This window comes from Akebia trifoliata, chromosome 3 (assembly GCF_017979445.1).
Source record: "Akebia trifoliata isolate Shusen 1 chromosome 3, ASM1797944v1, whole genome shotgun sequence".
Lineage (NCBI taxonomy): Eukaryota > Viridiplantae > Streptophyta > Magnoliopsida > Ranunculales > Lardizabalaceae > Akebia > Akebia trifoliata.
This window is the reverse complement of record NC_141377.1, coordinates 54,716,304-54,851,852: the sequence shown is the minus strand read 5'-3', so window position 1 is coordinate 54,851,852 and position 135,549 is coordinate 54,716,304. Positions and strand designations below refer to the sequence as shown.

At 34.4% G+C, this 135,549-nt stretch overlaps 11 protein-coding genes and 3 pseudogenes across 18 annotated transcripts in view; 11 read left to right on the top strand and 3 right to left on the bottom strand.

The window, feature by feature from the left end:
* The first annotated feature begins 1,975 nt into the window (after nt 1-1,975).
* Nucleotides 1,976-4,501, top strand: LOC147408065 (cyclin-U2-1-like). The gene is made up of 2 exons (XM_086436918.1): nt 1,976-2,546; nt 4,085-4,501. Exons 1-2 carry the CDS (start codon nt 2,131-2,133, stop codon nt 4,365-4,367), a joined length of 699 nt encoding a protein of 232 aa, XP_086293044.1. The 5' UTR covers nt 1,976-2,130; the 3' UTR covers nt 4,368-4,501.
* Nucleotides 4,502-7,814: 3,313 nt separating this feature from the next.
* LOC147408064 (anthocyanidin 5,3-O-glucosyltransferase-like) lies at nt 7,815-9,526 on the bottom strand. Its single transcript, XM_086436917.1, has one exon. It carries the CDS (start codon nt 9,463-9,465, stop codon nt 8,023-8,025), a length of 1,443 nt encoding a protein of 480 aa, XP_086293043.1. The 5' UTR covers nt 9,466-9,526; the 3' UTR covers nt 7,815-8,022.
* A 14,195-nt stretch (nt 9,527-23,721) lies between these two features.
* Nucleotides 23,722-25,409, bottom strand: LOC147408063 (UDP-glycosyltransferase 88B1 pseudogene; annotated as a pseudogene).
* Nucleotides 25,410-32,552: 7,143 nt separating this feature from the next.
* LOC147408062 (Pentapeptide repeat-containing protein) lies at nt 32,553-41,543 on the bottom strand. The gene is made up of 7 exons (XM_086436915.1): nt 41,315-41,543; nt 41,052-41,238; nt 40,934-40,963; nt 39,568-39,674; nt 36,807-36,841; nt 36,267-36,395; nt 32,553-32,933 (listed from the first exon to the last, which is right to left on the bottom strand). The coding sequence occupies exons 1-7, from the start codon at nt 41,439-41,441 to the stop codon at nt 32,742-32,744; spliced, it is 807 nt and encodes a 268-aa protein (XP_086293041.1). The 5' UTR covers nt 41,442-41,543; the 3' UTR covers nt 32,553-32,741.
* A 1,007-nt stretch (nt 41,544-42,550) lies between these two features.
* On the top strand, nt 42,551-49,673 carry LOC147408061 (putative DEAD-box ATP-dependent RNA helicase 48). The gene is made up of 10 exons (XM_086436914.1): nt 42,551-43,569; nt 44,587-44,693; nt 45,177-45,232; nt 45,319-45,543; nt 46,507-46,713; nt 46,814-46,900; nt 47,709-47,804; nt 47,873-48,088; nt 48,282-48,464; nt 48,960-49,673. Exons 1-10 carry the CDS (start codon nt 42,638-42,640, stop codon nt 49,188-49,190), a joined length of 2,340 nt encoding a protein of 779 aa, XP_086293040.1. The 5' UTR covers nt 42,551-42,637; the 3' UTR covers nt 49,191-49,673.
* Nucleotides 49,674-51,779: 2,106 nt separating this feature from the next.
* On the top strand, nt 51,780-60,513 carry LOC147408060 (Protein kinase superfamily protein). The gene is made up of 9 exons (XM_086436912.1): nt 51,780-51,937; nt 53,823-53,976; nt 54,229-54,319; nt 54,920-54,994; nt 55,074-55,162; nt 55,360-55,478; nt 55,604-55,744; nt 59,056-59,132; nt 60,203-60,513. Exons 1-9 carry the CDS (start codon nt 51,823-51,825, stop codon nt 60,347-60,349), a joined length of 1,008 nt encoding a protein of 335 aa, XP_086293038.1. The 5' UTR covers nt 51,780-51,822; the 3' UTR covers nt 60,350-60,513.
* Nucleotides 60,514-62,231: 1,718 nt separating this feature from the next.
* On the top strand, nt 62,232-66,337 carry LOC147408059 (SKP1-like protein 1B; annotated as a pseudogene). The gene is made up of 2 exons (XR_015176953.1): nt 62,232-62,751; nt 63,181-66,337. The product of XR_015176953.1 is annotated as an SKP1-like protein 1B (transcript).
* A 610-nt stretch (nt 66,338-66,947) lies between these two features.
* On the top strand, nt 66,948-70,467 carry LOC147408058 (SKP1-like protein 1B). The gene is made up of 2 exons (XM_086436913.1): nt 66,948-67,341; nt 70,107-70,467. Exons 1-2 carry the CDS (start codon nt 67,069-67,071, stop codon nt 70,278-70,280), a joined length of 447 nt encoding a protein of 148 aa, XP_086293039.1. The 5' UTR covers nt 66,948-67,068; the 3' UTR covers nt 70,281-70,467.
* Nucleotides 70,468-74,459: 3,992 nt separating this feature from the next.
* Nucleotides 74,460-78,134, top strand: LOC147408057 (SKP1-like protein 1B). The gene is made up of 2 exons (XM_086436911.1): nt 74,460-75,094; nt 77,706-78,134. Exons 1-2 carry the CDS (start codon nt 74,822-74,824, stop codon nt 77,877-77,879), a joined length of 447 nt encoding a protein of 148 aa, XP_086293037.1. The 5' UTR covers nt 74,460-74,821; the 3' UTR covers nt 77,880-78,134.
* Nucleotides 78,135-81,021: 2,887 nt separating this feature from the next.
* Nucleotides 81,022-83,726, top strand: LOC147408056 (SKP1-like protein 1B). Its single transcript, XM_086436909.1, has 2 exons — nt 81,022-81,375; nt 83,349-83,726. Exons 1-2 carry the CDS (start codon nt 81,082-81,084, stop codon nt 83,502-83,504), a joined length of 450 nt encoding a protein of 149 aa, XP_086293035.1. The 5' UTR covers nt 81,022-81,081; the 3' UTR covers nt 83,505-83,726.
* Nucleotides 83,727-87,107: 3,381 nt separating this feature from the next.
* LOC147408055 (SKP1-like protein 1B) lies at nt 87,108-94,922 on the top strand. The gene is made up of 2 exons (XM_086436908.1): nt 87,108-87,637; nt 94,499-94,922. Exons 1-2 carry the CDS (start codon nt 87,347-87,349, stop codon nt 94,670-94,672), a joined length of 465 nt encoding a protein of 154 aa, XP_086293034.1. The 5' UTR covers nt 87,108-87,346; the 3' UTR covers nt 94,673-94,922.
* An 8,084-nt stretch (nt 94,923-103,006) lies between these two features.
* LOC147408054 (SKP1-like protein 1B) lies at nt 103,007-106,115 on the top strand. The gene is made up of 2 exons (XM_086436907.1): nt 103,007-103,428; nt 105,604-106,115. Exons 1-2 carry the CDS (start codon nt 103,153-103,155, stop codon nt 105,775-105,777), a joined length of 450 nt encoding a protein of 149 aa, XP_086293033.1. The 5' UTR covers nt 103,007-103,152; the 3' UTR covers nt 105,778-106,115.
* Nucleotides 106,116-108,033: 1,918 nt separating this feature from the next.
* Nucleotides 108,034-112,969, top strand: LOC147408053 (SKP1-like protein 1B; annotated as a pseudogene).
* A 5,942-nt stretch (nt 112,970-118,911) lies between these two features.
* The window catches only part of LOC147408052 (SKP1-like protein 1A), a 16,976-nt gene continuing 338 nt past the window's right edge, over nt 118,912-135,549 (top strand). Inside the window, exons 1-4 of one of the 7 annotated variants that reach the window (XR_015176950.1) lie at nt 118,920-119,387; nt 130,192-130,372; nt 132,139-132,364; nt 135,477-135,549. The exon at nt 135,477-135,549 is cut by the window's right edge and continues 338 nt beyond it. Coding sequence is in view for 3 of the 7 variants with exons in the window: in XM_086436904.1 (XP_086293030.1) it covers nt 119,055-119,387; nt 130,192-130,365 (507 nt within the window). In the remaining 4 variants the exon portion in view is untranslated. Of the gene's footprint in view, nt 119,388-124,409; nt 124,591-130,191; nt 130,418-132,138 lie in introns of those variants that run through there. The other 6 variants (XR_015176949.1, XM_086436904.1, XR_015176952.1 and 3 more) reach the window with 6 other exon arrangements.

Here is a 135,549-nt window from a genome sequence, read left to right as displayed (position 1 = left end):
ACTCATGACATACCCCTTGACTTTAGTCCTTTATTAGAGATTAACAATAAATTACCGAAAAGGCCCTCATCTTGCTACCAAGCTCACATTTTCAAAAAAAAAAAAAAAAAAGACCTGCTGTCTTATACCTCTACGGAAAAAATAAAATAAAATTAGGATAATGCTGAAGTAACGTTAAAATGTACATTTTGATGGTGTGCTGCAGACATAATTATAGATGTTTTCATCGAGATACGAGTGAAAAGTATCTATGGTTTGTGCACCGCCACATCAAAATGTCATAATCAATGTACATTTCAATATCAAGAGGTTGAAGAGGTAAAAGAGAATCACAAAGAGAGCAAAGAGCTAATACAATTTGCAAGGGAAAAAAATCAATGACTTTTAGCAAGAAATCAATTGAGTCCCAATTGGATTACCCATAACTTATGTTAGGATGACTCGTTGAATGAGGGTTGGAAATACTTGCCAAGACAAATTGTATGTTTGGCTTAATAGGGTAACAATTCAAGGATATAATTAAGGTTAATTGAGAATCCCTAACCTAAATAACCATGAAACCCCAAGTTCATAGATCAAGTCGTTGCCCAGTAAGACGATTAATTCCTCAGGGTCACCCGCGAGGGCACACCCTCACTTACCCTGTGCTTGGGATGTGCAGGCATTTCATGTGCTCGGGGGAATGGACCTACACGCCTTGGCCCAATCTCTGACTCTTCCGATCCCACTAATTGAATGTAAGTGTAGATATCCCCATCATAAAAAAAAAAAAACAAGTATAGTCTTTTTATCACTATTTAAACTTAAAAATCAGATTTTAACTTAAACATTATAGACTCTTTGATAGGTGTCACATTAAATATCCAATGACAACAATGTTAATGAAGAAGATAACATCATTGTAAAATTCGTACGTGATTATTTGGTGGTCTTGGGGTTCTATGATTGACCCAAAAACCACACTAGAATAAATAGTTTTGAGTCGATTAAAATATAAATTGTTTGGCTTATTACCAACATGAGATGACTCAGACAAGTCAACTCAATATCTGCACGACGACATGAAATATTAGATTTTAAAACTAGAGATATTTATCAGGAAGACCTAATTAACTGTCGCATTTTTATCACCAAAAACTCCCTTGGAGTTCTGACAACTTTAAGGGAACTGTACTTTACAAAAGTTGTTACCCAACAAACCTTGGAGGGAGATCCACGTCATAAAATTCAAATTGATTGAGTTAATTAATTACTTAACATACCTTAAAGTAGATCTTAACCAGATGAATTTGTGGCATCCAAAAACATGATTTGATGTCATAGGATTACAAAGGAAAAAATTCGAAACTCTTAACAAAACAATCAAAAAAGAAAAGTTAATTTTAATCATTGTATTTTAATTTTAAATTTAGAAATTCGATTGCAATCTATTTTGAACACCTTCAATAAAGCTCCAACAGGATTATGTTTTCAATTTTGTTATGTTGAATCAGACTTTTTCCGTGAAATTTGTAAGATTGTGGTGTTGGATTTACCAATTTGATCATCCATATAGGTCCAACTACCGTTAGTAAGATTTTAAACCTTGCTAAATAAGTCATGCTAGTCTAATTCATAAATTAAGGTTGGACAGACTCGACAAAGTAAAAGGAGTTTTTGTAATAAAATTGCATAAGTATGCCCTGTAAATCTCTCTAAAAACTAAAAATTAAAAACCATGGATCTGAGGCCAATATTATTATTATTTTCTTTGTCCGTACACTGTAGTATACAATGGAGCGTCGGCGAATAATTTAAAATTAAAGGAAGAAGAGAAGAAGATCCTTGCTGTTTCATCTCTCTATCAAAGCAGTCGACAATATCTTTAAAATTTAATATTTGTCTAAAATTTAATATTGTCTTTGAAATTTATTTTTCTTTAATATTATCTTTCTTTCCAACCACTTTCCAAATGTCCCCAAAACTCTCTCTCTCACAACCGTCCTTTATTTATTCACCACACCACCACTTATTCCAAGACTGTCTCTCTCTCTCTCACGCTCTTCAACATCTCTACTCATTCTTCTATAAATTCTTCTCTAACACTTGAAAACTTCTCCATCCAAACTTAAATTCAGATCTCAACAAACAATGGGTTCATCTTCCATTCAAATTTCTCCAAGAAAATTTCGATCTGATCTATATTCCTTCTCATACCAAGATGATGATCACTCCTCAAACATCCCTTTAGTTATTTCTGTTTTTGCTTCTTTAATTGAGAGAACAATTACTAGAAATGAAAGAATTACAAGAAATTGTCCATGGACATTGTCCAAGGACGCTAGAACTCGCGTTTTCAATTGCGATCAAATCCCAGATTTGACAATTCAATCCTTCCTTGAGAGAATTTTCAGATATACTCGCGTGGCTCCGCCTATATATGTTGTCGCTTATATATACATCGATCGATTGTGCCAGATCCACCCCGGGTTTAGAATTACTACTGCCAATGTACATAGGCTTCTCATTACTACAATCATGGCAGCTTCCAAGTTTGTGGAGGACATGTAAGTAATCTTTACTTTCTCTGTCTTCCTTTTTTTTTTTTTAATGATATTTTTTAATCTCCTACAGCTCATGATTTTTATGGAATGAATTGTTGAAATCTCAAATATTTTCTTCTTTGTCGCTTTGACTTTCCTACTCATGATGGGTGATTATTAATTTATATTCCACTCCGACGCTTTGGTCAATCTAAAAAAAGAATACTAATACATGAAAATTTACAACACGGGATTGATGGGTTGGGCTAAATTTTTTCTATGATAATTATTGGGAAATCATTTTCAACCGAATATGAATTCTTTGGAAAAATGTCTGACCAGGAAAAGTATGATTGCCCAACAGAAAGAGAGTTAGATTTAATTTTGGGGGAGAAGCGTACATTAGGGGGTGGGAAAATCATTTTCAAATGACCGGAATGGAAAATCATTTTGAGAAGGAAAATGAATTCCAAGAAAATTGATAATCAAACTCCTGAAAATCATATTTTGTCAGAGAAATCATTTTTATACCCATTTTCCATGCAAAATCATACAAAACTATATTTCCATGCGCAATCTTGTAAATCCTTAGAATCCACTCAAAGTCATACAAAGGTACGTGCTTGTATGGTAATCTTTATTTATCTCACTTTTATAAATTCATTTTTATAATAAATGAATGTGTACTCTGTTTTTAATGGGCATAATTAGTTGGTAATGGAAAGGTACTATTCTTCTCGATCTGAGTTGTCCAAACTAACAACCGACTACTTATATTTCCTTCTCCATGGGTCACCCCAACAAACATTAATAACTTGACCTAATGGTGTTAGTTTGCTAAGTTGGTTAAGATTTCCGAATGTTGACATCATGTTCCATGTTTAAACCCCACATTCACCTACTAAATATTAATCACTAACTCGCTTATAAAATAAAAACAAACTTTTTTACCGAGCAAGATTTGGTCGAAAGAGCCCCTATTGAGTGAAATGTTATTTGAGCTGTCTCATCAATTTTATTCAAAAGAATTGGTGTCTACTTAACGAATCTTGTTCTCTATTTCATTACATCTAATTCATATATGTCGCGGTGCTCTTAGCACACCTCATTTCAGGTCTTCCTCTCATTCTTTTAAAATCTTCAATTTGCACATTCCTTCTAATTACAATTGTTATTAATATTGTCTCATGTTCTCTAGCTCAACAAAAGGGCTCCACTTTGTTGTACTATCGACCAAGCTGCATAGAGTTCCCCCACCCTTGGCTCCACTAAACAACTTCAATCCAATAGATCATTCATGAATCGACCCCTGTTCATTCCCTTGCTGACCCTGATCGATATGTGAACGATCCTAGTCATATCAGGTTTATGATGGAAAATCCTCAATTCGGTAGAAAGTTATGCCCCTGAGATACAGAGCTTGTCTTGTCAAGGGAGGGGGCATTAGACCTATCTAATGTTTACTCAAAATGCACGTGTCCTCGGCTTTATCTTTATTTTCTTTGATTTTATGCACATATATCTAGCTTATGCACTTCCTGATTATGTTTCATTTCATGCAGGAATTATAGGAATTCATACTTTGCAAAGGTCGGGGGATTAACGACGAAAGAGATGAATAAATTAGAGCTTGATTTTCTATTATTGATGGGTTTTAAGTTGCATGTCAATGTGAGTGTCTTTGATAGCTATTGTTGTCATCTAGAAAGAGAAGTAAGCATAGGAGGAGGGTACCAAATAGAGAGGACTCTGTCGCTTATGTGTGCCAGAGGGATTAAATCCAATGAGAGAGAGAAAAGGGAATTTAAGCATTTCCCACATATTATTGGATGTAGCTCACATTAAATAGCATTTTTCTTGGCAATTTTGCTTACTGATGTGGTAATTTGTAAAGTATTAAGTTGTCCTAGTTAATCTCAAGGCTTTAGTGGAATGATAACATGTACAAAATTTCTGTTGTTCTTCTTCATATTTTGAGAGATTTTGTAGAAACCTTAATTATTTATATGTTCTTACAACATTTTTTTTTTTTGGAAAAAAAAGTTATATAGCAGTAAATAATAGTAATGCTTTGTGAAGGAGTCGACAAAGATACAGCCATGATAACAGAAATATATAGGTCAGTCTTTTACTTTAAAATTTAGGAAAACTGTTTTCTAGAAGTGACCGCTCTGCTGATTCATGGGATATCCTTTCGGGATTTTGTTGGATTAAGAGAAATGCCATGAACAATGTTCATAATCCCATGAATCAGCAGCTGGGGTGGACTTTATATAGAACAATCAGGATCCAGAGTGGTGTCCCGATAAATACAAATGGTGTCTATGTGACACGTTTTGGTAGGAATTTAGAACGAATCGGGCTGTGTTTAATTTCCAACCAAAACGTGCCACTTAGACACCTATATTGCTTTAGGAACGGGACACCACTCTCAATCGCGGCTCTATATAGATATCTTTGCCTTAAATTTTGTAAAAATTTAGATGAAACAAAGATTCTCTACATAAATCCAAAAGATTTGAATAATTTAATTGTTCAAATGTTGGACATAAAAAAGCATTCAACCTCCACAAGTTTGTTCCACGTGGATCTTAACCAACCTAATGAACCTAAACAACACTATCCCATTCGTTTTTTCTTGTTTTTCAGAAGTCAAAATTTTTTTTTTTAATTTTTTGGGTAAGTAGAACCCTCATTGAATATGTAACTATCTTATTCGCGTTGGATGATCCAGGTGCCCGACTAGCTAGGAATATTTAAAAGCTCAAAAGATTTACAACTAATCAATTCTTTCTCTTTTAATGATCTTCTTATTTTGTTTTAAAATACATTAAACCATACTTGAGCATGAAAAAGTTCCTTTTTTTTTTTGTTGTTGTTGCATTTTTAGCCTTTAATTTTGTCTACAAAATACATTGAACTGAATGTAAACATTAAAAAGTTTTCAAACATGTTTAGGTAAATCGTTACTGCTTAAGCCCACGAAACGGCAATGTTTTATGATGCTTAGACGACAATTTTTAATAAAACTTCTAAACTGTTAACTTTGGTGTTAAAAGAAAATTATAAAGACAAATACATTTTTTTCATAAACCATCTTCTAAAGTGGAAGAGTAAAAGCTGATGGTTTTCTTATATTAGAAAACCCCTTTCAGGAATGTATCGAACTGTTCCTAATTGCAATTTTTGGTATGGTATAGGGGTTAGCCCATGAACAAAATAATATTGATGTGGATCTCACACTCAAAGATACAGTCGGACCCACAAAACTCCTCAAACCCAAAAAAAATCATGAGAGTCGTGATATTTGACACTCTTTTTTCTTACATACATAGAACCGTATGAAATCATAAATATTTGTTCTTGTGTATCCTGAAGCAATGGATCTATGGTTTTGTGAAGGAATTGTACAAAAAAGAGTGTCAAATTATCATGATTCAAACCGAAATGAGACTAATTTTACCTTTTGAGTTTTTACAAACTAATAAATATCACCTAGATAAATTGATGGTTGTTTGATCATTGTTGTATTGAAGGGAACAAAGATCATGGGAGCATTAGAGGATTCTAATGAAAGAGATGAGGTTAGTTGAGAAAAATATCTAGTTGAAACAATAAGCTCTACGAAGAGTCCCCTTCTTACGAACCCAAGTCCTCTTTACGGAAGAATAATGATTTTCTTACAAGAAAGTCTTTACTTGTCAATACTCGGCGGACAAGACAAGAAACAATTTTTTTCTCGGGATACACAATTGCACAGATTTAATGAGATATACAGTTGTGTATCCCGAGAAAAATAATCAAAGGTTCCGTGTCCATGCCAGATCAGCCAAGTATTAACCAAGTGAAGATTTTCTAATTAGTAAGTCAGGACTCTTTATAGAAATGGGGGATGACGTGTCATGCATAGGACTGTTAATGTGTAGGTTATTGGACTGGCCTGACTCCTCATATACAGGGCTTGAGTCCAATAACAAGCCCATTGAGATATGGAGTTCGATTTTGCCCATTCCAATTACTTATAAGGCCAATTCTCTGTTTAAGGTGAAGCCCGTTACTAAGCTAATCCCTATTTGTTATTCTTGTTCTATGCCATAGTTAGCAATTCGGTTATAGGAAGGAATCGTTACAAGATTTATTTGAGTACGATACATTCGGAATATACATTTAGCTATGTATGTAAAAATTAACTAAAAAATTCGATGTGAGAACAGCTCATGTGTAATTCAAGTTCAATACTCTACAAACTTCTCATGTGTACGTATTAAAATTTTCATTGTAGTAATAAGTGGATGTTTAGATAGAGAACTTCCCAATATTTTTATGACTTATTATTTTTATCTTATTTTTCAAAGTTAACAAAATTTGCATACTTCTATGCATGTTTATCAAACATTTAAACTTCATTAAAACTTATGGACACTGGGATACTTCTACACATATTTATTAGACATTTTAATTCTTAATCTAAAATAACATAAAATACATTTAAAATTAAGAATATAATAAATTTTTATGATTAATTGTAATATTAATAAAAATCATAAAATCTTAGCACCTCATTTCAGGTCTTCCTCTCATTCTTTTAAAATCTTTAATTTTCACATTCCTTTAAATTACAATTGTTATTAATATTGTTTCATGTTCTAGCTCAACAAAAGGGCTCCACTTTGTTGTACTATCGACCAAGCTACATAGAACTCCCCCCACCCTTGGCTCCACTAAACAACTTCAATCCAATAGGTCGTTCACGAATCAACCCTCGTTCATTCCCTTGCTGATCCTGATCGATATGTGAACGATCCTAACCATATCAGGTTTATGATGGAAAGGAAAATCCTCAATTCGGAAAAAGTTATGCACTTGAGATATAGAGCTTGTCTTGTCAGGGGAGGAGGCATTAGACCTATTTAATGTTTATTCAAAATGACGTGTTCTTGGCTTTATCTTTATTTTCTTTGATTTTATGCACATATATCTAGCTTATGCACTTCCTGAATATGTTTCACTTCATATAGGAATTGTATGAATTCATATTTTGCAAAGGTCAAGGGATTAACGACGAAAGAGATGAACAAATTAGAGCTTCTAAATTTAATGATAATGTCCATTTGACCAATAAACTTTCTATTAAAAAAAATTAATTTTATCTATTTAACTAAATATTCTAATTCTTTGATTATAATAATGGTAAGATTCTCAACTTATATATTTTTATTTGTTAAATTCTCTCTATTTTTTTTTTAAATAAAAAGATATTACAATTTATTTTTAATAAATAAATATAAAATAAATACAAAAATAAAAATAGATTAATATAAATAATTTAATTCTTTGATATACCTAATAAAATTTTATGACATTACACATACCCCAAACCTCTTTATGTAGATCATTATCCTCACTCTAATAACTTATACATAAACTCACACTATGAACCCTGAACAACCTTTATAAATTACCAATCATAAACATTTTGTTAATCTCGAGGCTGGTGAGATTACTTGTCATCCTTCCATAATTCAACTAATTTAGCCAAGGCCCTACGAGACGATCCACCCTCACTCATTGCAGTCTTAGCATCATCACTCATTTTCTTAATCCGTTCTCTTAGCATCTTTCCTTCATCCGAGTCCATCAACTCTCTCACACGCTTCTCCACTTCACTTGTGCTAACAAACCCATCTTCAGATTCCTCCATTGGTAAAGCCACTTTCATTTCCTCCACCAACACCACCCTATTCACCCTTTGCCCAGCATAAAGTGGCCAAGCAACCATAGGCACACCAGAACACACAGCTTCCAAAATAGAGTTCCAACCACAGTGAGTCACAAATCCACCCACCGATTCACGACTCAGTACTTCCACTTGTGGGGCCCACGACTTTACCACTAAACCTCTATCCTTCGTCCTATCCAAGAAACCATCTGGTAATAAAGCATCCAAATCTGGTTCCGACGGTGGTAAAAACTTCTTCATCTTATCATCAACAGGTGGACTCCGTACAACCCACAAGAATCTCTGTCCACTCTTCTCCAACCCAATAGCGATTTCTTTCAATTGTGACTCGGAGAACAAACCCAAGCTTCCAAAGCACAAGAACACAACGCTTCGACTCGGTTGCGAGTCAAGCCAAGTCAAACACTCGTGTGTACGTTCCCCATCAGCTCCACTTCGATGATCAGAAGCAATCAACGGTCCAATACAGTAAACCGGTGGGGTCGGACCGTCTGGTACACATAAACCGTCTGATACTGCTTTGAGGACACGTGGCTCGAGTGAGTCAAACGAGTTGATTATAATTCCATTTAGTTTTGGGAGATCGTTAGCCATGTTCAAGAACCCTTCATAAGCCTTGTCCGTACGATCCATCATGGGTTTCACCATATCGGAGCACGGAATGGGTGGTAAGCCTGGGATGTATAGGATCTTTTTGAGATCATCTTTGAAACTTTTTGTGGTGGAATTATGGACAGTAGGAAAGTAAAGGAAGAGCGCAAGAGCAGCAACAGCTGATGTGAAGAAGCAGTAAGTGGGGATGTTAAGTTGCTTCGCCACGCAGAGTGTCGAGGTGCAAAAGAAATCTATGATGAGAGATCGGATGGTGGAGGTTTGAGAGATGGTTTGAAGGGCTTGATGGACGTTTGGGTTGTTGAGACTGAGGAGTTCGAAGGCTAGGGTTTCGAGATGAGGAGAGGTGTTGGTGGTGGAGGAGAGAGGAAGAGAGATGATGGGGAGGTGATGGAAGAGGATTGATTTGGTGGTTCGCGAGACATGGTTGATGTATGGTGTGGTGGACCCAGTGTTGTAAGGTGGTGTTGTGATGAGGATTGTGATGGAGAATGAAGGGTAGTGGTTGATTATGAGCTTACCAAACTCGACCATGGAGATTAGGTGACCCATGGCTGGTGAAGGATAAAGAACTATGGTGTCTTTCGCCATTTTTTCTTCAACACCAGAATTTTCTCACTGATATTGTAGTGTGGACTAACTTTGCAAGAAAAGTTTGGTCTTAAAAAAGGGGAAAAAAAAAAAGACAGTTGATATTGCCACACCAACTTTTACTAACGCCACACCAACTGTATGCATCTCTTTGGTATGATTTACATAGGTATTGGTGTGGCAATCTCAGCCCTCTAGAAAAACAGCGTCAGATATTGATAATTATTACTGATTATAACAGAATCCCATCCCAAGGTGGTCCCAAATGAAGGAAGAAATAGGTCCTTCTTTTAGCACACCACATGTATACGTTTTTAACGACTATTTAATAAATTTTCGTATTAAAAGGGTCGCATTCACATTTTCCATAACAGTAGACTAGTTATTTTTATTTCAAAAATGATAAATTATTATTTTTAAATTAAAATATTTTGGTTAAAGTAGAAAAAAGTTACTATTTTATAAAATAATAAATATGTTTAAACAGTTAAAAAAATATCTTCTTTATAAAATAAGAAATTTTTTCCTTACTTGAACTAAAATGTTTTGATTCTGAAAACAAAAATTTATCATTTTTTCTCACTGTAAAATAATAATAATAATAATACAAGTGGGATTACACCTTCTCTATCTTGAACAAATGGCCAACAACTATTAAAAAATGGACAGTGCTAATTCGTACTAGAACTATATCAATCATTTCTTTTAAGGGTGTGTTTGAGTTTTAGGAAAATCATTTTTCATGGAATTTAAAATCCTTGAAAAAAATGAAGTGAAAAATGGGTAAGGTGGAAACATTAAATTTCATTGTTTAATTGCATTTAAAAAATATCAGGGAAAAAAAATAGAGGGGTGAGAGAGAGGTGGTCAGCAATGGTGATGACGATGGTGACGGCAACGGTGGTAATGGTGACAACGATGACAGTGAGGTTGAATGTGATGGTGATGGTGATGATGAAGAAGAAAAAGAAGAAAATATTTTGATGATGAAAATTTTAGATGAATTTCACTTTCTCACCTATGATGAACTTATTAATTGGAATGAAAAATGAATTTTCATGAGCATGTGTAATTAAACACATGAAAAATATCAGTTTCCATGGAAATTGATTTTCCACCTTATTTTCCATGTGAAATCATACCTTAAAAGTTTTTCAATGCCCATCACTTATCCAAGATTCCCTCCTAGCGAGAGGATTTAGAGTTTGTTTTTTATTTTTTCCCCTTCAATTTTACTTCAAATAGGTTTTTGAGTCATTTTCTTTACTATTGTAACGAGACAATATGGATTAGAAGGAGTTCGACATCAAAATTTGGAGTTCAAAATGCCCCCACCTTACCATTTAACCTTTTTTCTTTTTTTTTGCTTTAACAGGCCGCACATAACAACCACCATTCACATGTATAACAATTAAATATAGTCACTTATGTGGAGAGACATATAAAGATTTAAAGGTGTGACATGGGGAGCAAATTTGGTTACCCTTACCATCTCAGGTAGTCCTTGGTAGGTAGATTCTACATTTAAACTTAATATAATCAAAGCTCATTTTGATCCAAAAGATAGAAAATTGCAATCACATGTCCATGAAATCACATAGGATAGTTTCAAAAGTACAAAATATCCATGTAATCTTCAAAATCACCTTTTAATTAATTTTCAAATTACAAATAAGGCCTTCAGATACATGTGTTTGTTGATGCCACCTTCTAGTAATATATAACGTTTTGACAAGTTTATTCATGATGATACTTTCTAATATATTTTTAAGGAAATTTTTATAGAAAACAATTATGTGTATTAAGTCTTAAAAAGATATCGTTCTTGAGGAACATTTTCCTTATTAACTTAGTAAAGATTTCAAATCTTAGTAAATGTCGTTTTGCTCAAATGGATTACCACATTAGCAATCTAACGCCACAACCCTCTAAACTTTATCAAAATTCTCAAATCTAAAAAATAAATATTTTTGGGCCTGATCCAAGATTTTGAAAATGAACGACTACCAAACTTCCACCTAACTCCGAAATTTAAAATTTAAATTAAAATTCAACATTGAAAAATAACTTATTTTTTTCAAAGTTCATAGAATTTGTCCTCTACAACCCTGAAGCATCAAATAATGTTTTTTTATATCACAAGGTGAGCCAAAGGACCCTTAGTAAGGGCGAGATGCTCACTAACTTAGTAAGGCTAGTTGGACTCATTATTTTTTACTTTCTAATGATGGTGAATTCGATGCCTTCAAAAGCAACGAGTTTACGGTTTATTTATTTAAAAAAGGTTCACTAATTTTTTAGTGAATTTGCTTCTTATCTAATTTCCAATAGGAAAATTTGATGTTTTATTATTTTATTTTTTCATAATCATGAATTTATTGCATGTTTTAAGCATAAGGAGTAAGAGAAATCCCAACGCATGTCTCCACTTTTTGTCTCTATAATAGCATCTTCTCTAATTTTAGAGAAGATACGCTCCTCCAAACCAAGTAGAACTCCAACTGATACCCTTTTAAATCACTATTCATTCTCTAATTCATTGTTCATATAATTAAAAAATAAAATAATAAAAAATAAAGGTATTATTGGCAATCCAATTTTTCTTGTTACACTCCAATTTAAATATAAAAAATAGTTAACCATTGAGAATAATTAAAAATAAATTTTAACAAACATTTTTATATTTTATATGTTTATATTTCTATTGATTGGATTTAGGATTTTATATGATCTTAATCACTAGGAAAGAACTACTGAATAATAATTAAAATAAATAGAGGACAAAAATTATATTTAAAACATATTCTATTAAAAGATAAAAGTCAAGAATGACATTTATGTAAAAAAGTGGGGATTAAATTGGTATTTATATAAGATGAATAGTGAAATACAAACGGTCTCTAAAAATTTGCTTCATCTCTAGATTTAGAAATATGGATAGTGAAATAGAGGGGGTTGTAGAGATAAAGATTAGTTGGAGATGCTTTTAAGGACCCAATATTAGGGCCTATAATTTCTCTTTAAAAGTAGCGTACCATGATTTTAGAAAGAAAAATCAAGCATTAAAGATCTTGATAATAAAGTTATTGGGCACTTTTATGATAAATGGCCTAAGTGTCCCCCATCAACCAAAATCTTTAATCCTTGATTTTTCCTTCTAAAAGTGGTGATAAATTATTTTTAAGGAGAAATTCCAAAAAGCGTAAAGCAAACTTGTAAAAATTTTGGGAGCGGATACGGGATACTCTATAACTGTTTTTTTTTCTTTTAACTCCATGTAACGTGTTTTAGTGATTGATAGATGTCATGTCGACAAGGTAGTGAAAGGAAAAACTTTGAAATTGGGGACCATATCCTCTGTAGAACCTTGTCCCACTTGAAGAGAGAGGAAAAAAAAAAACATCAAAATACCTTTGTTCAGGAATTGGAGGTCATTGATCATCTTATTTTGTTTTAAAATACATTAAACCATACCTGAGCATGAAAAAGTCCCTTATTTTTTTATTTTTTGTTTTTTGTTTTTTTTATTGCTGTTGTTGCATTTTTAGCCTTTAAGTTTAAAAACATGTTTATGTAAATCATTACTGCTTAAGCCCTCGAAACGGGCAATGTTTTATAATGTATAGACGACAATTTTTAATAAAATTATCATGTAAAGTGTTAACTTTGGTATCAAACCATCGTCTGAAGTGGAAGAGTTAAAAGATGATGGTTTTCTTATATTTCCTTTCAGGAATGTATCGAATTGTTCCTAATTACAAATTTTGGTATGGTATATGGGTCAGCCCAAAAACAAAACAGTATCGTTGTGAATCTCACACTCAAAGATACAGTTGGACCCACAAAGCTACTCAAACCAAAAAAACTCGTAAGAGTCGTGATAATTTGACTCTCTTTTTTCGTACACACCCTTCATAGAATCGTATGAAATTTTAAATATTTGTTCTTGTGTATCTTGAAACAATGGATCTATGGTTATGTGAAGGGATTGTACAAAAAAGAGCGGCAAATTGTCATGATTCAAATCGAAATGAGACTAATTTTACTTTTTGAATTTTGACGAACTAATAAAGATCACTTAGATAAATTGATGTTGGTTTGATCATTGTTGTATTGAAGGGAATAAAGATCTTGGGAGCTTTAGAGGATGAAAGAGTTGAGAAAAATATCTAGTTGAAACAATAAGGCTCAAGGAAGAATCGCCTTCTTACCCATCCAAGTCCTATTTATAGAAGAATAATGATTTTCTAGCTAGAAAGTCTTCACTCATCAATACTCAGCTTACGAGAGTCGAACACGACTCTTTTCCTTGGGATATACAACAGCACAGATTTAATGGGACGTACAGTTGTGTATCCCAAGAAAAAAAATCCATGGTTCCGTGTCCATGCCACATCAGCCAAGTATTAACCGATTGAAGATTTTTTAACTAAAAAATCAGGACTCTTTATCGAAGTGGGGGATGACATGTCATAAATAGGACTGTTAATGTGTTGGTTATTGGACTGGCCTAACTCCTCATATACAGGGCTTGAGTCCAATAAAGAGCCCTTTGAGTTATTGAGTTGGATTGAGCCCATCCCAATTTATTATAGGGCTAATTCTCTTACTAAGCAAATCACTATTAGTTATTATTGTTCTATCCCATAGTTAGCAATTCAGTGTAGGGGAAAGAATCGTAGTGAGATTTATTTGAGTACGATAGATTCGGAATATATATTTAGCTATGTGTGTAAAAATTTGCTCAAAAAGTCAGAGAACAGTAAAAATATGATACGAGAACTATTCATGTGTTATTCGAGTTCAATACTCTACAAAACTTCGTGTGTATACATATTAAAATTTTCATTGCACTAATAACCGGATGCTAAGATAGAGAACTTCCCAATCTTTTTTATGATTTATTATTTTTATATCATTTTTCAAAATTAATAAAATTTGATAATTCTATGCATATTTATCAAATATTTAAACCTTATTACAAATTATGGACACTAGGATATTTCTACACATATTTATTAGACATTTTAATTCTTATTCTAAAATACATTTAAAACTAAGAACATAATAAATTTTTATGATTAATTGTAATATTAATACAAATCATAAAATGCAAAGCACATACTTTATATATTTACCAAGTCTCTTAAGAGTTATAAAAGGAATGAAAAACTAACATCTTGATCGATAATCTTTATATTCAATAATAAACAATGGTTAGTGATTCTCTAATGGTGAAATCTTTACGTGTAAGGAAAGAATAATGAAAATATTATATATATAAATAAAGGTTCATTCATGATTTTACCTCTCATTGCATAAAGTATTTTTTATTTATTTAGTCGAGAAAATAATAAGTCATGAATAATTAAAAAAGATTAAAAAGTCCTGAATTTTTACAAGGAGCTGAATTGGATGGAAGTTTTAAATGTTTTGTATATCATTAGGAAATTTTGGGTATAATTTGTTAATTAGTCCAAGAATTTTTAACTATGGTCAACGCATTGAGTTGTGAAGATCTTCCTATCAACCATTTTGTTTATTCTTGATTGACTTTTTCCCATAAACTCCTTCAGTCCTTCTCGCTCTTGAACCCACTCTACATTTTTGTTTTGAGAGATTTACCGGACCAACCTAATTGTTGCATTTTATTTTTTACAAAAACACCCTTAGAGTTGTGACAACTCCAACGGAACCATAATTTTTTATCAAGTTTTTTTTTTTTTTTTTTTGAAAGGTCAACAGGGTTAAGGCAGACCCAGACCAGCTACAACCTCAGGAAAGGACAGCCCCTTTTATCCTGGGAAAGAAGAGAAACGAGGGAAGGCGAAGATCCACAAGCAATCTCCAAACAATCCAAAGAAAAAAGAAAAGAAGCAAGGTAATCAGCCACCTTGTTGGCTTCTCTAAAAACATGCAAGAAACTAAAATCATTGAAACCGGCTAATAAGCTCTTGATTGACCCAACCAAGTGCTGAACATACCAAGGGGAGTTCCATCTGCCATTTAGAATCTTAATAGCCATAATGGAGTCCGATTGAACTTGGATTTTAGAGCATCCTTTGGAACTAGCAAGCTGTAACCCATGAAGAATACCTTGCATCTCATGGTAAATAACCGATTTTGGGTCTTCACACCCAGCTATAGCAGCTACCACCTCGCCATCATGGTCTCGAATGACCGCCCCATAGCCTCCTCTAGTTTCTGAATACGATCCATCAGTGTTAAGGGCATACACTCCTTGATTTGGTTTCAACCAAGAGCAAAAAATACTAGGCTTGTGAACAAATGTTGCATTGGTACCCCAAGCATTCAAGAAGGATCTATTGTAGTCGGAGTCTTCTACCTCGGTCAAGGTGTCCTCAAACTTAATCTGAACATCTTCAACAATTTTCTGAAGCACTTGATCCGGGCCATTAAATTTGTTTTGGTAGATCCTATTACATCTTTCCCTCCAAACGTGGTAAATAAACGCACAAAAGGCTACCTTCTTAATTCTTTGGATAGGAGCACCTCCTTTAAAGCTTATGGCAGCCCACTCTACCTCATCGGCCCACTCTCCAACAACTCTACTCACTAGGCACTTCTTGAGAATTTCAGTCCATATCCATTTCGCAAAATGGCAGCCACTAAGAATGTGGTTGGTGTCTTCATCTTGGGTTCTGCAAAGGCAACAAGTCACATCAACAGTTAAGCCCCAAGATTTGAGTTTCTTCAAGGTTCAAGGTAGACTAAATTTTTTATCAAGTTTGTTACCTTGCAGACCTTCTATCGGGGATACACATCAAAAAATTCAAATTGAAGGGGGGTAATTTGTTACTTAATAGAATTGTGATAATATGACACCCCTCTTTGACATACTCCCCCATCACAGAACCGAAGATTATTTATCTCAGGATACACAAAAAAGATTTATGATTATGCGTATCCCAAGGCAAATGACCTATGATTCTTTGATGGGGGCATAAGTTAGAGAGGGCACTACTTAATATACTTATATAGTATATCTTAACCACATCAATTTGTGATCTGATGTCAAAGGGTTATAAAGGACAAAATTCTATGGACTTGGAATAAAAATTAATTAATTTTCACCGTTAATTCTAGTTTTAAATATAGGAGTTTGGTACCCATTCATTTTCAACACCTTTGATCAAGTGAAAAATAATTTATTTATTTATTTTTCTTTTTCTTTTGAATCTGAATTTTTCCATTAAATCTATAAGATTGTGGTGTTGTATTGCCGAATTTAATAATCCATCTAAGCCCAACAACTTAAGATTTGAAATCTTAGTAAGTCTAATTCATAAAGTAAAGTAACAGAGCTTTTTTTAATAAAATTGCATGAGATAAGTCTGCCCGTTAAATCTCTCTCCCCCTTTGTTTTTTTACATTGGTTGGACTTCTTACGTCAACCTCTTTTCCTTAAATGGGACAACACTTCTCCTTAACCCCCATATCTTACTTTATGAAATTTGTTACCCAGCAACTCTTCCAGTGAGGATTGATGTCATAAAATTCAAATTTATACCCTTAATTTTGCTGCTTCACATGCATTGGAGTGAATTCTAATCTCGTCAATTTGTGTCATCGAAAAACATGATCTAATGTCATAGGACTTTGAAGAATTTTTTTTTTTTTTTGAAAAAAAAAGTTAATTTTAACCATTGAATTCTAATTTTAAATTATCAAGCTCAAATTTTATTTTATTTTTTTAAAGAAAAATCTATTGAATTTGAGATTCTCCATGAAATCTAGAGGGTTGTTGGGTAGGATTGTTAATTTGATAATCCATGTGGGCCTGACAACCCTTATTAAGATTTGATATCTAACTAAGTTAGTCATGGTAACCTAATTCATAAAGTGAGGTTTGCTCAATTAACAAACTAATAAAATTACAACATATAGGTATGCCCAGTAAATCTCTTATATTAATCAACAAATTAGAGATGATCTCCAACAAGTATCGTTGCTATTTTCAAATTGAGTTATAACATCAATGACATTGACATTATAGAACCAATTGTACATTTATCATTTAAGGAGACATGCAATTGTGAGAGGATATTATAGTATTTATTAAGTTGTAATTTATTAAGGTGTGTCGAGATGTATCAAATCATGTTAAATAGAATCAAATCATGAAGTTAGATAATTGTGTTGCATTGTATTAAGATATATCGAGATGCACACAACATGAAAAAAAAGCCCATATTTGATGGTCCAAGGCCATCGAATTTCTTAAAATTTGACGGACTAAGACATCGAAATTTTCATTGTCAATTTTTTTTTTCGACGGACCGAAACCTTCAAATTAATGGAGGATGGGATAAATTTGATGGCTCTAAACCATCAAATTGGAGAATATAAAAAATTTCAACGATCATGAACCATCGAAATTCAATTTTAAAAATTTGTGATTTTGGCCCGTCGAATTTTCTTATCAAAATTTTCAATTTTCACATAATGGCACCAAACCATGTTGATGTTGTAGTTAGGATAATTATATAAGTACACACACACATTCTCTATTTAATAAGAATCTCGTTAGAAATATTAAAAAAATGTATTCTAAACCTCTTCCTGTAGATGACATGAGATATTTTCATTTCGAGTACTCCAAACTCATACACCCATGCTGACCATGAACCCTAAACAACCTTTATATATTGCTAGTCATAAATATGTTGTGAATCTCTCGAGGTCGACAAGATTATTTGTTGTCCTTCCATAATTCAGGTAATTTTGCTAAGACTCATTGTTTCTCTTGCATTATCATTAACTTTCATCATCAGATACTCTTTTCTTTTGTGTCTCACAAGACACAAGTGAAAAGAAAGTCAACTTAGCATGACTAATTAAGTAAGATTGGGAATCTTACTAAGGGTTGTAGGGTTTATGTGGATTGTCATGTGGCCAAATAACACCTTAGTCGCAGTCAGATTTTTTTAAAAAAAAGTTAAGAGGAAAAAAAAAATCCTATTTTTAGCTTGTTCTAAGACTTTGAAAATGGACGGCCATCGTACCCTCAAATTTAAAATTAAAATCAACACCACAATTTTTTTTCTCTTTATTTAATTTTGAAAGTTCTAAAAATTTTGTGATCAGCATCCTTGTGGCATTCAATCATGTTTGTAAATGCCTCATGGATATGGATGAGTGGTCGGGAACTTTGCTTACTAACTTATAAATAAGAAAGAATTTTGACAATATAACATAGTTTTTTATTAACGATATTTTTTTTCTGTTGCCTATAGTGAAAACAAGTAAATTTTTTAATCTAATCACCTTGTGACATTTAAAACATGGTATGATGCGAGGAAGTTGTAGAGGACAAAATTATATGAATTTTAAAAAAATAATTATTATTTTTCATCGTTGAATTTTATTTTTAAATTTAAGTGTTGGATGGTTATTCATTTTCAACACCTTGGATCAAGTTCAAAAAATAATATTTTTTAAAAAATATGTATATGAATATTTTCATGAAATGTAGAAGGGTGTGTTGTCGGATTGTAAATGTGATAATTAATGTGGGTCTAATGATTTTTTTTTTTTAAATTTGAAATCTAAGAAAAATAAATATATGAAAACTAGGGAGATGAATTCTCTTTATTACTAATGTCATTCGTACCACCTGTCCTAAGTTTGTTGAGCGAGCAAAGACTTCAGTTAGCACCAAAGGCGTGCACCAAAACGGAATCATATTATCACCACTCGATAAGAAAGAAAAAAACACTAAAAAAAAAAAAGGAAAAAAAGAAAGGCTCTCCAACTTTTATTTAAAAGAGAACCGTGTTAATATGACTCTCCCGCGTGGCATTTTAAAATACTCACCTGACGTGCTGTGTGCCAGAATCATTGATTTCTTTCATCAAGATACTCAACTGCAAAGATTTGTTGGAGATATTTAGTGTGTTTCCCGATGCATAGTCTATGGTTGTAACACACCTCACATAGGTGAGTACTTTGAGTATGCCACGTGGAGAGTCCAATAATCATTACTCTTTAAAAAAAAACATTGGCAGATTGATTCTACTTTTTAAACTTTTGGTATTAAAAAAAAAAATTGAAAATAACTAATTTCCTATCTCCTCCTTTTCCATATGTGATGACGACTGAGTGGTGCCGAAGTGTAGGACGCTCGGCATGACATGCCCAACAATAAATGACCGCAGAAGAAAAAGAAGAGTCTAGTCAATGACTAACATTGCAAAATAAATGAAAGAAACCATATAGTTAATTATATTTAATAACTAATCAGGTCCATGTATGATCACGAGTTAATAGGAAAATACTTTTAAGTTCATGGATGATCGCAGGTTAATAGGAAAATACTTTTAAGTGGGCAGCCCGCATCAAAATTTTGGTACAACCCTCGTCTTTGGACTACACTCGGTATCTTGACGTCAATGCGTCGGTTCTTATAAAAATTAGAATCATAAATATTATAATTTTTTTATTTTTGATATTTTTAAAAAATGAAATCGAATTCAGAACCATTAGAAATCACTGATACCCATCGATTTTGATTCTCAAGAAATGAATGGGAAAAAATATTTTACAATTATTAAACATATTATTTACAAAATATCAACTTTAATAATAATTTATTATACTAAAAAGAAGATTTATTGACTTATTTTCAAAAATTAAAGTTCATATGAAACTTGAAGAACTTTACATAGTACAAGTTGATATTAAAATATAGTTAAATCTTCAATCATGTATAATGCAAAAAATAAATGAAAAAATAAATCGATTTTGAGTATCCTGCGATTACCTATCGGATAAAACCTAATGGTTCTGATTCCTATCAATTCGATCCCATATTAGATATGGCTCTAATTGGTTCCAATAAAAAGGGAACCAACATTGGGATTTTTAGTTTCGATTCCAACTTGATTTTGAGTAAATGGGTACATATTGACACTCCAAATCTCTAAATAATTCATCCAAATATCAATGAAAACGTAAGGGTGCGAAATAAATACAAAAGTGTAGGAGATTTTTTTAATTCCCTACTCCTCAAGAATTGTGTGGCTTTTAATGCTTTAATCCTCGAAATTTGTGTTGTAATAAATGCAAATTTTGATTGTCTTTTTTTATGAGTTTGTCTTTTTCAATCGTTTTCTCTATCAATCTTACTTGAAAAATATGCCGAGAAAATGCAAAACACAGAGAAAAACTATAGAAGCTGAGAGTTGTTGTGTGTCTTATGCTTTGAGGATTGAGTGAGAGAAGTCCTCCTATTTATATAGTTGACTCATTAATACATAACATTAAACTTAAATGTAATCACTCCCCATTTAATAAATAATGAATGTATACACTTGAGATTTGCATCTAAGGGTGAGGGAAATAAATTTATTACAAGCAAGGACAATAAAAATGATACCTATGAGTGGGATATGATTCTAACAAAAGATAAGTCCAAGTTCATCTTTGGAATGGTCAACCTGCTTTAGGCGAGGATAAAGTTGGCTTGCCATTGTGGTTTAATTGTTTAGCGCATAAATCCAAAAAATGAACAATCATTATATCTAAAGATGATAAAAAAATGATCAATGATAAAAAAAAAAAACCGTCATAATAGGATTTAAAAACGTAATTCTAAGGATGTTTATTCTCAAACACTTTGTATCTAAACTATTAAGTATTGAAAACTCTTTAACAAATACCACACCAATGCCAAATGACAGAGACATTCGTGATGTGTATTATTACAATAAATTAATACCACACTTATTTGTAAATTACAAATAAAAAACATACTATCACACCCTCAATTTAGGATTTAGATTTTTCCAAATCTTAAGGGTAGAGTGAAAAAATAAATAAAAATTAAGATATTCAAATTTAAATACAATGTGAATTTCTTTCAAATAATTTCTACATAATTTTTCTAAAAATTAGACTTATGAAAAATTTTCATTTGTATAAACATATTTGTATAATAAAAATTCATAAATCCAATTGTATTCCATCCATCATATCATAACAAATATATATTATTAAAAAAAACATAATTATAAATACAATCCAAAAGTGTACATACATCAATTACACATGACATATGGATTGATAGTTGTCTATGTCATCAACACTAACTCTCATACTCTAAACATGTACCTACAAGAAGATACAACACACAAGATGTTAATACATATAAGGAAGTCAAAAAATATTCTAGTTAGAATATCAATCATAGTGGTGTATTTGATAAGAATGACGAGGTACACGATCACGATCGATACAAAAGTATCGATCTACTCCAGTATTTAACGAGTGTGGAACTCATTATTAGTTATTGATTTTATGGTCAATCTAACAATTTACCAAAATTGGTTGAACGTGTTTTCCAGCTCAAGTTGATCGTTGATCCGTAACGAAGATTAATTGTTTGTCTATTATAGACTGTAAATGATCATTTGATAAGATAGTTTCATCATACATTTATGGTATGCATGTGTTTTCAATCAATATATTAATCTACAAATCATCCTTACAGTACAATTTGTTGTTTTCAATAAAAATATGATTGAAATTTACGAATAGTAAGCATAATGAAATTCTCAAGTAGTATTTCATACCATCGAAGAGAATATCAAACCTAAATTATTTAAAATTAATTGGTTGCTTCCAAAACGAGTTACCGATTAATTGTATGAACATTCACTGTCACTTTAATGAATAACAAAAATAATATATATTTCAAAATTCATTTTAAATAAATTTGCAAATGTGATAATCTTTCCAAGTATTTTTAGAAATATAAACATGCAATAGTATATTGAAAGTAGTAAATTATAAAATAGTAAATATCCAAGAACACTGTCCCATGGTTACTATCATAATTGCATTACATGCTCTATTATACAGCGTTCAAAAACACTCTAAACCTAAAAATTGCTCAACACAGGCACATGCAACCGAGAATCACATTCTTTACTCTAACCAATCGAGACTTTCATTATCAATTCCATTTTAAACTTAAATATTTCATCATTTTTTATATTATTATCCAATGAAAATATACTTTCAAAACATGATGTCCTAACAAATATTATTTTTAAATGAACACTACGAAACTTACTATGAAAATCAATTTGTTTAAAATTGATTTTCTAGTTACACTTACCCAAATTCATAGGACACGAGATCGACTGGTTTCAATTTCAACCAACGGAATATCTATTCAAATGCGAGACTTTCTACTTATTAAAAACGTGTGATCATGGTTCCTGATCTTTAAGCTCATTTCCTAGTTTGCAATGATTAGATCTCTTTCATACCCTACATTAAAGTAGATAAAAAATATGAAATAAATTATTCTATAATTCGATGAATGAATTTTAAATTTAAATCATAATAAATTTGAAACTAACTCTCAAAATTGAAAATATAATATATATTTTTAATTACATTACGAATTTGAAATTATAAGTTTCCTACCTTTACAGATAGGTTTTACGCATCCCTATGATATTAAAATAAATTTTCTTATTAATTTCTTTGATGATTTGACAAAATATTATAATGATTAAGTAGATTTCAACGTTGTAGATATTTTATTATTTAGTGTTGAATCTTAATTCACATGTGAAACACGTTTAAATCTTAATCAAAGGTAACGTATACAAATTCACTCTTGTTAAAAAACTCAAAGCTGACTCTTTGTTTTTGTTTCTCATACAAATGAAGACACGTAGATTATTTTAACTTATAATATAATATAATATATCTTAATATAATATAATATTAAACAAATGTAATATTTAAATTCTTAACGAAGACAACAAATACATTTATATTATATTATAATATAATATAATATAATAATTTTAATATTATTTATATAACATCCTTTAACACTTTATTAATTTTAACCAACTCCTCTATTAAAATAATTACATTAAAATTAAATTTTTTATTTTTTATATTTTAATAAAATTAATATTTTCGTAATTTATCTTATTAAATTTAGATTTAAGCATGTTTACGGTCTAAACTACTTTTCTTATTAAATTTCAATATTTCTAAACTCAAGAATAACGCCTATTTGTCTAATAGACTTTTTATAAAATTATCTACTTCGACTACATATTCTAATTCTTCGATTGTAATCACGGTAAGATTTAAATTGTACATTTTTATTTGTTGAATTTTCTTTAGCAAATTCTTATTTTAGATAAAAAAAATATTATAATTTATTTTTAATAATTAAAAATAAAATTAAAATAAAAAAATAAATCAATATAATTAACTTAATTCTTCGATATATATAATAAAATTTATTGTGTTACACACACCTTAAACCTTTTTATGTAAATCATTCTACTTATTCTCACTCCCATAACTTACACATAAACTCACACAATGAACTTTAAACAATTTTTATAAATTGCTAATCATAAATATTTTGTAAATCTCGAGGCCGAAGAGATTACTTGTCATCCTTCCATAAATCAACTAATTTAGTCAAGGCCGTACGAGACGACCCTCCCTCACTCATTGCAGCCTTAGCATCATTACTCATTTTCTTAATCCGTTCTCTTAGCATCTTTCCTTCATCGGACTTCATCAACTCTCTCACACGCTTCTCCACTTCACATGCGCTAACAAACCCATCTTCAGATTCCTCCATAGGTAAAGCCACCTTCATTTCCTCCACCAACACCACCCTATTAAACCTTTGCTCAGCATAAAGTGGCCAAGCAACCATAGGCACACCAGCACACATAGCTTCCAAAACCGAATTCCAACCACAGTGAGTCACAAACCCACCCACTGATTCACAATTCAGTACTTCCACTTGTGGGGCCCACGATTTTACCACCAAACCTCTGTCCTTCGTCCTATCCAAGAACCCAGGTAATAAAGCATCCAAATTTGGATCCGACGGTGGTAAAAATTTATTAATCTTATGATCAACAGGTGGACTCCGTACAACCCACAAGAATCTCTGTCCACTCTTCTCCAATCCAATAGCGATTTCCTTCAATTGTGACTCGGAGAACAAACCCAAACTTCCAAAGCACAAGAACACAACGCTTCGACTCGGTTGCGAGTCAAGCCAAGTCAAACACTCGTGTGTACGTTCCCCATCAGCTCCACTTCGATGATCAGAAGCAATCAACGGTCCAATACAGTAAACCGGTGGGGTCGGACCGTCTGGCACACATAAACCGTCTGATACTGCTTTGAGGACACGTGGCTCGAGTGAGTCAAACGAGTTGATTATAATTCCATTTAGTTTTGGGAGATCGTTAGCCATGTTCAAGAACCCTTCATAAGCCTTGTCCGTACGATCCATCGTGGGTTTCACCATATCGGAACACGGAATGGGTGGTAAGCCTGGGATGTATAGGATCTTTTTGAGATCATCTTTGAAACTTTTTGTGGTGGAATTATGGACAGTAGGGAAGTAAAGGAAGAGAGCAAGAGCTGCAACACCTGATGTGAAGAAGCAGTAAGTGGGGATGTTAAGTTGCTTCGCCACGCAGAGTGCCGAGGTGCAAAAGAAATCTATGATGAGAGATCGGATGGCGGAGGTTTGAGAGATGGTTTGAAGGGCTTGATGGACGTTTGGGTTGTTGAGACTGAGGAGTTCGAAGGCCAGGGTTTCGAGATGAGGAGAGGTGTTGGTGGTGGAGGAGAGAGGAAGAGAGATGATGGGGAGGTGATGGAAAAGGATTGATTTGGTGGTTCGCGAGACGTGGTTGATGTATGGTGTGGTGGACCCAGTGTTGTAAGGTGGTGTTGTGATGAGGATTGTGATGGAGAATGAAGGGTAGTGATTGATTATGAGCTTACCTAGCTCGACCATGGAGATTAGGTGACCCATGGCCGGTGAAGGATACAGAACTATGGTGTCTTTCGCCATTCTTTCTTCGACACTGGAATTTTCTCACTGGTATTTTAGTGTGGACCAACTTTGCAAGAAAAGTTTGGTTTTAAAAAATGAAATAGAATTACTATTGCCACACTGAATTTTACTAACGCCACACCAACTGTGGGCAACTGGTATGATTTACATAAGAATTGGCGTGGCATTAGTAAAAATTAGTGTGACAATCTCAGCCCACTAAACCTAGAGCGTCAGATGTTGATAATTATCAATGAAAAGTGCAAACAAAGGTCCTTCTATATGCACACCATATGTAAACGTTTTAAACGACTATATAATGAATTTTCGTCTTAAAAGAGCCCCATTCCAAGGTAGAAAAATGCTAACATGGGTCCTTTTAACTAGGGGTGCAAGTTAATTCGGTTTAAACCAAGAACCGAATCAATCCATAAATTTTGGATTGGTTAACTGGTTCGATTTTAATTAAAAACAGTTCAATTTCGGGTTAAACAAAATAAGAACCGATAGGTTCAGGTCAGTTTTCGATTCAGAATTTATAAATAATCGAACTAAAATCAATTTTTTTTATATATTAACCTAACTCTCTTCTACTCGTCTCTGCGACTGCATCCTGCAACCACAGACTGCCACCGACGGACGACGGCCACGATGCCACCGACTTCTCCCCCTCTCTCTCTCTCTCGTCGACGTGAGGTTGCGTGCGTGCGATTGCAGGCGTGCTCTCAACTCCGGTGGCCGACATGTCTTCCCTCCCTCTCTCTCTCTCTCTCTCTCTTGGCCTGCTGTTGAGGGCGTTTGGCTGCAGGTACCTCTCAATCTCTCATGGAAATTGGATTTTGTAGTTTTGGTCTTTTGGAGAAAAATTAATTTTTCCATAATTTTTAAAATCAGTTGCAAGTCTAGTAAGGAATATTGGAGAAAAAATCGATTTTTTTTTAATTAATCTAATTTTTTATGTGTCCCATAATTTTGCTTTTGGGTTTTTAATTTTTCATAATCCATTTGTTTACATAATTTTTATTGATGAATTTGTGTAAAAAATTTTTACAATCCATGGAATCGAACTGAATCAAACCAAATTAAGATCGATTTGGATTGGTTCGATTCTAGACTAAATCGTTTCAGTTCTGGTTCCCATATAATGGAACCGACCTTGGTTGGTTTGGTTATGATTTTTCTCTAACCCGAACCAAGTTGCACCCCTACTTTTAAATAGAGTTTATATTAGCATACCAAATTTTACTCATAACACACCAATTTATATGTATTGTTAACGACTATTTAACCAATAATTTAATTTAAGAAGGATTGGTGTATTGAAATTGAAAATTTTCAAAAATGATAAATTATCATTTTAAATTAAAATATTTTGATTAAAGTAGAAAAAAGTTACTTTTTTATAATATAACAAATATGTTTAAACATTTAAAAAAATATCTTCTTTATAAAATAAGAAAATTTTTCCTTACTTCAACTAAAATATTTTGATTCTGAAAATGAAAATTTATCGTTTTTTCTCAATTTTTTGTTTTTAAACATAATCCAAGTGGGATTACACCTCTATCTTGAACGAATGGCCAACAACTATGAAAAAATGGATAGTCATAATTCGGATTAGAACCATATCAATCATTTCTTCTTAGAGTTTTTCAATGCCTCACCACTTATCCAAGATTCCCTCTTAGTGTGAGTACCTTGAGTTTGTTTTTTGTTTTTTCCCCCTTAAATTTTATTTCAAGTAGGTTTTTGAGTCCATTTGTTTATTATTATAATGAGAGAACATGTAGTAGAAGGGGTTCGCCACCAAAATTTGGAGTTCAAAAATGCCCCCACCTTAAAAATTAAATTTTTTTTTTTTTTTTTTTTAAATTTTTTATAGCTTTGATAGGCTGTACGTATCAATCACCATTCACGTGTAAGGTAATTAAATATAATCACTTTATGTGTAAGGACATATAAAGATTTGAAGGTGTGACCTGGGGAGCAAATTCGGTCGCCCTCACTATCTCAGTTAATTCTTGGTGGGTAGATTTTACATTTAAACTTAATATAATCAAAGCTCATTTTGATAAAAAAAATTCTAGAAAATTGCAGTCACATGTCCATGAAATCATGTAGGTTAGTTTCAAAAGTACAAAATATCCATGTAATCTTTAAAATCGCCTTTTAAATAATTTTTAAATTACAAATAAGGCCTTCAGATACATGTGTTTGTCGATGCCACCTTCTAGTTATATATAACTTTTTGACAAATGGCCTAAGTGCCCTTATCAACCAAATGCTTTAATCCTTGATTTTTCTTTCCAAATTCGTGATAAATTATTTCTAAGGAGAAATTCCAAAAAGCGTAAAAGAAAATTGTAAAATTTTTGGGAGCAAATCCTCTGTAACTCTTTCTTCTCTTAGTTCCATGTAGTGTGTTTTAGTGATTGTTAGATGTCGTCGGCAAGGTAGTGAAGGAAAAACTTTGAAATTGGGGAACATATCCTCCCTTGTGCTTGCAATTCCTTGTAGTACAATTAGATAATTGAGACAACGCCACTTGAAAAAAAAAACATCATAATACCTTCGTTCAGGAATTGGAGTTCATTGATTGTTCGTTTTACGAAATCATAGATTAGGTTTTTTTTTTTTACATTTTTTTTTCTTCAAATCTAATCTAAATCATGATCGTTTCATGACTGATGTGTTAGTTTTTATTTTACAGCATGGTCTCTCCACTATTAGAAGATTACGATAAGGAACTATAGGAATAATGTACTATGTACAGAGGATCCGCTCTCTTAAAATTGGGGGTTAAGGCAATGAAAATAAAAACTACATTTTGTAATTTTGGCAAGATCAAAATTGTCTAACTTGGTTAAGGAAGATGGATTGAAATTCTATTGGTTTTGATGAAAATGACTTTAATAATAATGAAGTCAATGTAAATATAGGGGTATTTTTATCCTTCCATATTTTACTATAAAAAAACACTTATTTGACTCTCTTATTATAACAATAAAGGAATATCTAGTTGAAAATCTTGGTTAAAGTTTCTCGGTTTTGGTTCCACAATTTGGTTTTATCCACCAAATATTAACCATTGGCCCCATTTACGGGAAAAAGAAACAGTTATGAAAAATTACTTTAGTAAATGTCGATAGAGTGACTTTCTTTTTTTTGTACCCCTAACTTTTGGACGGTAACTTAATAGCCTGTTAGTAAACTTTAAATTTTCTAATGCCCCCCTCACCCCTTTCAATCATTAAGATCAACTTTTCAACCAGCCATCGTGATTGACCTCTTACAATTGTAGAGGTCAACAATTATACATCATCAATTTTGACGTTTCAACATGAAACATTGCGATCAATTAATGATTTGATTTTCTTAATAGGGATCATTTATTTCCCTTACAACTACAAACATCAATGATTATAAATTGTTGATCTTAACAGTTGAACATGAGTCATTGAAATCAACAATTCGAGTTTGATGTTTTTGCATGATGAAGGATCCTTTAGATTTTACTATTTGGGTTACTAAGCTATGACTCAAAAGTGAGGGTCCATTTAGAAAAACTCCTCACGATAGCATTTATTAGGATCGGTTTCATTGCATGAAAATTACTTTTTCATAAAATTCTAACTCCATAGAAAATGGGTATGGTGGAAAATATATAACTTTGGTGTTTGATTGTATATGAACAAATACAAAGAATAAAATCAAAGGAAGAAGAGGAGAGAGAGAGAGAGAGATGGTGGTGGTGGTGGTGATGAAGAAGATGAATAATACTACCAGGTTTGTGATTTGGAAGTAATTTTAGGGTGGATTTTATTTTTTCACTTAGGATTTCATTTTTTCGTAAGTGAAGCTGGGAAAAATGAAATTAACTGGATAATAAGAAAAGAGTGAATTTTCATTTTTCATGAAAAAAAATATCATTTTTCAAGAAAAATGAATATCCAACCTATTTTCTATGGCTAATCAAATACAAATACACAACCTAAGTGATTTCCCTAAAAATTAATCTCTAAAAATCTAGAGTACATTGTGGAAGAAAACTTATACTAATAATAAGATATATATTAGTATATTTCCCTAAATATATGTTGTGGTTGGAAAAGGATTGTTGAGCGTCGGGTCAATGACGTGGCCCATGTCATGTAACATCACATGACATGAAGACATCCATTAATTGTTGCTCCTTTCTCGATGTGTCGTGTGCTCATGAAATTATTACGTATTCAGTGACGTTAACTTGCACATTTGTAAGGTAGTAAAAGGTACAAAGCACATTCATACTTTTTTGAGTCATTGTAACTGATTAGAAATTCACTTGCTTGATGTTCCCAGAACCGTAGATCTTTTGCTTCGGGATACAAAAGGAAAAGGATCTGTGGTTCTGTGTACATGTCAACGCAATCTGAGTGAATCTTGAGTCAATTTTTCGAGTGAGTGTATCATTAGACATGTGCTACCAGATTTGTTTATACATAAATTGAATTGAGGACTGCTGCAAATAAAACCAGTTTCTTGTGGAACACATCAAACCTCAGAAAAAAACAATTGGTCCATGTTTGAAGGTGTTAGTAAGCTAAGTAGGTATAACGGGAATAAAAATTTATAATTTTTTTAATTAAATCACAATTTTAATAGTTGTTGATTAAATCACAATGTTTTTAAAAAGATGTTAAATTTTTGAAAAATCTCCGATTTTGCAAAACATCATGATTAATTGTGATTTAAACAATGATTTATTGTAGAGAAAAAACACAGATTTTTTTTAGCACTTTTAAATGTTATTTTTTTATTTAATGTTCCATTTATTTATTTTTGTACATTTTTATCGTTTAATTATCTTATATTTGCCCAACTTAATCGATTTTTATTTATTTTTTTAAGATTTCTCTTGCCAAATTATTTCTGAACCCCAACTTTGTCACTATGGTTTGTAAAGTCTTTGGATGATGATATCATAGACCTATGTTCAATTCCTGCCAACGTTTCAGATGCCGATCTCATTAAAATTGAAGAGTTATTGTTAAAAAACCACATTAACTATTAAGTCTACTTAACATCCTATTAAGTTTGAAAAGCCTATAAAATGAGAAATCATCATGTAACAAATCCTATGTGCCATATCTTGTGAATAGTTAAATTAGAAATTTCCAAATATGTGATCAACTTTTGACTAAATTCCGATTCCAACTCACTATTCATTTTAATTCCCAAAACATGAATAACATGTCACATGTTTTTCTAAGTGAAGATATTGTTAATATAAAATAGCAGGATTGTCGATTTTTTTTTTTTTCCAAAGTGACAATCTCGTTGATTATAAAAGTGGCAAATTTCACAAGTCTACTATTTTTTAGCAAGATTGTCACTTTGAAAAAAACAACAATAACAATTTCACTACTTTATATTAGCGAGATCATCACTTGAAAAACCTTCAATATCACCGTTCATGATTTGAGAATTAAAAAGAACAATTATCCAAAATTGAAATTTCATCGTATTCAATGCACAAAATGCTAATTTACCATAGTTAAATATAGAGTGCAAATTGTGGGGATTGTGACATGAAGGACATGACTGGAACATAGTTTTTCTACCACAGACTTGTGATTTGTTCGAAAAATATAAATCACAAATGATTCACAAGTCAAAAAGTATATATGTAAATATAAAAAAATAATCAAAAGTGATTGAAACAAAAGTTTTAATTAGTTCTTGTATCATTCATTGAATTCATGTAAAGTAGGGACAGACTCGAAACTTTTCAACCCATCGGGCCTAACAATGCCTAATCCAGCCGCCAATATATTTTAGATGTATATATTAAGTATATATAATTGTATTATTTATTACAAAAGATAACTAAAACAAACTATGATAATAAGTTTGCATGTATGTCTCCTTATTTTTTATTTTTTCTTCAATTGAGATAGATATTCAATTCCTATTTTATTTTATTTTTATGGGTAAGCTGGAATTGAACTCACGACCTCAAAGTTACTTTGTAAAACCATCTGAGATATGGGTAAAAGCCCATTATATATTAATTTGGACCCCTATTTTGATGCAAAACAATATTTAACAATTTCAAATAATATGAAAGAATGAATAATTTAGATTTTTCAAAGAACTGGAAAATAAGCCCAAGCCCAGATTTAGCGCATAGTCAACTTAGGTCCGATAGGAGTATAAGGCTGGCCGATGTAAGGCCCACCTCCTTTAGGCCGGGTTTAGAGTGAAGCCCAGCCCGAACCCGCCCATTGACAGCCCCGATCCAGAGATACACCGTAATTTTAAAACCCATTGACTCGATTGAATTTTCAACGTGACTCATCCCCAAAACTCAATGGAACTTCGTGAAATGAGTTTTATCACTGAATCAGCTTGAAATACAGTCAACTTGGCCATTTTCCAAGGTAAGCTTCAATTTGGGTGCTCTAAATAAAAGTTGGTGTGGTAATAGAATCCCTCCAGTTTTTAATGTACGTTTTACGACTTTGGGTAATGATGATGGTGTTTAATAGGAAATCTTGCTTCCACAATTACTTTTTGAGAGCTTATATTCCTGAGTCGGGATTATCTCACTACCCCACGTGGCACACTCATTCAACTCTCTTGATGTGATAAGTTCAAGAACCAACCGCAGATCTACATGCCTGAGGATACTTTCACTTTTTATGGGGAAGTGTTATTGTGCATCCCGAGGCGTACAAATCTATGGTTCCTCAACTTATGACGTCAAGAGAGTCGATCGAGAGTGCCACGTGGGGTAGTCCGATTATCACGATTCCATTTTCCCACCTAAACTTTTATTTATTTATAACATACGCCAAATAATAAAATTATATATAACACGCCAAATAAGGATACAGATGCGATGGCAATCCTCCTAGAGCCAAAGTAATTTTTGCTAGGCAAGGGTGGTGGGATAAACACTCCTCAAGCCAATACCAACTCATAGCTAAGCTGGCGCTTTCACAGCTTCACCAAGAGCTAAACTTGATTTCTTCACCAGGAGCTAATCTTGATTTTTTCCTCCACCACTCATCACTATTATTAAAGATCCAAGAACCTTTTCTCACCTGAGTAGAAATTCAAATCGAAGAACTTCTTTAAAGATGAAGAAGAGATTAAAGAGTGCAAACATTGAGAATAGAATGGTTATATCCAATCAAACGCCATATTCAGTTGTGTTTGATATGTTATATTTAAAAAAAAAAAAAAAAAAAAAAAAACATCAGTGTGAAACATAAGCTCCCTTTTTGTTAAAACAAAAACAGGCTCATCTTCTCTGCAGTCCTTGCTGTTTCAAAGCCATTTAAAGTTGAATTATCAATAAATTAGATATTGTAATTGTGTACTTTTATAATTCCTTGATCTATGTACAATACAGGGAATAGTGTTACTTCGATTCACAGAGACCAGTGGATTGATCACAGAATCCATCTCGATCAAGCAGTTTTGGTGGTGGAGCACTAAGCAGAGGTGAAGATGGTGTCCCATAGGCGCTGCGGCGACTGTTCCCACAACCTAAGCTTGTTCTTGTGCTCACCCCTGTCATAGGATTCGTCCCGCTAGCGTACTTGCAAAGAGCCTACATGAACAAAATCATGGATATCAAAGAAGAAATATAAACAAAATAAGCAAATCAATCTCTTTTTAAGTTCTATTTTTGTAATTGTTTATGAAAGTGGCAGAGCAAAAATTACTGAACCAGCCCTGTAATGTACCCAATTTCATAATTATTCTTATTACCAAAAAAGATAGATTCTATGGTCACACTCAAAGATAGCCAGTTTCGTAGAAACAAAATAATTACAACATTGGATATGTAGCTATTTTCATAGAAAACATAGATGGTTAGTAATTTTGATTTTTTTTGGGCAAACTAGATAGCTGTTTTAGCAATTTCCCCTTAACCTTTATATAGTTTATTAAGAAGCATACACACTATGGTAGAACCTGAGAGATTATAGAATGAGAAACTCCTTCAACCTAGTTTTAATATATGTTGTAGCACACTTTGACAAGCGAAGGGGACTGAAGGCTACATGGTGAGCTCTACCATCAAAGAAACTTCCATGAATTTATTTGCTGAAGATCCATATCCCTTGACCAAGCTTGGTTGAATCACTATCACAAAAGGTTTAAAATATCGTCTTCCAAAACTATCTCGATCGAGATATTCTGTGAAAATCTGAAACTTTTTCAGACCATTCAATGTTTCGGAGTCAATGTCCCCTCCAGGGTTCACTTGAAACATTCCAGGACATAGAAACTTACACTAGTGGCCTTGAAATCCACAACATACTTCTTGTTGCATTTGCTTTAAGCCACCATCACCACCTTGGAAATACTTATTATACAGAAGATCATCTGACTCTCAGTGACAATGTCAAACATCTTGGAGCTGCAACACACCATGGAGATACTTATCACTTAGAAGATCCTCCGATGCTCAGTAACTGAATGTCAAATATCTTGTAGCCAGCAAACCAACCATGAAGAGATCTGCTGATTGATATTTTCAACTTTTCTGCTAGACCGATTTCACCTCTTACTGAGCAAGAATCCCCATGGTGATTCATCTCCTAAGCTAACAAACATTATATTTTCCAACTGTAGATAGAGAGTTTTGAGGAGAAAAGGATAAGAGAATTAGAGATTAAAGAAAGTGTGTGAGGAGTCAAAGTGACTCCAACCCTAGCCATAATACCCTTATAAATATATATACTAGAGGATGCTCGTGACTATGGCACAGGCGTCCTCTTGGGGGGATAGTAGAGGGTTATTATTGAATAAGGGGGTAAAAGAGGAAAGATAGTAAAATTAGAGGGATATTATTGAGGGGGGGGGGAAGACAATAAAGTTGAAGGGGGTGAAGTGGAAAGGCAATAAAATGGGGTATTGTGAACCCCACTCCACTGTAGTTGGAGGGGACATTTATCCCTCATAACTATAGCTGGAATGGGGCCACAATTGTATTTTATTACATATATATAGGGTCAGGATCCCTGGACTCCTAAGAATGACTCATGAAAAAAAAAATGATCCCAACCCTTTAAATGCAAAATCCTATGGTTGAGATGTATCCTCGGGATAAGTATCTCTGAGAGTTGTGTTATCAAGATACTCCTAAATCTCAACCATTGGATTTTGTGTTTAAAGGGTTGGGATCATATGTTTTTTACATGAGTCATTCTTGGGAGTCAATGGATCCTAACCATATATATATAGAATTAAATATGTACCACAACTACAAATAATTTATTACTTCTATCACCCCCCTTAAGCTGTAATATAATCCCAGTGTGTTACAAATACAATCCATGCTACTACAAGCCAATGACTTCATAAACAAATCAGCCAGGTGATCTTCAGGCTTCACAAAAAGAATAGCAATCTCACCACCAAGCAGTTTGTCAGGAAAAAAGTCACAATATATTTCAATATGTATAGTTCTCTCGTGAAAACTTCCATAGGTGGAAATTTTCTGGCATGCTCTGCTCTCCGATGGCAATGTTTGATTTGATCTCCAAGTCTGTGTCACTGTACTTCTTATGATTCATTCCTTCCCACCAACATTATTAAAGAATAGTCGAAAACTAAACCAACAAGGGGTTGATGAGATCGCTAGGTGACATGCGTGCCTCATGGGATTAGCTGGATGCTCTAAGAGGCTCAGATACCCAAGTATCCCAAAAAAAAAAAAAAAAAAAAAAGTGGAAAATTTAGGATTTCGTACAAACCTCATGATCTGGGCCATGAATTGTCAACAGTCCATCCTCCAACCCTTCTTTGATCTCCAAATCGACATGGTATCTATTGATTACTCTCTGGCGTTCAATTCAATAATGATTTGAGTGAAAGTCACTAGTCTTCCCGACTCACTTGTTTCCTTTAGTTAATTCATTCTTTTTTATTTGTAGACTTCGTGGAGTTAACCTCATGTGATATATTTTCAGGATTACTGCCCCGAATCCAATATTCTTCATTCATTCTTCCAAATCACATAGGTTTCTGTAGTAGGCTTCTTGGAATTAATCTCACAAGGTAATTTCCCATGATTTCAGAGGTTTAATTTATTCTCTTTAAGTTTTTGTTTTGGAAACCTTCAATAGTCCTAACAATTGAATGATCATTGTGAATCTCATCCGACTGGAACTCGGTTTGGACTTATCACGTGGTCCAGGTCAGCTCCAATCCAGGTTTGATGTGAATCCAGCTCTCAAGTGACCAACAGTAAGTGAGTCCAACAGAGGTGGTCACGTTCTATTAATATACCTACTTGACAGTATCATCCAAAGAACCAAACGAATTGCATGTTCAGTTGAAAGAATGTTTCAGAGCATTGATATAACATAATTCGATAACCTTAGCAAAACTAAAAGACTACAGAAGGTGAAACTGGGAAGTATAATAACACAATCCAATCATAAGATCTGCGGAATGACAAGATACATAAGGAAACACAGCTACAAATGATAAACTACAACGAGAAAACACAACAAAGAGAGTTTGAAATGTGATAAGAGCTTCAAGCATTGACCAATCATTAACATTCAACAGAGAAACCTTAAAAGGAGAGCATGAGGCTTCTTTACTTCAATATTCTGTCTCGATTTAAAACCTGTTCCAAAATGACCTCTGTGTTGCCTATGTTAGCAAATATTGTCGAAGAAAAAAAGGGAAAATTATTTCCAAAATGTCCCCTAAGAGCCTCTTCATGAATGACCGTGACCCTGGAATCACTCAGTACGTTCTTAATTTTACCACGAAGTTAGTGCTTGTGGAGTGCAAAAAATACAGCATAATAAGACTATTATAAGATGAATAAATAACTAAAAATGATCTACCCTTAACATAGTCCTGGATGCCCGGGTGGAAACAAAGATCAGAATAGAATAAAATTGATGCAATAGAATACCTGCTTCTGGGGAAGGTCCAAAACTGCATCGCTGAAGTCAGCACCTTCAATAGTTGCTCCCCCAAGATCACTACGAGTGAGAACTGATCTAACGAGCACAGCATTTTTGAGATTAGCTTCATTAAGAACCTGGACAAGAATGTAAATTTCATTTTTAATGTCTGGAGTAATCCACATTGCCAAATTAATGGGAGCCTGAATTTTGAACAAACAAAATATTCATTCCAGTTTACAATGTCAATCAAAATTTTCTTATTGGATTTGAACAGCCCAATAAAATTCGATCCATAAATTTTCCTGTATGTGTACTTCTGACAGCCCTAATTTAATTTACACTATTTGTTTTTTTTACTTCATCAAACATACTTATCAAATATTCTTGATAAATAATGATTTTGACATCCCAATGCAGTTCACAATACTAAATGGATGGTTTCTCAATAAAACATACTAATTAAATATTCTTGATGACATGTTAATTTATGAATTGAATAATGCAGAAAGGTTGTGAATCTCCATATTTCAATTAACCACCCTTACCATGCGATCCATCAAAGTGTCACTTAAATCAGCACCTGAGATAACAGAATAAAAACATTAAGGGCTATTTCACGAGGAATAACAAAAGAGAAAAGGGAGAAAGAAAATATTTCAAGAAGCAGCAGAAAGTTTAGATATTTTTTGAAACCAAGGTGGATAAAATGCAATATCTAGTTCATTTTCTATGTTGCGCTACTTTAGGGACCCAGTTGGATAACCAAAAGGCACCATATATGGTCCTTGTGAATGTTCTGACTGGTACGACACATTATTCGAAAGGTTATACCCAGGAGATTTCTGTTGCCAAAACTTGATGTGATTTGACAACCATAACAATTCGATCTATTGAATTCTTAGGGTCAGTTTAGAGATAACATGAAATGTGGACAAGAGAAAATGTAGGAAATACTCAAAAATTGGATGGTTGTAGTCTTAAATAAAGTTGGTTTCTGACACTGAAATCCTAGGAGGGGCTCATCAAATGGTGGATGAAAACTCCTCTTCATCTTACCATTATGTTCAGAAATAGGGATGATAAATTTTTTTTTCATTATTTTACCATTTTGTTTCCATGAGAGATTAAGTTCAATGGTAACAATTGCATAAATAACTCCAAAGATATGACAAAGATATGACCATATAGATGGTCCCGATTCTTAAGCAAGGAATCCAGACTCACGTGAAAAGGTTTGACAAAAGATATCCACAAGCAATGTTAGAAATTAAGTACGATAGGTGTTTTATAAGAAGCAAATGCATGAGATATAATGCTTATGTTAGCAGAATGTAGACTCAATCTTTTTGGTATGCACAATGCTTAGAATTTATGAAATGATCAACTAATCATAGCTCCCAATTATTTTTGGTCAACAATGTTCAGGAGTCTAAATCATGGTGGCAATCTGACGTGAAATCGCAGATTCATCAGGAAAACATCTACAGCCCAACTGCCTCCCCAAATGATTAGTGAGAGGAGTATAAGAATGGACCAACTTTCTACTAGAATGGGCCAATGTTCATCATTGTCATCGTCTACACGTTATCTTATTGGATGTAAGGGGACTGTGTTCCTGGCATGGGATGCCAAGTGAAGTTTGAGAAGTGCTAAGTAGAAGTGATCCTATTGAACTGCCTAAAACAAGTCAATAGTTGTTCGTCTCTACAAAGGAGAGGAGAAGGTTTGTGAGCAGAATGCAGAGACAGCATTGGTGTTAGCTTGGGAATGAGGTCCGGTCTCATGTCGAGGGCTCTGGGCCCAGGGATTCCTTATGGTGGTAGTTGTAATAGTTGAAGAAGGACCAGATAAGAAAACAAATCACCCCCCCCCCCCCCCCCCCTTTTCTAATGGCATGGCCATGCCTCAGGAAAAGGTATGTAGGTAGTACAAGTGCAATACTCCTGTTGAGGCCATGCAAGTAAATTGGATCAGTATGGGTATTGTCGTGTCCGTGTGGCCAACCGAGGATGGTTGATCTTTTCTCTTGATAGGTAGCTTTTTGTTGTTAGATTAGGTTTTATGTCTCCATTTTCCAATTAGGCATCCATTAGGATGCAAGCTAAGGTATGTGTGCCAATATTGTGGATACCTAATAGGATCTCTCCTCATGGCCTTGAAGCCTTTGGTGGTAGGTGCATCATTGTGTCAATTTTTTTTATGAAGAGCTACGTGAGGTGAGGTTACCAATTACTATACGCAACATGTTTGTTGAATATGGGTCTATGTGCCAATAATTTTCAACCTGTTTATAATTCCCTATTTGATTGAGAGCACTTACAACTCCCACTTGATTGACAGGATTCATAACTCCCCCTTGATTGAAAGGATTTTCAAATTCAAATTGTTTTAATTCAGTTAGACTCTTTTTTTTTTTAAATAAGCAAACAATTTTTTTGATAACCAATTAACAATTTTATGGGTTAGACTCCTTGTCAACTCTACTTCCTTATAAAATAAGGCCTCCAATATGATTCTTTACTTTCTATTTATAAAAAAAAAATCAATATCAGATTAAACCTTTTGGGCACCCAATATTTCTGAATTCGGGACACAGGATACATTTCCTCAAGATGGGTGTTGGCTAACCAAAGTGCTGGACGATCAACATCTGACACAAATCTCAATATGGTATAATTCCAAGGTATATACATATGTTGAAATACATGTGTTTGGTGAGGAGTAAATACCAATCTTTAACTTCCACAAATCTAAAGATGGATCTCCTATTAGTTTTTAATTGGGATTCACAATAGTCCTCAAAAGATTCATTAACTTAAAAATGGTGAATTACCTGTTTCACAAGAAATCAAAAAAGGTATTTAGTTTGTTAAAACAGATCCATTAGGTTACATCATCGTTCTTCATACATATCACTCTCAAAATCTCCTTTTGGAGAGCATTATTTTGGGTCTAGCAATAGACCCACATGAAACCTAAGTCAAAGTATAAATGACTATTGTCATTTATCTCCATCTTCATCAACATAGATGATTCATGATATTAGCATGCTTCTAGGTAACTCCTAAATTCATAGACGTTTCAGTGGTCATCTGAAGCCATAAAAACAGAATAAATACCTCCAAGAAAACTGACACACAGTTTGACTCTTAAGGAACCTCAGTAGTTCATACTTTAGACAGTACTTTACCAATTCCTCAGATATCAAAAAGTTGGTCCATATTAGGTTCCACCAGCAAACGACAGTATCAATTAAATTCTATTTGATTCCTAAACTGTACAATCCAAGTTTACAAGAAAATCTACCTGAAAAGTTTGCCTTATAAGCTACAGCCTTCTCAAGATATGCTCCATTAAATGTTGAGCCACTAAAGTCAGATTCTCTCATATCAGCAGATGTGAAGTTAGCCCGCCTGTATCAACCAATTACATCGATAAGAAGTTAAGAACTCAATTGAAAATTAAGAACTAAAGCATAGGATATCAAGGTCAAGGATCAAGAATCAAGAATTATAAGCTTTAACAGCCTCAGTTGTAACACAGTCTAAAGTACTGTCAAGTACAAAACGATGGCAACTAATAGCTTTTTGGATAGCCAATTTCTCACCAAAATAACATACTTTCATTTCAAAACTATTGACTGAAGAACCGAACCAATAATTAGTGTGAAAACCTGTCAAATTGGGTGGGCAGTGGTCGGACGCTGGTTTAATTTGGTCAAACCAGTTTACACTTATTATCAAAGAATTTTAAAAATGTCAGTTTACTTACAAAACAATCAAACCTTTGATCATCTAGGCCATCTGGTTAAATTACACCATGAGATTAAGGAAATTTTCTCTAAATTATCTTCTTTACTTTCATAAACTTGACGGTTGCATGTGCAGGGCACATTTATCAAAAAAGGGCCTATTTGTAATGTAAAATATTGATTAAATGGTTTTTGAAGATTCATGGTAAAAATGATATTTTTGTAATTTTGAAAACGGTTGCAATTTTCTTGATTTTTGACCAAAATAACCTTTGATTATATTAAATTTAAATACAAAAGAGGAGGTATTTATGACCACTCAAATTTTAATGTTGAACCACTTCAACTTCACCTTCTCTCATTATAATAGTAAAGAAATGCAATATTCAATCTTGTACATTTGGTTATTACAAAATATCCCCATCATAGAAAATCACATGGTTTTCCCAAATTCTTCACCTTAAAGAACTTTTGAAAAAATGGCTCACAATCGCCTAAAAAATCTTACCTTAAAGAAAACTTCCAAAATTGGTTCAAAAAACTCGGATTCCTTCGGTTCAACCATTGAACCACCAGTTTTACTAAACTTACTTTTCTTTTATATATCCAGGTTTTCTTTTTTGATGGGTAAGCTGGAGTTGAACTCATGACCTCAAAGTTGCTTTGCAATGTGTCAAACCAACTGAGCTATGGGTCTAAGCCCCTAGATATCCAGGTTTTCTTTGAATCGAACCGATGATTTTCACAAGATCCAGTCGGACCGATTGGATCACTAGTTCGGTCTGGTATTTAAAACACTGGTTGAAAAAGGGAAAAAAAAAATCTTTTTTCATTTTTTGGGCACAAAATGGAGTTTCACATTCGCGATTAATCTGAAATTTAAGGCAATCTTTAAACATATAAAAATAAAAAAAATTGTACCTGAAGTTCTCGTTCACGTGAACTGCCTTCCTGCAAATCAAGAAATATTGGAATTGAATTTCTGTTAAAAAAAAAGAAGAAATTTTTAGAAAAAATACGATGTCATGATGAGATTTACTTCAAATCTGCGGAACCAAATTGAGCTGCGGAGCCGATCCCAAATTCTCCTCGAAGTTCTGCTTCGAACTTGTTGAGGTCAGCGAGAGCAGGTAATCCTCCATTGCTGAAACTAATAACTGCAGCAACCAGTGCGGACGAAACCAGTGATCTCCATTTCTTCGATTTCGAATTCTCATCTTCGAACCCTGAAAATTTGGATTCTGTTTGAGATTTGATGAAGAACACTAAATTAAAGTAACCGATTAAAAAAAGATAACTCACCGAGGTTGCAGACGATAGAGCAGGGCCTTGATGAGAGAGGTTGCAGCGGAATTCGAACCCTAGAAGAGGGAGAGGAAGAGAATTTTAGGGTTTTGATCGAGAGTGGAGAGATCGAAGCGAGTGCCATTGAAGTGGAGTTCGGTTATATGAAGAGGAAGAAAGAAAGCAGAGGTGAGATTTCAGTTGGGAGTAAGAATTTCGCACGTGCCCTGTCTTATCCCTTTCCAACGAACCATATCTAGTTCCCTGGCATGGTTTTAAAACTCGGATTTCGTCAAGCTTAGCTAGATTACCGAGTTGACTCGTCCGATCCATAATTACTTGAACTAGATAAACCATTTAACCCGATTTACAATTGTTTGTTGATAATATTTATGTACTAATAATACTTATACTTTCTTTATAAAATAAGGTGGATAGGAATCTGTCTGGGATTTTGGATGATTTTACATGCTTTTTAAGACAAAGGCTGAATCGATTTATCCCCAAAGTTTAAAAAATAAAATGGGTTAACCCTAGGAATGAAGAGTTTGAAGATGACAGTCTTGCGCTAGAGATTGAAGACAAAGGCATCAATGGAGAAGAAAAAAATACCAATCATGTCCATTAGAGAAAGACCACCACTAATGAGGATTTCAAACTCCTTGGCTTGGAAAACAAGAGAGTGTGGAAGAGAGAAATTTTACTTGAATTTTAAGTCATCCTGTGCGTGTTGCCAATTTTCATCTCATAGGGTAAAAGTTGAAAAGTCCAACTAGTTGCATCACCTGTGTCTTCCAAGCATTCTTAAGCACAACTTGTGAGAGTTGGACACTAAAATCGTCAACACATGCTTTTCAAACACACCCCAAGTCTTTTTCATTAATTCATCTCTTGAACTTGCAATTAGTGAGGGTGTCTCAAATCCTTACAAAAACACAGTGGGACGCCTAAATTACCTCAAAATTTTCGTGATACAAGAATGTCCCTCGACATTTTGATTAATATTAGAGATACCCTTCTATACAAGAGGATAAGGCGAGGTTGAAAACCATTGAAGAAAAGGAGAATAGGTTAAAAATAATTTTTTAATGATAATAGATTTTTTGGTTGAAAGGTTTGAAGATAATTAAATTTTTGAGATAAAAATCAAGGGGTTCAGGTAGAAGTTGAAGGTAAGGGTATTTTGGTCATTTTATATAAGTTTCTAAGTCACAACCCAAGTCAAGGTGGCATTTCATCACTTTGAAAAACCCTTCGAAAACCCCATGAACGCTGCAACCCGCGCATTTCCCTTCCGCTTTCCAAAACCCTAAACCCTAAATCATCTCTCTCTCAAAAACCATGTCTTCACCTCTCCTTCGAGAACATTCTAGAACCTTCTCGAAACTTCTCTGCAATCTCTACTTCCTTCGCTCCATGGGCGGTGGACCTCGAACCTTCCCTGGCGGTCTCAACAAATGGCAATGGAAGCGCTTACACGAGAAAAAAGCCAAAGAGAAGGAAAGAAAACTTCTCGATCAAGAAAAACAGCTTTACCAGGCAAGACTCAGATCCCAAATTCGCTCCAAACTCGCTGGAAGATCTGATGATCAGTCAACAATGGATCCAGAATCACATTCTGGATTCAAACCAATGTCCACAAAGGATCATGTTAAGGCTCTGGCTGATCGGTTCATGAAGGAAGGAGCCGAAGATCTTTGGAATGAAGACGATGGACCCATAAAATCATATACTCGTCCTCCTCAACCTCATTTGAAGAATCGAGCGATCGAGTCTTCTATTGATTCGAGAAAGTTGATTTCTGATGGGTGGAATTTGGTTAATTGTAATCGTAGGATTTCAAATCCAAGTTTTGATTCGTTAAAACCTCGACATTATTCGGTGAAATCTGGAGGGAGATCGAAACCTAGGTCAAGATTTAGGAGAAATGATGATAGTTCATCAAGTGATGATGATGAGAATGAATTAAATTCCGTGGGTGAATCGAAAGGGAAAAATGGTGGGAATTCTAGATGGCCGAGGTTTAATTTTGGTGAAGTAGAATCTGAGGAGGAGTTGAAATCGAGAGGTGGATCAAGTGCGAAGAAAATGATGAGTAGAGCTACTTTGGGGAACTATGATAAAAGGAAAGTGAGATTGGTGCCTAAGGATCTTGAAGAGGAGAATGATTTATCGGAGCAAGTTCAGTTGATTCGAGACGAGCTGAAGAGGAGGAACTCATATCCACAAGAAGTGGATCAACATCAAGAGGAATCACTTCTCAGTCAGAAAAGGTAGTTGAACTCATGGTTTTAAATTTCTTACAAGACTGAAACTACTCAGGGGAGTCTATCAGTCTCTTGAGGCATCTAAGTGATATTTTCACTGTGAATCGATTGAGACCCAAGTCATCTTGTCCGTAATTTTGTATAATTTTTAAAAACAGAGTAGACCATTTTTATTTTTTTATTTTTTATTTTAATGTTTTTTTCCTGTATCTTAATGCATAAATTTAATTGATTTTTAAGAATGTAAATGTTATGTTCTATATAAACTTATATTTTGCCATTTTAGGATCAAGCATTAATCCAGTATAACACAATCCCGGCCATATAAATGTGAAATCCAACGGTTGGTGTGAAATACGTATCTTGAGAGCCTAATTGTTGGATTTCACATATGCATGGTTGTGATTGTGTGTGAACATATGAGTTGTTTTTCATGAGTCTACGAATCCCAACTGTCTGAGGTGAGATGGAAATCCAAGTTTTAAAACCCTGGTTAAATTATTGCAGTGTTCTACTCACATGGAAGTGTAGTAGTAGCTTTTGGAGGGTAACCCATATGATGCTGATCAAAACCACAACATTGGAAATTGTTTGGTAAACAACTATAATTAGAGAAATTATTTCTTGGTCAGTCAGTAGACTGAAGATCGAAACAAACAGTTGATTCATAAATGCTTAGCTTTCTATTAATTCCACTCAAATTTCTGGTTCTCTGTACAGATTTGAACATTTGAATTTTGTATCAATTCAGTTATCCTTTAGTAATGCGGTAGATAATTTCACAACATTAACAAGTGTCATGAAAATTGCTGTGAAGATGTGGATTTTGCAGAAATTAGTTTCAGATGTATAATGTTGAATATTTTGGGCTTAGACCCATAGCTCAGTTGGCTTGACACATTGCAAAGTAATTTTGAGGTCATGTGTTCAAGTCCAGCTTACCTATAAAAAAACGTTAAATATTTTGCTTTATTTCTCTCTTGATGTGCTATCGGGTAAAATCGCACGTTTATGTTTCCCCAGGTTCGATGAATGCTGCATTTCGCCACTGACAGTCAAGGCACTAACTTCAGCTGGCTATGTGCAAATGACCAAAGTACAAGAGGCCACTCTTTCTGTGTGTCTTGATGGTACATTGGCTAAATACTGCTGTTTAGTTAACTGCCCTTTCATTTTATGCTTGCAATCATACAATTTGATCATCATCGGATCCCTATCCCAATGTTTTGGATTTGTCTAGTTGAACAATTTAATAATAGTGTAAAATGTTGTATGGCTTGTATCCTTTACTGGTTAACTTTTCCCCTCAAAATTTGATTTGTCATATGCGATCCTAATTTCATTCTATACCGTAGATCACCTTACAAAATACTGGAGTTGATTTCATGTATACTTTTAGTATGCTCTTAACCTAAATATTTATTATATTGATTTAATACCCTCCATTTTTATTCTATCATGGTTGTGTTCCTTCTATTCTAAAGAAATACCGCTCTCTAGATGGTATTTAATTTTTTTTTCTTCTTTCTTTTGGTTTATATTGTTTAACTTTTAATTCTTTTTTTTCCTTAAATATAAAGATGATTGATGGTTACGTTTCAAATCTGGAATAGGCAAGGATGCTTTAGTTAAAGCTAAAACCGGCACAGGAAAAAGTGCTGCTTTTTTGGTACTACACTTAACACTTTGTGTTCTTGTATATTTTTTGTTAGTATTTATTTCTTTTCTTTCGATGGCGTTGCTAAACAAAAACAGCTTCCGGCAATTGAAGCAGTTCTTAAGGCTACAAGTAGCAAAGCAAATCAACGGGTACCATCAATACTTGTTCTCATTCTTTGTCCTACAAGGGAACTTGCTAGTCAAATTGCCGCAGAAGCAAATGTCATGCTGAGGTACCATGATGGCATAGGTGTCCAAACACTAATTGGAGGCACAAGGTTCAAGGTCGATCAGAAACGCCTAGAATCAGATCCGTGCCAGGTTTGTCAAGTGTAATGTATGCCCGTTACTTTATATTCAATCCTTAGTTTGAAACAATTCTAAAGCATACAAATATTTCACATATAATATTTTAATAACTTGAATGTCATTAAGAAAGGAGTTTGACGGGGTGTTGTTTGAGGATTTTGTTTTTAAGTGGGATGCTTTGTGTCATGTTTAGTGAGAGTTGAGCTTTTTTCTTTATTATGTTTTTTTTCTTCTCTTCTCTCCTTTCTTCTCGGCCACTTTTCTCTTAATAAAATTTTATACTTATATGAAAAAAAAAAAAAAAAAAACTTGAATGTCATCATCATTGTATTATCCCGGAAATTTTGGGCTAGCGTTATGAATTTTGTTCGTTTTTTTTTTTTTTTCCATTCAATTCTTGCTCTTTTTAGAACCTTAAATTTCATGTTCCTTCTAAATGAGGTTGTAATCAACCTTTGTTGCACATAAACCAAAACCTCTGAATTGACTTTTCCTTGGTTTATCACCCATTGGGGTTGATTCTATATTCGTACAATTGTTTTCATTTCTAAATTTATCTTTCTTAGTTTTTCCACTTATTCATTTTAGTATCCTCATCCTAGCTATGCTCAATCTTTGCACATCTTGTTTCTTCATTGCCGACAATGATCCATAGAACATAGTCAATCTCATGCCCTCTTATAAAATTTTCCTTTTAGTTTGATTGAGATAGCACTTCAGTTAGAGGAGTATGTGCTTCATAAAATAGAGTATTAAACTGTTCACCTCTATTTATGAACCATATACTCCTTTATTACTCTTTTTTTGTTTTAGTAACTTGATTGCCATTCTCGTATTTGTTCAGTAACTTGCTCCAATTCTCCTATATTTTATCAAAAGAGAATTTATTTTTTACAATAAAGACTATCGCTGTTCTACTTTTTACGCTAGTTTAGTCTAACGGTTTTCTTGTTACTTTACATGAACCTTTTGCAGATTATAGTTGCAACCCCTGGGAGGTTGCTGGACCATATAGAGAACAAATCTGGCTTCTCTGTTCGTTTAATGGGCCTGAAAATGATTATATTTGATGAAGCTGACCACTTACTAGACTTGGGATTCCGAAAGGATGTAGAGAAAATTGTTGATTGTGTGCCACGTCAAAGACAGTCCTTGCTGTTTTCTGCTACAATTCCAAAAGAGGTTGGTTTCTTCATCAAAGCTTAAAATGTGTCAATTGTTTGATGTTAGTTTATATAAAACAACATAAATCTGGGGTTTTACTGAATTTTTTTATTTGCAGGTTCGCCGTATTTCACAACTGGTGTTGAAAAGAGAACATGTTTTTATCGATACTGTGGGTCTGGGTTGCGTGGAGACTCATTCCAAGGTACGTGTGTTTGGTAGTCATTTCCTGATTTTTGATTGGTCTTTGCTTAGGCATCAATTTGCTTCCAAATAAATTTTTCTGCTGAAGAAATCGGCTATGTTCTGAAAGGGAGGAAATTCTTGATTCGACGAGCTTATGATAAACAGCTTTGGTTAATTATTTATCCGAAAATAAAGTTGTTCTGGTTGAGCATCTAGTTAAGTGAATGTTTGTCAGGAGCATTTATGAATACTGTATCATCCTTACAAGCATCAGATATTTATGGTCTTCAATTATCTGTGATTTAGAAGTTGAAGACAGACCTGTGCATTCATACTATTGTGCATTTAATAGATCATTATTATTCTATTGTATTTGCTAGAGATTTCTGTGGTCCAGTGTTATCGAGCATGCAAACAGAAGATTATTAGGACGAATCCTGTTATCGAGATTTCTGTGGTCCAGTGTTATCGAGCATGCAAACAGATGATTATTTGGACGAATCCTGTTCTTTTCACCCATAATTATGTTGATTCAAATCAGATTCTGTGTTGCCTCCTGTTGTTTACGGTGTTCTGGTGGAACTAACATAATGGAAGATACCAACATAGACCTAAAATTGGGTTTCTTTACTGAGTTGTTTGTAAACTTAAATTGTGCTGGAATTATTTTAAATCCTCCAATAATTAAGCTAAAAATTGTTGTAGAATTAAGGTTTTACTTGAAGCCGTGATTTGTGGTTGCAATTTTCATTTGTTTTTTCAGAAGTATTTTTTTTTCTTCCTTTTTTTCATTTGACATGTCTTCCTTTTGTCCATGATGAATGCAGGTTAAACAGTTGTATCTCGTTTCACCGCACGAATTGCATTTCCAAATAGTTCATCAACTTTTGAAGGAGCATATCTCACATGCAGTTGATTACAAGGTCTGATATTTGAGGTTTTTTTTTCAATAAATAAATAAATTGTGTCTCACCTACCAACTTGCACTCAGGTTATTATTTTCTGTACAACTGCAATGGTGACATCAGTTATGTTTCTACTGCTCCGGGAGATGAGAATGAATGTGAGGGAAATGCATTCTAGAAAGCCCCAACTTTATCGAACTCGTATATCTGACGAGTTTCGGGAATCCAAGCGATTGATTCTTGTTACTTCTGATGTTTCATCTCGTGGAATGAATTATCCTGATGTTACTCTGGTGATTCAGGTAACCATTATATTTCACTCTAGGTTGCTTACTGCCTTGAATTTGGTATTTGATACTCCCAAGGACGGTATATATTTTAGTATGCTTTTAATGTCTATGTATAAGCTTGAATTTTCCTTGAATATACATACATGGATGCACTACTGGTCTATAACTTCTTATTAATGTACAATTATGTGGAAAATTTTCTCAGGTGGGTATTCCTTCTGATAGAGAACAATACATACATCGTCTTGGACGGACAGGACGGGAAGGCAAAGAAGGAGAAGGCATACTGTTGCTTGCACCATGGGAAGAATATTTCTTAGATGAGATAAAAGATCTCCCTATTGAGAAATCCCCTTCAATGCGGTTAGATCCAGATATGAAAGTGAAGGTTTATCTCAAACTCATTTATGTTTCTTTTAGTACATTCCTACCTTCCTCTGATAATTTCCTTATAATTTTTCTAGGCTTTATAGAAGGAATAGGATTTATTGCACTTTCTAATGGTGGAACCGAACTTCCATGCGTTAAATTTGACATAGACATGTCATAGTTCTTCTTCAGCTAGTATGCTCTTGACATTTTTTTTTTAAACTTCCATTTTTTTCTTCCCAATTGTTTCCAGTGAGATTTTTTATTTTTATTTTAAATCTTTCATTGGTGCTGTAGTTAGGAGTTGGTTAACCTTAACTCTACGGTGTTTTATTTATCTGAACACCATACGTATGAGTTGATGATATAAAAGTTAGATCGTATAGTTCTAACATTATCATATGCCTGTTGAGGGACATATAAGGAGGCCCCCTATCTTTTATTCAAATGTTTGCGTGAGAAATTGGAATGTTTCTGCTTAGAAGTTAATACATGGAACTTCTTCTTTATGCAGGTGGAGGATGCTATGCTGAAAATTGATACTAGTGTCAAGGAAGCTGCATATCATGCTTGGCTTGGCTACTACAATTCGATCAGGGAGATAGGAAGAGATAAAACTACACTAGTAGAATTGGCCAATCAATTTTGTGATTCAATTGGCTTGCAAAAGCCTCCTTCGCTTTTCAGAAGAACAGCTTCCAAGATGGGTTTGAGGGACATCCCTGGCATCCGAATAAGAAAGTAGAACTTCTTTCATCAGCAGTTAAAGGTTTAAAAAAAATCGAAACTATGGAACCAAAACAATGCGGAACATTTTGAATGCATCGAAACATTCTGAAACAGTACAAAGTTCGAATTTGTTGTTTGGGTATGATGGAGACAGAGTTCGGGATATATTTCTCCTCGTTGGCAAGATGGAAGTGCATCAGTACTTGTGGATATTGATTGGTCTTGGAGGTGTTGATTCTACCGGTTGGAACCTTATATATTGCATAGGTAGATTGAAACAGCGGACTGTGAATGCAGGGCTAAAACAGGTTCCAACTAAACTATTTATTATCTGATCTTGAGATTAAAATGCATGAAGCACGCATATTCTGTATTTATGTGATTTGTTCTTGTCACTGTAATTTTTTATGCATCTATGGCAGATACATGTACACTTTGATAGCTTATATAGAATTGCAAGTGCCCTATGTAAACCCAGATTTGAGGGTTAATTCTTTTTTGTTCTGGGTTCAATATTTTGCATCAATTATACCGATCAATATTTTATCAAGTTCTAGATTTATTCACTGCATTTCTGAGTTAACTCAGTTGAGTTTCCACATTGACAGATGAATTCTTCAATCAAGATTTGGCTGAGTCAACATGAAATTCAGTTGGGTTGAGTAGACTCTAAAAGCCAAAGCTCTGCTCCCCATTTTCGTAGGGGTAATCAAATGTCGGCAAGTATTTTTTAATGACTATTTTCTTGAGAAATAATTTCCAGAAACATTTGTTACCATTAAAAAGGAGAGAGAGAGAGAGAGAGAGAGAGAGGCAATTGTCCCATTCTTGACATAGATGACGGCAATATCCTTATTTTCCTATTTTCTATCTTATTGTCGTGCTTTGAAGAAACTCTAGGTGATGGAGAGGGTATTAAAGTTATTCTACGTTAAAAAAATGATTCAAATTGATTAGAACATATTTTAGGAGTTAATAAACTAATTAATCATTTTAGACGAACTGTCCAGTTTTCTCCCGGGAATCATCCTCCACCACTTGCTCTCTTGCCTTCTCTCTTGTCTTGCTCTTCCTTCATCCTTATTAAACATGGCTCTAAAACTCATAGGGATCACGTTAACTCGAGCAAGTCACACCTATGGTAATAGGGAAAAGAAGAGTCGCTGGAGTGATCTCAAGTTGGAATCTCATATTGCACTTCTTGACTGAAAGTGGATAAGAATCATAGAAAGTCTGAGGTTACTTCAACATCATTCGGAAAAGAATAATAATAACCTGACTTAGAAAAAAAAAATACTCAACTGACTTGGAAAGTACACAGAACCATAGATTTTTTCCCTTATGCATCTAGAGGAAATAAATCTATATTCTTTGCTGATGCCACATCAGTTGAGTATGTTTGAGTCAGGTTATCACCACTCTAAGGAAAATTACTAAGGAATTTCTTTCTAAATAACCACAAAAAACATGATAGTGGTTTATTAACAAATCAAATCATTGAGATCAACTTTGATCAATTTAAAATTTTTTTGAGCTTGATGTTTTAACTCAAATCATTATGGTCAATGATTCAAAAATTTGAAATTGACAGTTGATCTCAACAGATTAAATCGTTACTTTATGCAATTTGAGCATAACCTATGATTGGGATGAGGGGCATTTAGAAAGAAAGATTATATTAATTGGTAATCTAAGATTTAAAATTAGGACCATGCCTCAGGAAACAAATGTCAAGAATTTGAATCACTGCATATTTTCTAATAAAGAAAGGGCACGAATATGAGCTTGAGTTATTAGATATACAAAAAAGGCTCATTGATTAAGTTGTTGCTTTTTATTGTAGAACAAATGCCGAGTTATAGAGTGGTGGCCTGTAACCACGTTAAATCATAGAATATAGGATACGGGTGCCATGTCTGACACCTCCTGTGCCATATCTTGAAAAGAGGGACCATGTGCCATCAATAAATAGGCAAATAAAGCCACCAGCTTATCAGAAACCAACGTTCTGGATTTCCTTTGCCTTGGGAAGAGTGGCTCCTCGCTCGATCTTTCACCCGCCCCGCATCTAACTGACAATAGCTTGTGCCACGGCAGGCTGACTAACTGCATTTGTTGGGTGTCGGGTGTATTATCTTAGCTTCTTATGAGGGGCCTTATTGACCATCACCATGATTCTTTAAAAGGTGAGGTACATAAGGCACATGTGGATGTGGTGATGAGTGTGTCCATGAGATCAATCAAACGAAATGTATATATCCATGTATCAAAAAAAATATGTAGAGACCTAGTAAATAATATGCGGTTAGTGCACGACTGGTGGGGAAAGGACACAAAACCATAGATCTTTTTCTCGGGCACACACAAGGAAAAATATCTATATAGTTCACTGCTCATGCTACGTTAGCCGTGTACAATCCATGTATTATATATGGCGTCTATTTATCATTAGGGACATATATCAAGTCAGGGTGCATTTGGAAAGACGTCTTACCCCCGGGTCTATTAAGTAATTTTACCCTGACAATAACGTGAATCATTTGACTCGGACGATTCAACTCGGTAACCGGGTGGCGAGACAAAATGAGATTCTGGTTCTTTTAAACCATGGTTGTTCTCTGTACCTAGGGAAGATAGGTGGATAGATAATGTTGACACACGTGGGAGTGGGAATCATCTACTCATGTTTCCCTTCTCCTCGTCTTCGGCTTCGTCTACGTCGTGTCTCTGGCGCCAAGCGCAACCTTCGTAAATCATTGACAAGTAAGTAGCCACAAGTGAGAGCGAGTAATTAAGTTTCTACTTCATTTAGTTTTATTTTTTTAAAACTTTCTAGTTAAAATTCTTGTCAATTCGTATGGAACTAAATCCGATAGTTTCTCAATTTCGAAATTTCATACTAACTGGATTGTAATATAGAGACAATCCTATATTAAATGTGTCGCTTATGAGAGAGAAATTTCAATCCATACTACAGTAAAAGAAGGCACAATCTCTGGACATTAGAACTAATGGAGGAACATGATTTTATTCAGCCAAACCCAAATCTCATCATTGAAATTTCTGTTACCTGCCTAACTGGGTCTAGGCCTTTTGGCATATTGGTTTAGTTGTTTAGATACCTGACATTTGGTATCAGAGCAGATCCATGTCTGGGTTCGAGTCACACGAAAAAGGCTACCTGGGAAAATTATGGGCTCCGGGAAAAATCCTGGGAAAACCTTGGGAAGCTTCTGAGTGAAAGCCAATGTGGAAGTTGGCTGGGGAGCGTGGTGGTTTGTTACGTGCTTCAGTGGTTAAGAGCTTAAATTGGACACGTTCCAACAAGTCTAGGCCTTTTGACCTATTGGTTCAGGTACCTAACAATTTCACTGATTCACATGAGCTTGTGTTATGTGTGGTAACCAAGTTTGGATTTAGCAATTATTCAGCAAGGGGTCAGTTTGGTTAATTTGGAAGAAAAAGGGCGAACATTTTGGGTGTAGGAGTGGGCCAAAAAATTGAGCAGATGGATAGAATAAAAAATTGCCTATTATTTATTAAAAAAGCCAGTTTTTTTCAGATGGTTGATTTTTTGGCAGACCCTTTTTTGACCTTTTTTACGTCCTAATTTTAGCCAAAATTCGACGAATTTGTGTCTATGATGTTATGATACCAAAGAGATACGAGCTTACTTTTTTGCATCACAAACACCCAGGTTTCTTTGTTGTATTGGTTGGTTTCGTATCATTTGGTAGATTCAAACCTCGAAAGGAGTGGCTTAGGGAAAGGGCTACCTGGGGGCTAAAAAAGAAGGGTACTTAGTGAAAGCCTCCATAAAGTGGGCCCTGGGGAGTGTTACTGTGTTAGTGGAAGGGCGGCTGGAGAGAGAGCCTCCACAACGTGGGCATACGGACATCAGCTGCGAAATGGGGTTGTATATTGTAACCTCAAATAGAGATGGGCTTAACTTTCCATGCCACTAACAAGCAAGTATATTTGGTGTATTGGTTGGGTTTGTATCAACTTGGTGAAGAGAATTAGAGTTTTCTCTAATATGCCCTACCATTTGAGAAATTATAGAAATTTGGTCAATTTACTTATGGGAGGTTTTTACTGTATGTCAATTTTAGTCTAGACAGCCTTGAGGCATTACCGTTCCACCTTATATGAGTAAGTTGGATTAATTATGGATAATGTAAGTATAATATGCAATGCTGTTGAATTATTGTGAGAAAAATTAGCCATCAAGCTTTGTGGTTGTTGATGCGTCAATGTTTATTTCCTCATTGATCCAAATCTTGAAACCCACTCAAAGGAAATTACAGTTCGGTATTAGCTACAAATGAATCCCGTCCTGTAATGTGAAGTTCGTATGTTCACTTTCATACAAGCTAAGAGTTAATATTGAAAATTTCCAATTGATGAGATCCATGTATGTGTCAACATTCTCTCAGCAAAAATGGAGTCACTTCAGAAACTCAGTTAGACAAATTCATCATTCTTGACACCCATTCAAGAGCTTTGGGTATATGATTCATCAAATTATTACTGTGTTAAGCCTTGTGAACTTTGCATGCTTGTTATTGTGTATTTTCTTCTTTCGGTGCTAAAAGTTTCATGTTGAAGAAATTTTGTTTGAACGACATTGACAGTCTTGTTTTAACAGTGGCAGCTTTGAGTGATGATCCAATCCATGGCTGGATTCTTACAGAAGGAAAGGCAACACAGATTACAGGAATTAGTCCTGTTGGTGGTGGATGCATCAATCGTGCAAGTCGATATGATACAGATGTCGGTCCCTTTTTCGTTAAGACAAACAGGCATGTCCTGAGTTCTGAAAATTGAACTCATACAAACAGGGCCCAAATCTTTTCACAGTTACTTATCCATTTAACCAATGTGGTACAGTAGAAGTATACTTCGTAGTGGATTTTTTAAGGCATCAAGTGATTTTTATGCAAACATAAAGCTTCTATCTAGTTTTATATCAGCTTATTGTGAATTGTCGCTTTCTAACTGAATGAGTTATGCTTATATGAAATGAAAAATATTTTACTTTCCGTTGTAATCAGGAGTATCGGGCCATCAATGTTTGAAGGAGAGGCTCTTGGTCTAGGTTCCATGTATGCCACAAAATCAATTCGAGTGCCCAGGCCATTCAAGGTGGGGAGACTCCAAAACTTGTTCCAATTAAATTCTCTGACTTATTGAAAAAGTCACAATTAAATTGTGATTTTTTTTTCTTCATTGATTTAATCACAACCTTTTCAATAAATCAAGACTTTTACGAATTTTGCGATTCTAAATCAAATTAAATGGAAGATGAAATTTAAGTACAAGTAAGAGAAGACGACCTTGACGACCATTTTTTTGATGAAGCATTAGATAATGATGATGACATTGAATATTTTTATATTTTGAATAATATAAACTTGAATGTGCTGTGGACTTGTGGTTACTTGTTATGGATGTAAGGATGATATCTGTATGGGGATTTGGTGATTTATTATTGTGGTTTAATACGAGATTTGGCGATATAGTATGAGAACACCACCTAGTATGAACAATTACACAGACTTAAGCCTAGCCCGATTTCTTTTCAATTTGTATCTGATTTTTTTTCCCGATTTTATCGAAATTTTCCCTTGCCGACTTATTCCTGAATCCTGACTTGGTGACTATGCTTGTAACCCACATTTCTTATTCGTGTTTTCTCTTGATGATAGCAAAAATAAATGACAAGTTTGTTGTCAACTCATGTAGGTTGGACCGTTACCACTCGGTGGTTCCTATATTATTATGGAATTTATTGAATTTGGTTCATCGAGAGGCGATCAGGTGAGGCTGGTGTATTGTCCTCCCGTAATTTAAGCTGAATGAGATTTCGTTTATTTATTTAATCAATCCTTATCTTCAGTCAGTCCTTGGAAAGAAGCTCGCTGAAATGCATAAATCCGGGCATTCCACTAAGGGCTTTGGTTTTGATGTTGAAAATACCATTGGCAGGTGAAATCTCTTTGGATTATCCTCCCAACTTTTCTATTTGGCTCTCTTGATATATCTTCTTCTTGTGAACTACTTGTTTTTTTCTTTTATGTTCTGTTCATCGTGATATCAGAATTCTTAGTGTGACTTGTATAGTATGTAGTATTATGTACTGTTGTCTATGGAGTTCTAATGAATTTATGTACATTTTTCTACAGTACACCACAAATAAACACATGGACATCGGATTGGATTGAGTTTTTTGCTGAAAATAGATTGGGTTATCAACTAAAGCAGGCATTAGATCAATATGGTGATTCCACCATATACGAAAAAGGTAATTTACTCATTGAAATAGTTTTTTGTTTATCAATTAACTTTGACCCTATTTTATACCATGTTCATATTTGCATCGGTCACATTTGATTGTTGCTTGATATCTTGGGATTTCCTTTCTAACAGGTCAAAGATTGATGAAGAATTTGGAACCTCTTTTCGAAGACATTGTCATTGAGCCATGTTTGCTACATGGTGACTTGTGGAGTGGAAATATTAGCTCTGATAAGAATGGGGAACCTGTTATTCTGGATCCAGCATGTTACTGTAAGTTATTTGGTATCAGTATGGGTCTTCTCAAGATTCTTACTTTTAAAGTATTTGAGATTGACCATGACCTAGGTTCAAATCCCATTAAACCCACCTTCATCTCTGCTGACCACTAACCCCTTGCCCCTTGCTTGCCCCAGCAAAAAAAAAAAAAGCTTTAAATACATTCAAACATTTTGAAAAAGCTGAAGTTGCACAACCGAAACCCAAATATTGAATTTGAAAATGTGTAAAGAGGTGAGCTCAAGATTGTGAAACACTAGGAAGAACGAGAGGAAACTATATGAAATAAATCGTGTAATCTTAGTTTTGGAGATTCCTCGATGGTACTTATCCCTCCCTTTTTGTGCCACCCATGTTTGTGCATGTGGCTAACAATGGTAATAACAAATATATTTCAAAAGAAAACTGTTGGTTTTGGTTGGACTCAAGGCATCCTCGTACTCTCTGGCTGTACTTCGGACTTATGGCAACCTTCGCTTCCATGTTAACCTAACTGCTAGGTGTCTCCCTATCCAAAAAGAACCCATGGTCTTACGTATAGGTACCTAATTTTCTTTACCATAATTTCATAGTATGATACCTAATTCTCCTACATTCAACTGTCACTTTCTTAGTATCTAAAATCTTATTGTACGATTTAGGTGACCAATGTCTCCCATGCAGTTTCAAACCTTTGTTGCAATACCATATCAAAGTCACCAAATAAGGGTTCGGGAATAAGTCGAGAAGGGAAATATTCTGAAAATACAGTAAAATCAGGAAAATGATCGTGAAAAATTGCGTTAGGGTCAGGACTGTGTGATTGTTCCTATTAGGTGTTGTTCTCATATTATATAATTAAATCCCATGTTAAACTACAATAATAAATCACTAAACCCCATATTGAGAAGATTACAACAGACAACATCATATCTACAACGCATTCAAAATTTATATTATTCAAATATGAGAAGATTACAATCATGAGTCCAAGTTAGGATTCATCATCCGTTCAAAATCATCAAAATCAATGTCATCTGTCGTTTTTCTCGATTTGATCACATTCATGATTTAGTCGTGCTATTTTAATCACAAATTAATAAAAGTCGAGACTTATTGAAAAAGTCATGATGAAATCGTGATTAAAGCAGTGAAGGATAAAGTCACGATTTAATTGCAACTTTATCAATAAGTCACAAAATTAGGCGAGTAGTGAGTACCCTATGAGTTCGAGTTTGTTTAAACCTACTTTACTTGATTACACCTATAGCCCCACAAAAATTTAAATGCCTTATGGTCCCTCTAGGATCAACATTTCCCTTTAGTTCTAAGCTCCTTGTGTGGGAGAGTAAACCAGTTAAGTTGTGTCTTGAAAGGGATTTGTAAAATGGCATCTGATTTCGATAAGCACATCAGCTTTAAAGTGGGTAGAGGAAACAAAGTTCGATTTTGAGAAGATAGGTGGTGTAGTGACATTCCACACCATGAGTTATTCCGAGGTTTATGCTTGATGTCAACAAAAAAAGAATGCATGTCTCTACCTTCTTGGTTCTAAATGGCGGATATTCATCTTGACATTTAGGTCTCAGGATAAGTTTTAACAATTGGGAGGTTGCATCTCTTATCAATCTTTATCTTCCTATGCCCTCGCTCATCATGTGGAAGATTGTGGGATACGGTTGTGCAGTCGGGATGGCAATTTTATGTGAAGTCTTTCTATTCCCATCTTGTTGGAAACAATGGTCTTTGTTTCCCTACATCCTAAATATTAGTTCCTAAGATCCCTTCCAAAAGTTTACTTTTATGTGTGGGTTGCAGCTCTTGGTAAACTAATCACGTCAAACAATCTTAGAGTTAAGGGTGTAGTCTTTGTTGGCTTATGTTGCATGTGCAAATCTAGTGGGGAATCTGTTGGTCACTTTCTTATTCATTGTAGTTTTGCAAGAAAATTCTGGTCTTTCTTTCTATCTTTATTCCAAATTCCTTGGCATCATCTCCGCTCAGTATCTCAATTATTTCATTGTTGGAAGCCCTCAATTCCTTTTGGTAGAGAAGGGATTTTGTGGAAACTCGTCCCCTTTGTAGTTTGCTGCGGTTTTTAAGGAAGGAAGGAATGGGAGAATTTTCTAAGGGAAGGAAAATGTGTGCCAGGAAGTAATTATTTGTATTCTAAGTTTTCTCTTTCTGTGGTGTAAACAGTTCAAGGAGTTCAGAGGTCTTTTCTTTGAGCATTTTATTTTTAGATGTGGTTTGTAAGGGAAGGAGCTAACTCTGATTGTTGCATCTTTGTGAGGTCATCCCATCCTCCTTAAATAAAATTTTATGTTCTATGACCTACCGCCTTCTTTACAAACTCATTTGACCCCTATTCCACTTCCATTGCCGCAAATCGAAATATTGCAAGTCACTTAGAACAGAAACAATAAGTTCTAAGTAAGATTCTATGAATGCATATAATTTTTTTACAGTTAACGGACCTTGGAATTAAAAAAAAAATGTAAAACTGTAGAGAATGTTCTTTTAAGAAAAATTCCTATGCATCCACACAGGACCTAATTCTTTGGAAGTTAAAAGAGGCATGATAAAGATGGGTCTTGATACAAAGATCTTGTATTTTGACAGATTCACTATTTTGGAGTTTGCTCTCTCTTCTGTAGGACTAAGAAAATAATCTTTTTCATTCCCTCATATGTAGTGTGCTATATAGATCTTTACTTTATCTTTCTCTCTCTCTCTCTCTCTTTTTTTTTTTTTTTTTGGGGTGGGGGGGGACATCATTATTATCTTTGTTGCACTTATATCCCATTTTCTTTGATTGTGACTCTGGACACAAGAAGAAAAGCACTTGGGCATGGATTTGAAGACCTATTTGCCAAAACAAATATTAGCCTACTTCCAAACCGGATATATTTACATAACTGTTATGGTGTGTTGACAGAACATGGTTAAACATTATCCTATTCTCCTCCCTCCTTTCCGCCTGGGAACACTCACTTCTGGCTTATCAAGTCGTATAGGAAAGAAGGGATGGGGAAGACACAGGCCACTTTGAGAGCCCTAAATCCCTTGGAGGGAATATTGTACTTGGATTATTTCTTTTCTCAAATTGTCAATGACATCTGTTAACTGTAAAAAAATTGAAAAAGGTTATGAAAATCACAAAAATCATCAAACGAGGGTCTAGTAGTTGGGTTGGAACAGGACTATTTCTTTGTTGTCTTATTTACATAATGTCTCAATGTTAAAGGATGAGCTTCTATAAAGGAACCATTAGTTGAAGAAAGTCCTAATACTTTGTAATTTGTCATTCCTTTTTTCTCCTGTAGATGGACACAATGAGGCAGAATTTGGGATGTCATGGTGTGCTGGATTTGGGGGATCCTTCTACAGTTCTTATTTTGAGGTACTCATTTCCACCGTTCTTTACAATTGGAAATCTCACACGGAAATACATGCATACACGCACACACAAGCTCATCTTGTGTTCTCTTGTTCGTTTTAAGTTTTCATTGGCAGGAATTTACAGTTTGGAAGAAATTGGTCCTATGTGAAAAATGACAGAATCCTTAATAAACTAAAGTTTTTTATTTTATTTTTATATCAATTAGAAGCTTAATAGAGAACAATTTGAGAGTATGACAACAGAACTACAAATTTTTGTAGGAATTTATTCTTTTTCCCTTCGCCCTAAAATTTTTTGGGAGCCTATATTGTCACACCAACTTCTGCTTATAATACACCAATTAATGAAATCATACCCAACACCCCAAATAAGGACACAAACATGCCGAAAAGAAGGGTTCTGGATTGAAAGGAGAAAAGAAGAGGAAGAAGAAAGCAGCTGCAACAGCAGAGCCCTCAGAAAGAGCTTTTCTCACCTCACTTGAATAGAAACTGAAATTGAAGAGCTTCTCTTGAGAAGAAATCGAAAGGGGTTATTGTTTTGTTGTGTTATTAAAAAAGAAAGATGATGGAAGACCTTTTCTCATCTTTGGTTGTAGGAATATACCATTTTGTTTTCACTGTTTAGTGTGTTGTAAAATGTAAAATACATTGGTGTGGTGATTTTAGACTGCAAAAAGCACTTCCCTAAACAGTGTTACCAAACAATCAAATTTACAATCATGATTCTTATAAGTGTGATTCAGTAGAAACACTTCTGCTGGAAGCAAAGCTGCCCCAAAGAAGGGTTGAATATTGTAGGACATCCTAGTCATGGTTTTGAAATTCGTTGGAAACTGAGATGACTTGGGATTACTCTCGAGTCATCTTGGTATCATTCCCGAACGAGATGAGACGCCATGGACCTGCAAAGAAACTGTCATCTCGTTCGAGATAATGAGATGACTCGTCTGAGTCACCTTGGTATCTCGTGAACGAACACGATCCTAGTTCTTTGTCCAATTTGTCATAAATAAGTCATGTTTTGTTTTGTTTTTACTTTTTACTTATTTGTTTTAATATATGGAGCAGGTGATACCCAAGCAACCAGGTTTCGAGAAACGGAGGGATCTTTATATGTTGTATCATTACTTGAACCATTACAATTTATTTGGTTCTGGTTACAGGTCGTCTTCCATGTCTATAATAGATAACTATCTACGGATGTTAAAAGTTTAGCCCTCACTCCCATCATATCCCTACATTTCTTTGTAGCTTATCGTTATCTGTATAGTTTATTACTCGCAGAATATGTGTAAATTTTAGTACTATTCTGTCCCCTAATATTCTTTTGGTTTGGAACTTGGTTTCACCATTTGGTATTACTAATTTCTGTTTCTAGATCTGTTGCCGCTCGAATCTGCTTACTTTAAGATAATCAGCATAGCTTTATGTTCAGCCAACATACTACTTAGTTGAGGGGACATGCTCTCTCCCAAGTCTAATGTAACTCGACAGACTCGAAAATCGCAAGGCCTACTTATTATCCATTTATCGGAGACAGGTCAATGGGACACTTAACTTCTTACCAGCCCTTAGAAAAACTATGAGAGCATTTGGCTTGCGGCGGGGGAGTATCGTTAGGTAGGACACACGGAAAATTGTATGGTTCCATGGTGTCTGGTAGTTGAAGCAATGTGTGTAGTTACAAGGGTAAGGTCCATGCAGATGGATAGAGCTTTAAAGATTTGCACTATGTAGTTGAAGTTTGTCGATCTGGTTTATAATATTGGTTGTTCAGATTGTCACGAACACACCCATGAAGACTAGTGTGGCTTGGATGATTCAGGACCTAGAAGCAGTTTAATCTTGGCTTATAAATGTGGGTTTTGAATTGATTTGTGGAAGGGGAGAATAAGGGTAGAGCCACAACATGAGACATGGATAAAACAACACTGACTATCACAAAAAAGAAGCATGGTTTCAATTTGCTCTTGATATTCCATCTGACACTTTATTCTCTTTAGTGCATTTAAAACCTTGACAAATATTCCACGATCATTGAGATTGTAGGAAATTTTCGACCATCACCTAGTTGGAAGTATCACTTGATCTGCGTGATTTTGTCAGTTGAGTTATTGGTGATTTTTAAATTGAGAGTTTCCGACTAATGACACAAAAGAGGTGAAGGAGTTTTTCGGTTGGAACCAATACCTCGAGTAACAAATATCTTGCATTCATAGTCGAAGATGTAGACATCTTCTTTGTTGTAGAGTATTGATGTTGACACCTAGTAAAAAGCTTCCAATGATTAAGTTAGATTTTTGACCAAAATACAAAAATAAGTCTCTCTAATTGATGTAAACCTCTCTTATGTGTAAGTTTACCTATACTAAACCCTAATTTGACATTTTCCTTGTATTATGTTCTCATAAATTTATCCCTTAATCTTAAAGATCTATAATTATCCATTTTTGGGATTTGTGACATTGGTTATACACCTGGATTGTCATCCCAAACAAAAAGACATTCCAAGGAACTGTCTTGGATACATCCCTCATTCAACAAGAACCTCCAGCTATATTAATATTTTTGTTCAAATGGGAACTTTTCTTGTTTTGGTATGAAACTTTTTTGAATTTATACGAATTGAAACCTTACCAAATAATTATAGAATTGGAACTCTGTTATTTTCATGTAACCAATTTAAAAATACAACCATGGTGACAAAGACGGGGTTCAGGAATATTTAGGCAAGAGAACTTCGGGTAAACATGGATAAATTAAAAACTATTCATAAATGTTGGCAAGATATCAAATCTTATTAAAGGGTAGTTGAGCTCAAATGGATTACAGCGAACAACACAGCCCTCTAGATTTCACGATAAAATTCAAATCCAAAAAACAAATTAAGAATAATAATGTCTTTTTATACGAGTGGCATGAGGTATACTTATTCATAAATGAGTTGGGTTTGGATTTAAGTTTGTGAAAGGATCTTTAAATGGATCAGGTTTGGGTGTGGTAAATTTTTATAATACCCTTACCTAAAACGGCGCGACCCATTACCACCTTACCTTAAAAGAAAAAAAATTATGAGTTGGGGGCCTATCTCAATGTGTGGCTTTAGGCAAAAGTGGCCTTATGCTTCAGCCAGCCCTGTCTCCCATCTACTTTGCATCACCTCATCTCGCTTGTAACTTGTAACTTGTGAATGAAGAAGTATTGCATCAAGGCGGTTTTTTACAAGTGGGAGTGGGAGTCTCCTCTTTATAGCTGTCGCAGAGAGAAATTAGGGTTAGAGTTCGATCTCTTATTGTTCCTCTTTTTGTTGTTGTTGTTATTGTAGTAATATATTTGCGATCATGTCGAAGAAAGTTACTTTGAAGAGCTCAGATGGAGAGACGTTCGAAATTGATTAGGCCGTCGCTCTCGAATCGGAGACCATCAAACACGTCATTGAAGAGGATTTCACGGATAATGATGGAATCCAATTGCCGAATGTGAAGGGCAAAATCCTGGCCAAGGTGATCGAGTTCTGTAAGAAACACGTTGAAAACCCTAGAATTGATGAGGAACTCAGGATCTGGGATCAAGACTTTGTTAAGGTGGATCATTCAACACTTTTCGATCTTATCCTGGTAAGCGTTTTGGCTCTAATTTCTCTCTACTTCTTTGATTATTATTATTTTCTAAATTATTTGACGTTGATCGTCTAGTTGTACTTTGGGTTCTATCGTGATTTTTATACTATTTACTTGAATGTGCCATATCTACTAATTTTCAAAGTTTTGAAAAATACATTTTTTGTTTTTGTTTTGTTGTTATTGTCGTTGAAATTGTGTTTCCTTTTTCATGCTTTTAAAATTCCGTATTTGATCTCGTTAGTCAACTCGTACAAGATAAACCATTTAACTTGGTAACAATTATTTATTAACGGGTGATGAGCTATTTTTATGGCACATCAGCCAAATCACGTGAATTGGTAGCTTATATTTTTTGCACCAAACATGTGTTGTATAGTCTATTATGAAATTTTATCGTGTGTGGCTATGACACTGTTTTTTCAGGCTGCAAATTTCCTGAACATCAAGAACTTGCTAGACGTGACTTACCAGACAGTAGCCGACCTGATCAGGGGGAAGACACCAGAGGAGGTTCGCAGGACATTCAACCTGGACAATGAGTCCACCTCAGAGGAGGATGATGAGGACTTTTGGTGGCAGAACCAATGGGCCTTTGAGTGAAGTCTAGTCAAGACTAATGAACATGGCACTCCTGATGTATATTTTTGAGTGTGGTGTCGTGTGTGCGAATGTGCCGCGCACATGTATATGTTTGTTTTCTGACGTGGGATGTGCACATAATCATAGATGTGTTTCCTCGTGATACGAGTAAAAATCATCTATGGTTATGTATGCATGTCCACATCAGAATTGTGAGAATCACAGTAAATCCTGTGTCACCACAGCACGACTCATAGGTGTTGGTTTTGCTTCTGTAGAAAGGCGTTAATGTCATTCTCACCTTCTCTTTCCAAAGAACCTCAGTTTGGCTCTATTATATGGGCCAGGTTCCATAGACAACATTCAGCCCATTCTGAAATTGTTAGTCCCATTTTACAAATTGAAAAATCGTGGACGATTATTCATTTTTACCATTAGTTTGTAATCACTTTTCATTGGGTTAGAAGTTTTAGAAGCGGCTGATTTTTTGTGAGGATGATCTCATCATCATAGAGTTCATACTCACAACAAATCTGCCCATTCCGAAACCTTTTTGTCATATAGGACAAAATTTTGCCTAAAACGTTGTCTACGGAACTTCTTTACAAAATTCTAGACAAAGTGTTTTGTCCTATTTGAGTTAAAAATTTCGGAATGAACTGATTTTTTGTGAGCATGATCTCTATGATGAGGAAATCATCCTCACAAGAAATCATTTCATTTTGAATTTCTAACCCTAGTTTATAAGTTGAAGAATCGTGAAATGTTTGTTTGTAACCACTTTTTATAGGGTTAGAAGTTTCAGCATGGATAGAGATCATTCTCACATAAAATCAGCCCATTCCTAATTGTCCATATTTAAATGGTCTTGTTTGGCTGCCAACGTTAGAAAGCCAACAAGTGCCCTATTGATCACAATCATTAGATCGAGTTAGATCAACCTCGATCTAACAGTCATGATATATTCTCTCATTTAAGTGAATTGGTTTCGTGCTTATTTCAATACTGCTTTTTCTTCCCGTTAATTAGTGCTACCTTCCAAACACCAATTAAAATGCAAAATAGGGATCGAGCCACTCTTCCTCTACTCTCTCTACTGAACAAAAAAAAACCCTAATCTAACAACTCTTGGCCTCTCTCTGGAAACCCTAACCCATAGGCGACCTCCTTCATCTTTCTTTTCGAGCATCATTGCCGTAGATCCATCACGCTTCATTTTCGTCGATCGAAAATCCATCGTAGTCAACACTAAACAAATCGAGCCAAAACTTCTCTCTCTATACTTGATCGAAACTTCAAACACATTTAGCGAAGCCGATGATCAAGCACAAAGGATCAGACACCCATCTTTCTCTCTCTTTGTTTTAAGCTTAACATTTAGTTAACTATTTCTATTGTGTTAATTTCTGAGTTTTTTCAGACACCCGTCTCTCATATCTTCATTTTTTACTTATTTCTAAAGTTTTACTCAAACCCATTTTTCATGTGATCATTTTTCCTATTTTATTGTAAACACATTTCTCATGTGTTCAACTTTGATAAACTTCTAATTTTTTTTCTCTAAGACCCATTTATCATTTTTTTTTCTTTGAATGATGTATGATGTGTAGGTTTTATCCGTATTGCTTGTTGCCTTAATAGATATTTATCAATATTGCTTATTGCTTTTCTTGGATGTTTTGTCTTCAATATTCAAATTATTTGATTATCTTACATTTGTGAAAAAGGAAAAAAAGAAGAACAAAAAGTAGACAAATTAAGAGATTGTGAGTGCTAAGTTGCAATTTATATTAGTATCGTAGAGGGTTATAGAGATTCTGAATGGTCTATATGGATAATTTGGGGCTACTGTTTTTTTTTTTGGGCTTAGCTAAACAAGAACTTTTCTGGGGTCTTTTTTGAAGATTTTGTGTTTAGATAAAAAAACTTGTGTAATACTTAGTGCTGTTTGTTTTTCTAATTGCTTATGCTTTTGTTTCGCTCTAGTTTTGGTTTTCATTGGTTTTCCTTATTTGAGGGCTACCTCGGCCTTCTTTTATTTTCTTCTTTCCAAAAATTTATAAAATCTTGAAACTTATTAAATAAAAAAAAATGGGCAGAACCCTTTGAACCTTTTTTTATTTCAAAACTCTGTGAATCCTATTTCACTATTTGAATTTGGGTGTTGATTGTGCTTCAGAATATTGTGATCAGTTGGTGGGCTAGGACATCAGAGATATTCTAAGGTTCAATGAGATGGTTTTTTTTTTTGCCCTCTTAATTTGTAAGGTGGGTTTATGAAATGGAAAGAGTGTGAAGTTTAGTTTTTCTATCATCCTGGGCATGTTAGTCTTTATAGGGGGATTAATGACAGTAAAAAATAAAAATAAAAAGGGGACTAAAGGAAGGATATGATTGATTCAAGATAATCTGTTCTCCAAAGTACATTGAACTAATTTCATTAATCATCAAACATGTCCATCTTTAACATAACCCTTCTAATTACAAGTTAACACTAAGAATTATAATAGACCTCGAATACCCATGCTCCAATCAAATTGTAATTGCTGAATTAACTAAGAATTAAGACTCAACTCTTCTCCTAAGGATTGAGGTCTTCTATTTAGATGTTAATCCTATTTTCTTCCTCCTCATAGGCAACAACAATGCAATATAATGTATTTCTCCTCTCAATTGAAGCATAATTCTTACGTTATGTTTGGATTGAGAGAAATGGAGAAAAAAAGAAGAGAAGAGAAACTGAACGAGTTTCTCTCCATTTATCTTGTTTGGATTGTTAAATGAGAAAATAATTGGAAAGAAGAAGAGAGAAAAAAATGCGAGTTTTATTTCACTCCAAAAGTGGAGAGAAGAGAGAGAAATAGAGAGAAATCTTTTTAAAATATTTTATAATTCCAACTCTGCCCTTAGATCTCTTTTAAGATATTTTAAAATTCTAAAATTGTCTTAAGGTCTCTCTTGTCAATCCAAACATGATGAAGAGAAATTGAATTTCACTTCTCTTCTCCCTATTTTTTACAATCTAAACATATTCTTAAACGCCCTTGTAAATTTAGGGGCTATCTATAAAAATTAAAATTTTTTTTTTGCTACATGTTAAAATTATTATTTTTGGATAAGTTACAAAAGCATCCATAAATTAATAAGGACTACCCACAACTTAGTCGAATTATTTTATTTTATATGGGTTAAAAAATTTGGAATGAGTTGATTTTTGGTGAGGGATATTTTATGATCATCCTCACCAAAAATCAGCACATACCAAAACTTTTATCTCCATCAAAACAAGTTTAAGAATTGTAAATCATCTAATTTTTTTTTCTTTTTTTTCTTTTCTAAATCAGTTGTAACCCATATAAAACAAAAACAAATTGGTTATAGAGTGGATTGCACTTATTAATTCATGGGTGCTTTTATAATTACCCTTTTATTTTATTTTATTTTTTTTTTTGGGTAACAAATTGCTTATAGAGTGGGTTGCACTTATTAATTCATGGGTGCTTTTATAATTACCCTTTTACTTTTACTTTTATTTTATTTTATTTATTTATTTATTTTATTTTTGGGTTTCCTTCGCTCGGAAGGTAGTGTGATTCTCGCTGTCTTATAAATTGGGTTTCCTTCGCTCGGAAGGTAGTGTGATTCTCACTGTCTTATAAATTGGGTTTCTCTAAAAGAGAAGTTAGGGTTAGGATTCAATCCGTTCTTGCTCATCTTTGTGTATCTGCGATCATGTCGAAGAAAGTTACTTTGAAAGGCTCAGATGGAGAGACCTTCGAAATCGATGAGGACGTAGCTTTCGAATCCCAGACCATCAAGGACATGCTTGAGGAAGATTTCGCGGAAAGTTTGATCCAGTTGCCGAATGTGAAGGGCCAAATCCTGGGCAAGGTGTTCGAGTACTGTAAGAAACACGTTAAAAATCCTAGAATTGATGAGGAACTCAGGATTTGGGATGAAGAGTTCGTTAAGGTCGATCAGGAAACACTCTTCGATCTTATCCTGGTAAGCGTTTTGGCTCTAATTTCTCTCTAGTTCTTTGATTTTTTTTTTTTTTCTAAATTATTTGATGTTGATCGTCTAGTTGTTCTTTGGGTTCTATCGTGTTTTTTTTATACTATTTACTTAAATGTGCCATGGTCTACTTATTTTCAAAGTTTTGAAAAATACAATTTTTTTTTTCTGTGTGTTGAAATTGTGATTCCTTGTTCATGCTTTTAAAATTCCGTATTTGATCTCGTTAGTCAACTCATACAAGCTAAACCATTTAACTTGGTTACAATTACGAGTCGTGATAATGGGACACTCCCACGTGGCACACCCAGACACCCCTAACGTGGCATGTGCCAGAGCCATGGATTTTCCTTGGGATACACAACTGCACATCCCCATAAATATGTGCAGTTGTGTATCCTGATGAAAAAATCTATGGTTCTGGCAGATGCCACATGGGGGTGTCAGATTATCATTATCTATTTAACTAGAATTTGCTCGACAATTCTCTTTGGAATTGAGGGATAAAAGAGGAAAGATATAAATTTGGAGGAGTATTATAGTAAAAGGGAGAAGAAGAGGAAATATAATAAATTTGGATGAGAAATATTATAAAAAAATGAAACAAGTATTGACAATATATAAAGTTGAAAGATTTTCTTAGAAAGGGGTAGAAAAGAAAAGCCAATAAAGGGGTTAAGAGGGTAAAAAAGGAGAAAAAAAAGCAATAAAGTGGAAAAGATAATATGTAAAATTGAAGGAGTATTCTTGGAAAGGGGGTTAGAAGAGGAAATACAATAAAATTGGGAGTATTGTTGGAAATGAGAAAATAAAAGGGAATAAATTGAAAGTTGTCCTCAATGTACAGTCCTTATAGGGGATAAAGCTAGGGCAAAGGGGAGGATGACTGTCATTATATGGGGAAGGGATCGACAACCAACAAAGGGAAAACATATCGTCATCGTTATATCTTAAGAGATCTAATGGTTCAAATCAATTGGGATGACAGCCAACTTATGAAAATTTCAATAGTTACAAAAACCTCCTCCCCCAACATTGAACTCCTCTCTCTCCCTTTCGATCTTCTCCTTGGGAACCCCCCCCCCCCCCTCCCCCGAAACTTTTAACCCATATAGGACAAAGGCGTTGGTTCCGTGTTGTCTCCCTAACGTTGTTTGCCAAACGAGACCTTATATATAATGTTCAAGAGCCAACATGTTTTGTCCTACATGGGTTAGACGTTTCTGAATGGGTTGGTTTTTGGTGAGGATGATCTCTAAAAATCAGCCAATTCCGAAACTTCTAACCCCATGTTTACAAGTTGAAGAATTGTGGACTGTCCACTTTTTGTAAACCACTTTTTATGGGGTTAGAAGTTTTGGAATTGGCTGATTTTTGGTGAGGATGATTTCCAACATGACCCTATATATATATATATATATATATATATATATATATATATATAGGATTAGGATCCGTATACACATAAAGCTACTCATAAAGCTATAACGTGTTTTGTCTTATACGGGCAAAAATGTTTGGAATGGGCTGATTTTTTGTGAGGATGATCTCTATGGTGAGGAGATCATCCATGCCAAAAATCAGCCTATTATGAAACTTCTAGCCCCATGTTTACAAGTAGAAAAATTTTAGACCGTCCCATTTTTGTAAATCGCTTTTGATGGGTTAGAAGTTTTGGAATGGAATGATTTTTTGCAAGGATGATCCCCTCGCCACAGAGATCATCCTCACAAAAAATCAGCCCATTCCGAACCTTTTTAACCATATAAGACAAAAACGTTGTAGCTTTATGAGTAGCTTTATGTGTCTACGGAACCCCACCCATATATATATATATATATGAGGGGTGTTAAAGGGACATATGTTAAACAATATGTAAAAACAATCATTTTTCAAAATATGGGTTAGAAGTTTCGGATTGAGCTGATTTTTTGTGAGTATGATCTCTATGATGAGATTATCCTCACAAAAAATCAGCCCAATCTTAAACTTCTAGATCCAAGAAAAGTGGTTTATAAATTAGCGGTAAAAATCGATGGTCCACAATGCTAAACCACTTTTAATGGGGTTAGAAGTTTAAGATTGGGTTGATTTTTTGCGAGGATGATCTCCTCATCATAGAGATCATCCTCACAAAATCAGCCCAATCCGAAACTTTTAAGCTGTATAGGACAAATGTGTTGGCTCCCTAACGGTGGCTGCCGAACCTGACCCTATATAGATGTATGTATGTATATATTTTATAAGCTTTATGTTTAATATTATCCTTGATTGTTCTTGTGCTGCTTCCGTCCCAACTCTCCCCTTGCATCACATTTTGCAAAGAAGAGCACATAAGGCTTATTGCGCCACTTCTCTCTCCCACTTATCTTCTTTCCTTGAATTTTGTGAGAAAAGTGTGGAGCAAATAAAGGATGAAACAAGGAAGTTAAAAGCCAAAAGGGAAAGAACAAAAATTACTGAAGTTAAATTTTGTATTGAGTCTGATCTTTTGCATGAGATGCCTTCTGTAAACATTCTTAAATGATCTCTTGGATAGCTTAGGTCTGTAGTGTTTTTGGGTAATCTTCATCTACCATCATTTATTTGGTCAGCAACATAATGTCATGGGTTCTCAAATTTGTGATGAGCTATTTTTATGGCACGTCAGCCTAATCATGGGAATTGGTTAGCTAAAGTTTTTTCACCTAACATGTGCTGTAGTCTCTATTATGAAATTTTATTGTTTGTGGCTCTGACACTGTTTGTTTTTTCAGGCTGCAAATTTCCTGAACATCAAGAGCTTGCTAGACCTGACTTGCCAGGCAGTAGTTGACCTGATCAAGGGGAAGACACCGGAGGAGATTCGCAAAACATTCAACGTGAAAGATGAGTTCACCCCAGAGGAGGAGGAGGAGGTTCGGAGGGAGAACCCATGGGCCTTTGAGTGAAGTCTAGTCTAGACTGATGAACATGGCACTCCTTTTATATATATACATTTGTGTGTGGGGTGGGGTGCACGTGTGTGCATATGTGCGTAAATTCTTAATAGTCTATCTATAGTTGTTGGTTTTGCTTGTAGAAAGACGATAATGTGGTTCTCACTTTCTATTTCCAACGGACCTCAGTTTGGTTCTATATCCTACTCCCAGTATATCATTACAATTTATTTGGTTCTGGTTTCAGGTCGTCTTCCATGTCTATAATAGATGACTATCCATGTATGTTAAAAAGGTTAGCCTTCACTCCCATCATATCCCCAGGCTTCTTTGTACCTTATTTGTATAGTTTATTACTCGCAGGATATCTGTAAATTTTAGTACTACTTTGTCCTTTGGTACTTGGGCACAAGTTGTTACTAATTTCTGTTTCTAGATCGTTTGCTGCTCACTCCCCTATATTCTTTTGGTTTGGCAGTCATTCTACTTAGTCGAGGGTAATCTTTAAAGAAAGTGCAGTACATGCTCTCTCTGAGTCTAGAGTAACTCAAAAGACTCTATTCGGTCCTTTAGAAAAACTATGAAGCATTTGGCTTTCCGGGGAGTATCTTAAGGCAGGACGCTCAGAAAATTATTTGGTTCCTTTGAAGCAACGTGCACAGTTACCAGGGTAAGGTTCATGTAGAAGGAAGAGAGAGTTTTCAGGAGTTGCACCATGTAAGTGTAGTTTGTCGACATGAGTTTTAATATCGGTTGTTCAGATTGTCACAAGGACACCCATAAAGAACCTAGAAACAGTTTAATCTGGGCTTTTAAAATGTAGGTTTTTAATTGATTTGTGAAGGGGGAGAGTAAGGGTACAGCCACAACTTGAGGCATGAATAAAACATCATTTCACTATCACAAAAAGCAGGGTTCTCAATTTGCTCTCACTATCATTATTTGACATGAATTTTTGACTTTCTGTTGATTTTCAGTGATCATTGAGATTGTAGGGCATTTTTTACCATCCCCTCACCTACTTGGAAGTAATCACTTGATATTTGTGATTTGGTCAGTTGTTTCATTGGTAATTGAAAGTTTCCGCCTAATGACACCAAAAGTGGTGAATGAGTTTTTCGGTTGCAACCAATTCCTTGGTTTAGGGTTTTACATCTTGCGTTCAAAGTCTAATGTCTTCTTTGTTGCAGGGCACCAAGGTTGGTGCACCAAAGATTCTCTAATGCTTGAGTTAGATTTTTGTTCAAAATACAAAATTCAGTCTTCTTTCTAATCGAAGTAATCCCCTCCTATGTATAGGTTTACCTTCACTAAACCCTAATTTGACAGTTTCCTTGTACCATGTTCTCATAAATTTATCCCTTAATCTTAAAAAACTATAATTATCCATTTTTGAGATTTGTATCATTGGTCATGCAACTGGATTGTCACCCCAATCAAAAAGACATTCCAAGTGCTCGATCTTTATTTGTCTTGACAGCTATACTTAATATTTGTTCTGGGAAATTTTCTTGATTTGTATGAAACCTTTTCTGAATTGAAACCTTACCGATATCATGTAACCAATTTAAAAAAGACAAGGTGTCTCAAATTGAGAATACTAGTCTCAACCCATGTTGAGGCTCTCCATCAAACAGACGGTTCAGATGTTTGGGATTCCAAAGATTAATGCATCCCTAAAAATAGGTTTTAATCTGGAACAGTCTGTTTCATGGAGAGTCATCAACCATGCTTCAAGCTAGAAGATAGGGATGCAACTTGGCTTGGCCAAACCCAAACCCAATGGGTTCAACCTGACGTTAGGTCAGGTTTGGGCACAATTAGCTACGGTTCGGGCAAAATTGTTTTTGACTGAATCAAATCAGGTTGGGTTCGAGCATAGACATCGGATTGTCTAAATCTAAACTTCGCCCGAGTGACCCCGAACTTGATATGATTATGATTTAAAAATATTTATATTTTTCTCATTCACAATTCACATTTCATACTTTAGTTAATCATCATCATCTTTTTTTAGGACAAATAATGGTGATTTTTTATTTTTAACATATCACTTATCTTTATATAAGCCATTATAATTACTAAATTGTTTAGGATTAATGAGGAATGAGCCAACCCGACCAACTTCACTTGGGTTGGGTTGGGGGTTGATCCCCAACCAGCTCGAGTTGCAGTGTTATTAGAAAAGGGTCACTCTATTTGCACAAACTAAAATGGTCAATTGTACCCACTTGCTTGCAATAACCACCTTAACTTTAAAATACCTAATTGCACACGCCTATTTAATAAATGTACTTTAACCTAACTTGTTGATTTCACTTACTTAAAGGTATTGAATGAATTCTTCTTCTTCATTTTCCTCTCTCATTTCTACTTATTCTTTTTCTTTGCATTTAAAAAGTTTTCAATAAAGGTTTTAAGATTTGATCTTATTTGTTTTTTTTTCTTACCATAACACTTTCAATCGAGTCGAAGCCGTTCACATGAGAAAATTCTTCAGTAGGTATCTACCAAATCTGTTTTGTAGATTGCATCGATTTTATAATGTTCAGTAGAAATTTTTGTTTAGTAGGTACCCACTGAACCTGTTTAGTAATGTTCATTAGGTACCTAATGAATTTTCTAAAACAAGTTCAGTCTGAACCTATCGAATAAAAGCTGTGAAAATATATCCAAGTTCTTTGATTCAAAATTGTCGTTTTGGAGATTTTAATAGTGATTTTTCTATCTTCTCGGATGATTAAATGTAAAAATAAAAATAAAAAAATCAAAGAAATAAGATAATTTGAAAAAAATCCTAAGACTTAATTTCTATTGATTCAACCTCTTACAGAATTCAAAAGGAGGTGAATATGAAGAGAGAAAAGAAGAAGAGCAAAAAGGAAGGAAGAAGAAGAAGTGGTTTTTTGTTCGGTGGGTTGTGGTGTGTGCAATAATGGGTAAAAATGTTGTTTGCTTTTTTTTTTAAATTACCAAAAGTCACTTAGAGTGGGTGCAATTAACCACTCGTTGTGTGCAAATAGAGCGGCCCATTAGATAAGTCATCCCAAATATGATTCAAGAAGGAAAAAAATAGTTGTTATAAATTGACACCCTTATTGACATAATTTTAAAACTCGTTTTCTTGTCTTGTCTTGTCCATGACTGATATCGAGTTGTCTCGGATGAGTCATCTTGTTTGGCAACAAGACAATGGTTTTAAACCATTTAAATTTTTTTTAAAATTATGAAGCTGGAGAGGAATATTTAAACATGCCCTCTACCATTTCGTCCGAAATTTTGATAAATCATCATCTTTTGAATTGATTTGGAGGAGGAAGATGAAGATTGCAACAAACCCTAGCCATTTCGTTTGACATTTCAACAAAATCTCATCGTTTGATTTGATTTAGAGATAGGGTTTGGATTATGAAAACTAGGGGTGTAACTTGGTTTGGTTTAGGATCAAGTCAGTACCAAACCGACCTAGGTCGATGCCATTAAATGAGAACCAAAATCAAATCAAATTGCCATATAACCAAACCAACCTGAACCGAGCTAAGATCGGTTTGGTTCGATTCAATTTTATGGGTTGCAAATATCTTAAAAATCTAATTGAATCAACATATTTTTTTATAAAAATAAATAAATAAATATGAATGTGAAATCTCATCATTATTCTAGCCATCAATAAAAAAAAATATATATCATTGATGTATTCATTCAAACAAAAAGTCAATTGGGTTTCTAGCAATTAAAGAAAATCATTAATTCATCCATAAAAAAAAATAATTAATTTTATCCATAAAAAATGGATATAGTTTACTAAATAGATTAATAAAATTTATATATAATTTTATTAATATAAGTATTCAATTTTCAATTTAGTTCGATTTTATACACAAATCAAATTGGTCGGTTCTCTATTCTATTAATCTGGAACCAAGTCGAAGTTTATTATAAACTAAACCAAACCAATCCAAAGCTCTCGATTTCGTTCGATTCTCGATTTGAACCGGACCAAGTTGTACCCCTAATGAACACAAAGGAGATTGTGTTGTTTCGAGATATCGAGATGGTATCAATCATAAAAATAGGTCCATCTTGTTGTTGGAAGATACCGAGTCGGTTATGCTTACCGTTCCTCTTGCAAGTTTCAATGTCACTTGAGCATTTTCCTATCATGAGTCCGCATCCTATACAGTCAGGGTGGAAGATTAAAACTCTCTTCTCACACACCAATACACGTCACTGTCACGTAAGTCATAATCTAAAAAAATTTTACTTACGTGGCGTGTATTGGAGGTATTGGAGGAGCGTTTGAATCCTCCACCTGATGCATATAATCGGTACTCATCCTATCATCATTCATCGTGCATGAGTATTCGCTCCTCCGAAGACTTAAAAGCGGAGTCCGTTAAAGCTTTTCTCCCACCAAGTTTGCATCACCTCGCTTGTAATTGAAGCAAGAAATTCTTGCTGTTGAGTTGCGTACTATAGCCGTCGCAGAGGATAATTAGGGTTAGAATTGGATCTGTTATTGTTCCTCTTTTTGTTATTATCTGCGAGCGATCATGTCGAAGAAAGTTACTTTGAAGGGTTCAGATGGAGAGATGTTCGAAATCGATGAGGCCGTCGCTTTCGAATCTGAGACCATCAAACACATGATTGAGGATTTCACGGACAATAGTGGGATTCAATTGCCGAATGTGAAGAGCAAAATCCTGGCCAAGGTGATCGATTACTGTAAGAAACACGTTGAAAGCCCTAGAATTGATGAGGAACTCAGGATCTGGGATGAAGACTTTGTTAAGGTCGATCAGGAAACACTCTTGGATCTTGTCCGGGTAAGCGTTTTGGTTCTAATTTCTCTCTCCATCTCTTTGACTTTCATTTTTTTGTGGTTAATTAAGATTTATTTGATTGCCTAAATTATTTGATGTTGATCATGTAGTTGTTCTTTTAGGGTTCTATCGTGATTTTTATGTTATTTAATCGGATGTGTCATGATCTACTTCTTTGCAAAGTTCTGGTATTTTGCTTCGTATGGTTCTAAAACTCGGCATTTGATCTTTGTCAATCAACTCCTACAAGATGAACCATTTAACTTGGTTACATTATTTGGTACGAAGCAAATGATTTGTTGGATTCTAATTTACAGATGCTTGGTTACATTCTGAATTTTTTTATTATTTTGCATTGCAAATTATTTGCATGAACCTCTTAAATCCTTCACAAATTTCAGCAAATAGTTTGCAGCCCAAAAAGTGCTGCAAATCATTTGCATGGTACCAAGCAGGGCGTAAGGGGTAAAAGAGGAAAAGTTGGAGGAGTATCATTGTAAAAGGGACGAGAAGAGGAAAAACACTAAATTTGGAAGAGAATTATTGGAAAATAGGAAACAAGTAAAGATAATATATAAAATTGAAGGGATATTCTTGGAAAGGGGTATAAGAGGAAAGACAATAAAAGAAGGCGTATTCCTGGAAAAGAGAAGAAGAGAAAAATAAATAAAGTGGTATCTTATCTTATGCATAGGATAAAGATTGAGAAAAGGGGGTGTTACATGTCTTCTTATTTTTTAGCAATTCTATAGATTTTAGGTTACTTTGAGGGCAACCAACCTCCTAAATAATTCTGATATTTGGGAAATTTGACTTCTATTTTCATTCCGATTAAGAGATAAATACACCACAACTGCTTTAAGAACCACTCCTATCCTTAACTAACTATCCATAACCATAACTGACACGTTAATACCCACACACAATCACACGTTACATACATATTACATAAGACTTCTAAACTAATTGGAACTCTAAAACAATTTAAATAAAATACATCAAGATGCATCAAATCTTGATTTAAGAGGATAATTTTAGGCACATAACAGGGGCAATCGGCTTTATTATATACTTGAATTTTTCCCGTGCCATTTGAGGTTAAGGGGGTAAAAGAGGAAAAATAATAAAGCAGAAAAGAGGACAGAAGGGGAAAGACAATATATAAAATTGAAGGGGTATTATTGGAACGGGGGTAGAGAAGGAAAGGCAATCAAGTTGGGGGTGTTGTTGGAAAGAAGAAAAGAAAAGGGAATAGAATGGATAGCTGTCAGTGAGGTACGTTCCTTATGTGGGAATAAGGATTGGGACAAATGGGAGAACAACCATCCTTTTTTATTATATACGTTCCTTATAAAATAAGGAGGATTAGGAGATGCTTAGTACAAGATCAAATTTTCATTTAGAAAATAAATATTTAAATTATAATAAAATAATTTATTTTATAGAAGGACAAAGAACTAGTTGACTTCAGATTTTCAAAATATCATCCCAAGTTGTGTTAGGTGTCAAACGAGACATCTGCTACAAGGGTGGATTTACAGTGGGGGCACTTGCCCCCGTAAAAATTTCAAATATCATAATGATATACATGCTATTGCGACTAATAATAGTGGTAGAAAAAAAAATGTGCCCACTACAGCCCCCACAAAATTTTTTTAAAGTCATAAGAGTCTTTGTTGCCCCCATGTAAACAAAATCCTGGCTCCGCCCCTGGTGTGCTGGCCAATTCACATTGAAATTTCATCTCGTTCTTGAAAGATACCGAGAATGCTCGCTTGAGTCATCTCGGTCTTGGATAAGATATGAAACAATGTTCATAGTATCTTTAATATTAAAAATACATTTTTATAATATATGAAATTTTGAGTTTATGTTTTATATTATCCTTGACTGTTGTTGCGCTGCTTCCCTCCCAACTCTCCCCTTGCATCACATTTTGCAGAGAAGAGCCCATAATGCTTATCACACCGCTTCCCTCTCCCAATTATCTTCTTGCCTCAAATTTTGTGAGAAGAAGGGAAAAAACTTTGAAGAAACCCTCTCCATTGAATTCCACTTGGCATTTCAGAGGAGATATTTAAAATTTTGGCGGAAATCTGAGGACGTGAAATAAATAGAAAATGCCACATGTATTGTAATGAAGAGTGTTCCTTTAAAATTTGAAGCGGGCTGGCCGCTTCAATATTGGATTTGAGAAGAAGAGGGTGGTACAAATAAAGGATATGAAAGAAGGGAGTTAAAAGCCAAAAAGTTAGTTAAAGAAAGGGAAAGAACAAAAATTACTGAAGTTAATTTTTTTTTTAATTGGGTCTGATCTCTTGCATGAGAGGACTTCTCTAAATATTCTTTCATGAAATTCTTATGAGATCTGCTGGTAGGATGAATTGGTTGAACTTCCCTCGTACTCTTAAATGATCTCTTGGATAGCTTAGATCTGTAGTGTTTTTTGGGTAATCTTCTTCTACCATCATTTATTTGGTCACCATATTTTTATGGCAAATCAGCCAAATCAGGTGAATTGGTTAGCTTACATTTTTTGCACCTGACATGTGTTGTAGTCTCTATTATGAAATTTTATTGTTTGTGGCTCTGACATTGTGTTTGTTTTTTTTAGGCTGCAAATTTCCTAAACATCAAGAGCTTGCTAGGCCTGACTTGCCAGGCAGTGGCTGACATGATCAAGGGGAAGACTCCGGCCCAAATTCACGATGTATTCAATGTGAGAAGTGAGTTTACCCCAGAGGAGGAGGAGGAGGTTCGGAGGGAGAACCAATGGGCCTTTGAGTGAAAGTCTAGGTGAGACTAATGAACAAGGCACTCCTTATATGCGTGGCGCACGTGTGTGCATATGTGCATGGCACGTGTGTAGGTTTGTCTTATATTAGTAGTAGTTAGTTCTTAATAGTGTATACATAGTTGGTTTTGCCTATAGATAGACATTAATGTGATTCTCACTCTCTTTCCAACTGAGTCCTCAGTTTGGTTCTATATATGTATGTTGTGTTCTTCTGTTGCGTCTAATCCTACTCCCGGTCTTACCATTTATGTTGTGTGTTTTTCCCATTGTATATGGTATCTCTATGTTGTGAGAGTTACTTTTGTTTTTGGATTATTAATTGTTAATCATCAATGAAGATGTGAATAAGCTATGCAGACATCGATTGGATGGACGATCTGATTAACCAGTCGAAGTGGCCCCCTTCTTCACAAGAGGTGCATCTTTTCTTATAAAAACGTCACCTAGGATTTGGTTAATTTATTTCCATATGGTAGATATAGCTGTTCATCCACCTCGGTATAAAACAATATGATGAGTTCGAGAAAGAACAAGGTTACACAAAGTTGCAGAGTAATGGATGGCCGAGATTGGTCAATGGGAGCAAGGGAAGTTGAATGAGATTACATGGGAAAACAAGTTTGATACAAGCGTTCCATTGGACTTATTGACTAATTATAAGGACTATTTTAAAACTTGGTATTCGTTCTCATCTCGTTCTCGAGAGAGAGTGTTGACATCTCAACAAGATAAATTATTTAGCTCCATAAATAATTATTAATATATATTTAAATAATTATATATTTTATAAAATATGGTTGATTAAAAGGTGCATAGTGGCTCATATTTCTATTTAAATCAATTATAAATTAAAAAAAAAAAATTAAATCAAGTTAACTCCTAGTTTTATTGACTGATCGATATTTTCAAAATATCAAATAAGAAATATTATATCTAAGTCAATGTGAAAAAGATGATTCACATATGACACCTACTAAGCCATCTCAATGGACTTCTAAGCGTTTAGCATTTTTTTTTTCTCCTTTTGAGAAACAATTTTCTTACTTAGTAAAGATTTTTAGCCTTAAGGATCGTTCTACTCAAATGGATTACCACATTAGCAATCCAATACCACGGTCCTCTAGATTTCATAGATAAACATAGATCCAAATATTTTTTTCAAAAAACAATTTCTTTTAGGCTTGATCCAAGATTTTGAAAATGGATGACTACTGAACTTTTACCTAACTCCAAAATTTAAAACTAAAATTCAATGGTAAAAAATTAACTTTTCTTTTTCAAAGTTCTTAGAATGTTGTCCTCTACAACCCTAAAGCATCAAATCATTGGAAGTCACGAGGTGAGCCCAAGGACCCTTAGTAAGGGTGAAATCCTTACTAACTTGGTAAGGCTAGTCAGATTCTTTTCAAAATAAAAATATGTTCCACACCATGTACACCTCATCATAATTGTAAAATAATTGATAAGGTAAAAGAGTTCCCCCTAGCCTTACTAAGTAAGGATTTCACCCTTACTAAGGGTCCTTGGGCTCACCTATTGGCATAAAAAAAACATGATCCACCTATTAGGAGGATAGTTGGTGTGGCACTTCGCCTCTAGCAACTCAATTTCCGTCCTTGTACGCATGTTCTATGAAAAAGAACTGGTTAATACAGCAATGTTTAATTTGCAATGATTCTAGTTCTATTTGGGATTTGGGGTTCAGAAGAAACTTTAATGATTAGGAACTAACAGAAATGACATCTTTCCTAAATCTTCTGCATTCAACTCATCTCAACAAAAGTGAACAGGATAGGTGGGAATGGCCGAGGGTTAAGGATTCGAGATTCTCTATCAATTCCTTTTACAAGTGTCTTATCCCCCTTACCAAGAGATCAGTCTTAGGACCCATCATTTGGTCCTAGTCAGTTCATTTTAAAATCTCTTTTTTTGTTTGGTTGACTTTCCTTGGGAGGATTTTTACGTTGGATAAATTGATTGTTCGGGGGTGGACCATATCAAATTGTTGTCCCCTTTGTCTGAGGGATGGAGAAACTATAGATCATATTTTAATTCATTGTTCATTTTCCCACAATATCTTGTCAACTTTCCTTGATCTTTTTCGTATTCATTGGGACTTTCCTCATAAGTTCTTATCGTTATTAGAAGAGTGGGCCAACAATGCTTTCTCATCCAGAAAAAAGATTCCTTTGGGCTATACTTCCCTTGACTATTGCTTGGGGGGTGTGAAACGAGAGAAATAATAGGGTGTTCAATTATAAGATGAGAAGCCCTCACGACAGTTTTTTGGAGATCTTGGGCTATTTGTATCTTTGGTTTAAACAAAACATAGATTTTGGGGGGACTTCTTTTGATGACTTTGTTTCTAAATGGAACTCTTTATGTAATCTTTGAAGTTTTATCTTTTTTTCTGTTGCTCTTTCAGAGGCCTCCTTGTCCTCTTTGTACTTTTTTCCCCTTTATCAATAGATTATACTTATAAAAAAAGAAAAAAAAAAAAAAAAAAAAAAAAAAAAACATGATCCAATGCTTCAGGGTTGTAGATGAAGAAATTCTATGAATCTTGAAAAAAAACATAAAAGTTAGTTTTCACAGTTGATTTCATTTTTAAGCATACCTAAGTTTGGTAGTTGTCCATCTTCAAAACGTTGGATCTAGTTTAAAATAAATTATTTTTTGATTATTTATTTTTTTGAATATGAGTTTTTCGATGAAACTTAGAGGGCTATGGTGTAGAATTTCTGTTGTGGTAATCTATTTGAGCAAAACCACTCTTAATAAGGCTCAAAACCCTATGTTCGTAAGGAGAGGATTTCACCGAGAGAAAAGATAATTAGGTGAATTACCATTTTGTGAGCTGAAAATACGTTATTATCCAAACGTGAACAACCATGTTTTTGTTAAAATAAAATTCAGAACGAAGTGACTATATCATAGGTTTAAAGTGAAATTTTCACTTTAAAAACCTTCAAATTCGTTGTCGCACACATTTTAATAATTATAATGAACAGTGAGTCGGAATCGCAAATTTGTCAAAAGTTCATTTTTCGTAACTATCTCAAGATAATTGGCTATTCTTATAAAAATTACAAGAAGTTTGAGATAGTCTCGTTAAGTTTGTGTCTGGGGAAGTGGTCCTGAAAAGACTCACAAAAGTCACCTCTTTGTAGTTTGTATTGCTGTACTAGCGATTATGTCGAAGAAAGTTAGTTTCAAGAGCTCAGATGGAGAGACATTCGAAGTCGATGAGGTTGTCGCCTTCGAATTCCACACCATCAAGCACATGTTTGAGCTTGATTTGGACGACAATGGGATTGAGATCCCTTTGCCGAACGTGACAAGCAAAATCCTAGAAAAAGTGATAGAATATTGTAAGAAACATGTTGAGAGCCCTAAAACTGACGATCCACACGTGAATTATGAACTTAGGAGGTGGGATATAGATTTTGTCAGGGTCGATACTGCCACACTGTTTGATTTTATCCTGGTAAACGATTTTGCTCTTATTTCTCTCTAGTTCTTTAATGTTTTAGGGTTTTTTTGGGTGTTTAATTAAGATTTGTCAAAATTATTTGATATTAATCATCTAGTTCTAATATGAGCACTCCTTGCCTATGATTTTAGATATTGCAAGCAAAAGAAACTAGTGATTCTCTTTGGAGGAGACGACAGAGACATTTCAGACCTCCAAAACTAATTTTAGATATGGTCAATCTCTAAAATCTGACAAAGATTTTTGTAATCTTTTATCTGCATCTCCTTCATAGGAAATTGAAATTAAAATATTAAGTACATAGAGTTGATTTAGGCTAACCTGGCTAACTTAGTAAGATTTGAAATTTTATGGGAGTCTTGATCTAGAACAGTGTCCAATTCCTATAGTGACCTACAATGTTTATGTCTGTGTAGCACATTTTATTGGAAATTAAACCCATCGAGTTTCATGCTGTTAAAAAAAAAGAGTGACTTGAAAACCGTACCTGTTTGTACTCAATTGAAAAGGAAAGTGCATGTAACCATAGATCTTTTTCTTCGGGATGCACTAGGAAAATGTCTATGGTTTTGTGCACTTACCACATCAACCAAGTACATACCGAATATTTTTTTCGAGTCATGTTATCATTAGTCATTAAAAAATGTCATAATCCTGCACAGTGTCCCAGTTTCTTACGTGGCATGTTTTGATTAAAGAATAAACACATTGGCTGCATGCAGGGCTTGGTTAGGAGTCCAAGGTGTTTTGAACTCCAACTAAAGTATGTAACGTAGACACCGTTCCTGTTTTATAGGAATTCATCTTACCAATGTTGCGTCCACATGGATTACCACATTGGCAATCCAACACCAATCCTCTGGATTTATTTCTATTCGAAAAACTCAGATTCAAAAAATTATCCCTTTTGGGAAACAGATCCACAGTAGCGCTACTTTCCTGTAGCTCCCTAGCACTACAAAGGATCCACTCACGCTCCCCCCTGTTTTTTTTTGTTGAACTTTGTTGAAAGAGTCTTGGTGGAGTAACATAGAAATGTACATTGATTCTCAAATTGCTGGTGTGGAGGTGCACACATAATCATAGATGCTTTTTACTTGTATCTCGAAGAAAAGCATCTATGGTTTTGTACATACATTCACTTCAGCGATATGAGAATTGATGTACATTTTAATGTAACTTCAGCATTTTCCTTGTTGAAAATGGATTACTACTGAATTCTCAAATTTAAAATTAAAATTCAAGGGGTGAAAAACTCTTCTTTTTTTCGAAGTTATTAGAATTTTGTCCTGTAATCATGTTTTTGTATGCCACAAGTTGATGAGGTCAGTAAACTTTTCTTTAGTAACTTAGGAAAGTTACTAAACGACCACCTATTCTTTTAGAATTGATCCTATGCATTAATACATATTAAAAAAAATGATACTATGCATTAATTATCAAATCCTTCTCTGGGTTTGAACTTCTTTGATTAAGGAGACCTGAGAGTTTTCTTTCTAGGTAACTCTCCCTAAGTAGAGGCCGCCTCATGAATTCAACTCATAGTGGAATATGAGTTATCCTTCATTTGTTTTCAACTTCCCAACATAATTTCATGAGTTCACATTTCTTCTTCTTCTTCATCTTATTTTTGGAAGCACTCTGGTCTCTTAGTGACCCAACCAATCCTTGGGCAACATGTAGTTCCCTCTCCCCACACACCATGTAATTTATGGGATAAATCCCTGAGGGTGACTCCTAAGGGGTGGGATTCGAACTAAAGACCTCTGCTTTCTAAGGGGTGATCTTGGCCATCTCACCAACCTTAGATTGTCACATTTGTGAAACAGTGAGCCATTTTTGTGGCGCATTGGCCAAATTATGTGATTTGGTTAGCTTATAATATTTGGTGCACCGCACATGTGTTGTAATCTCTATTATGAACTGTTGTCGTTTGTGGCCCTTGGGCACTGTGGTTGTTTTTTCAGGCTGCAAATTACCTAAACATCCCAAGCTTGCTAGATTTGGCTTCACAGACAGTTGGTGCCATGGTGATGGGGTTTACCCCAGAGCAGATTAAGCAGATATTCAACATTAAAGTATCCAGAGGGAGGAGAACAAGTGGGTCTTTGAGTGAAGTCTAGGCAAGACTACTGAACATGGTACTCCTTATATCTACTTATGTGTGTAGCATGCGCAGGTGCATGTGTGGATGCAAAGCACGTTCGTGAGTACTATTAGTATGTTTGATTTTTATTAATTGTATGTTCTTAATAGTGTTTATGTAACTGTTAGATTAGTTGCAGGTAGAGAAACATTAATGTGATCATCATTTCTCATTCTATGGAGTGGAAGTCGTTGCGCTATTTCTACACATGTCTGTTGTGTGCCTCCTCTATTACTTCTAATGCTACAGCTGATGTACTTATATAAATGTTATTTTTTTCCCCCCCGAGCTGTGGTGTTTGCATTAGTAATTAATTGATGTTAATCATTAATGAAGATGTGATTAAGCCATGATGATATTGATTGATAGATGATCTAATTGACCAGTTGAAGAGCCGCCTATATTCACGCAATGTTTCCTTAATCATTGCATCTTTTCTTATAAAAATGTTACCTTAGGAATCATACAAACCATTTTAATCCTCTGAAAGACGTCATTGGACATGGTAGGATTTGATTAATTTATTTTCTTAGGGGATGGCCAATGAGATCACAAGGGAAAACAAGTTTTATGCGAGCATTTGATGGGATGAGATCCTTTGTAGTATTTTTTTTTCTTATAATAATCATGATTTAGATTAGACTTGAAAAAAAAGAAGCTAAAAAAAATTTCTTTTTAAGCTTGATCAAAGGCATTAAAAATCAAATTTCAACAGGGATTTTGTTGTCTTTTGTGTGTGGTGCTCTCTCAACTGTCGATCTGAACTACAAGAAAATGTTCTACAGATGATCTGCTCCCATGTTTGATACGACTGACAACTCACCATCTCATTTATAACATGATAAATCATGATTTGAGATTATTTATTAATATATGTTAATAAATAATTATATTATTATAGAATATTGTAGATTGAAAGGCGTCAGGTGATAAATCATATTTTCAATTAGATAATGGGGCAGGATGAAGAGCCAACTAAATGGCTAACATGTTTTGTCCTTAATGGGTTAGAAGTTTCGGAATGGATGTGATCCACCATTATTCAACTTGTAAACTAGGGATAGAAGATTCAAAATGGCTCGATTTTTTGTGAGGATGATCTTTCATCATAGAGGTCATCCTCACAAAAATCAACTTATTCCAAAACACTTTGGCTAAAACGTTGGCCATTTAGTTGACTTTTGATTATGATCGTTAGATAATTGATATTTAAAAATAATTATTTTTATAAAAATATAAAAATCTGGTTTACTCGGTTGGTTGTAATCACATTAATTGCCAAAATTTTCAAAATGTAAAGTAGGACATCAGATCTTGAAATGGTCAATGTGAAGAACGATTCCCATAGAACATCTGCAAAGCCATCACTAGACGACTTTTAAAAACGTAGCATTTAAATTAAGAGTAAGCCTGGCATGACTAACTTAATAAGATTTCAAATTTTACTCAAAACCGTGGCCCTTTCGCTTTCATGGAAAAAATTCATATTCAAAAATAATAATAATTAAGAGTAGTTATAATATGACTCATGTACGCCCCAGGATACACAATTGCACTTCCCCATAAAAAAGTATACCCCGAGGGAATTGTGTATCTTGAGATGTACAAATCTACCTGTATTTGTCTAAGCCATGGAGTCATTTGAGTATGCCACCTAGCGAGTCATATTATCATGAATCTAATTAATAAGGCAATAAATACTTTGCTATTTTCATTAATATAAAAAATTTTGGTACAATGGCCCTAGAAATGTATAAGTACAATAAATCTCCCACAATGATATTATAATATTCTGGTAAAATTATAAACAAAAGAATTACATATTCATTATTTTATAATATAAAAAAATCAATGTTTATAAATCAACTATGAAAAATTATAAACTCTAGTAGCTTTAACACACCATTTATTTGAAAAATAGTTTTAAATCTCGTCCAAAATGAGTCATCTTGGTATCCTTCAAGAATGAGACAAATATTCAATGTGAAACCTTCTGCACATTTGTCGCTTGAAAACCAAGGTGGCTTTGAATATCTCAAAATCTCAACCAAAATCTGTCTTATTTAAAAAAAAATTATATGGTATTTCTTTATGGAGACATTTGAATCTAACACAGCACCTTGAAGAGTGAGTGGGCTGATCGTTTGTCGCACAAACGATTTAAAAAAAGAGTAGTGATGAATGCACACCGTCCGATACCTAATTCACATGGTAAGGGCATAGAACCGTACATTTTCTGCGTATCTCGATGAAAAAAAATAAAATCTATGATTCTCTTTCCTTACCACGTCAGCCGCGTTCCAAGACAGCGTGCATTCACACGACTCTTAAAAGAAAAAGAAAAGAAAAGGTAAATTACACTTGCACCACCTGTGATTTGGCATAATTCTATGTTGGCCCCTAACATTTTGACAATCTCACTTAATTCCCTTTAGGATATGTTGTTAAAATTGAGGTGTTATTTTAGTATTTTACCCCCCTTTTTTATTTATTTATAGAAAATAATTAAATTTTAAAACTATAAAAATGTTCCAGCCTAAGAATTCACACTTATCGTGTGAATCCATTTTTTCATATGGATATTTATGTTTATAAAAAGAATGACATTTTGAAAATTATAAAATGACATTTTTATAAAAGGTACAAAAATAATCATTTTTTAACTAGTTGGCTCAGGACACTAGATGGAATGGGGAAGGTGGGCCTGTTAGGTTATTACAGGAGAGGTAAGTGCAATTGTCAAAACGTTAAGGGATTGACATAGCACTTTGTAGCATTTCATAACAGTTAGGAAAGCGCCCCATCAACCAGAACTCATAAACACAACGTTGAAATTGGATTTGAAATTTAAGGTTCAGTGACCATCTATGTAAAAAAAATGTGTTTTTCCAAAAAAAAAAAGAAAAAAAAAAAAAAAATCAGATCTAGAGCCTTAATAATACAGGCATGGGGTGTTATAAGTGATTAAAGATGACTAATTTTGGGGAAAAAAAGATTTTTAGATCATTTTTCAATAGTTAATAAGAGAAATCGAGGTCAAGGGACTTTCATCAATTTTGAAAATACAAGGAGTGTCTCTAAGTTGGAGTCAGGATTTTTCTCGTACGGAAGACAATTAATAGTAGAAATTTTTTTGTAGGGATAACTTTGAGTGAAAAAAAAAATAATTGTAAGGGCAAATAAGAGAGAAATTTTTTTGTAAGGGCAATAAAGACAAGTATTTTTATTCACTACTAAAATCTCGCAATAGCTCACTAATCTATAAACTTTCAAAATTCTTATAAGGGCAAGTCCCCCACTGTAAATCTGCCCATGTGGTTATGTATGCACCACCACATTTGAATATATAATCGATGTACATTTTAATGTTACTTAAGTGTTATCCTTGACGATCCCCATTCCTACCACACCTTTATCTAATTACCATTTTAGTCGTCGTCATCATGCATGTCTAAGAGATTACAGATCTGACTTTAGAAAAGAAAAAAAAAATTGATCATTTTTAGACAGTTAATGAGAGAAACTTAAAGGGCTTACATCAGTTTTGAAAACACAAAGAGTATCTCAAATATTCACAAAACTTTAAGGGCCATGTTTCAAAGTTTTTTCCTAGCCAGTGAACCGATTCTATCCTTGAAACTACGCGTTGGTAAGAAAGTCAATCAAAAAAAAAAATTCAAACTACGCGTTGGTTTCATCGGAAGTTCCATCATCTATTTTTCAAAATGGTGATCTAGAGAGGGAGAAGTTAGACTTGTTGTTATTCTTATTCTTGTTCTTGTTCATCTTTGTGTTATTGTATTTTGTATATCTGTAATCATGTCGAAGAAAGTAACTTTGAAGAGCTCAGATGGAGAGACTTTCGAAATCGATGTAGCTGTTGCACTCGAATCCCAGACCCTCAAGCACTTGATTGAGGTTTTGGAGGACAATGAGATGGAGATCCCGGTGCCAAACGTTACGGGTAAAATTCTGGAAAAAGTGATCGAGTACTGTAAGAAACATGTTGTGAGCCCTAAAATTGGTGATCCGTACGTCGATGAGGAACTCAGGAAGTGGGACATAGACTTTCTCAGAGTCGATCTGGTCACATTGTTAGATCTTACCCTGGTAAATCTTTTGGTTCTAATTTTTTTTTTTTTCGATGATTAATTAAGATATGTTTGATTGCCAAAATTATATGATATTGATCATCAAATTATGATACGATATACCTTTCAAAAAAAAAAATTATGATACGATCTTGCCTATGATCACATCATTGATTCTTTTCGAGGAGACTTACCGAATCAGATTGGACCTCCAAAACCAATTCAAGATGATCAATCTCAAAAATCTAACAAAGCATTGTTATAATTAATACATGAATTTCTAAAATAACTAAATTAAACAACCACCTATTCTTGTAACTAGGTCTGAACTTCCCAGTAAAGGATTAAGAAGCTAGGCATGAGAGTATTCGCCCCAAATAGAAAATTCTTCCCCAAGTAGAGGCCCTGATGCCTCATGAATTCAACTCATAGTGGAATCAGACGTTATATAAATAAAGATAACGTTCAAAAGAAAATTAAAAGAATAAAAAAAATAAAAGAGTTTATTTTTTTATCAATGAATTTAATTTTTAAATTTGGGGGTTTGGTTCAGGAATAATTCGGCGAGAGAACTTCGGGAAAACATGGATAAATTAAAAACTAAAAATAATTGTTCTAAATATTAAAAAATATATGTATTTTATATATTAAATGAAAAAAAAATAATACTTGAAAATGCTAAAAACAAAAATAGTTTGTGATTTAAAAAAAAAAATAGGGATTAAATCATGATTAATTGTGATTTTTTGAAAGATCAAATATTTTTTCAAAAACTTCCTAATTTTTTCGATTTAAAAAAAATTTTAATTGATAACTATTAAAATCGTGAACTAAATGCGACTTCAACCCATGTTTGAGGCTCTGCATCAAATAGGCGGTTGAGATGTTTCCAAAGAATAATGCATCCCTTAAAAAATGTTGTAATTTAGAACCATCTGTTTCATGGAGAGCCTCGTAAGTGTGCGACCAATCCTTTCAAATCAAGAACCTAACCAAATCGATAGCTTCTTGATGGTTTGGTTCGGTCGGGTTAAGAAAATGGAGAACCAACGAAAGTTGGTACGGTTCTCGGATCAAGCATGTATAGAATTGAACCAAACTGAGAATTGAACACTTATGTAATAAATACATATTAACTTATGATAAATTATTTTAAGAGTTAAGACATAGATTAATGATTCTTTTTATGAATAAATCACGACTTTTAGGGATTGGTTAAGAGCTATGTTGGAGTGACCTCAAGATTGTACCTCATATCTCACTTTCTTGACGTGGAAGTGTGTAGGAACCATAGATGCGATGTATGAAATTTTATGTTTATTTTTCATTAAAAATATGTTATTTTCAATTTATAGAATATTGGCAATCCATAGAACCGAATCAAACTGAATCTAGTTCGGTCTGGTTCCACTGTTGTTATGGTTTGGTTTTATTCTTATCAAGTGGAACCAACCAATGTCGGTTGGGTTCCATTTTGGCCTCAAACCGGACCAAACCGAATCAAGTGTCATCCCTATAGCCTCAACCGTGGCTTCAAGTGCTTAAAATGAGTCGGATTTTATTTGAAATTTGAGTCATCTAAATCCAAATTTAGCAGATTTAGTTCATTCAAGTATATCCGAATTAAAAGATGGTTCGGTTATGGGTTGATATCCCTTGACTCGGGTTAGATATAGATCCATCCCTGTATACGTCTAGATCCAAATGACATATTATTTTATTAGTTATATTTTTATATTTTTTAATATAGATTTGTTTAGCCAACAAGTGTACGGAGCAATGGTCAAGGTCCCCTTCTAAAAATGGAAAGGTCTTGTTGAAATAGCCTTAAATGGTTTAAAATTAACTGACTCGAATCAATGAATTTGGTCGGGTTGGATCCGGATATGGTGAAAACAAAGTGGTTTGGATATGGTTTTACTAGTAGGATTTGAGTCAGATTCGGATTGATTCTAGATATACTCATATCCGACCCGTTTTAAGTCTTACACCGGCTTCAAACTAGAAAAGTCATCTCACACATGTCAAGAAGAGAAAAAGAAAAAGAAAACACGTGTCGTGTAATGGGATTCATTTCTCAAAACTTGGAAGCGGATTGGGCCCTTCAAATCTTTTTCCCTTCTTACTTTGCATCACCTTGCTTGCAATAGAAGCAAGGAAGTCTGGCATCAACTTCAGCCTCTTAACTTGGTTACAATTATTTATTAAGTAGAATTTGAGTGGCATTCTCTTTGGAATTAAGGGGTAAAAGAGGAAAGACATAAATTTGGAGGAGTATTATTGTTAAAGGGTGGAGAAGAGGATAAACAATAAATTTGGAAGAGAATTATTGGAAAATATGTGAACCAAGTAAAGACAATATATAATGTTGAAGGGTTTTTTGAAAAAGGGGGTTAGAAGAGAAAAGACAATAATATAAGGTGTAATTTTGGAAAGGGAAAGAAGAGAAAAAACAATAAATTTCAAAATACCTGGAGCAATTTAAGCATCTTTTTTTAGTAATTTTCAATACCTGTCATGATGCCATTGGTTCATTAGCTTAGCACATAAATTTCAAAATAGCAAATCTCTATTCGAGGAGGAGGAGGAGGAGGAGGAGGAGGAGGAGGAGGAGGAGGAGGAGGGGGGGGGGGTCAATCGTCTTGCTTTATTATATACTAGAGTTTACCTATGCTATTTGGGGTTAAGGGTGTAAAAAAGGAAAAAAAAACAATAAAGGGGAAAAGTGTGAGAAGAGGAAAGAAAATATATAAAACTAAAAGAGTATTCTTGGAAAAGGGGTGGAAGAGGAAATGCAATAAAGTTAAGGGTATCATTAAAAAGAAGGAGAAAAGAAAAGGGAATAAATTGAAAGTTTTCCTAGAGGTACGTTGCTTATAGGGGATAAAGACTAAGCAAAGGGGATGACAACCATCCTCCTTTATTATATATATATAGATAGGATTAGGATCCGTATACATATAAAGCTACTCATAAAGCTACAACTTGTTTTGTCTTATATGGGCAAAAAGGTTTAGAATGGGCTGATTTTTTGTGAGAATGATCTCTATGGTGAGGAGATCATCCTTGCCAAAAATCAGCCCATTATGAAACTTCTAGCCCCATATTTACAAGTTGACAAATTTTAGACTGTCCAATTTTTGTAAATCACTTTTGATGGGGTTAGAAGTTTTGGAATGGCTGATTTTTTGCAAGGATGATCTCCTCACCATAGAGATCATCCTCACAAAAAATCAGCTCATTCCGAACCTTTTGCCCATATAAGACAAAAACGTTGTAGTTTTATGTGTCTACGGATCTTGACCCATATATATATATAGAATTTTGTTAACTTATGCCCCAAGGGCACATGTTAAAGTGCACTAAATACACCTTGGAATCTGATTTTTGTACCAAAATTGCCCAATTTTTTTTATTTTTGACCAAAAATACTCTGGGACACTCTACTAAGTTTGTTATTGATTGCATTATTTTATAGGCATTGGTGTTCCATTAGTAACGTGTGCCCTTAGGGATCAACAAACAACTAAGGGAAACAACATATAGCCTTTGTTAGATCTCTTAAGATCTAACGATTCAAATCAATTGGGATGACAACCAACTTATTGAAATTTCAATGATTACAAACACCTCTTTCCCCAATTAAAACAACATCGAACTCCTCTCTTTCCCATTTGAACTTCGCCCCCATGAACCCTAAAATCTCTCTATCTTTCTCTCCCATTTGATCTCCTCTTGAGGAAGACCCTAGCCAACCTCCATCGACCTTCAATCTCCATTGCAATCATCATATCTCCATATGAAAACGTGGATTCTTGAAGAAAAATCAACAAATTTTGCAACAAAAAAAAAAAAACTCAGTGTCGACAAATAAATAAAAAAATTTATCCTTGAAGGTTAATGATGTTGAAGACCATATGTTGTTGGGGGAAAATGAAGGGTTTAGGGCATGAGGTTGATGATGAGAGTATTTTGGTGCGATCTTCAACAACCACACCACTATCTCTATATTCAAGAAGAAATTCGTTTAAAGTTTGAAGATTCCTCGAAAGATATCGAGGATTTTGATTACAATCGGCACTTCCTTCAAGCTTGGGAATTTAGTGCAAGCTTCTCACTGCCTAGGAGAGTTTATTACTCCAGGCCAAGGCCAAACATTGGCACTTGGGCACTCAACACTGATGGCTCATTCTCAGACACTCAAGCTGGACTTGGAGCAATCATTCGAGACCATGAAGGAGTGGTGATTGCTGCTATTGCAGGCCATGCGGACCCCGTTTCAATCCTTTATCACGAAATATAGGCTATCCTTGAAGGCCTCAAGCTGTGTATTGCAAAAGGTTGCCTCAACATTTGGGTTCAGGCAGACTCATTAACAGCTGTCAATATCCTTAACGACCAATGGAGTACTCCATTGAGTGCTATACACTTAATCATTTCTATTAGAAGGCTCCATCTTAGTTTCCACTAGTACATCTTCAACCATGTTTTCAGGGAAGCTAACAGAGCTGCGAATTATGTTGCATCCTCCCAAGACTCCATGGAATGTTCTAAAATAGATAGTAGCGTTCTCCCTTGTAACCTTGGTTCTATCATTGATCAGGATCGTATGGGTTTTCCTTTCCTGAGGTTGTAGCTAGTCTGGGTCTACCTTAACCCTGTTGACCTTTCAAAAAAAAGAAAAAAAGAGAATATTTTGGTCATTTTCTATAGTTTCTCATAGAAGCCCACATGTATATTTCAAATATTTACCAAAATCCATAAGGATATCTCAAAATTATTCGTTATTTTAAATAAGGAGGAGGACAAGGAGAAGAAGAATTAATAATATAACTCATAATTCTCTATAAAATCATCATTTTTTTTCCAAATAACGGAATAAATTCAAAATTTAGTCTTCAAGTCCCAATTCTTCTTCTCTTGTGCTTACCACCATTAATAGACTTCTCATGACCAAACCTACACAAAAGGACAAGTTGGTTTACGTCCAACCCACTTTGAGATGCAATTAGAGTGAAATGTGTGAAAACATCCCATAACTTTGGCCTCATTCCCTTCTTCCATCTCTTCCAAACATACAAAAAAAAACATCCTCATCATGAGAGAGAGAGAGAGAGAGAGTTGGATAAGGTTCTCGTGGAGAAGACTGACTATGTTGTTTTAATTTGAGGAGGGGGTGTTTGTAATTATTGAAAGTTTTAATTGCGTTGCCGTCCCAATCGTTATGAATGGTAGAGCAAAAAAATATTTATTTTTATTTTTTTACAAAATATGGTGGATTAGGAGATGCTTAGTTACAAGATCAAATTATTATTTAGAAAAATAAATATGTAAATTATAATAAAATAATTAATTTTAACAAAAGTACAAAAACCAGTTTTATTGACTCCGTTGAGATTTTCAAAATATCATCCAAGTCGTGTCAATTGTCAAAGTAGACTGTGCTGGCCAATTCACATTGAAAATCCATCTTGTTCTTGAATGATACCGAGATGACTCGCTCGAGCCATCTCAATCTTGGATAAGATATGAATGAATCAATGTTCATAGTATGTTATGTTTAATATTAAAAATACATTTTTATAATATATGAAATTTTGAAAGTATTTATATTATCCTCGACTGTTCTTGCGCTGCTTCCCTCTCAACTCTCCCCACTTGTATTGCATTTTGCAAAGAAGAGACCATAATACTGAAGTTAAAATTTCTTGTATTCGGTTTGATCTTTTGCTGGAATGCCTGTTGGAAAAATCTGCAGATTTTTGTGATTTTTGTGACCAAGTGGGTCACTTTGAGCTATGTTTGAAGTGGGGCCCACACTTTGTTTAAGGTGGGACTACTTGAGAACTTATTCTTCTCTTTGAAGAGAATAATTTCATTTATTTTGTTGTCAAAAATCCTTTTTGAGTGAATGAGAAATCGCTTCCAAACAACCTCTACTAGCCATGGTTTGTTTTATGTGGTTTGTAGAACTATTGAATTTGTTAATGAAACTCTTTAGACCCACGTCGGATAGGAATAAGAAATTTGTCTAGTTCTTATTTAGAACTTCTCATATCATTTAAATGAATATGAGAGAGAGACTTGGGTAAGCCCATACACGCGCAAGGGGCCCATGGGCTCAAGAAAGATTTAAACCATTGGATTTTGAGTTTTCTCTTAAGAGACACATTTTCTTTTCCAAGAGACATCGTGTCTCTTAGAAACCTTATCTTTTCTAGAGACACCATGTCGCTTCCTTTTTTTATAAATAGGTCATTTCGACCTTGGTTATTTCATTCAAAAAAATTTCTCTTCTCTCCTGTTTTAACTTGTATTTTGAATTTCTTGTATGCATTCCTTGGGAGTACAAACTTAGCGTTCGGTTCGCTAGACGTGCAAATTGAAGTACTGTCTCTGCATGTGTGATCGTTGTATCCTGGGAGACAATTGTTCATAGATCCATGGGTACCAAATTACGGGAACAAAATTGTCTTAAGAACATTGTGTTCAACACAAGCCTTCATCAATCTTTAATTTATTCGATTCTCGGGTATCTATCGATTAACAATGCCTTCTCTAAAATATTCTTTCATGAAATTCTTGTGACATTTGCAGGTAGGATGAATTGGTTGAACTTCCCTAGTACTCTTAAACGATCTCTTGGATAGCTTAGATTTGTAGTGTTTGGGGTAATCTTCAATTCTTCATCTACCATCATTTACTTGGTCGGCAACTTAGTGTCATGGGTTCACGAATTTTGTGATGAGCTATTTTTATGGCACATTTGTCAAATCATGTGAATTGGTTAGCTTACATTTTCTACACTTAACACATGTTGCAGTCTCTCTATTATGAAAGTTTATTGTTTGTGGCTTGGACATTGTGTCTGCTTTTTCAGGCTGCAAATTTCCTGAACATCAAGAGCTTGCTAGACCTGACTGTCCAGACAACAGCTCAGTACATCATTTGGAAGACACCAGAGGGGATTTGCAAGATATTCAACATAAAAAATATGTTCACCCCGGAGGAGGTGGAGGAGGTTCGGAGGGCGAACCAATGGGCCTTTGAGTGAAGTCTAGGCGTGCAAGACTAATGAACATGGACTCTTCATATATATATATTTGTATGGGGTGGACGTGTGTGCATATGTGCATGGCACGTGAGTATGTTTTCTATTAATAGTAGTAAATTCTTAGTAGTGTATATATAGTTGTTGGTTTTGCTTGTAGAAAGACGTTAATGTGATTCTCACTTTCCCTTTCCGATGGACCAAAGTTTGGTTCTATATATATGTATATTTTGTGTTCTTCTACTGCATCTAATCCTGCTCCCGGTGTATCATTACTTGAACCATTACAATTTATTTGGTTCTGGTTTCAGGTCATCTTCCATGTCTATAATAGATGAGTATCTACTGATGTTAAAAGTTAAAGCCTTCACCATATCCCCAGGCTTCTTTGTATAGTCTATTACTTGCAGAATATCTGTACATTTTAGTACTATTTTGTCCCCTTATATTCTTTTGGTTTGGGACTTGGTTTCACCAGTTGTTACTAGTTTCTGTTTCTATATCTTGTGCTGCTCAAATCTGCTTAAGTTTAAAACAACCAGGAGAGCTTTATGTTTGGCAAACATTCTACTTAGTTGAGGGTAATCTTTAAAGAAAGTGGAGTACACGCTCTCTCACGAGTCTAAAGTAACTCAAAAGACTCAAAAAGGGAAAGGCTTACATACTTGGCAGGCAGGACACATGGAAAATTGTTTAGTTGAAGCAATGCGCACAGTTACAAGGGTAAGGTTCATGTAAAAGGAAGAGAGAGCTTTCAAGAGTTGCACTATATAGGTGAAGTTTGTCGACATATATGGGATTTAAACTTTTAATATTGGTTGTTCAGATTGTCACAAATGCACCCATGAAGACTGTTATTTCTTATGTACTGATTTCTTATGGCAGAGAGAGAAGAAGTTAGAAATAAATCTTGATTTTCAAATTGAATGCAATAGAAAATATTACCTAAAAAAGAAATGGTTGAGGTGTGCACAAAGCACTGTCCTAAAACGAAATTCGCCCCTGCTACGGTACCACAGTCTGTAGGCGTTCGTTCTGCAGGATTCAACAACCCACGTATCCAAAAGGGTACTCTAAATTGGAACGTAACTTCGAACTCGATGATGTTGTGTGCTCTCACAACGAATAGTAAATTACTGATAATGCGAAAATATAAAATAGCAGAGAAAAAAATAAATTAAGTGGTTAAAATCGATTAAACAATTGATATAAATAAAAGAGACAGTGACTGTTTAGAACAGTCACAAACTGGTTCCGAATAGACACATTGCTGTTTCAGAATTTAAAAACGTCTAGATTTATTGAGCTTAGGCCTTGAGCAAAAACGGGCCTTTGCGCGCACCCACGTGAGGATTTGCACCCCCCCTGCATACGTGCGCACACGCATTAAGGTTTTCGGACCGGTGGATCCAAATTCCTATTAGAACCGTGGGTTTCCCTCTTGGACCCCCGTGTGCGCGCGTGAGCCCGCCCACTACTTCTATCCACTTTAAAGTTATTAGAAGTACAACTACTTAAGAATTGCAAATCAATTCTTCTTCTAGTCGATGTGGGACTAAAATTACTCAAGGCAAAATCAAAACATTCAACTAAACATAAAGCAATAAAGTAAAAAGCATAAAGCATAAAGTAAAAAGCATAAAGCAAACATGGGATTTAAATACCCTATGGTTAATAGATTGATTTACCATATGGTTGCAAATAAATGAATATTAAAGGGTTTTCTAATTCAACCCTCTAATTCCAACAAAGACTAGTATGGCTCGGAGATGATTAAGAACCTAGAAGCAGTTTAATCTTGGCTTTTAAAATGTGGATTTGGAATTGATTTGTGAAAGGGGAGAGTAAGGGTAGATCAACAACATGAGACTTTAACAAATGTTCAACGATCACTGTATCGCTGTGATTTATTCAGTTGCCGTATTGGTGGTTTTTAAATTTAAAATTTCCAATTAATGACATCAAAGAGGTGAAGGAGATTTTCGGTTGTAACCAATGTCTTGAGTCACTAATGTCTTGCACTCAAAGTCCACCATCTTATTTGTTGTACAGTGCCAAAGAACCTCCAATGCTTAAGTTAGATTTTTGGCCAAAATAGAAAAGCCAATCATCCCTTTAATCTATTGTAATCCTCTCCTATGTATAAGTTTAGCTTTATTAAACTCTAATTTGACATTTTTGAGATTTGTGTCATTGGTTTGCACCTGGATTGTCATCCCAACCAAAAAGACATTCCAAGGAACCGTCTTGAGTACATCCCTCATTCGACAAGGACCTCCATGCGACATGTGTTCGATCTTGATTTGTCTTAACAGCTATACTTAATATTTGTTCTGGGAAATTTTCTTGATTTGTATGAAACTTTTTCCGAATTGAAACCTTTCCAATTAACTCTGTTATTATCGTGTAAAAAATATAAGGTTTCTCAAATTGAAAACACTAGGCTCAACTATATTCACAAAATTCGCCGATTTTTTGAAAAAGTTCTCCAAATAAGGGACTAACGGATTAATTCGGCAAATCAATGAATTAATTGGTGACTGACAGACACAATTGACCACAAAATATGGTAAAATTTTTACCCATAAACCTCAAAATTTTATTTTCTTGAACATCCAAATCTGAAGAACAGGATAGGGTTTTTTTAGGAGGTTGAAATTGATGGATTTTGATAAGAAATCCAAAAACATCATTTTATATATTCAAAAAAAAAAAAATTCTGATTTTCCTACATTACTTTTATCCGAATTGAAGCTCCACCAAATAATTACCGAATGAGAATTGTTACTATGGTCTCAACCCATGTTGAATCTTTCCATCAAACGAAGTGTGAGATGCTTGGGATTGCAAAGAAGAATCTAGTTTCATTGAGAGCCCTCAAACGTGGCTTCAAGCTAGAAAAGTCATCTCAAATATAAGTCAGGAAGGAAAAAAAGAAAACAAAAGATAGCTGCTATTGGCACCCTAACTTTTACTTATTACACCTCAAGTTCTTAAATTATTTTTGACACCCCAACTGAAGATTAAACACACTATTAAAATGTTACCAAAGTTTGTCCCAAATTATAATCTCACCGATACAAAACGTTATGACACTCATTTCAAACAAATTCAGTAGTTGTTTGCAATGATTGTTAGGCGGATATAAAATCCTAAATCCCAAAAAAAATAAAATTGAAATCTAGCAAAAAAGAACAGAGAGTTTCTATCGGCACCCCAACTTTTACTTTTTCTGAATCATTCACCTTTTTTCTTTATTTTTTAATTGAGGTGTAATAAGTAAAAGTTGGGGTGCCAATAGCAGCTCTAAAAAAAAAGGTAAAGGGGTTCGTTCCTCTAAAGACTTCAAAAGCTTTTCTTCCAACCAGGTCAATACATGTTTCAGGCCTAAGGTGAAAACTCTAAATGAGGCCTTTTTGATATTTAATATACTAATATTAATATAAATAATATTAACTAATTATCTATATAACACAAACTATGAGAACTTTCTAATTTTCTTTTGCTAAAACTATGTTTTTTTATTTATTTATGATATTATTAGATTCCACTAAAAATTATTTATGACCTAATATCTTACAAAAGTTTAATTAAAGTATGATATATCAATAACATTATCATGCACGTTGCACTCCTAATATGTACTAAATTGTTTGTGTGTACGTAATAAGTTTTTAATTAATGATGTATATATAACTGTTATTAATTAGTTGCTAATAGATAGACAAGACATTAATGTGATATTCTCACCTTCTCTTTCTATGGAGTGGACCTCATCTTTCTACTCTAATGCTTTTAAAATACTAGTGTAGTGTTATTGTATATGGTGCCTCTATTTTTTTTCTTCCCATCGCATATTTATAATCTCACTATATATTATGAGCTTTGACGCTTGCATTATAGTTACATACTCTTAATTATCAATGACGATGCCATTATGCCATGATGTTCTCAATTGAATGGATGATTTGATTGACCAATTGAAGAGTGAAGCTCCCTTTTTATTCCTTAAAATCCTTGCATCTTTTCTTTTGGAAATGTTACGTTGTTACGACCGATCATACCTTGAAGACATTTGGTCTGGCTAGGATTTGGTTAATTAATTTTCATGTATACAAGATTTGCAACCTCCAGACTATAGAGACAAAGCACACGTATGACCTGTCCATCCACCCACCACCACGATATTAAAAAATGTAATGATTTTCTAACTCAAATTTGACATACTAACTAAAAAACTCATTGATGTGGCATGTGCAAGAACCGTAGATTTTTTCCTTCTAGATACACAACTGTACATCCCCATAAACATGTGTAATTGTGTACCTGAAGGAAAAAAATCTAAAGTTCTTGTACATGCCACATCAATGAGTTTTTGAGTTAGTCTGTTAGAATTGAGTTAGAAAATCAGCGCTCTATTAAAAAGTAAGTTGTCCATCAAACACAATATATATATATATATATGGGTTCACGTTCAATTGCTAACTTTTTGACAAAACATTTTTCAAAACATAAGTTAGAAGTTTTGGAATGGGCTGATTTTTGGTGAGGATGATCTCTACGGTGAGGAGATCATCATCACCAAAAATCAGCCCATTCCAAAACTTCTAACCCCATCAAAAATAGTTTACAAAAAACAGACGGTCCACGATTTTTCAACTTGTAAACATGGGTTAGAAGTTTTGGAATGAGCTGATTTTTGGTGAGGATGATCTCCTCACCAAAAATCAGCCCATTCCAAAACTTCTAACTCATGTTTTGCCAAAAAGTTAGCCATTGAACGTGACCCTATATATATATATGGGAAATGTTCAGCAACAAACATTTTGGCAAAACATTTTTCAAAACATGGGTTAGAGGTCTTGGAATGGGCTGATTTTTGGTGAGGATGATTTCTACGGTGAGGAGATCATCCTCACCAAAAATCAGCCCATTCCAAGACCTCTAACCCATGTTTTGAAAAATGTTTTGCCAAAATGTTTGTTGCTGAACGGGACCCTATATATATATATAAATTGGTAAGTCGAAGAAGGAAGAGACTACCCAGACGATAAATGGCCAATAATTGGTCAATGGATTTATGAATAAGATCTTAATCAAGGAGTTGTTTTTTACTCACGGCACCACAGTTGTTTGACAAGTGGTTAAAAAGAGAAAATTTCTCTCTTGCACATATTTATGGGGATGTGTAGTTGTCTATCCCGAGGAAACATTTATGGTTCTATACACTGCAGTTGTCCATACCCATAAATGAGTATTTTAGGTATTGTGATTAGCAATTATGGGTATCTATGTGATATGCACTCCAACTGTGCTACCCTTAAATTGTTTAATAATTTTTTAATTCAATTCAGATTTAAAACTTTCTTATTCAATTCAACATAACTGTCGGAATTTTCCCCCTCTAAAAAGGATGGGTAACCAAGTCAGAGTACCTTTTTTAGGTATCGAAAATGTCTAGACCCAAAAAAATGGTGAGGGATGGGTCATACGTTGGAGTCGAAATTTTTGGAATCTATTTTTAATTGACAGTTGGGAGTTGGTAGGCCAAGGGAAGGGTAATGCGTTGGAGTTGCTCTTAGAAAATCGTGACTATTTTTAATTGTCAAAATAAAAGTTGAGTGTCAATAACAACTCTCAAATATTTTAAACTGAAAATATCAAAGAGTGTTGATTTTGTAATTCAACTTGATAGGGTAACTCAAAAACTCACTGATGTGGCCGATGCAAGTACCCTAGCTGTTTGCCCTCGAGATACACAATTGCACATGTTTTATAGGGATGTGTTGTTGTGTACCATAAGGGAAAAGTTGCAGTTCTTGCAGGGTACACGTCAGTTGAGTTTTTGAGTTGCCCTGTCAGGTTGAGTTACAAAATCATTACACAATATCAAACTTAAGCGTTCCCTAAAGGGTGGTTGGCCTCCACGGGAGTGATGTTTTGCTCACAGCCAAATACCCATTTGACTTACGGCGCAGATGATATAAGCAACAAAGAGAAAATTTCTCTTTCCTGCCCGCATATCCTTTGCCCACAAATTTTAGTTTTAAGATTTCAAATCTTAAAAACGGTCGTGAGACCCAAATGGATTATCATATTGGCAACCAAACACCAAAACCTTTTAGATTTCATTAAAAAACTCAATGTCAAAAAAAATATTAAAAAAAAAAAAAACGTTTTCAAGCTGGATCCAGGGTGGGGTTATTATTGCTGTTGATGTACAACCAAGTGAGCTACACGACACATGCAAGTGTGCTTCTATGGGTAAATTTGAGTTTCATTTGATGGATGTGTTCTCAAATTCATGACCAATATAAATTCAGTAAATTGAAGGAAGAAAATCAAATGGGAAAGAAAATTGTAAAAGCAAAACAAGATGTATGTCTCTAATAAAGGATTTTTATTTTTATTTTTTATTTTTTTTATTTTTATTTTTTTGCAGTCATTACCTATAAAAAGAAAGTATTTTTTTTTTTACTTGAAAATCCAGAAAAATGACACTTTTCCTACTATTTGCATCTATCGCAAATAAAAATAGACTCACTTTAGAACAACTGCTCATGCGATGTTTAGAGTAGTTGTTTTCCATAGAAATGATTGTTTGGAGCCATCGTGTATGGCGCATTTTGATGTAGTGTGAAAAATAATGTTTTATATATATATATATATAATTCAAGAATTTCATCTTCTACAACACTGTGGTATTAGATCATGTTTTTTAATTCCACAAAGTGATCTTATTAAGAAATTATGTCTTTTAACTATGGGCAAGAGAGAAATTTTATCTCTTATTATTTATGTCATATGCGCCATATGTCAAAGGCATGTTGGGCTGTGAGCAAAAAATACTTGCCTCCATAGAGGCACGGACTGTGCAAAGTGATTTTTTTGCTCACAGTGCTTACAACCCACCAGTCACTTGACATTTGGCGCAAATGACTTAAGCAATAGAGAGACAATCTCTCTATCATGCACATGCCTCCTTTGCCCATTCATTTAATTTAAGATTTCAAATCTTAAAATGGATTGCTAAGCCCTCATGGGTTATGACAATGGAAATCTAATATCACAGTCCTCTGGATTTTGTGAAAAAAAAACTCATATTTAAAGAAAAAAAGTTTTTCAACCTTGATCTAAGGTGCTAAAAATGGACAACTACTGAGCAACTAAATTAAAAATTAACAGGGAAAAATAACCCTTTTAAAAAAAATTGGAATTTATATAATTTCGTCCTCTAAAATCTCATGGCATCGGGTCATGTTTTTTATTGCCACAAAGCAATTTGATCATGAAATTTCATATTTCCATATGGGGCAAGACAGAGAAATTCTCTCTTTTTGCCTATGTCACACCAAATGTTCTATAGCACTCGGTTCTTGTACCATCTTGTTGCACAAATCCAATAGATGAGAGAGATTTATCTTGGAAAAAAAAACTAACATATCAGCTTCTTGTGATCATGATTTAGATTTGATTTAAAAAATAATAATCAAAAACATTTTTTTGACTCTAGATCCATGTGTTTGAAAATGAAGGCTATTGAATCTAAGTGTATGGTTGATGTGGCACTATTTTGATCGTTGGATATGTGCTACAGGAACCATGGCTATAGATGATCGAGTGATTTTTTGCTCACAACGCAACAAGAGTTGACATGTGCAACGACATCAAAAATAGAAAGTTTCTCTCTCTCTGCCTGTAGATTTATTCTTTAAGATTTCAAATCTAAAAAAGGGTTGTTGGGCCTACATTGATTATCACATTGACAATCCAACAACACAGTCTTCCAGATTACATTAAAATATTCATATTAAAAAAAAAAATTCATTTTTCTTGCTTCATCTAAGGTGTCAAAAATGGACGGTTATTGACTACCAAATTTAAAAATAAAATTAGATGATAAAAAATAATTATATTTTTTTTAAAATTCATATAATTTTGTTCTCTACAATCCTATTGAATCGGATCATGTTTTTGAATGTCACAAGGTGATCTTATCACCTTGTGGAGTTTGACATGTGGAATAACATCAACAATGGAGGGAAGATTTCTCTCTTGCGCGCAAATTTATTTTTAAAATTGCAAATCTTAAAAAGAGTTATTGGCCTACATTGATTATTACATTGACAATCGAACAACAATCTTCTAGATTGAAAGAAAATATTCGTATTAAAAAAAAAAATTATTTTTTTAAGCTCATCTAAGGTGTTAAAAATGAATGGCTACCCTTACAATTTTTAAAATGTAAGTAAAATAAACAAGAAAATGCCACGTGTCTAATAAGGAAGAGGGTTTCTTCGAAATTTGAAGCGAGCTGGACGCTTCAAAGACGGACTCGTTGGTAAAATAGAAGCGGGGAATACAGAAGCCTTCTTTTTCTTGCTTTTGAGTAACGCTATCGTCGGAGAAGTTAGGGTTAGGGTTAGGGTTTGATTTGTAATTGTTCAACGTTTTGTTGTTGTTGTTGTTGTATATCTGCGATCATGTCGAAGAAAGTTACTCTGAAGAGCTCAGAAGGAGAGACGTTCGAAATCGATGAGGTCGTCGCTCTCCAATCTGAGACCATCAAAAACATGATTGAGGAGGATTTCACGGATAATGATGGGATCCAATTGCCGAATGTGAAGGGAAAAATCCTGGCCAATGTGATCGAATACTGTAAGAAACACGTTGAAAACCCTGGAATTGATGAAGAACTCAGGAGTTGGGATGCAGAGTTTGTCAAGGTCGATCAGGAAACACTGTTCGATCTTGTCATGGTAAGTTTTTTGGCTCTAATTTCTCTCTAGTTCTTTGATTTTTAGGGTTTCTTGATTATTTTTTTGCGGTGGTTAAGTAAGATTTGTTTGATTGCCTAAATTATTTGAGGTTGAACGTTTTGTTATTCTTTTAGGATTTTATCGTGATTTTTATGTTGTTTAATCATTAAATTTGCCATTAAAAGTGATTTAAAAAAATTGACAGTCCACAATTCTTCAACTTCTAAACTGGGGGTTAGAAGCCCTTTCCGAAACTTTTAACCCATATAGAACAAATGAATAATGCTGAAGTGACCTCAGGCTGTAACCTCATATCTCACTTCTTGACATGAAAATGGATAAGAACCATATATGCTTTTCATCGAGATCCGAGTGAAAAAACATATATGGTTCCCATACACTTTCACGTCAAGAAGTGCAATATGAGGTTCTAGTTTGAGGTCACTCCAACATGACTCAAAACAAAATATGTTGATCAAATAGTTGGCTGTCAAACATGTCCTTTGTTTAACATGAAATTTCGTTCGATATGAAAAAAAAAAATTATATTATGATATTTGTAATTTTGTTAAGATAATACTTAACAAATAAGCATACATTGTTATATTGTATTATATCCATAAGTAATTATATGTTTTTTTTTTTATTATTATAAATATTTTCTCAATTTATTTGCGTCCAACTTCACCCATTTCATCCGCCCCTTTTAGTTCTTTTTTTTTTATATTTAAGGGAAGGAAAACAAAAACATCAAAAAAAAAAAAAGGGGGGGGGGAAATCATCTGTCATAAATTATATTTTCAACCAAGAATTGGGCGTATAGGCCAGGAGCTCAGGACCTCCCTGTGTTGGCCACCCACATGAATTTATCCCAACTTACTTAGTACAAAATCAAATTTTCATATAGAAAATAAATATTTAAATTATAATAAAATAATTTATTTTACAGAAGTACAAAAAACTAGTTGACTGCATATTTTCAAAATATCATCCCAAGTCGTGTCAGGTGTCAAACGAGACATCTGCTGCAAGGGTGGATGTACAGTGGGGGCACTTGCCCTTGCAAAAATTTCAAAAATCATAATGATATACATGCTATTGCGACTAATAATAGTGGTAGAAAAAAATCTGCCACTATTGCCACCGCAAAATATTTTAAAATTCGTAAGAGTCTTTGTTGCCTTCACGTAAACAAAATCCTAGCTCCACCCCTGGTGTGCTGGCCAATTCACATTGAAATTCCATCTCGTTCTTGAAAGATACTGAGAATACTCACTTGAGCCATCTTGGTCTTGGATAAGATATGAAACAATGTTCATAGTATCTTTAATATTAAAAATACATTTTTATAATATATGAAATTTTGAGATTATATTTTATATTGTCCCCTTGCATCACAATGTTCATAGTATTTTATATTAAAAATACTGTTGTTGTTCTGCTTCCCTCCCAACTCTCCCCTTGCATCACATTTTGCAGAGAAGAGGCCATAATGCTTATCACACCGCTTCCCTCTCCCAATTATCTTCTTGCCACAAATTTTGTGAGAAGAAGGGAAAAAACCTTGAAGCGGACAGACTGCTTCAAAATTTTGAAGAAATCCTCTCCATTGAATTCCACATGGCATTTCAGCGGAGGTATTTAAAATTTTGGCGGAAATCTGAGGATGTGAAATAAATAGAAAATGCCACATGTATTGTAATGAAGAGAGTTCCTTTGAAATTTGAAGCGGGCTGGCCGCTTCAGTATCGGACTCGAGAAGAAGAGGGTGGAACAAATAAAGGATATGAAAGAAGGGAGTTAAAAGCCAAAACGTTAGTTAAAGAAAGGGAAAGAACAAAAATTACTGAAGTTAAATTTTTTTTTACTGGGTCTGATCTCTTGCATGACATGACTTCTCTAAATATTCTTTCATGAAACTCTTATGGGATCTGCCGGTAGGATGAATTGGTTGAACTTCCCTAGTACTCTTAGCTGATCTCTTGCATAGCTTAGATCTGTAGTGTTTTTTGGGTAATCTTCATCTACCATCATTTATTTGGTCACCATATTTTTATGGCACATCAGCTAAATCATGTGAATTGGTTAGCTTATATGTTTTGCACCTAACATGTGTTGTAGTCTCTATTATGAAATTTTATTGTTTGGCTCTGACATTGTGTTTGTTTCTTTTAGGCTGCAAATTTCCTAAACATCAAGAGCTTGCTAGACCTAACTTGCCAGGCAGTGGCTGACATGATCAAGGGGAAGACTCCAGCCGAAATTCGTTCTGTATTCAATGTGAGAAATGAGTTCACCCCAGAGGAGGAGGAGGAGGTTCGGAGGGAGAACCCATGGGCCTTTGAGTGAAAGTCTAGGTGAGACTAATGAACAAGGCACTCCTTATGTGTGTGGTGCACATGTGTGCGTATGTGCATGGCACGTGTGTAGGTTTGTCTTCTATTAATTGTGGTAAATTCTTAATAGTGTATGCATAGTTGTTGGTTTTGCTTGTAGAAAGACATTAATGTGATTCTCACATTCTCTTTCCAACGGAGACCTCAGTTTGGTTCTATGTATATGTTGTGTACTTCTGTTGCGTCTAATCCTACTACCGGTGTTACTATTTATGTTGTGTTTTTTTCCCATTGTATATGGTATCTCTATAATGTGAGAGTTACTTTTATTATTATTATTATTATTATTAATTGTTGTTACTCATCAATGAAGATGTGACTAGGCCATGCAAACATGATTGGATGGATGATCTGATTAAACGATGGAAGAGGTCACCTTCTTCACAAGAGGTGCATCTTTTCTTATAAAAATGTCACCTAGGATTTGGTTAATTTATTTCCATATGGTAAGATATACCTGTTCATCCACCTCAATATAAAACAATATGATGAGTTCGAGAAAGAAAGAGGTTATGCAAAGTTGTGAAGTAATGGATGGCCGAGATTGGTCAATAGGAGCCAGGGAAGTTCAATGAGATTACATCCGAAAACAAGTTGGATCTGAGCGTTCAATAGGACTTAATGACTAATTATAAGGACAATTTTAAAACTTGGTATTCGTTCTCGTCTCGTTCTGGAGATAGATTGTTGACATCTCAACTAGATAAATGATTTGGCTCTGTAAATAATAATTAATATATATTTAAATAATTATATATTTTATAAAATGTGGTTGATTAAGAGGTGCATAGTGACTCATATTTCTATTTAAATCAATTTTAAATTTAAAAAAAATTAAAATCAAGTTTACTCCTAGTTTTATTGACTGATCGGTATTTTCAAAATATCAAATAAGAAATATCATATCTAAGTCAATGTGAAAAGGATGATTCACATATGAAACCTGCTAAAGTCATCTCATTGGACTTCTAAGCATTTTGCATTTTTTTTTTCTCCTTTTGAGAAATAATTTTCTTACTTAGTAAAGATTTTTAGCCTTAAGGGTCGTTTTGCTCAAATGGATTATCACATTAACAACCCAACACCACAGCCCACTAGATTTCATAGACAAACACAGATCCAATTTTTTTTTCAAAAAATAATTTCTTTTGGACTTGATCCAAGATTTTTAAAATGGATGACTACTAAACTTCTACCACACCAAAATTTAAAACTAAATTTAACAGTGAAAACTTAACTTTTTTTTTTTTCTCTTTCGAAGTTCAAAGAATTTTGTTCTCTACAACCCTAAAGCATCGGATCATTGGAAGTCACAAGGTGAGCCCAAGGACCCTAGTAACGGTGAAATCCTTACCAACTTGGTAAGACTAGTTAGACTATTTTCAAAATAAAAATATGTTCAACACCATGTACACCTCATCATAATTGTAAAATAATTTGATAAGATAAAAGAGTCCCCAAGCCTTACTAAGTAAGGATTTCACCCTTACTAGGGGTCCTTGGGCTCACCTATTGATGTCAAAAAAACATGATCCAATGCTTCAGGGTTGCAAAGGAAGAAATTCTATGAATTTTGAAAAAAAAAAAAAAAAAGGTTAATTTTCACCGTTGAATTTCATTTTTAAGTTTGCGAAGGAAGCTTGGTAGTCGTCCATTTTCAAAACATTGGATCTAGTTCAAAAGAAATTATTTTTAGATTATTTATTTTTGTGAATCTGAGTTTTTCGTTGAAGTTGTGGTGTTGAATTTCTGTTGTGGTAATCCATTTGAGCAAAACAACTCTTAGTAAGGCTCAAAATCCTATGTTTGTAAGGAGAGGGTTTCACTAAGAGAAATGATAAATGGGTGAATTACCATTTTGTGAGCTGAAAATGAGTTCGTTATGATTCTGGCTCACTGCTCATTTTACTTATCAAAATGCGAACAACCAAGTTTTGGTTAAAATAAAATTCAGAACGAAATGACTATTTCATAGGTTTAAAATGAAATTATTACTTTAAAAACCTCCGAATTCATTATCGTTTACATTTTAGTAATCAAAATGAACAGTGAGCTGGAATCGTAATTTCGTCAAAAATTGATCATTTTTTCGTTAATATCTCAAGATAATTTGCTATTCTTATAAAAATTATAAGAAGTTTGATTACAATCTCATTAAAAGACTCACAAAAGTCATCTCTTTGTAGTTTGTATTGCTGTACTTGCGATTATGTCGAAGAAAGTTACTTTGTAGAGCCCGGATGGAGAGACATTCGAAGTTGATGAGGTTGTCGCCTTCGAATTCCACACCATCAAGCACATGTTTGAGTTTGATTTGGACGACAATGGGATTGAGATCCCTTTGCCAAACGTGACTGGCAAAATCCTAGGAAAAGTGGTAGAATATTGTGAGAAACATGTTGAGAGCCCTAAAACTGATGATCCACACGTGAATTATGAACTCAGGAGGTGGGATATAGATTTTGTCAGGGTCGATGCAGCCACACTGTTTGATTTTATCCTGGTAAACGTTTTTGCTCTTATTTCTCTCTAGTTCTTTAATGTTTTAGGGTTTTTTTTTTTTTTGGGTGTTTAATTAAGATTTGTTTGGTTGTCAAAATTATTTGATATTTAATCATCTAGTTCTAAAACTAATTTTAGATATGGTCAATCTCTAAAATCCAACAAAGATTGTTATAATCTTTTATCTGCATCTCCTTCATAGGAAATTGAAATTAAAATATTAAGTACATAGAGTTGAGTTAGGCTAACCTGGCTAACTTAGTAAGATTTGAAATTTTATGAGAGTCTTGATCAAGAACAGTGTCCAGTTCCTATAGCGACCTACAATGTTTATGTCTGTGTAGCACATTTTTATTGGAAATTAAACCCGGGCCATTACAAAAAAAAAAAAAAGAGTGACTTAAAAAACCATACCTGGTTTGTACCCAGTTGACATGGAAAGTGCACATAACCATAGATCTTTCTCTTGGGGGGTGAAGGAAAATGTCTATGGTACCTGCCACATCAACCGAGTACATACCGAGTATTTTTTTTTCGAGTCATTTTATCATTAGTCATTAAAAAATGTCATGATCCTTCACAGTGTCCTAGTGTCTTACGTGGCATGTTTTGATTGAAGAATGGCTGCGTGTAAGGCTTGGTTAGGAGTCCAAGGTGTTTTAAACTCCAACTAAAGCATGTAACGTAGACACCGTTCCTATTTTATAGGAATTCATCTTACCAATGTTGCCTCCGCATGGATTACCACATTGGCAATCCAACACCAATCCTCTAGATCTATTTCTATTGAAAAAACTCGGATTCAAAAAATTATCCCTTTTGGGGAATAGATCCACGGTAGCACTACTTTTGCTGTAGCTCCCTAGCACTACAAAGGATCCGCTCCCTCTATTTTTTGAACTTTCTTGAAAGAGTCATGGTGGAGTAACATTGAAATGTACATCGATCCTCAAATTGCTGATGTGGAGGTGCACACATAATCATAAATGCTTTTTACTCTTATGTCAAAGAAAAGCATCTATGGTTTTCTACGTACATCCACTTCAAGGATGTGAGAATTGATGTACATTTTAATGTTACTTCAGCATTTTCCTTGTTGAAAATGGATTACCACTGAATTCTCAAATTTAAAATTAAAATTGAAGGGTGAAAAACTCTTCTTTTTTATATCCTGGACAAGACAAGACATAAAAACAAGTTTTAAAAACTTGGTCTTAAGTCTTATTTATTTATTTTTATGTCATAGGTATCACCCTTTGGGTGGGACTAATCCCACGATCACACGCACCATCTCCTTGGAAAGTCCTACGTACAATAGGTTGAGTCCAGGGTCAATAGACCCTAAAAAAATTTCATCCTAACTTCAAAAACAACACTTATATGGTAGATTTTTGAAAAATCTACATTTGAATGGTATATTTTTCATGCTTACTTGAAAATCTATCATTCAAGTGTAGATTTTCATGCTAATTTGAATAAGAGCGCTTGTATTGCCGTTTTTCATAGGGTCTTTTGGTAATTTGCCAAAAATGGATCTTCAATGGCTGTTCAAGATTTATTTTTGCAATTTTGAAAAAATTATAACTTTTATTAGAAATAATATTTAATTTAGGTTTTTTTTTTTATTTTAATTTTAATTTCCCCTTTTGAAAAACATGGAAACTATGTGAACCACCATCTATAAAAATATATTCTGGCACATAAATCTGACCTAACAATGTTATATTATTTGGGCAATCTCTTGTAGAACTACATAAACTGAAAATAGTTAATTTCATTAATTATAACTCTAACTTAATATTCATTTGAATAAGGTTAGTGGGTCGATTGACTGTCCCACAAAGCATTTCAAGCATAGATATAAATGTTGCGCGACATATAGAGAAGGGGTCTCACATGTGCGAAAACTCCCGAGACAAATGACATATCTTAGACGATATATTGAACATCTTGGCTGAGTCGACAAGGATTTTTTATATTTTAATTAAAGTAATTAATTTTTTCTAAATTTAAATGCTTATTATCCAAATAAACTATGATTAAACTTGTTCTAATTTACCTTGTTTTATAATAATAAAAAAATTATAATTATTTTCATAGAAATATATGTGAATACATAATTATAAATCGAGTTACATAATTTATCTTGTCCAAGACAAATTAACTCATCTGAGATAACTTGGTCTCGTCCACGAACGAGAATCAAGATGAGATGTCAAACCAAGTTTTGAAACAATGACTTCAAGAGAAAATACATTTGGAAAAGGTTATTGACATGACAATAAATTATTAAAGCCCTCATATTTTTGGGGGCATTTCATTAAAAATTTGTTTTGAGCACTCCATGTTAAAATAATTTTTTTTTTTGGGAAAATTACTTAGAGGGCTCTCGCAGAGGGACTTATTTCTAAATAATCCCTAAATTACTTAAAGGGCTCTCGCAGAGGAACTCAAGAGTTGGGACTCAGAGTTTGTCAATGTCGATGAGGTCACCCTGTTCAAGCTTATCCATGTAAGTTTTTCATCTCTTATTTCTCTTTGATTTTTTGTGGTTTCTTAATTGTATCTAGTGATGTTTAATAAAGATTTGTTTGATTGCCTTAATGCTTTGATGTTAATCGTATAGTTCTTCTTGTAGAATTCGATTATGATTTTTTATGGTGTTTAATGGTCCATGACCACGAATCTAATTATTCATAAAATTCTGAAAAATACATTTGATTGTTATGTTTGAAAATTTGTTTCATATTGTGATTAATGTGAAAAATACTTTTTTTTTTTTTATAATACTAAGTTTTGTAATTTTGTTTAATAGTAAGTTTTGTATAATTTATGAATTATAATATATAAAATTTATATTTTTATAATGTGTATAAGTAATAGTATATAATTTTTATTTTATTTATGGTTATTATGTTTGAAAATTTTTATTTCTCCTCCAGCGTTCTTTGCTAGACATGAGAAACATCGCCTTTCACATCTTTGAAGAAGCAACACTACCTACTGGAACTAGCATCAATATACCCTAGAAAGTCAACAAAACGCCCATCTTTAAAACACAACTAAATGAATAACAAAGATCCCATACCATACCTTTCTTCTAAGGAACACGGGTGGAAAGCTAGGCGTAGACCCCCTTGAAGTGTTTGTCATACCCAAATATATGCTAAATCTTACAATGTTTTCATGATAGTCCCCCAAACACCCTTGAGAGGATGCCTCACAAGAACATGTTTGTTGGTTTAAAACTACAAAATTTCCTGTAGGATTCGATGCGTCCCCAACAAGCCTCCACGGAGCCAAAGAAATTGTGGTGCCAACACAAGCATTTAGTGGCATCTTCACCTTATTTTGAGGTAGCTCCACTACAAGTCATTCTCTTTGTCTTCTAAAACCTCTATATTTTGCTTAGTCGAAGTATCATAGATTTTTTTGTCACACTCGGGAGACTTTGTTTGACAAATTAGTCGAGATATTAAAGGTGTGTTAGGTCCATGCATGGTCTTATTTCGGCAAGGCTAGGTTCTCCTAGTCGTTTGTCGATGCAACTAGGTAGTATTACATAATGTTATCAAAGGCTAAAGACAATGAAAAAGGCGACTCCTCAAGCACCAATGAATGGAGATGCCCTATTAAGGGTGTTCGGAAGATTGCAAATTACACGCCACTCTTGCACTCAAATAATTCCCAAGATAGTGGAATCTGACGTTCGATTATTTTCAAGAAGATTGGGGGTATCCTTTACTCAGTTTGAACTTCCCAATTCCTTAAGTGATATATTAGATTAAGGAAGCAAGAGTGTTTTCTTCCCAAGTAGAGACCCAAAACCCCATGAATTCATCTCGTGGAATTTGACATTAGATTACGTTTAAAAATATATTAGAGAGAGGGAGAGTTATCCTTATATTTGTTTGAGCTCAACTAGCCTCTTTAAGGGTCCTTGGTCTTAACTTGTGGCATCCAAAAACATGATATGATGTTTCAGGGTGGTAGAGGAAAAAATTCTATCAACTTTGAAGGAAAAAAATTCCAAGAAAAAGTTATTTTTCACCGTTGAATTTTAATTTTAAATTTGGGAGTTAGGTGGAAGTTCGGTAACCGTCCGTTTTCAAAACCCTGGATCAAGCCCAAAAGGAAAAAAAAAAGATTTTTTTTATCTGAGTTTTCCCATGAAATCTAGATGGTTGTCATGTTGGATTGTCAATGTGATAATCCATTTGAGCAAACACAACCTTTCGTAAGGCTTAAAATCTTATTAAGTTAGACAACTTAGGATCTGTTGTGTATTTCACATTTGTGAATTGATGGATTATTATTTTTTTATTTTTTTATGATGCATTGCAATGCAGACATGGCCAAATTATGTGATAGTTATTCTTGTTTTAGCTTACATTTGGTGCACACCACTATCATGAAATCTCATTGTCTTTGATGCCACCATCTTTTTTTTTTTTTTTTTCCTTTCAGGCTTCACATTTCCTAAATATCAAGAGTTTGCTAAATCTGTGACTTGTCAGGTTGTGGCTGATATGATCAAGAAGAAGACGCCAGAGGAGGTTCGCAAGTTCTTCAACATAAAAGACGAGTTCACTCCAGAGGAAGAGGAGGAGATTTGGAGGGAGAATCAATGGGCATTCGAGTGAAGTCCTGGCAAGACTAATGAACATGGCACTCCTTATTCATAAATAACAGTTGGTTAGTTGTTGGTCGAAAGACTCTCACTCTCTTTCTATCTAGCAGTCCTTTTGCTATTGCATGTGTTTGTGTTACTCAAATAGTGTTGTTGCTATGTCTTTTTTGTTAGTTGTGGTGTTAGCATCATTAGTTGATGTTATTATCAATGAAGATGTGTTTAGGCCATGAAAGTGTTACATTAGGTTAACTGATCATACAAACCATTTTTTATCCTCATGTTGGACTTTGTAGGATTAGGGCTGCAACTTCGGTGGGTTGGGCAAGGTTGGGGATCAATTTGAGCCCAACCTAAGCTTGAACAACACCAATATGTGCCCAACTTGACCTGGCGAATTTCCTCTTGAAATGCTCAACTCGAGCCCAACTTAAGTTGGGTTGGTCCAGTTGGTTCATTCCTCATTAATGATCAAAATTTGTATAATGCTTCATTAGGATATTAGCAACCTCACATCTAGTACATTTTTCATTTTAATTCCAATAAATGGCATCCTCTTTGGGGTTAAAGGGGTAGAAGAGAAAAAGCGATAAAGTTTGACGATTTTACTTGGAAATTGGGTAGTAGAGGAAAGACACTAAAGTTGGAAGGATATTCTTGCAAAGAAAGAGAATAAAGATAATTAAATTAAATTTTGTTATAGAAATTCATAGCAGACTCTTTTTGTGGGGGGTTAAAAGGGAATGGACTACACCATTGTGCTTTATTATATAGACTAGAATTTGTACATATGACATGGTCATCCTCTTTAGATATAAGGGTAAAAGAGGAAAGACAATAAAATTATAGGAGTATTATTGAAAAGGAGTAAAAGAGAAAAAGACAATAAAGTTGAAGGAATATTTTTCAAAAGGGAGATAAGAGAATAAAATTGAAATTATTCATTGAGATGCGTGGCGGATTGAATTTGATCCGCTCTTTATAGGGGATAGACATTGGGGGAAGATAATTGTTGTGTTTATTATATAGATATATAGATAAAAGGAGGCACGTTTGGGGGAAGATAATTGTTGTGTTTATTATATAGATATATAGATAAAAGGAGGCACGTTTCGATGCACATGTATAACAAAAAGGCTTATTTGTAAACTAAGATATTAATTAAAGGTTTTTGAAGATTAAAAAGATAGTTTTGTAATTTTGAAAACTATCAAACTTGATCAAAAGACCGTGGGATTGCAATTTTCTTTATTTTTGATTAAAATGACCTTAATTATATTAAGTTTAAATTTAAAAGTAGAGACATTTGAGATATCCAAATTTTGGTGTGTAACCACTTCTTCTTCCCTTCTCACATTATAATAGTAAAAAAGATATGGAACTATTGAAGAGGTGCCTGAATTAATTCAAATTATAACGAAGCAGCACGGAACATGCAACAAAATATAAAATAGGGAAAATTAGTTAACGAAACTTGATGTAGGGATTTCTTTTTAAAATCCCCCTAATTTTTCTAACTTGAGATAGTCTTGCTGGTAAACATTTTCTTTCTTAATGCCCCCGCACCCCCTTTTCATTGATATTGTTGATTAAAATTGTCGATGGGGATAATTCAAATAATTGAGACCAACTTTTCCTGTAATCGTCAAGATCAATCTTTTACAACTGTCAAGATCAATGATTATAAATTGTTGAGATCGACAAATTTTAAAAAATAAATAAATTATTTCTATGAGTTTTGATAACAATATTTTTATTTTCAATATTCAAATCACAATAGAAATATAGGTTTTTTAGAGAAATAAAAAATGGTGGGTTTTGGTAAGAAATCCAAAAATATCATTTGTATATTTCTCGAGAGTTTCCCCACATTTTCACAAAATATTCTTGAATTAACCAAATTGAACCCTCGTCAAATAATTACCAAATCTGATCTTGGCTGCTAGTTAATGACCCATTTGATTGGTCAGGTTGATTTGAATCGGTTTGACCCAAAAATGAAACATGGAGATTCTTTCAACTTCAAGTTTCAAAAGGAGCTTTATCATTCTCTACAACCTTAAGATTCTATTTACTTCTTCAACCTTCGAACCTAACAAACAAGGAATTGAAGTGAGAATGAAAACAATGGATTGAAGATGAGGTTCAATGGTTCAAAATTAATTTATTATGGAGGTCGAAGTGCTTTAAAATGACTTGTTTTGGGATGAAAGATCAAGGGGTTTTCTTTTGTTATAGGTTGTAGAAGGGATTAAGGTTATGTTTAAACTTGAAAATGATGGATTGAAGTTGAGGTTCAACAGTTTAAAAATGACTTATCGTAGAGGTTGAAGAGCTCGAAAATGACTTATTTTGGGAAGAAAAATCCAGGGTGTTTTTGTTAGTAAAAAACCCTTGAAAAAATCAAGGGCTTTGTACAAGGGATTAAGGTGAGGTTGAAAATAATGGATTAAAGATGATGTTTAGTAGTTTAAAAACTGTTATTTCTGAATACTGATTTCTTATGACAAAGAGAGAAGAAGTTAGAACAAATCTTAATTTCGAAATTGAATGTAAAAGAAAAAATATTACCTAAAAAGAAATGGTTGAGGCGTGCACAAAGCACTGTCCTAAAACGAAATTCGCCCCTACTACGGTACCACAGTCTGTAGACGTTCGTTCTGTAGGATTCAACAACCCACGTATCCAAAAGGGTACTCTAAATTGGAACGTAACTTCGAACTCGACGATGTTGTGTGCTCTCACAACGAATAATAAATTACTGATAATTCGAAAATATATATTAGCAGAAAAATCAAGTAGTTTAAATCGACTAAACAATTGATATAAATAAAAGAGAAAGTGACTGTTTAGAAGAGTCACAAACTGGTTCCGAAAACAGACACATTGTGCTGGTTCAGAATAAACACAATGGTTTAAAAAACGTCTAGAATTTTGAAATAAAATTGGGCTTGGGCCTTGATAATTAAAGCAAAAATGGGCTTTTGCGCTCACCCACGTGAGGTGTAAATCTAAGATTTTGCACCCCCCTGCACGCACGCATTAAGGTTTTCGGACCGATGGATCCAAATTCCAACTAGAACCATGGGTTTTCCTCTTGGACCCCCGCGTGCTTGCGTGAGCCCACCCACTATTTCTATCCACTTTAAAGCTATTAGAAGCACAACTACGTAAGAATTGCAAATCAATTCTTCTCCTAGTCGATGTGGGACTAAAATTACTCAAGGCAAAACCAAAACTATCAACTAAACTAAAAGCAATAAAGTAAAAAGCATAAAGCATAAAGTATAAAGCATAAAGCAAACATGGGATTTAAATACCCTATGGTTAATATATTAATTTACCATATGGTTGCAATTAAATGAATATTAAAGGATTTTCCAATTCAACCCTCTAAATTCCAATTTTTTTTTTTTGTCATAGATTGTAAAAAACCTTAGAAAAATCAGGTGTTTTTTATGAGGGATTGAGGTGAGCTTGAAACTTCAAAATGATGAATTGGAGATGATGTTTAATAGTTTACAAATAAGCTACCATAGAGGTTGAAAATGGCTAATTTTGGGAAGAAAAATCCAAGGTTTATTTATTTATTTTATTTTAGGTCGGATAATATCCACTTACTTGACTCATCAAATCCGACCTATTCTAGTATGGATATGTTTTTTTTTTTTTTTTATCTGATTAATCGTTCGGGTAAAATTATCAGTCATTATTTTATCCGATTTTTTTAGGGCTGAATATGGATAGTGTCATATCCAATCCGAATATCTCTTTATCCGAGTTTAAAATGGAAAATTCATAATAAGGTCTATATATAACCCCGAAATTAGTGTTCCTCCATTGTCTTCACAATGAGACATAGATCCGACTTGGATATTTGCTTGGGATTCGAATGTGAATCGAATATGGATATCCTTTAAAAAGTTGGATGAATATTTTGATACGAATATTCTTAACATAATCAAGTAAAAAATCGAATATGGATATTCAGATATAGAGTCGAATATGGCATATACTTCATCTGACCCACCCCCAACCCGTTGCCAGTCTAAATTATAAGTTGAAATGAAAACGTTTATATCATTTTCCACTAGTTTTTTAGGAGAACCCCTTAGGTTGAGGGGACTTGTCATTAGTTTCAAAAAATAGGTATATTTCAAGGGAAATTAGTTAAAGGACCCTCGAGTTCATCACTTTTTTATTTATTGTCAAGCTCAACACTTTTTATTTCCTATCTAGTTCACAATTTTTACTATCAAACTCACCACTATTTACTGTCAAGTTCACCACTCTTATTTATTATCGAACTTGACACTTTTTATTTACTGTTGAGTTCACAATTTTTATTGTTGAACTCATCACTATTTACTGTCTAGTTCACCGCTCTTTATTTATTGTCGAACTCAAGGCTTTTTATTTACTATCCCTATTGAGTTCACCGTTTTTTAAATAAAAAGTGGAGAACTCGACGTTGGTAAAACCCACCCATTTTCAAATTTCAAAATTTTCGTCTAAAACACATGGAATAATCGACTAAAAATTCAATATAATAACTTGTTTAGATGATTTCGACCCAAAAGAAACATTCTTGATTGATTTTCATCCAAAAATTAAGAAAAAAGTGAAAAAATCCTAGTTTTTTGACTTACATCTTCAAAATATTTAAAAAAAAGACCTTAAAAATGACTTCTTCTTCCTTCTTAAATCCTTGCCAACAGAATGGAGTCCCCAAAACTGAATTGAGATGTCAAAACTCCAATTTCTTTGAATGGTTAGGACATTCAATCGTGAGAAATGTGGGAGATGAGGTCTAGTGACTGTTAAGAAAAGAAAAGTTTATCAAATAGATTTAGAAAAAAGTCCATTCGTGAGGGTCCTTTAAGTAATTTTCCCATATTTTAAGTATTAACCAAAATATGGAGGGTTGTGTCTATAAAGAAGACTTTGGGACAGACCTTTTCACAACCTGGTTGGGTCAGTTGGATGACCGATCAAACTGGTTGAATTGGTCAGTTCAATCATTATTTTTAATTGGATTTTTATCCTTGACTCAACTCATCCAAGACTAGTACAACATGTTGACAGATCGATCCAATCTTATTTGTAAAACATTGATGATGACAAAAGCATATTCATATTAATATAATAAATATTTAAATTATTAAAATATCATTATCTTAAAAAAAAAAAAAAGGAATAAACTAAAACCTTATTGACTTTACCTAATTTTATTAATTCAACCAATATTTCAAAATATCAAACGAGTCGTCAAATCTCAGACAAGTCAATATGAATTACGATTGACATAAAAATTCTCACATGTTTCCAAAGGAAATCGAGATGACTCAAGCAAGTCATCTTAGTCTTGAACAATTTTAAAAAACATAGAAACCATGAGATCGCCAACTAGGGCTTTCAATGGATCGGATCAAGGTCAATTTGGTACCAATAAAAAAAGGATCGAATAGTATCTAAGTTTTAGTAAGTCTCAAAAGTAAGATCTAAATTCATTCTATTAACAAATCGGATCGGGCCAAACCTAATTTTATATACAAAATCTAAATAAACTTTATATATCTCAACAAAAATATAGAATATAACTTAAAATATATGATGAGGTTTAAATAAAAAGGTTGTAGATGATTAGTTTTTGGAAGAAAAAAAATCTGGGATTTTGACTAGAGGTTGAAGATGAGGGCATTTGAGCCTTTACTCCCTAGTCTATGTAGAAGACTGAGGTCAAGGTATGCATGTCATCAATTTCAAAACATAGGGGTATCTCTAATATTCAACAAAATGTAGGGGGAATGTCTAAATCACCCTAAAAAATTTAGTAAAGTAAAATATACTTTGCTATTGTAGTTAGTATAAAAAAGTTTGATACAATTCCTCTAAAAACGTATCATGGAGAACTACCATTCATTATAAATAATCTGATTAATTCTAACATTAACTTAACATTCATGTGAATAAGATTAGTTGGTCCATTGAAAGTCCCACAAAGCATTCACATCAAATTTTTTTAAAATGAAAACAGCAAATTCAAGCTACTTCTTGGTTTCATCGAAACTGGAATCAAATTCGCTCTTTATAATGAGATGTTAGGGTTAGGACTTAGGATTCAATCTGTTCTCGTTCATCTTTGTGTTTCTGCGATCATGTCGAAGAAAGTTACTTTGAAGAGCTCAGATGGAGAGACCTTCGAAATCGATGAGGCCGTAGCTTTCGAATCCCAGACCATCAAGGACATGCTTAAGGAGGATTTCGCGGAAAGTTTGATCCAGTTGCCGAATGTGACGGGCGCAATCCTGGCCAAGGTGTTGGAGTACTGTAAGAAACACATTGAGAGCCCTATAACTGATGAGGAACTCAAGAGCTGGGATGCTGAGTTTGTCAAGGTCGATCAGTCCACAATGTTCGATCTTATGATGGTAATTTTTTTTTGCTCTGATTTCTCTATGGTTCTTTGATTTTTAGGGTTTATTTAAAATCTTTTTTGCGCTGGTTAAGTAAGATTTGTTTGATTGCCTAAATTATATCATATTAATCGTCTAGTTTGTCTCTTCATTCATGGTTTCAAAACTCGGTTTGACATCTCATGTCGTCCATGGACAAGACCGAGTTGTCTCGGACGAGACAAACCATTTGACTGGATTTATAATGATTGATTTACATATATTTAAATTAAAATGATTATAATTTTTTTATAAAACAAGGTAGATTAGAAGATGTTTAGTCGTAAAATCACATTTTATTTATATAATAATATTTAATTTTTTAAATTATTTTAATCAAAATCCCTGTTGACTTGGCCAAGTTTTACTGACTTGGCCAAGATTTTCAAAATATCGTCCGAGACATCTTGTTTATCTTGCGAGATGATGTGAATGTTGAGACACAGTGTATATTAACGAGACTGAGATGACTCGAGCAAGTCATCGTAGTATCAGGCAAGATTTAAAACCATGCTTTTCTTAGGGTTTGATCATGATTTTTTTTTCTTCTGTTTAATGTGCTAAGAAACAACTTATTACATTTCTATAATATGAAATATTGTAATTTTGTTTTATAGGATGTTTTATATCAGCAAAGGAAGAAATACTCAACGAAGTTGGAATATATACATAAACCCCAAGTGGTTGGCCTAGTGGCAAACCGAGCCTTGATAAGCCCCTTAGGAAGGGTAGGTCAAGTGTTCGAAGCCCCATGAAGCAATGAATTCCTTGGGGCCACCCTCTAGTGTCCGGTTGACCCTCGACTCAACCAGTTGCACGTAGGACTTTTTGAGGAGGCGGTGTGTGTGATCGTTGGATTAGTCTCCCCCGAAGGGTGGGAATACCCATGATAGGCAATATATATATTGAGAGAGAGAGAGAGAGAGAGCTGGCTTAAAGGTAAGCAACCTCAGGGGATTGGTTACTTTGGTTGCCATGGGCAACGTTAACCATAGCTCACTATACCTAGAAAGCCAACTAGACGCCTTACTTTAAGATACAAGTAAATTAATAACAAAATCCCATTACTTGGAGCTTAGTTTGTTTAACACATCGCAAAACAACTTTGAGGTTGGGGGTTCAAGTCCAACTTACCTATGCAAAAAAAAAAAAAAAATCCCATAGCGTATCTTTCTTTCGAGGAAACAATGGTGGATATCTAGATGCAAACTACCTTGAAGTGTTGTTATCCTATCCGAAAAATAAGCTAAATCTTGTCATGTTTTCGTAATATTCCTCAACCACCCTTGGGAAAGTGCCACACAATCAAATATTTGTCAGTTTAAAATGACAATTTCCTACAAGGTGCTAGAGAAATTATAGTGCCAACCCAAGCATTTAGTGGCATCTTCACGTTGTTGATCTACTATAATTCATTCTCTTTGTCTACTAAGGCCGTTATTTTTTGCTTTGTCAAAGTATCATAGATTTCCATATCACCCCTGGAGGGACTTTCTTTGAGAAATCGGTTCGTGAAGTTAAAGGTGTGTTAGGCTAATGCATGATTTTCATTAATTAATGATAGGTTTTCCTAGCTTTTTCCCAAATCTAGTGCACATTGTTATCAAAGGGAAAAAAACGCTTGCCTAGGTACAAGGCTTGCATTTTGAAGCCTTATCGCCTCCCTCTACCATAGTTGATTAACAAAAATCGGTTGTGAAACAAAAGTGTTAAAAGGTTTGTTTCCAAGTTTGTACTCATTATCCATGAGAAAAGGAATGCCTATTTCTACCTTTTTGGTTCCTAACGAGAGAGATGAGCCTTAGGACCTTGGTTTTAGAAGAAGATTGAATGATTGAGAAATTGGGGACGCTTCCTCTATAATGTGGAATGCAATCGATAATGTGAAATCTTCCTAGTCGAGGAGAATTGATGTAGATTTCGATTTTAGGATTTTATTTTTATGTCTTTTTGTGTTTATTTTCATGTTTTATTGGTCCATGGTCTTAGTATAATATTTAGGGGCAGTTTGGTAATTGTAGCATTTGTTTTATTTAAGTTTATTAGGTTTGAAAATTTAGGAGCGAGAAAGTTACGAAAATTAGGTTTCTTGGTTGATTTTCGTTATTTATAGATTGTAGTAGGGTTTATTTAGGGAGAATGAATGGAATAAACAAGAACTTTCTATTTTCTTTGAATGTTGGTGCCTTCAACATGGTTGTTGCTATGAAAATCAGTGGGGTGATTCTAAGGTAAATATCATTTTTTCTTTCTTTAATTTTCTTTTTATCCTCTTATCTCTTCTTTAATCCACCTTTTCTATTTTATTTATTTATTATTATATGTGAGAGATTAAGAAACCTTTAATCCTTTCAAGAACCCAACACATAAATTTTGTTTTCTTGAATTTTTTTAAGAAATCTTAAATTCTTGATTTCTTAATTTCTTGAATTCCTTGATTCTTGAAACCCCTTTCTTGATTTTTTATTCTTGATCGTTGATTCTTGAAATCTATATAACTTAACATTAATCTTTCCTTATCCTACAAACCTTTAACCATTTTTATCGGGATTGTCGTCATATTTGTCCAAAATCATAATTTAATTATCCTATCTTATCCAAATCCTTACCCAATACCCAATCAGATTTTCCTAAAATCCCGAACCTAAATCAAATTTCATTTTTCTTATCTCCCCTCATTGTTCTGCAGCACTCTATCTTCAACTTGTTAGCTTCCACGAGTCCTTCTCTGGCTAAGGCAGACCACCAGATTTGGAAAGGTAGTAGCGATGGTCTCTTTTCTGTCAAGTCGTTCTATTCGTTACTTATAGATAATCTTGAGGTTTGTTTTCCATCTTCAGCCATTTGGTTTTCTAAGGTGCTTAATAAAATGTTTTTCTTCATATGTTTGGCGGTATTGAATATGTTACCAACGATTGATCTCCTTATGCCTAAAGTTCTTGTATTAATCGATTATTTTTTCATGTGTAAAGTGAGCAGGGGAGTGTGTGAAAGCGCTCTCGATCCGCGGGTTGCGAATCCGCTTTTTTGTGTTTAAGATTCGCCACCTAGTTTTATGGTCTAGGAACCGGATCATGACTTTAAATAGATAAATAACACTAATCTACGAAAAAGAAACTAGGGGTCCAGGGATCATGTTACGAGATTGGAAGATGTTAGGCACCAATCCTGCTTAGTAAATGCCAATCTCTACTTTTCCAAAAATTTACATTGCTAAAATACGACCTAAAAATCAAAATAAAATATTACCTAAGGTGATTGTGACGATCGATTCTCTCAGTATTGGCGGAGTGCGTTCCTCGTATGAACCTTCCTGCCTTTGTCTCCGTCACTAGATCAGTTTCAGATCTTCGAGATGAGGTATTCTCTTCTTAGATCTGAGTATTTGTTGGATGTTCTGCGTGTTTTGGGGGTTTTTAGGTGTTTTTTGAGAATTTTTGGGTATTTTTGGAGTAGTAAAGGGGATTTGGGTGTTAGGTAGGGACTTAAGACTTCAAATTTAGGGTTTTGGGAATGTTGAGGAGAGTTTTTAGCCTTTCTTTCTTAGGGTTTCTCTTGACCTGCGAGATTGGGTTCTGGAGGCTCCTTTTTATAGAGGTTTTTGGAAGTCTTTCAGTTTGACCAAGTCTCTTTAACATAAGGTCAATTAGGGTTTCCATTCTTACGTACAATGAAATAATATTTTTTAATTTTTTTTTGGAAAATCCTCTTGATTATATTTTTAATTCTTTGGGACCTCAAATGGAGGGGCCTTCTAATAAATATCAGGTGGGCCCCCACTTGAATAAGTGGGCCACCACTTAAAATTTGGCCCGTGAGCTTAATTAATTGATTTTATTTGTTCAAAATTTTAAATTTAATTTATTAAGATTTCACTTTACGTTCATTAATATTTTAATTATTAAATTTGAATTTTTAGGGTTAGAAAATTATTGTTTTGCCCTCAAAGAGGGCTTTTGTGTTTAGAAGTCATTTTTCGATGTTTTGGGATGTTTTGAAATCAGTTTTTCGGTAGAAATTCAATGAGAGTATTGGTTTGTATCATTTATGGGTTTTTGGTGTGAAATGGTCGTAGACTCTATGAGGGGTATTTTCGTAATTTTGTCAAATTTGGTGAAAATTGGCGAAATAGTTTATTTGATTTTAATTTGCTGTTTTATGTGTTCGCAAGGATTTTTCTTAGTGTAACATAGGCTCTAGAGATGTTTTGATGTTAGGGGTATTTTGGTAATTTGATCATTTTTTAGTGATGTTTCACATAAAACTTCTTTTTGTCTCACAATGATGATTTTTATGTTTTTGGATAATATTTTCCTAGCGTAACGTGGTTTCTAAAATTTTGTTTGCTTGAGATACCTTATCTGAAATTTTGAAACATATCTAGTAATAAATAAAAAACATTGAAATATTCATCCATCATTGGAAACCGTCACAATTGGGTTGATGAGTTGATTAATCAAGCGAGTGCGAAAATGGAGTGTCTGCGCTGTGGAGCATACTTTTATCCACTGTGATGTGGTTTTTGGTGTTTGGTTTCATTTCCTTTCTTTGTTTAAGGTTTCCTGTTGTCATCCTCATTTGGTTGTATCTCTTTTGTTCAGTTGGAAGTCCCCTTATTTTTTTATCATGTTAAAGATTTTTTGGCAATTAACGCCCTTTGCAATTTGTTAGGGTTTGTGGGAAGAGTGGAATATTCACGTTTGATGGGAGGGAAAGCAACTTGTAAGATTTAATCTTCAGTATCTTTAGATTGTTGTTTTATTGGTGCAAGTGGTTCAAGGAGTTTAGGGGCTTGTTTTTTGGACTTCTTGTTTAGATGGGAAAATGTTTTTAGAGAGGTGCCATCAGAGAGAGGGAGAGTGATCCTTTATTTGTTTTGAACTTTCCTACTCTTAAATGATTTGTGATAGTTATTTTTTGTTGGCCTACATTTATTGCACCTTATTTCTTATAATCTACATGAAATGTTAACTCTCTTGTGGTACCATGCTTTTTCAGGCTGCACATTTCTTGAACATCAAGAGCTTGCTAGATTTGACTTGCCAGACTGTGGCTGACATGATCAAGGAGAAGACGGTGGAGGAGGTCCGCGGGTTTTTTGGCATAAAAGGCGATTTTACTCTAGAGGAAGAGGAGGAGATCCGGAGGGAGAATTGGTGGGCCTTCGAGTGAAATTTAGGCAAGACTAATGAACATGACACTCCTTATTTATATATAATGGTTAGTTAGTTGTTGGTAAGACATTGTGATTCTCACTCTTTCTATCGAGTGGTCCTCTTTTTTCTATTGCATGTGTTTTGTGTTTTACCCAACTAGGGTGATTGTTGTGTCTTTGTTGTTGTTATGTTAGCATCATTAATTGCTGTTAATTGTCAATGAACTTCACATGACGTTTCCCTAAATTCTTTTTTTTTGTTTTGTTGAAATTTTTGCATTAGGTTGAATGATCATACAAACCATTTTGATCCTCATGTTGGATTTGGTAAGATTAAGGCTTCATCTCAGGTGGGTTGGGATCAATCTAAGCCCAACTGAAGCTTAACAAACACCAACTTGTGCCCAACTCGACCTCGGTCTTTAAATACTCAACCCGAGCCTAGTAAAGTTGGATTGGTCCGGTTGGTTAATTCCTCATTAATGCTAGATAATATAGTAACAATAAATGCTTATATAAAGATTAGTAGGTGGAAATGTTCGTATTACAAAAAGTAGGATTTATCTTAGATATAAATTTGTATTATTAAATTTTGGGATAACTAATATCCAATGCTTCATTGGGATGTTAGCATCATCCATACTTCGTTCTTCAATAATGGAATTTTGTCTTTTTAATATTTAATGCTTGACTTTTAGTTATAAGATTAGGACATTTTAATATTTAATTCTTTTTATTATTCACCCGTAAGAATCTATCTCCTTCAACTTTCAAACTTGAAAGAGAAAGGTATGATATTTTTAGGGGAGAAAGATGGATTTTTGGGTAGATAAATCGAGGATTTTCTATGATGCATTGAAGATGATGGATTGAAGGCTAGGTTGATTGAGTTAAAAATGGTTTGCCATAGAGGTTAAAGAACTCGAAGATCACATTTTTTCTACAAAGAAAAATCAAGGGATTTCGAGTCGTAGTTGAGTAGAAGTGCATTTAGGTCATTTTATATTAGTCTCAAATAGAACTTTGGTTAAGCAGGCAAGTCATCAGCTTGAAAACATGACATGTCAAATCATGACCAACATGCGGAGGTGTACATCTAAATTACCCTAAACATAAATTAAATTTGTAAATATTTAATTTTAGATCTTAAAATTTTAAATAAATAATTATGTTCAGTATTTTTCTCTACAAAAATTTAAGTATAGCCAAGTGCTCAATAACCCCTAGGGGTTGGCCTAGTGGCAAGCTGAGCCTTGATAAGCTCCTCATGAAGGGTAGGTCAAATGTTCGAAACCCCATGAAGCTATGAATTCCTTGGGGCCACCCTTGAGGGTACGGTTGACCCTCGACTCAACCAGTTGGACATAGGACTTTCCGAGGTGGCTGTGCGGGTGAACCAACAACAATTAAGCGCTTTCTTGGAAATTAAGTGTACTAATAACAATTCACAACTGTAAGAACAATTATAATTAAGTTTATATTAAAAAACTTAACAAAAAATTAAAGATAGGGACGAAAAAGACTTGGTTTGAAAAAAAAAACATCTTTTTATTACATTATCTTTAAAATGTCCTTAATTAATATTTTAAAAAGAAGCCGTTACAACATATCAAATCCTTTTGTTCTTTGTCGCAAGAGTAATTTGTTGGTTCCGTTTGGCTATTGTAAGTCTTTTTGTTTTGTTTTGGGTTGGTCCCTTTGACCTCCCTCGTTGGCTTCTATTAATAAAATTATCTTTATCGTTAAAATTATCTTTATCTTTTCCTTCTTCAGCTTTTGTCTTAAATTGTGCTTTAATTTGCAGGCAATTATATTTTGTTTTAATGCCTACATATTTGGCACTCTTTATTTCCACTAATAAACATTGAAAACCTTGTTGACCTCATTAGGTTGTGATTCCGATACCGATTCACACATACAAAATGACAACTTCATGGTTTTCATACCCAGTTTAGACCATAAAAATTCGGGCTGAGTTGTCATTTGGACTATTAGGGCAGTCCAGGTGGCCTAGTTGTGGACCTTGGTCTAGGCTCTACATGATCCCTCAATCCATGCATATATATGTATGTATGTATGTATATCATGGTTTTAAAACTCGATTTTGCGTCTCGTCTCGTCCAGGCTCCGATACCAAGTCATCTCAGACGAGTTTTCTGATACTTATCCAGATATTATTGAGCCAACATTACAAATCATTAAGTCAACTCATCAACTTGGCTGAGTCTACTTGAATATGTATGAGTTCGGTTAAAATCTCTACTGATTACTTGACTTTTTTTTTTTTCTTATCGTTGGTATCCCCACCCTTCGGGTGAGACTAGTCCCACGGTCACACACATCGCCACCTCAGAAAGTCTTATGTCCAACTGGTTGAATCGAGGGTCAACCGGACCCTAGAGGGTTGCCCCAAGGAATTCATAGCTTCATGGTGTTTCGAACATTTGACCTACCCTTCATAAGGAGCTTATTGAGGCTCAGCTTGCCATTAGGCCAACCCCTTGGGGTTATTGAGTACTTGGCTATACTTTAATTTTCGTGGAGAAAAATAATAAACATTATTATTTATTTAAAATTTTAAGATCTAAAATTAAATATTTATGAATTTAATTTATGTTTAGGGTAATTTAGATGTACACTTCCACATGTTGGTCATGATTTGAGATGCCATGTTTTCAAGTTGATGACATGCTTGCTTAACCTAAGCATTTATTGTTACAATATTATCTAGCATTAATGAGGAAATAACCAACTGAACCAATCCAACTTTACTTGGCTCGGGTTGAGTATTTAAAGATCGAGGTCGGGTTGGGCACAGGTTTGTGTTTGTCAAGCTTAAGTTGGGTTAGATTGATCCCAACCCACTTGAGATGAAGCCTTAATCCTACCAAGTCCAACATGAGGATGAAAATGGTTTGTATGATCATTAAATTTAATGCAAGAATTTCAAAAGAAAAAAATAAAGAATTTAGGGAAATGTCACATGAAGTTCATTGATAATTAATAGCAATTAATGATGCTAACACCACAACTAACAACAACCACACTAGTTGGGTAAAACACATAACACATGCAGTAGCAAAGAGAGGACCGCTCAATAGAAAGAGACAGTGAGGATCACAATGTCCTACCAACAACTAACCAACCATTATTTATAAATAAGGAGTGCCATGTTCATTAGTCTTACATGGACTTCACTCAAAGGCCCACCAAATCTCCCTCCGGATCTCCTCCCATTCTTATGGAGTGATATCCTCTTTTATGTTAAAAAACTTGCGCATCTCCTCCATAGTTTGTCGAAGTCTAATAAAAAAATTGAACACGAGGTATTAAATCTCGGTCAAAAAACTGATTGTGCATTTGTATTGTTCAGCCCTGATATCGAGTTAACTCGGACGATGTGTCTCGGTCTCGGACGAGTTTTGAAACCATGATGTATATAGGGTTTTTTTTTTTTCTTTCCGAATTTCATTGTACTTTCTACCACCACATACAAATTGTGTATAGTTGATACAATCTTGTTAGACTTTGACAAGGATTTGAATTATATGGAAGTTGAGAATAGCAAAGAGGGCATCAGAATAGTAGAGGTTGTTAGTTCAAGCTCTGAATAATGTTCCAAGTTAATCTTAGAAAAGAGAATGTTGATGACATGTATTTATGGTTGCTTTTCTTTTTTTCACTACTCAATCGAATGTTCAATTGTTTGATAAATACTTATTTCTACATTTATAGTAAATTATTTAACTACTGCTTTTTTAATAGATTTTGATATCTTTGAAATATAAATGGATTGTATTGGAAATTTAGAAGTTGTTTTACCCCTAGACTTTTATTTTGTAGTCAGACACTTGCATGGGCTTAAAGTCCCTTTTATTTTAGGAGTACACTTGTTAGAAAAGTAAAATTGAGTGTGTAAAAATGATGTTTAATTGGAATGAATGTCAACAAGAAATATACAATAGATGGAATTTATCTATTTAAGACATTACTTGAAGAATAAACATATTCAAGCAAAAATTAATAAGTAGATTTAGGATTAAAGATGTTGGTTTAAATGATTATTGTTGCTGATTTTGTTTTATAAATATTAATATTATTTTTATTACCTTTCTTGCAACTCTGCTTTGGATAAAACTGAATATGAATGGTACGTGGCTTGTAAAAATAGAAAAAACTAAGGAACATATTAGCTCTCCAGACCATTTGCAGTGTTTCAACCCCCAACCCCCCCCTCCCTCTGCCGTAGCCTCCATCTGCTGCATCTTCTTCCTATGCTTACATCTCTGCACTCAAAAGAACAAGAAACCCAACAGAACCATCACCTAAAGCCCACTCAGCACCAGACCAACAATTTTCCAAACCTTCAATCTGTCTTTCTCACCTTTGCTATGCCCTTTACCCCTCGGCCGAGGAGAAATGGGTGCTGGGGAGGGTGCTGTGGACCCGACCACAATAGAGAAATGAGTTAGAAAAGTAAAATTGAGTGTGTAAAATTATGTTTAATTGGAATGGATGTCAACAAGAAATATACAATGGATGGAATTTATCTATTTAAGACATTAATTGAAGAATAAACATATTCAAGCAACAATTAATACGTAGATTTAGGATTAAAGATGTTAGTTTAAATGATTATTGTTTCTGATTTTGTTTTATAAATATTAATATAATTTTTATTTCCTTTCTTGCAACTCTGCTTTGGAAAAAACAGAATATGAACGGTACGTGACTTGTACAAATGGAAAAAAACTGAGGAACATATTTGCAGGCGATGCCATTTGCAGGGTTTCACCCCCCTCTGCCGTGGCCTCCATCTGCTACGTCTTCTTCCTGTGCTTACATCTCTTCACTCAAAAGAACTAGAAACTCAACAGAACCAACACCTAAAGCCCACCCAGCACCAGACCCACTATTTTCCTAACGTTACATTTGTCTTTCTCACCTTTTCCATGCCCTTTACCCCTCGGCCAAGGGGAATTGGGTGCTGGGGAGGGTGCAGTGGACCCGACCACAATAGAGAAATGCCTGTCGGACAGTTGAACACGTGTCCCGATATTAAATTGCTGGATTCTTGTTATCCATGCAAATCAAACCAAACGCATTTCATAGTTGATCCATCTATCACCAATTTCACATCAGGAAAACTAATCAAGATGGGTTTATCCGTTGCCCTTATATCCAATTCAGGTAGCTTTGTGGCAAATAAATTCACAGCAACATAGGCAAGGAGCACCACCATCGGTGCTATATTCATGTATCCGGGTAGTGGGTAGTAGACTACAGACCCATTAGCCATCGGACCTCTTTTCCTCTACTACCTTACTCAGTTCCTTCCCATATCCCCTTGTTCATCGTTTTTCCCTCGAGGAATCTATAGTTCTCAAGATAGTGGAATCTGATTTTTAAGTGATTTCTTGGACAGCCTAATTAGATCTGTTGTGTATTTCACATATGTGAATTGGTGGGCTATTTTTTATGATGCATTGCAACGCAGACATGACCAAATTATGTGATTGTCATTATTGTTTTAGCTTACATTTGCTGCACCCTCTATCATGAAATCTTATCGTCTCTGGTGCCACCTTGTTTTTTTTTTTTTTTTTTTTTTTTTTTTTTTTTCAGGTTTCAAATTTCCTGAACATCAAAAGCTTGCTAGATCTTACTTGCGAGGCCGTGGCTGATATGATCAAGGGGAAGAAGCCAGAGGAGATTCGCAAGTTCTTCAACATAGAAAGCGATCACACTCCAGAGGAAGAGGGGGAGATCAGGAGGGAGAACCAATGGGCTTTCGAGTGAAGTCCAGGCAAGACTAATGAACGAAGCACTCCTTATTGATAAATAAATGTTGGTTAGTTGCTGGTAGAAAGACATTGTGGTTCTCATTTTCTCTTTCTATCAAGCGGTCCTCATTTTGCTAATGCATGTGCTGTGTTTTACCCTGCTAGTGTTACTGTGTCTTTGTTGTTAGTTGAGGTGTTAGCATCATTAGTTGCTCTCATCATCAATGAAAATCTGTTTAGACCATGACCGTGTTGAGGAACATCCATTCTTCACCTGGTATTTCGCTAAATTCATTGTGTTTTGATTATGAAATTGTTGCATTAGGTTGAATGATCATACAAAGCATTTTGATCTGAGTCGTGCTATTGGTGCCCACTATATGCGCTTTCAGTACCCACTTAAGTGAGTTTCTTAAAGGAAGTTACACTTATACCCTTATTGTATTACTCTATACACCCACTGTCTTCTATATTTGTTCTACCGCATGAAATCCTGACCATCTCACCATCTTCTCTATCCATTTTCTCCTCCTTCTCTCATTCTTTATCTTATTTGCATCTAGAAAAGTTGAAGGGTTTTAAATTTCAACGATGGTCTTCTTCTTATTTAATTGTCCTTTTTTTTTCTTAACACCTCAAATATCAATTGAGTTGAAGTCATTTGTATGAGAAAACGTGTGTGAAATCTCTGATTGGGTATGTCGGTACTGAATCATTATTGTTTGATTTGAGTGGTCACTACACCAAATTCGCAATTTAGGAACTGTTCAAAACTGTTACAAATTTCCGATAATAAAAGGGTTTACAGTCATTCGATACTTGGGAAATGGCACTAACATTAATTGAAAGCCCAAAATAGTGGTACATTGCTATACATGAATATAGAGAACTGCTATTGCCACACTAACTTTTGCTAATGAATAATCAAAGAATTGTATACAATAGGTGTGGCCTTGACAAAATTTGGTGTGGCAATATCAGTTCTTATAAAAGTTACACTACTACATTGTTCCAAACATAGAATTAATTATAACTTTCATGTGGGTTACATGAATGAAGTCCAGATCTAGAATATTGACTAGGTGAACTTTGTTGCCGAGCTTTATAACTGGTTTGCAACTTGTCAAAAGCATATTAGCAATGTGAGATGCATGTGGTTCTTCCTGACAAGGCTTGTAAAATGAGCCAAAACACAAGTTAGGATGAGAGTTCAACCACACCCAACCCATGGTAGAGGAGGCTCTCCATCAAAGTCAAACTGACGGTTGGGATGTTTAGGAAAACAGAATTGATCCCCTACCGTTTGTTTCATGGAGAGCCTCAACTCAAGGCTAGAAATGTCCCAACAGAAAAGAAATATGCAAACATTTTAAAAGGGGGGTACTGAAGAAGTACAGTTCATTCTTTCCTCCATGTACCTCTACCATCTTCATCCAGAGATGTACCCATTGGACCTCTTTTCCTCTACTACCTTGCTCGCTTCCTTCCCATATCCCTCTACTTGGTGTGGGGGGGACAAGGTTTGTTCATCCCAGTTTCCCTTGAGGATATGTGACCATAGTGAGCAATTCTCTGAATAATTCCCTAGATGCTGGAATCTAATGTTCAATTATTTTTAAATGATCTCTTGGACAGCCTAATTAGATCTGTTGTGTGTTTCACTATTGTGAATTGGTGGGCTATTTTTTATGATGCATTGCTACACAGACATGACCAAATTATGTGATTGTTATTCTTGTTTTAGCTTACATTTGGTGCACACCTTTATCATGAAATCTTATTGTCTCAGGCTTCAAATTTCCTGAACATCAAAAGCTTGCTAGATCTGACTTGCGAGGCCGTGGCTGGTATGATCAAGGGGAAGAAGGCGGAGGAGATTGGCAAGTTCTTTGACATAGAAAGCGAGCTCACTCCAGAAGAAGAGGAGGAGATCAGGAGGGAGAACCAATGGGCTTTCAAGTGAAGTCCAGGCAAGACTAATGACCGAGGCACTCCTTATTCACAAATAAATGTTGGTTAGTTGCTGGTTGAAAGACATTGTGATTCTGATTTTCTCTTTCTATCAAGTTGTCCTCATTTTGCTACTGCACGTGCTGTGTTTTACCCTGCTAGTGTTCCTGTGTCTTCATTGTTAGTTGAGCTGTTAGTATCATTAGTTGCTGTTATCATCAATGAAAATCTGTTTAGACCATGACAGTGTTGTTGAACGTCCCTTCTTCACATGGCAATTCGCTAAATTCATTGTTTTTTATTATGAAATTGTTGCGTTAGGTTGAATGATCACACAAAGCATTTTGATCCGAGTCGTACTATTGGCGCCCACCATATGTGCTTTCAGTGCCCACATAAGTGAGCTTTTTAAGGGAAATTACACTTATACCTTTATCGTATTACTCTATACACCCATCGTCTTCTATGTTTATTCTACCGAATGTAATCCTGACCATCTCACCATCTTCTCTATCCATTTTCTCCTTCTTCTCTCATTCTTCTCTATCCATTTTCTCCTTCTCTCATTCTTCTTCTTTTTTTTTGAAAAGTATAATATATTGATCAGAAAAGAAATACAAGAAACAAAGAGGCCGAGGAAGCCTCAAATAAGAACAACAAAGCGAGGAAAAACAACATTAGTAATTACAAAATGAGTGCCATCTAAACACAAAATCGTCAAAAGTAGTCCCCGCGAACTCTATATTCTGTTTTGACCAAAGGTATAACAAACCCAAGATCTCCAAAAAACTTGCATGAGAGCTGCTACTCTTATTATTGAACACTCTGTTGTTTCTTTCGTTCCAGATCCCCCAAGCGATAGCCGAGGGGAGCAAAGCCCAAAGGATCCTTTTTCTGGTATGGAAAACGTTACTAGTCCATTCTACTAACAACGAGGAGAACTTACGAGGAGGGACCCAATTAAAACCAAAGAGACCAAGGAAATGCGATCAAATATTATAAGAAAATGAAAAATGGATCAACATATGATCGACAGATTCCCCATCATTCATACAAAGAGGGCAATAATTGGGAGTGATCCAACCCCGCACAATCAAATTATCCAACGTGAGGATCCTACCCATATTAGCCAACCAAACAAAAAAAGATACTTTAGAAGGAACTAACCTTGACCAAGTAATAGATCCCGCTAGGGAATTCTCTGCACAGGATGTAAGCCATTTATAGAAAGACCTGACGGAGAACCTTGAATCCTTAGCTCTTACCCATTCCCACTTATCCTGTTCACTGTCGTTGAGTTGAACCATATGCATAAGATCAAGGAAAGATGTCACCTCAGTTAGCTCCCAATCATTGAAATTTCTCCTGAACCCAAAATCCCAAGCAGGACCAGAGTCATTGCCAACCAAACACTGCTGGATAGAGCGATTCTTAGTAATTGAACAAGCGTACAGAGACGGAAATTGGACTGCCAGAGGCGACGTGCCGCACCAACTATCCTCCCAGAATCTAATTCTATCCCCCAATCCCACTCTGAATCTAATCCCTTTCTCAAAATCCTCCGTCCCTTTAAGAACCCCTCTCCAAACACTACACCCATAAGGATCTTTCGCCTCACCACTATACCAACCTAACCCCCTTTCCCCGTACTTTGCCCTAATAACCTTCCTCCACAAACTATTCCTTTCTTCACCGAATCTCCAAAGCCACTTTCCTAACAAAGCTCTATTAGCTAATCTAAGCCCCCTAATGCCCAACCCCCCATTCTTCTTAAGCATGCAAATCACTTTCCATCTGACCAAATGGTACTTTCTCTCATTCTTCTTCTTATTTAATCATACATATTTTTTATCTTAACAGTTCAAATATCAATTGAGTTGAAGTCATTTGTATTAGAAAATGTGTGTGAAATCTCTGATTGGGTATGTTAGTACCGAATCATTATTGTAACATTCGAGTGGTCACTACACCAAATTCACAATTTAGGAACTGTGGAAAATTGTCTCAAATTTTGCACTTTTGGAACGGCTCTTAACGACTCCAAACTTTCGACAATAAAAGGGTTTACAGTCATTCTATACTAGGGAAATGACACAAACATTGAAATGGCTTCTGAACCCTTCCTAATTTTAAACCTATTAAAAAATATATTTATAGACGTAATTGAAAACCCAAAATTGTGTTACATTGCTACACATGAATATAGAGAGCTGCTATTGCCACACCAACTTTTGCTAATGAATAAGCAAAGAATTTCATACAATAGGTGAGGCCCTAACAAAATTTGGTGTGGCAATATCATTTCTTATAAAAATTACATTATTACATTGTTCCAAACATAGAGTTAATTATAACTTTCATGTGGGTTACATGAATGAAGTCCAGATCTAGAACATAGACTAGGTGAACTTTGTTGCCGAGCTTTATAACTGGTTTACAACTTGTCAAGAGCATATTAGCAATGTGAGATGCATGTGGTTCTTCCTAATGAGGCTTGTAAAATGAGCCAAAACCCAAAAGTTAGGATGAGAGCTCAACAACACCCTACCCATGGTAGAAGAGGCCATCAAAGTCAAACTGATGGTTGGGATGTTTAGGAAAACAGAATCGATCCCTATCGTCTGTTTCATGGAGAGCCTCAACTCAAGGCTAGAAATGTCCCAACAGAAAAAGAAATACGCAAACATTTTGAAGGAGGGTACTGATGAAGTACAGTTCATTCTTTCCTCCATGTGCCTCTACCATCTTTATCCAGAGTTGTACCTATCGGACCTCTTTTCCTCTACTACCTTGCTTGCTTCCTTCCCATATCTCTATACTTTTGGTGGTGGTGGTGGGAGGATACGTGACCATAGTAAGCAATTCTCCAAATAATTCCCGAGATAGTGGAATCTGATGTTCGATTATTTTTAAATGATCTCTTGGACAGCTTAATTAGATCTGTTGTGTATTTCACTATTGTGAATTGGTGGGCTATTTTTTATGATGCATTGCAACGCAGAGATGACCAAATTATGTGATTGTTATTCTTGTTTTAGCTTACATTTGGTGCACACCTCTATCATGAAATCTCATCATCTCTGGTGCCACCTTTTTTTGTTTTTTTTTTTTGTTTCTGGCTTCAAATTTCCTTTACATAAAAAGCTTGCTAGTTCTGACTTGCGAGGCCGTGGCTAGTATGATCAACGGGAAGAAGCCAGAGGAGATTCACAAGTTCTTCAACATAGAAAGTGAGCTCACTCCGGAGGAA

Coding starts and splice junctions, on each gene's coding strand:
- LOC147408065 (XM_086436918.1), top strand. CDS start 2,131: ATGGGTTCATCTTCCATTCAAATTTCTCCAAGAAAATTTCGATCTGAT. Junction 2,547..4,084: donor TCCAAGTTTGTGGAGGACAT/GTAAGTAATCTT, acceptor CATTTCATGCAG/GAATTATAGGAATTCATACT.
- LOC147408064 (XM_086436917.1), bottom strand. CDS start 9,465: ATGGCGAAAGACACCATAGTTCTTTATCCTTCACCAGCCATGGGTCAC.
- LOC147408062 (XM_086436915.1), bottom strand. CDS start 41,441: ATGGCACTCGCTTCGATCTCTCCACTCTCGATCAAAACCCTAAAATTC. Junction 41,239..41,314: donor CTCTATCGTCTGCAACCTCG/GTGAGTTATCTT, acceptor CCAAATTTTCAG/GGTTCGAAGATGAGAATTCG. Junction 40,964..41,051: donor TTTGGTTCCGCAGATTTGAA/GTAAATCTCATC, acceptor CTTGATTTGCAG/GAAGGCAGTTCACGTGAACG.
- LOC147408061 (XM_086436914.1), top strand. CDS start 42,638: ATGTCTTCACCTCTCCTTCGAGAACATTCTAGAACCTTCTCGAAACTT. Junction 46,714..46,813: donor CTGCTACAATTCCAAAAGAG/GTTGGTTTCTTC, acceptor TTTTATTTGCAG/GTTCGCCGTATTTCACAACT. Junction 48,465..48,959: donor ATCCAGATATGAAAGTGAAG/GTTTATCTCAAA, acceptor TTCTTTATGCAG/GTGGAGGATGCTATGCTGAA.
- LOC147408060 (XM_086436912.1), top strand. CDS start 51,823: ATGTTGACACACGTGGGAGTGGGAATCATCTACTCATGTTTCCCTTCT. Junction 53,977..54,228: donor TTTTTCGTTAAGACAAACAG/GCATGTCCTGAG, acceptor CGTTGTAATCAG/GAGTATCGGGCCATCAATGT. Junction 54,320..54,919: donor GAGTGCCCAGGCCATTCAAG/GTGGGGAGACTC, acceptor CAACTCATGTAG/GTTGGACCGTTACCACTCGG.
- LOC147408058 (XM_086436913.1), top strand. CDS start 67,069: ATGTCGAAGAAAGTTACTTTGAAAGGCTCAGATGGAGAGACCTTCGAA. Junction 67,342..70,106: donor CACTCTTCGATCTTATCCTG/GTAAGCGTTTTG, acceptor TTGTTTTTTCAG/GCTGCAAATTTCCTGAACAT.
- LOC147408057 (XM_086436911.1), top strand. CDS start 74,822: ATGTCGAAGAAAGTTACTTTGAAGGGTTCAGATGGAGAGATGTTCGAA. Junction 75,095..77,705: donor CACTCTTGGATCTTGTCCGG/GTAAGCGTTTTG, acceptor TGTTTTTTTTAG/GCTGCAAATTTCCTAAACAT.
- LOC147408056 (XM_086436909.1), top strand. CDS start 81,082: ATGTCGAAGAAAGTTAGTTTCAAGAGCTCAGATGGAGAGACATTCGAA. Junction 81,376..83,348: donor CACTGTTTGATTTTATCCTG/GTAAACGATTTT, acceptor TTGTTTTTTCAG/GCTGCAAATTACCTAAACAT.
- LOC147408055 (XM_086436908.1), top strand. CDS start 87,347: ATGTCGAAGAAAGTAACTTTGAAGAGCTCAGATGGAGAGACTTTCGAA. Junction 87,638..94,498: donor CATTGTTAGATCTTACCCTG/GTAAATCTTTTG, acceptor CTGCTTTTTCAG/GCTGCAAATTTCCTGAACAT.
- LOC147408054 (XM_086436907.1), top strand. CDS start 103,153: ATGTCGAAGAAAGTTACTCTGAAGAGCTCAGAAGGAGAGACGTTCGAA. Junction 103,429..105,603: donor CACTGTTCGATCTTGTCATG/GTAAGTTTTTTG, acceptor TGTTTCTTTTAG/GCTGCAAATTTCCTAAACAT.